The 144,179-nt window shown below is 44.1% G+C and overlaps 1 protein-coding gene and 1 pseudogene across 1 annotated transcript; one reads left to right on the plus strand and one right to left on the minus strand.

The window, feature by feature from the left end:
- The first annotated feature begins 23,058 nt into the window (after positions 1 to 23,058).
- Positions 23,059 to 91,800, plus strand: LOC124523372 (solute carrier family 41 member 3-like). Its single transcript, XM_047095206.1, has 9 exons — positions 23,059 to 23,319; positions 45,916 to 46,023; positions 64,756 to 64,827; positions 70,357 to 70,501; positions 73,695 to 73,841; positions 76,439 to 76,583; positions 78,032 to 78,111; positions 80,160 to 80,294; positions 91,640 to 91,800. The coding sequence occupies exons 1-9, from the start codon at positions 23,059 to 23,061 to the stop codon at positions 91,798 to 91,800; spliced, it is 1,254 nt and encodes a 417-aa protein (XP_046951162.1).
- LOC124525012 (forkhead box protein O1-like) lies at positions 49,907 to 63,423 on the minus strand (annotated as a pseudogene).
- Positions 91,801 to 144,179: the final 52,379 nt, after the last annotated feature.

Raw genomic sequence — 144,179 nt, forward strand, 5'->3', positions numbered from 1 at the left:
TTATTTTTTGGAATAGTTCAAAAAGAATATATATTAACTCTTCTTTAAATGTTTGGTAGAATTCCCCCATGAAGCCATATGGCCCTGAACTTTGGTTTCTTAGGAGATTTTGGATTACTGATTCAATTTCTTTGCTGGGTATCAGTATGTTCAAGTATTCTATTTCTTCCTGTTTCAGTTTTGGTAGTTTGTATGTTTCTAGAAATTTAACCATTTTTTCCAGTCTGTCCATTTTGCTGGTATATACTTTCTCATGATATTATCTAATAATTGTTTGTATTTTGTGGTGTTAATTGTTATTTCCCCTCTCCCATTTGTGATTTTATTTATTTGGGTCCTTTCTCTTTTCTTTTTGATAAGTCTGGTGATGAGTCTATAAATTTTATTAATTTTTTCTAAGAAGCAGCTCCCGGTTTCATTGATCTGTTCTATTATTATGATTATTGTGATTATTATTTTAGTTTCTGTATCATTTATTTCTGCTGTAATCTTTATTATTTCCTTTATTCTGTTGGCATTAGGCTTCATTTGTTGTTCTCTTTCTAGTTCCTTCAAGTGTAAGTTTAGGTGGATAGGTTGTTTCTTTGAGATTTTTCTTCCTTCTTGAGGTAGGCCTCTATTGCTATATACTCCCCTCTTATGACTACTTTTGCTGCATCCCAAAGGTTTTGGAATGTAATGTTTTCATTTTCATTTGTTTCCTTGTATTTTTGAATTTCCTCTTTGATTTTCTGGTTGGCCCATTCATTGTTTAGTAGTATGTTGTTTAACCTCCATGTGTGTGTGGTGTTTCCAAATTTTCTTTAGTTGACTTCAAGTTTCATAGCATTGTGATCAGAAAATATGCATGGTGTAATCTCAATCTTTGTGTACTTGTTGAGGCCTGATTTGTGATGTAGTATGTCATCTATTCTGGAGAATGACTCGTGTGCCCCTGAAAAGAGTGTGTATTCTGCTGCTTTAGAATGAAATATTTCTAATGTATCTGTTAAGTCCATCTGGTTCAGTGTGTCATTCAAAGCCTTTCCTTGTTGATTTTCTGCTTAGATGATCTGTCCATTGCTACCAGTGGGGAGTTATAGTTCCCTTTTATTATTTTATTATTAACAATGAATTCCTTTATGTTTGTTATTATTTGTTTTATATATTTGAGTGCTCCCATGTTGGGACATAAATGTTTACTTACAATTGTTAGATATTCTTGTTGGATAGACCCCTTTATTATGATACAGTGCTCTTCTTAATCTCTTACCACACCCTTTGGTTTCAAATCTAGTTTGTCTGATATAAGTTTTGCTACCCTGGCTTTCTTTTGATGTTCATTAGCATGATAGATTGTTCTCTATCCTCTCACTCTGAATTTGCAGGTGTCTTCAGGTCTAAAATGAGTCAGTTATCAGCAGCATATAGATGGGTCTTATTTATTTATTCCTTCTGACACCCTATGTCTTTTGATTGGAGCATTCAGTCCATTTACATTCAGAGTAATTATTGATAGATATGTATTCAGTGCCATTTTATTATTTGCTTTCTCATTGTTTCTGGAGATTTTCTCTGTTCCTTTCTAGTTTTGTCACTTTTGGTCTTTCCTGTCCACTCAGAGACTCCCCTTTAATATTTCTTGCAGAGTTGCTTTAGTGGTCACAAACTCCTTTAGTTTTTGTTTGCCTGGGAAATTCTTTATCTCTCTTTCTATTCTGAATGACAGCCTTTCTGGATAGGGTATTCTTAGCTGCATATTTCTCCCTTAGCATATTGAATATATTAGGCCACTCCCTTGTGGCTTGGCCAAGTTTCTGTTGAGAGATCTGCAGCTAGCCTGGTGAGCCTCCCTTTGTAAGTTAAGGACTTCTTTTGTCTTGCTACTTTTAGAATTTTTCCTTTATTGTTATATTTTACAAATTTAATTATAATATGTCTTGGTGTTGCCTGCTTTTGTTGATTTTGATGGAATTTCTCTGTGCCTCCTGGATCACAGAAGTTTTCAGCTATGATTTCCTCTAATAAATATTCTGCTCCCTTTTCTCTCTTCTTTTTCTGGGACTTCTATGATACAAATATTACATTAGATGGAGTCAAATGTGATGGAGATCTCTAAGTCTATTCTTGTGATCCATAATTCTTCTCTCTTTTTTTCAGCTTCATTATTTTCCATTATTTTATTTTCTATATTTCTTATTCATTCCTTCGCTTCTCCCATCCTTGTGGGCATTACATTCAGTTAGTTTTGAATCTCAGTTATTGCATTTTTCATTTCTGATTGTTTTTTAACTCTTTTATTTCTGCACTAGGGGCCTCCCTGAAGTCTTCCCTGCTTTTCTCAAGCCCAGAAAGTATACTTATGATTGTTGCTTTAAATTCTCCATCAGGCATATTACTTATACCTGTTTTGGTTAGATCTCTGGCCATGACCTTATCTTGTTCTTTCTTTTGGGATGAATTCCTTTGTCCTGGCATTTTGTCCAAGTCACTGTCTTCTTCTGTGTTTTAGAAAAGGCTGTTTTATTTCCTGCTCCTGAGAGTAATGGTTTTATGAAGAAGAGGTCATATAGTGCCCAGGGCCTAGTGCTTCAGGGAGTGTCTCTCATGTGTGCCGCATGAGCTCTACTGCTATGTTTTGGCTGCTCTATCCTTCAGGCCAGTTGTCTTTAGAAGCTCTTGCCTGCAGTGGACAGGGTTTGGTCCTTGACCAGTGTGGTGAGGTTTTACTAGGTGTGCTCTTGTCTGCTTGTTACATGAGACCAGGTGCTACTTCCACTAGAACTGAAGCCTTGCAGAGCTCTCTGGCCTGGAGTTGTGGTTATGAATGTGGGTTTCTGCTGGTCTTCTGGGGAAGGGACCTGCCTGTGCTGGCCCTTAGGCACACTTGCCTGAGAAAAGCAGTATTGGCAGAACTTGTGGTCGCAGGACTTGGTGAAGGTGCAGAACAACAGGTATTCACGTTCATGGCTGGTGGGAATGCAAAATGTTACTACTGCTTTGCAAGATGTTTAGCAGTTTTGGGTTTTGTTTTGTTTTGTTTGTTTTGGTTTGGTTTTTTGTTATTTATTTTTTTGTTTTTACCAAGCTAAATCATCTCACCATATGATCTAGTAATCGTGCTTCTTGGAATTTACCCAAAGAAGTTGAAAAGTAATGTCCATATAAAAATCTGCATATGGATGTTTATAGCAGCTTTCTTTTCATAATTACCAAAGCTTGGTATCAACCAAGATGTTTTTTCTTAGTAGGTGAATGGATAAACAGTGGTATATCCATACAAAGGAATAGTATTCAGCAATAAAAAGAAAAGCTATCAAGCCATGAAAAGAGATAGAAGAAGCTTCAATGCATATTGCTAAGTGGAAATTGCCATCTTTGAAGGCTGAATCTTGCATGATTCCAACAATATAGTTCAAGAGAAGGTAAAACTATAGAGATAGTAAAAAGATCAGTGGCTGCCAGAGGTTGTGGGAGGGAGAAAGAGATTAATAAGTGGAGCACAGGGGGCCCTCTAGAGCAGTAGATCTACTGTAAGGGTGGATACGTGTCATTACACATTTGTCTAAAACCGTGTAACATACAAAACAAGTGAACTCTAAAGCAAACTGTGGACTTTAGTTAATAATAATGTATTAATACTGATTCATTAACTGTAACAAATGTTTTATACTAATGTAATATGTTAATAATAGGTTAAACTAGGCAGACAGGTGAGGGGTTTTGTGAAGCCTCTGTACTTTCTGCTTAATTTTTCTGTAAACCAAAAATCAGTAAAAAAAAAAAAAAAAAGCCTATTAATTTAAAATTTTTGCTAGACTTGCACACAAAACTTTGTACCCAAATATAGCCATAGCAGAAGTATTTCTAATAGCCAAAAAGTGGAAATAATGCAAATTTCCATTAATTGATGAATGGATAAATAAGATATGATATATCCATACTATGGAATATTATTCAGCCATAAAAAGGAATGAAGTGCTGATATATGCTACAATGTGGATGAACCTTGAAAACATGCCATAAAAGAAGCTAGTTACAAAAATCTACATATTGTATGATTCCATCTGTATGGAATGTACAGAAGAGGTAAATCTGTAGAGACAGACAGTATATTAGTGGTTGTCTAGAATTGGGGAAAATGGGGAGTGAGTGACTACTAATAGGTTTCATTTTCTTTTGGAGGAGGAAGGGAATAAAAATGTGGTAAAATTCACTGTGGCAGTAGATGCACAAAACAATTTAAATTGTACATTTTAAATTGTGTGGAAAGTAAATTCTATTTCAATGAAGTTATTATTTTCAAAAAACTTTTTAATATTTATTTATTTTTTGAGAGAAAGAGAGGCAAGTGTGAGTAGAGGAGGGAAAGAGAGAGAGGGAGATACAGAATCCAAAGCAGGCTCCAGGCTCTGAGCTGTTAGCGCAGAGCCGGATGTGGGGCTCAAGCTCACAAACTGTGAGATCATAACCTGAGCTGAAGTTGGATGGTCAACTGGCTCAGTCAGCTTCAGGCATCCCATGAAGGTATTATTTAAAAACTATGATTCCTGGAGCGCCTGGGGGGCTCAGTTGGTTAAGCGTCTGACCTCGGCTCAGGTCATGATCTCACGGTCCGTGGGTTCAAGCCCCGCATTGGGCTCTGTGCTGACAGCTCAGAGCCTGGATCCTGTTTCAGATTGTGTCTCCCTCTTTCTCTGACCCTCTGACCCTCCCCTGTCAGAGCTGTTTTACAGCCCTAGACTTGGTTTCCTTCTTTGTAAACCAGGCCTCAGCACACGACTCCCCCCCCCCCCCCCCCCCCCCCCGCAAGGGCTGTTTCGAGCATTGACTGCAGCAAAGGAGGAGAGGAGCTTGGCATGCTTAGGAAACAATTGGGTTTACAGCCCAGAAAGACTTCTGGCTCCACGTGTCCCCACCACAAAGGCCAAGCTCCAGGGTCCCGGGGGCAGAATCTGTGTGGCCCTGGCTTCCGGCGCGCTCTGGGTCAAGCAGCGGGACCTTGGACCTTGGGCCACACCTCCCCACCTCCCCTCGGGCTCTGGGCGACAGGGCCCCGCCTCCAGGGTAGCCCCGCCCAGTCCCCGCCCCCGTCACGCTTTCGCCGGGTCCTGAAACCTCCAGGCAAGTTGGCCTGAAGATCTGGTGTTCCCTGTTTTCTCATTGAGCCCTCCCCTTGGCCCGCGTGCCTTCTGCTCTCCTCCTGCACGCTGCTGCCTGGGAGGGGATCGGGTAAGCCTGGTGCTGAGCCCCAAGCGGGCCTGGGCAGGGGTGCGGGAAGTCTGGGGTAAAGCAGTGATGGAGTCCAAAGGGGGCTGTCTGGGTGTGTGGAGATGTCACACTGAGGAGGCCCAGCCTTGGGGAAGCGCTGGGGTTGGGGCTCAGAGTGGGGGATGAGCAGTAGAGGGAGTAAACCCAGGGCCTTTGGAGGGGGACCTCGGGACGGGGTGGGGCACACGTGGTAAGTCTGGGGCCTGGGCAACACAGAAGAGGATGTGAACCCAGAGCGGGGGGAGGCCGGTGGGAGGCCAGGGGCCTGCAGGAAGGCGAAAATAAGGGAAAATGGGAAGGGGAAAGAGAAAGTGGTCCCAGAGGGCCTTGGGCAGAGGGGACGCCTGGGGAGGTATCCGGATAAGGGCCCAGGGCTGGGTCCTGGATGACAGACCTGGGATGGAGGGAGACAAACCCAGGGTCCAAGGCGGGTTTGATGCCCGGGGCGGGGGGGGGGGGGGGGGGCGGGAGGGAATCCAGACTGAGGGTTGGGCAAGTCTTCAGGTATTTCTGAGGCTCTCTCTCCCGCATAGCCAGTATCTTGGCTTACTAGGCCTGCTGTCCCCCCATCTACTTATCACAAACTACCCAGGTGGGTACTCCAGCTGATTCTGATGCAACTATACTTTAAGAGGCACTGGTCTGAAACATTAGAGCTTTGAGGGATTTGAAGTGGGAGTGAGAACCAGCCAGGTGTTCTGTGATGCAAGTGCATTATTACATTTAATCTTCACAGCCTTGTGAAGTTGGTGCTCTTGTCCCCATTTAACAGATGAGGCACAGAAATTTCACTTTTCCAAGGACCAGCATCTAGGAAGAGGAAGAGCTGGGATTCAGACCCTCAAGGTAGGCTCCAGGGTGCTCCCACTGAACCAGGTCTCCTGTAAAGTCCAGAGGTAGTTTGGCCTCACAGCAGGTAGTGGGCAGCTGAGTGGAGCCGATCGGTTCCAGCATTTTGGCTGTGCAGTGAACAGTTAGGACGGGCCTTGTCTCTTGCCTTGGGGTGAGCACTAGTTTGTATGAGGTCCTGGTGACCAGGTCTCAGACCTGATGTGTTGGCCCCAGGGTGCCCAAAGGCCCTAGATTCAAGGCCAGCTTCTCCCTGACTCATGGGGAGGCTGCGCATCAGTGTCCTCCTCAGTCTGATGGGTACAGACTCCCCAGGAGGCATCTGCAAGAGCAATGACCTTACAGATTCCTGTGACTGGCAGCCAGGTGGGCCCAGGTCCCCCTGCCCAGCCCTTCTCAAGGCCTGCGCCCGAGGAAGGGGCTCCAAGCACACGGGCTGTGCACGGCTCTCACTCCACACTCTGACACCTTGGCAGGGTAGTTCTTTGTTGTGGGGGCCTGTCCTGGGGCACCGCCTCCATATTGTGTCCTCTGGGGGAAAGGCTGAGTGGGAACCTCTGCCCTGGAGTCAGTGCCACCCCCCCATGTCCCCCCTTCTCTGGGGGCTACAGGACAGGGTTTTCCTGCGTCCACAGCCCACTCTCCCGACAGAGGCCACCTTCACCAGCAGGCCTGTCCTTCAGGACCTGGTGTGTTCATCTGTACTCATTTCTGTCGATGCAAATGACATCTGAACACATTCTCCTGACACACCCCCATGTTCCCAAGGAAGCTGAGTGCCTTTGACTACCATCCACAGGGTTGTGGGGTCCCTGCTGGGGAATCACAGAGGCCCCACACTGTAAGGGGCACAGGGTAGGTGGGAATGCGTGCTGGGTGCTGACCACACTGGGCCTCTGGTGCACGTTTGATGAGTTTAGAGGGCATTCTTCAGTGTGCTTCCCTCACACAAGTTTCTTCTGGAACTGTTCTGTGTGGTCCTCATAGCTCTGCCCTACACATTGAGAGGAGGCCTCTTTCTTAGCAGTCAGGGAACCCTTCAGTTTAGCTCGGCTGCTGGCACTTACCTCCTGGTGACTAATGGTTTCTTGGCGTATTTGGAAACTCATTTGTATTCTGTCTGAATCCCACTGCCATGAGTGGGTCATCCAGAGGGTTTTACTCATTTTGGGAGGAGAGAATGAAGCTTTGTGGTTCATGCTTCTCTAATTGTCTAGTGTTTGTGAACGCTTTTGGGCCTCTTTTTTTTTAATGTTTATTTTTGAGAGAGACAGATAGAGCACGAGCAGGGGAGGGCAAAGAGGGAGGGAGACACAGAATATGCATCAGGCTCCAGGCTCCGAGCCTTCAGCACACAGCCCGACACCTGGGGCTTGAACCCATAGCTGTGAGACCATGACCTGAGCCAAAGTCAGACACTTAGCATACTGAGCCACCCAGGCTCCCCCCAATGGGGAGGCCCAATGCCTCTTTTTAATTGGTTATCTTGTCTGATCTGTGCCCTTCAGCTGGTGAGCCTTCCCGCTCCCTGGTTATCCTGTGACTGTGGTGATGGGTGATTTCTCCTGTCCTTCCTCTGGTTCCTGCTTTTCCCAGCGCTGTCTTGACTTTTCCACTCCTTCCTGCTTACATGCGTGAGTCTTCCTGAAGTGATGCAGTTGTGATTAAGTTGTCAAAAGCAGCTGACTAAAGTCAACAAAGGAAGGATTCTCTGGTAGGCTGTATCTCATCCTTTGTTGATTTTAATTAGTGAATGATTATGTCTGCTGATTTATTTTATTCATTATTGGCTTTATACATTTTGTATTAACTTTTCTGTTTTGATATCATAATGAACTCATGGTCCTTTGCAGACTCAACTTGTGAAGTGGTAACTATACTGTATTATTATTAGATGCTGAAGTTGTCACCGATTGACAGTGGTAGTCTGTTTACAATTTTGTTCCTTTGTCATTTTAGTCCCTCCTCTGACACCTTTGAAAGCATCTTATTTTCTAGCAACACCAGAGTGTTCCAGAGCCGTCTCAATTTTTCTCCTGCCCCAAGTTATGGGATTCATTGTCCTCCAAGAGTCCTGTTTTGAGTATTAGACATGAAAATCTGAGTGCAGAGATACATGGCCCCCAGACTAGGGGGACATGTTGTTGCTTTGGACTACTTTTAGAAGTGTCAGAGCCAGAAAATACATCTTGTTTTAAGGTTAGAGTTCACATGGACTTCCAGCGGTTTGATGCTCTGTACCCAACTATCTTTGAAGTACATAGTGTCACGGGCAGCTAAGATTTTTCTCCCACATTGGCAGTCCTCAGCTCAGCACCATCTCTCACCCCCAGAGGAGGGCAGCTAAACTGTAAATGAAATCACAGAGCTGGAACATTGTCAGTTATCTTTTGATGCATAACAAAGTACTGCCAAACCTAGGGACTTAAACAGTGATTTATCATTTCTCAATGTTCTGTGGATTGCTGGGGTGTATCTTTGGCTTCACAGGGGTCATCTGGCATCACTCAGGGGCCCTGATCCCTTTTTAGTGGGGGAAGCAACAGAGTTGTCTTTTGAAAACATGAACAGTCACTCTGAGGAAGAAGCATGTACTCCTTGCTCTGCCTGTAAGACCCTAGGTGACTGGCTGCCTTGTCCTCCTTTCCTGCCATCCTCTTGTATCTACATACCCCAGACTTGTTGGCCTCTTTGCCTTTCCTTCCTTGGAAGCACCAAATTTGCCCTACCTCAGTGCCTCTGTACTCGCTGTTGTCTGCTTGCAGGGCTCCTCCCCTAGATCTTTGCACAGTTGGCTTTTTTTAAAGTTTTATTTATGTATTTTTTAGTAATTGCTACCCCCAGTGTGGGGATCAAACTTGCAACTCCTAGATCAAGAGCTACATGCTTTTCTGACTGAGCCAGCCAGGCACCCCTGCACAGGGGAAATTTTTTTATACTTAAGGTTCATTAAAATGTCACCCTCTCTTCTTGAGTCTTTGATCCTCCATCCACACCCTACCCTACACTTTCCCAGGATAGTCCCTGTCAATTCACAGCATTTAATTTATCCTGTTCACTTACTTGTTCTCTTGTTTATTTCTGTCTCTGCCTCTAGAATGCAAATTTCCTGAGAGCAGGACCTTTATCTGTCTTGCTTTCCACTGTATTCTTGGTGCCTAGAAAACTCCTTGCATAAAAGGAAGGAAGAAAACATTTGTTGAATGGATGATAAATCATTCATGCACCAAAGGAGGAGAGGGATGAATAGGTGGAGCACAGAGGATTTTTATGGCAATGTGACTATTGTGTATGATATAATGATGGATGCATGTCATTCTACATTTGTCCAAACCCATCGACTACAACACAGGAGTGACCCCTACTGTAAACTGGACTTGGGGTGATCATGATGTGCCAGTGTGGGCTCACCAGTTGTAACATGCTCCTGTCTCATGTGGGATGTTGGGGTATATGGGAACTCTGTGTACATTCCTCTCAATTTCTCTGTGAACCTAAGACTGCTCTAAAAAATAAAGGTGGTTTTTTTTCTTTTCTTTTAATAGTGCACATCCATTGGGAAGAAGTCTGAACAATATAGACATACATATAAAGTCCAGAGGATTATATCCATACCTTCTGCACCCCAAGCCCTTTCTGTTTATATCCTCTCCTCTTGTGTTGACTGGCTGGGTGGCTGTGATGCCTTTCATGGGAAAGATGAGATTGAGAGGTGGAATGAGGATACTGGGAGCTCTGTGTTAGACCGAGGGTGCCTGAGATGCCTCTCAGACCGCTGAGTGGGAAGCTGGCTCTCCGTGTCTGGATCCTGGGCTGAGGGCTGAGCTGGGAGACGTGATTGGGAGGTAGTAGAAGTGTATCATTGTTACTTCAGGCTTGGGACTGGGGGAAGTCCAAGCACAGGCTGTAGACAGAAGACAAGTGAGGAGAGTCTGGAGTGTCAGCGTTAGAGATCAGAGGGAGAAGCCATACCAGGAAAAGAGACAGGACACCCATGGAGTAGGACAAAATGAGGCATGCGTGGAAACCTGGGAAGGGCTGCCAGATAAAACACAGAATTTGAGAGAAACAGTGACTCACTTTTCAGCATAACTATGTCCCATTTTATCTGTGAAATCTGGCAACCCTAAGCTGGAAGAAGAATGGTGTGACATCATATCAGCCTTTCCACAGTGCTGCTACAGGCCAGGAATGCCTGCTGGGACTATACTCCTTGTGGTGATCCCCTTGCGGGTTCCCCTCCGGGAGCCATTGTTGAAGCTGGATCAGACCTTGTGGTTCTTGTTACATTATTGCAGGAAGTGCCTTAGCACAGTCATCAGGGAACTTTGGAAAACAAGATTTATTACTCACAGGTCCTGGCAGGTCCATGGCATGCCCGAGGGCCACACAGCCACGCAGTGCAGTCTAAAGTAGAGAGAAAGGGAGGGTGTGTGGGCCTGGGGCTCTGCATTTATTGGGACAGGTAACTAGGGCTTCATGGGTTCACTGATTATCGGATGGCTTAAAACATGAGAGCAAGAAGTTGGATAAGGGAAGGGAGCAGCAGAGTCACTCAAGCAGTGATCTAGATTACTCAGGACTTTCTAAAAGGGAGCTTCATGGATGGGAGGGGGCCTTCTGGGGTTGGTTTGCTAGGAGCTGCCTTTGACATGGATGCCTCAGCAATCAAAGGCTTCTTGACATGCACACACTAGGAGCCCAGGAGAAACAAAATCAGTCCCAGCACCATTAACCTAGCCTTTATTGTAGAGTGCTGAACACAGGAAAGCTCCAGAAGAGCCTTTTAACAAGGGGGAGGTGGGCAGAATGTTTTAAGGGCTTTAGGGGGAAGGTATTTGTCAGAGTTCCTGTAGATGTAGCAGGAAGGGGGCAGCACCAGTGTGGCCATTTTCAGAAATGAGAGCAGGGCGTTGTTCTTGATGGTCAGCAGCTCTTCTGTGCAGGCTGGACTGGACTTTATCAGGAGGGAGGAGAAGGGATGAAAAAGGAGCAGGGGCTAAAGCCACATGCAAGAGGGGTGGGGGGCACACTGTGGGGACAAGGATGTGGGGAGGCCACGGTGGGCAAGTCTCAAGTCCTTGAGTCTCTCATGCCCTAGTGAATCTGGCTGAGACGTTGGGCACACTGAGGTCTGTGGGGATTGTTTGGCATCGTGCAGGTGACCGCTGGTCTCAGCAAGGACCACGTGTGCAGGAAGGAGCCAAATGGGTGTTGAGCACAGAGGCAAGGACATAGAGACAGTATGGACATGTCTCTTTCATTGTGCCCTGAAAGGGAGGAGAGAAATAGGGTACAAGCTAGAGGATGGCTTGGGGTCCAGGGAACTTGAGAGGCAGATTCTCGTGCAAGGTCCTATTGTTGGAGGATCCCGCAGAGGGAGTGCGTAGAAACTGAAAAGGCAGGAAAGGAGACCTTGCTAGTGCTAGTTCTTGAGAAGGCCAAGGTGGGCTCCAGGGCCCAGGGGAGAGGCAGTGATAGCCCTTCTCAGGATTTGTGAGGGTGAAGAATGAAGGGCTGCTGCATGGGTCCTGGGTAGCTGTGTCTGTTTTTTGTGTTGTTTTTTTTTAAGAGATTAAGTATCTGGCACTGCAGGGACTCAGGGACTGTCCCCTCCCCAACCCTATTCTACTAAGCATCCTTTCTCCCCTTGGGTTCGAAGGGAGCCACATAGGATAGCCGAATGGGGACCTGAGACCCTATTGTTTGTTCTGTATGTTGCTCTGGATGAGATTTTGGGGTGATAGTGGGGTTCGTGGGATCCAGAGCCAACAGCCAAGAAAGAATTCTTGAAGACGTCTTTGGTGCAAAAAGGTGATTTTTATTGAAGCATGAGGACAGGACCTATGGGTAGGAAGAACTGCCTGGGACCATGAGGAGAGACTGGGGGAGGTAAAGTCCGGGGGAAGTTTCCAGTGAGATTTTCATATGCCAAAGAAGACTCATAGGATACGAGAGTCCTAGCCATTGTCAAGCTAAGGTGGTTTTTCCCTGTAGCAAAGCATTAACTCCAAAGAGTTCCTGGAGAAACATTTTACTCTGCCAGCCTCAAGTAATTGTCAGTGGGCTGCAGGTTATAAGGAAATTTAGTTCTATATGCCATTTCCTTCTGCCTTTTTTTCCCACATCAGCTCCAGTGGTGGTAGGACTGGTACTCTTCCCCTCCCCCCCCCAGCGCCATTACCTGCCTCCCCACTGTAGCCAGGCCTCCTATGTATGCCTGACCCAGTTTACCACTGTTGCTTCACAGCTTGCTGTGAATTTGAAAAGAATGGTTAATTTGCCTCAAGGTTCAGGCTCAGAGGGTCTAGGGCAAGAAAGCCACTGGGAAGATGGAGTGTGGGCCTCAGTCTGAATGAATGACCTGGGCCTGGACCAACCAGGTAAGGGTGACTTCTGTAGGGGCAGGACCAGGGCAGGAGCCAGGGTGGTACCCTGTAGCAAGAAGAGCAGACGTTTCCTGTTTTGCTGCTGGGCTGCTGTAAAGCCTTTAGGAGGGGGAACTCATGGTGTAATATGTAATTTCCATCTTTTTTTTGTAGTTTATTGCTTTTTTGAGCTGAGCAAAGCCTGCCTTCGCCCAGGTTCTGTAGCCTTGTGTGTGTGGACTGTTCTACCTTCAGAGGTGTCCCCAAAGATGTGAGGCTTCTCCTGTGTCCTCCTTACTCATTGCTCACAGCACAGGCTGTCCTCACAGGCCCAGCATCTCTGCTGACTTAAAACTGCTGTACTCAGTGCAGGGCTCCTGGTACCTTGCCAATGGGGATCTGGGGCTGGTGGCCTTGGGCTGGATAGGAGTTAAAACATGTAGCGACTTGTCCCTGCTGTGTTCTTTCCTCTATTCTTCCTCAGTCTATAAATCCTCTGGCAAAAAAAGGTTTTACCAACCACTGGGTGAACTATCAAGGATGACATGAGAAATTATATAAAAATTATATCCGTGCTAAAAATAGGGGTGGACAGATGTATACATTTTATGAAATAAAACAACCCAGGATCTAGGACATTGATTTTAAAAAAATAGCATGTGTGTGTGTGCACACATTGGAAGGATATACACTAGATTTAGCATTAGTTATTTGGGGGCAGTAACATGGTCAGTGATTTAAACATCCTTATTTATATCTTTGTGCTGTCTAAATTATATTTCTTATTAACACATTACTTTTGTGTTAAAAAGCAATCAGGTTTTTTGGGTTTTTTTTTGTTTTTGTTTTTGTTTTTTGTGGGTTTTTTTTGGAAAGGGATGGTTCTTCAGGAGTAGAATTGATGGATTGTGGTTCTACAGCATGGCTGAATGCAAGAATCTTCATGTCGGGTAAAAGACACCACACCTGAAGAATAAGTGGAATGTGACTATTGATCTAAATTGCAGTGTAAGCAAAACACTGTTATTTAGGGCTGTATTCTTAGTTGGTAACACTAAATACGGATGAAACAGAAACTGAGGAGTGATTCTTTCCAGAGTTTGGACAGTCACCCCTGTGATAAGGAATAAAGGTTATTGTTAGGGGCTCAGAGAGTTTGGGAAGCTGCTAGTGTTCTGCTTCTTTACCTATTCCATAAATAATTCATGAATATTTTTATTTATTTGTAAATCACATACCATAAAATTTGCCCCTTCAAAATGTATAATTCAGAAGAACAGAAGATACACGTTCACACAAAGACCTGCATATGTTCTATGTTCATGTAATAGCCAAAAAGTAAAAAAAGTTCATGACATGGTGAATGGATAAACCAAATGTGTTCTATCCATACAGTGGAATATTATTTGACCATAAAAAGGAGTGAAGTACTTCTTGATGTAACAACATCAGTGAACCTGGAAAACATTATGCTAAGTGGTGTCTTATGTGTTTTTGACTTGCATTTTCCTAACAACTGATGTTGAGCATCTTTTAATGTGCTTATTGGCCATTCTACTCCTTTGCCAGTTTTTAAATTGGATTTATTGTTGAGTTGTAAGTATTCTTTATAAATTCGGGATATTAGACCCTATCAGATTACATGGCAAATATTCTCTCTCTTTATGTGGATTGTCTTTTTACTTTATTGATAGTGTCCCACAAAACTTAAATTTTGATGAAGCCCAATTTATTTAATTTTTCTTTGGTTGCTTTTACTTTAGATATCATGTCTAAGAAACCGTTACCTAATCCAAAGTCACTAAAACTTATACCTACGTTTTCTTTTAAATGTTTTATAGTTTTAGCTGTTAGGTTTAGGGCTTTGGACCATTTTGTGTTAGTTTTTGTATATGGTTTGAGGTAGGAGTCTAAACACATGATTTTGCATGTGGATATCCAGTTATTTTGGCACCATTTTTGAAGAGGCTCTTCTCTTCCCATTAAATAGCCTTGGCATCCTGGCTGAAAATCAATTGAACACAGGTGCATGGGTTTATTTGTGGATTCTCAACTCTATTTCATTTATCTATATTTTGATTTTAATACCAGTACTATACTCTCTTGATTATTGTAGCATTATAGTAAGTTTTGAAATCAGGAAGTGTATTCTTTTTTTCAAGATTGTTTAAAATTCTGGCTTTCTTGCATTTCCCTATGGATTTTAGGATTAGCTTGTCATTTTTTTGTGAAAAAGATGAATATAATTTTGATAGGAATGCATTGGATTTGTAGATCAGTTTGAGAAATATCACCATCTTAACAGTATAAGTCTTTCAGTCCATGAGGACAGGATATCTTTTCATTTTATTAGGTTTCTCAAAATTCCTTTCAACAATGCTTTACAGTTTTCAGGGTAAAAGTTTTTACACTTTTTTGGGGTTACCTTTATCCTTAAGTATTTTATTCTTTTTGATGCTATTGCAGATGCAGTTTTCTTAGTTTATTAGATTGTTCATTGCTAGTGTATAGAAATAAAACTGACTTTTAAAAAATTGATCTTGTATCCTACAACCTTGCTGAACTTACTAGTTGTATGTGTGTGTGTATGTATTCCTTAGAATGTTCTATGTACAAGATCATGTCATCTGTAAACAGTTAGTTTTACTTCTTCCATTCCAATTTGGATGCCTTTTATTTCATCTCTTGCCTGATTGTGCTGGATAGGACTTCAAGTACAATGCAATAGGACAGGAGTGGCAAAAGCAGGTATCCTTGTCTGGTACCTCATGTTAAGGGGGATGCTTTCAATCTTTCACCGTTAAGTTTGTTAACCGAGGGTTTCTCATAGATAAACTTTATCATATTGAAATAATTCCCTTAAATTCCTAGTGATTTTTTTTTTAGTGTTTTTATCATGAAAGTGTTGGATATTGCTGAATGCTTTTCTGATCTATTGAGTGAATCGGTTTTTTTTTTCCTCCATTCTATTAATATGGTGTAATACATTGATTTTCACAAATTGAACCAACTTTGCATTCCTGAGATAAATCCCACTTGGTCATGTTGTATAAGACTTTTTATATGCCACATAAATCACTTTGTTAGTATTTTGTTGAGGAGTTTTGTGTGTATATTTATAAGGCTCTTATACTGGTCTGTAGTTTTCTTAGGTTGGCTCTGTCTGATTTTGGTATCAGGCAAATGTTCCCATTTCATCAATTTCTTTGGGAGTGTGTGAAGGATGGTGTTAATTCTTTTTTAAATGCTTGGTAAACTTCACTAGTGAAGCCATCTTCTTTGTGGAAGAATTTTTTGTATTGCTAATTCAATCTTTTAATTTTTACAGGTCTCTTAATTTTTTTATTTCTTCTTAATTAGTTTGTCAGTGTGTTTGTAGGAATTTGTCCATCTCATGTAGATTTTCTAACATTTTGGCATACAATTGTTCATAGTATTCCCTCATTATTATTTTCATATTAGGTGAATGTGATAACCACTACACTACAGACACGATTCTTTTTATATTTGTAAGTTCAGAAGTAGTGTTCCCTCTTAAATATTTACATCCTCTCTCTTTCTTGGTCAGTTTTAGCTAAAGGTTTGTGTATTTTGTCAATCTTTCCAGAGACCCAACTGTTGGTTTTGTTGATTTTCTCTATGGTTTTTCTATTCTCTATTCCATTTATTACCACTCTAATCTTTATTGCTTCCCAGCCTCTACTTTTTTTGTGTTAGTTTAGTCTTCTTTCTCATTTTTCTTAAGGTGAAAGATCAATTTATTAATATAAGCTTCTCTCTTTTATTTTTTGCTTTTTCATATATAAATTTTAAGCACTGTATTCCCAGCATCCCATAAGTTGTGGTATGCTATATTTTCATTTTAATTCATCTCAAATAATTTTATGATTCCCTCGTGATTTCTTCTTTGACCCTTTAGTTATTTGGGTGTGTTGTTTACACAAACTTGTGAATTTCCCAAATTTTCTTTTATTTATTTGTAATTTTATTGCATTTTGTGTTTTTTATATGATATGTGGTTTATCCTAGTGAATGTTCTGTATATATTGAAAAGAATGTCTATTCTGCTATTGTTGGGTGGAATGTCCTATACATGTATGATCTGATTTGTTTATAGTGTTCAAGTCTTCCCTTTTTTTGTCGATCTTCTGATTGTTCAGTAGATTATTGAAAGTAGAGTATTGAAGTCTCCTATTATTACTGAATTGTATTTCTCTCTCTCCAATTCTGTCAGGTTTTGCTTCATGTATTTTGTGGCTATATTGTTAGGTGTATATAATTGTTATGTTTTTTGACAATTATTGATGCATTTACCATTATCAAATGCCCTTATTTATCTGTAGTAACAATTTTGTTTTAATGTCTGTTTGTCTGATGCTAGGAAAGTCACTCCCCCCCTTTTTTTGGTTACTGTTTGCATGGTATATGTTTTAAAAACCTTTTTACTTTTGACCTATCCATTTATATTTAGCGTAATTACTGATAAGATAGCATTCTATCTGACATTTTGCCATTTGTTTTCTATATCTTATGGTTTCGTTCTGTTCCTCTATCCTTCATTACTATCTTCTTTTGTATTAGGTGGATAATTTCTAATGTATTATTTTTATTCCTTTGTTATTTTAAATATATATATATATTTTAGTTATTTTCTTAGTGGTTGCTCTGAGGATTACAATTCCTTCCTTAGATAACATTGTAATTTAAATTAATAGCAACTCAATTTCACTAGTATATGAAACTTTGCTCTTATATAGCTCTGTTCTCTCCTACTTTGTGCTCCTCCTGTCATACAAATTACATTTGTGTATATTGTGTACCTATATATAGTGATTTATAATTACTGAATTATGCAGTTGTCTTTAAGTTGGATAAGAGAAAATAGAGTTACAATGCATTTATACATTTTTTTTAATTTGCCTATGTAGTTACCTTTACTAGTGTTCTTTATTTTTTTACATGAATTTAAAGTACTATCTAGGTCCTTTCATTTCAGCCTCTTGGTCTTTCTTTGGTGTTTCTTGTAGGGCAGGTGTGCTAGAGGCACATTCTCTTGGTTTTTGTTCATTTGGGAATCTCTTAATTGTCCTTCATTTTTGAAGGATCCTTTTTCTGCTTTTCAGAACTGTTGGTTGAAGGTCTTATTCTTTCAGCACTTTGAACATGTCATCCCACTGCCTCTGTCCTCCATGGATTCTGATGTGAAGTAAGCTGTTAATCTTCCTGAGGAGTCCTTGTCATGAAGAATAGCTTCTCCCTGCTTTCAAGATTTTCTGTCTTTTACTTTTGGCAGATTGATAGTGGTGTGTCTTGCGGTGGATCTCTTGTAATTTGTGCTCTTGTATTCTACTTGTGATTTGTTGAGCTTCTTGAATATGGAAGTTTGATCATATTTGGAAAGCTTTTGTGCATTATGTCTTCAAATATTCTTTTGGACCCCTTTAACTTTTCATCCCTGAGACTCCCGTTATACATGCTGGTGGACTTGATGCTGTCTCAAGGGCCCTGAGGACTTGTTCATTTTTCTTCATTCTGTTTTCTTTCTTTTCTTCAGGTTGGATAATTTCTGTTGACTTAGCTTTCAGTTCAGTTGTTCTTTATTCTCCCTGCTCAGATCAACCATTGCACTCCTCTAGGGCCATTATATTTTACAACTCCAGAATTTTTATTTGGTTCTTCTTTAAAATAGTTTTTATCTCCTTCTTGATATTCTCCATTTTGGTTAGACTCCATTTTTTTACTTTATCTAGTTCTTCAGGGATGGTTGTTTAAGTTCTTTGAACATATTACTGAACCAAGCTGGAACACTGGTGGAAAAACCAAGCGGCACTCAGCGGTCTTGGTGGGTTGGAGATTTATTTTACACTAGTGGGCTCAGAGGAGACTGTTTCTCCAAAGGTCTCAGCCCAGAATGCAAGTGGGGAGGGTAATTTATAGCCAACAGCCTCCATATCTGTGGGAGTTTTCACGCACACAGCAAACAAAGGAAGAAGAAACTGGAGGAGGGGTCTCTAAGCTAGAGACCAGAGTTTGTTTAAATCCAGTCAGCCATCTTTGGTGTGCCTTATCCACTTCTCCAACATTCCCCCCTTTGATGCCTTTTTAAAAAACTTTTAGTAGGCATCACCTTTCAATTTTACAGGTTGGTACTCTCGGAACGGTAAGATATACAGGTTGGTACTCTCGGAAGTCTTGCAGTACTTTGGCAAGCAAGTGTTTTCAATAAAACATACCATGGCATTCAGTATACAGGGGCCAATGGATACAAGTAACATTATGGAGAGGAGGGGCCCTACCAGGGCAGAAAGCCAGGATGCCCAGTCTGTGAGATCCCATCCTTTCCATTGATTGATATTTTCCTGTTGTCTATGTTGAATTCTTTCCTTGAGTTCCTTAACCTTAGTTGTAACTATTCCTGACTGGTTTACGAAATAGCAACATTCCTCCCCCAGAAAGATACAAGTCCCTCCTTTTTCTGAAGTGAGGAGGTCCAGGACTCACCTGTTTTGGAGGGTCACTGCTGCCAGAGAGTTTATTTGGCTTTGTAAGGTTACCAGAGAATCTGCCACTTGTTCCATGTCTTCATTTAGCTCTTGAGATAGTCTATGGTATAGTCCTATGGATGAACCTATGCCCCCTATTCCAGTTCCTATACCTGTCGCAATTCCTGCTGCTATCAGAATGGGTAGCAGGATTGCCCATTTAGCCCAGGAGGTGGGCCTAAAAGTTGTTAGGAGCTGATCTTCAGTGTATACGGATATCTCTGGGGTTAGGAAGATGGAAAAACATCTCTGAGTCCAGTTGGCCTGTAAGCATTGGTAGGCCGAATTAGAACATAGATAGAACACCCCAGGGGTTGAACATAGGGTTGTATTCCTCTTTAAGGTTATATTTCTTCCGTAAAGAGAGGTACCGTTCATACCTTCAGGGACAGATTAGATTGTTGGCATTTGTGAGACGGATCCCAGTGGCCAGGGGTCCAATTAAGACAGAAGTGTTGGTTTTGAGATTTTCAGGAGCTTCCTAGATAAAAGGGATAGGAGTGGCTAAGTAAGCCCTCCTGCTGAGGGGAAGTACATCCAGCAGGTTTGGGTGTGATTATCTATTTTATGGAGGATTGGTAAGGTAGTGTTAGTCCAACGTTGGAGTGGAGAATTGGTAAGCATCTGATTGAGGGCTGAAAGGCTCAAACCCTGGTAGGCTGCCGGGGGAGTGGTCACCTTTATGGCTTATATTACCCCGTTCTGGGTATCCTTTATAACCTTTTGAAGGGCCCTGTCCTGTATCCCTTCCCTGCCCGAGATTCCCCCATTGAGGAAGGTAAGTATAGCAAGCTTCCCTCTCTGGAGGTCCTTGTTGTGACATGGGTTCCTGACATTTTGGGTTATCTCTACAGTCCAATACTTAGTCCTTGGGGCACCAGGTAACTGACAGAGAGTGGGTGTTTTTCCCTTGTAGCAATCTTTGTGGAGGGAGGTGAAGGCGCTGAATGCCCTTGACTCACTTATTGTCATATAACAATCCTGGGGGCAAAGTGGGTAAGCAGCAGTTGTGAATGTGAGAGAGGTTATCATAATATACAGGCAATACTTAATAATCCTCCCATCCAGAGGAAGTATGTGAGACCCAGCATGCATCTTTTGTCCCATCTCTAGCTTGTTGGTGCAGTCTCTATCAGCCCAACAGTAAGAAGTTAGATGAGGGCTATGACCCCAGTGAGGGGCAAGGGCTGGCAGAGTTGCATCCAAACCCCTAGGCTCGGTCCACGTGTTGATTCCTCAAGCTTCTGTCATGCGCAGGCCAGCCAACTTCTGGGGCATGGCTGGATCAGGGCTGGAGATCTCAAGGGCCAGTGTCTTTTTGAGGGTCAGTTTAAGCGGGTTGACTGGATCTGGATCACTTCGCCAGGTTGAGGGCTCCTCCGAGTTGGCCTTCTTAGCTCTGGAGTGATAGACCCATGGGGTGATACCTGAAACTGAATCCTCTCTTTGGTTGTATGTCTGTAAAGCCCACCTCCAAGTCTTTGAAAGGGGTGGGTTTCTGGTAACTGTCAGGTCAGGTTTAGGGAATATATGGTTTGCATATTTAGAGATCCATCCTGTTTTCCAGTTTTTGAATATCATATCTTATTGTTATCCCCATTGTATAACAAGCACAGAAGATTGCCTCTATATGAAATGCTGTGACAGTTTTCTGAAGTTTATCTCAAGTCTAGTTTAGGCAAATAACAAACATTTAAAGGCAATCATAACTAGAATCTAACATCCATAATGGTGCATTGATGAAACATAGTTGTTCTCTCTAAAACCTGCCCTTTCCAGAGATAGCCAAATTGAGACCAATGCATTTGTAGAACAAATCCAGTCTTAACAAATCTGGCCTAATTATTTACATAAGCTCAGCCAGAATAGCGATTGATCATGAGGCTCTTTTAAATTTTGCTTTGTTGGAACCTTACCAGTTCCAACATCGGGTCTAGGTCCTCACCTGCCAAGTCTCCAAGAGTCCAGCAGGAATGGCAGAGCAAGGCCGGCCTGAAGGGGACAGAGAAGGAGACTGCCGAAATTTAGGCAGGGTGCGTGCTCTCACTTGCGATGCCTCATTCCATCACCACCTCTCTGTTCTCCCAAACCAGTGGCAACAATGGGCCAGCGCGGTTGGGTTTCCCGGTCAGGGAACCAGGCTGGAACGCTGGCAGAAAAACCAAGCAGCACTCAGAGATCTTGGTGGATTGGAGATTTATTTTACACCGGCGGGCTCAGAGGAGACTGTTTCTCCAAAGGTCTCAGCCCGGAATGCAAGTGGGGAGGGTAATTTATAGCCAACAGCCTCCATATCTGTGGGGGGTTTTGGGCGCACAGCAAACAAAGGAAGAAGAAACCGGAAGAGGGGTCTCTAAGCTAGAGACCAGAGTTTGTTTTAGTCCAATCAGCCATCTTCGGTGTACTTTATCCACTTCTCCAACAAACATATTTAAAATAGCTGATTTCAGGCTTTTGTCTAGTTAGTCCAATATCTGGGCTTCATCAGGATATTTTTTTAATTGCTTTTTCCCTGTGCATAGGTCATAGTATCATGTTTTCTTGCATGCCTCCTATTTTTTGTTGAAAACCAGATGCTTAAAATTCTATAACGTGATGACTTGGGAAATAAGGTTCTCCCCCCTTCTCAGGGCTTCTTGTTATTGCTGCTTTCTGTAGCTGTTGTTGGTTTAGCAACCTTTCTAAATGACTTCTTTGCTTTGTATTCTGTGTTGTACTTAGCTCCTGAGGACTCTGCTCTGTGGTCAGGTAATGCTTGGTTAGAGATTTCCTTGAATGCCGTGTGTGGAAGTGATGAGTCCCCCAGTCTTTGCCTGGAGGCTCTGTGTGCATGTTGGGGCACACCTTCAGTACATAGTGCTGTCATTCACAGCTCTGCCTTAGTCTTCACACCTGCTTATGCAGAGCCTCCAGATCAGCTGGGGGTTAGAGCTTTGGACCTTCTCGGTTCTTTCCTGAGCATATGCCCAGCTCACCATGAGTGGCCTTCTAGATTCCCAGGATTTTTAGGAACTTTTCAGAATTTAGGCATCTCATTCCCCAGCATTTCCTTTTAGGCTTTTGGTTTCTGTATTATTTACCCCAGCTATTACCCACTGCCTTAGGCAGCTGTGAAGTGCTTATCATTGTTTTCAACAAATATCCCCCAGGGAAAAGGTTTTTTACACTATGTGAATTTTATAAGTCAGGTGAGGGGCACCTGGGTGGCTCAGTTGGTTGAGCTGCTGACCTGGGCTCAGATATGATCTCATAGTTCATGGGTTCAAGCCCTGAGTCAGGTGCTGTGCTGACAGCATGGAGCCTGCTTTGGGTCTGTCTCCCTGTCTCTGTCCCTCCCCCTATTCGCACTCTGTCTCTCAAAAATAAAGAAACGTTAAAAAATGTGAAATACAGATAGTCTATAAGTGGCATTTTCCGGTGAACCACCTGATAGGTCAAACAGTGATAGTCCTTTGAGAATGAGGCTTTGAAAAAGCTCCAGCCCATTCTGCTCTTTCCAGGCTGTTGGGTTTTAAGGGTGCTGCAGAGCTGCAGAGCAGGGGGTGGGACTAAGGCACAGTAAAAATATCACAAACACCATGGACACTACAATGTGGCTGTTCTTGCTGAGGATTAAGCATTTTTTTTTTAATAAATACTCCTACATTGCTCCAAGCCTTTGGTGAATTTCCAGAGTTCTGAAAAACTGGATTCTGACATTTTTTGCTAGGTATCTTGTTCTTCTCTGGAGGAAAGAATTTTCCTCCACCTATACCACCAGTTTTGCTGACTCGAATTCGTAAATATTGAGTGCTCTCTTCTGTGATATTTTATTTTTCTCAAACGTGCATATTAAATAAAAACTGTTTAAATTGGGGTTGCAGGAGACCGTGTGGAGCAGTCCCTGAGCGAGGGGCTATTAACTGGGTAGAATGATGCCAGCCTCTGTTGGACAGAAGGGCCTGAGGGCTTACAGGGTATCAGTCCTATCAGGGTCAGGAACTCCTCTGATCAGCCACTATTGCTTTGTGTCTCCCAGGTTAAGGCTGCAGAGGCTCAGCTCTGCTCACATGGATGGGACAGAGACCAGACAGAGGCCAGAGGAGCTGGCTCTGCCACACGCCTTCAGCCCTGGAAGACTCTCTGGAGCCTCAGAAGTGTGTCTGAGTGGACCTCCGAGTGTGTCTGAGAGGCACAGGGTGGTCTCTAAACCACTGGGGTCTGAGTTCAGCAGGGAGACTGCCTTGTCCATTGGCCTTCAGGTGATGGTGCCCTTCATGTTTGCAGGACTGGGACTGTCTGGGGCTGGTATGCTTTTGAACTATTTCCGGGTAAGAGGGAAATAAATGGGAATGGTGGTGTTGGGGGCACTGTTGAATGCCATACCTGAAGAATAGGCCTCTACACTTTGAATCCAGCTTAAGAGACAAGGGACAGGACGTCCTCTTCTTAAATACCATTTTTCTACAAATTGAGAAAGATTCTTGTAGTTACTGGTGACAGAGACTAAATTTAACCCAGGTTAAGCTTTAAGAAGACAATTTATTAGCTCATATAATTGAAATATGTAAGGGGTTAGATTTCAGGCATGGCATGATCCACGTGCTTAAATGATTAGCAGGATGCTGGCTTTTTCTCTGCCACTCATCTATGATTTATTTTCAGGTAGGATTCTGTACATAGAGGGGAAGATGGCCCTTGGCATTTAATTTCAACTTAATACATTTGTTCTTAGAAAAAAATAGAGACTTCTTTGTGAATGTCCACATCAGTCTCTAAAAATTGATCCTGATGTCAGGTGTGCACTCCTGTTCCAGTTCCTGTTCCCTGAGGGAGAACATTCTCTGGCTCACCTGACTACATTGTCATCACTCTTGGAGGGGAGGCAGGGTGCCTTGATTTGCAGCCCTACCGAAATGCCACAGAGTGAGGAACTGGGAGTTACCCATCAGACAAAAAAGTTACCAATGTACCCTGACTTTCTTGTTCTTCTACTGTCATTCCTTTCATCGGTATGGCCTTCAGAAGTCCTCCCTGGAAGGGCATAGTACCTAAGAATATTCTAAGTCATGACTGGCCACACTGTCATTCCTTTTATCATATCAGTGCGGTCTTCAGAAGTCCTTCCTGGAAAGGTATAGTCCCTAAGAATATTCTAAGTCATAACTGGCTAGATCTGTCCTATTAGTTAGCAGTCAGCGGAGATCAGAGGCTGTCTAGAGTAAGGCAGGCTGGGAGAAGCAGGGCTGATGTGTGTGACAGTTCCTGGCCTGTGCCTCACTCAGTGCTCCAGGGGCTCTGTGCCTGGTGACCTAGGCCCTGCCCCTCATGGATTTAAGTCCCAGTTCTACCACTTAGCAGTAAGGCTGGTGGTTTAAATTTTTAAAAAGTGTTTTTTAAGTTTATTTATTTTGAGAGCGAGAAATAGAAAGTGGGGGAGGGGCATAGAGAGAGAAAGAATCCCAAGCAGACTCCCTACTGTCAGCGCAGAGCCTGATATGGGGCTTGAACCCATGAACCATGAGATCATGACCTGAGCTGAAATAAAGAGTTGGATGCTTAACCGACTGAGCCACCTACCCCTAATTTTTTTTAATGTTTTTTTATTTTAGAGAGAGAGTGTGAGTAGGGGAGGGGCAGAGAGAGAGAGGGAGACACAGAATCTGAAGCAGGCTGCAGGCTCTGAGCTCTCAGCACAGAGCCCCATCATGGGGCTCAAACTTACGGACCACAAGATCATGCATGACCTGAGCTGAAGTTGGATGCTTAATAGACAGCCACCCAGGCGCCCCTAAATTCTTTTTACACTAACACTAAAATCAAGAGATTTCATGTAAAAGTCTGAATTTCTGTTTTGTCTTGAAACTTGGCAATTCTCGCATAATTGGCCCCACTTTCTCTCACTGCACAGTGGATGGTTGCAGCTGCCTCTAGGCAGCCATGTTCTCTGTTTTGCCACAGTCCCCACCATCCCACTGCATTCCACCACCTGCCTGGCCCTGCTCCAGTCTGGAGTTCTCAAAGACCCTTCCAGTACCCAGCTGTCTAATTCCTCATGACGTCACAGCACCAGTGACCACCAGCTCACTCCCAGAATCCACCTGGAACTTGCCCGGCCCCAGGATGGCTGTCTCTTAAACCAGAGCACCTATCCCAGTCTGATTCAGTCCCTGCCTGCATGTTTGGTCTCTCTGTGCCCTCCAGACCCCCAGCCCTCTCCTTTTTCCTGGTGACCTAGTCCACATCTTTCTTGACATGGTTAGTCAGCACTGCAGTAGCCTCTGGAGTACCTCAGTGTCCCAGCCTCCTCACCGCCCTACTTACTTCAGGTGCTGTTCCTTGCAGTCCATTCTCAATACCATTGATTTGCAAGATGCCTATTTTAGTGAATGTTCTGTCAGTATGGTGTCACTGGGGCATGTACCCCTATACAGACACACACACACACACACACACACCTCACACTTATATATTTATATATACATCCATATATATCAACCCCCTAAATGTACACACATTGGTTTAGAGTGTACACACACAGGTTTATAGATTATATAGGGAGAGGCAGTATAACAGTGAGCTGAATTGCTTGAGAGTCCAGACTCTGGAGCTAGTCTAACTGGGTTTGAGTCCCACTTTTGTCACTTACACAAGTTGCTCTTTGTCCCCCTGTTTTCTCTTCTGTAAATTAGAACTGAGCCCTGAAGTTTGTTACGAGGTCTGTGAAGTGGAGGTTACAGGGCCTGGCACTAGGCAGTGAAGGTTAACTGCTGTTAACTCCTGTTGTCATTGATATTCTGTCAATGCAACAATTCAAGAGGATAAAATTAGGCAGAAATACCCATTCTACAGTTTTTTTCATGTGTTTGTTGGATCCACATGAAGGTCGTGGCCTAACTGCCATCTCAGGGGGAACTCCATGATGCAGATCTGAATTTTATTTTTATTATTTTTATTTTCTTAAGTTTATTTTTTGAGAGAGCAAGCAGGGGAGGGACAAAGAGACCTGCATGTTTGCAGAGAGACAGAGAGAGAGAGAGAGAGAGAGAGAGAATCCCAAGCAGGCTCCACACCGTCAGCACAGAGCCCGATGCAGGGCTGAACCCATGAATCATGAGATCATGACCTGAGCCAAAATCAAGAGTCAGAAGCTTAACTAACTGAGCCACCCAGGTGCCTTGCAGATCTGAATTTTAAAACCTCTGTTGATTTCTCTACTGACTGTGGAATAAAATCCAAACTCCACAAACTGGCATCCAGACATCCTGAGCTCACCTTGGCTGTATCAATTAGGATGGTTTCAGCTACACATACCAGAAAAAACACCTGTAGTAGATTAAATAAGAAGGAAGTCTGTCATCTCCCAAAATGGAATTTCCAAGATGGGGTAATTCCAGGCTTGTAAAATACTACCATAACCGGCCCACAATGACTCCAAGGAACCAGGATCTTTCCAAGTTCCTGCCGAGTCAGCAGCCAAAGTTGGCTTTGCCTTATAGCCCCATCATATCCAGAGGGGGAAGAATGGGTCTTCTGCTCTGGTTCCTTCTTTTTTTTTACTGATTTTCAAAGTTTATTTATTTATTTTGAGGGAAAGAGAGAGTGGGCAGGGAGGGGAAGAGAGAAGAAGAAGAAGAGAGAGAGAGAGAGAGAGAGAGAATCCCAAGCAAGCTCCTCACTGTCAGTGCAGAGCCCAATGTGAGGCTCAATCCCACGAACTGTGATATCATGACCTGAGCTGAAACCAAGAGTCAGAAGCTTAACCAACTGAGCCACCAGTTACGCCTGGTTCCTCCTTCTTAAGCACAGGGAACATTTCCTGGGCATCCCCAACAAAACTCTTCAACTTCTCATTGGCAGATTTGGGCATGTCCTACTTCAAAACCAAAAATTGGCAAAGAGAATGGAATGGCCATGATTGGCTTGGCTTGATTGAGCTGAGAAGAGGAGAAGGTCCCCTGCCCTGTGGATGGGTTTCTGTGTACAGTTGGTTCTGTCGGGAAGGTGAAAACAGTCAGTGGTGCCACAATGGCTCAGCTGACTAAAGCCAGCACTACTGGACAGACCTCTGTCCGCTCTGTCCAGTGGTGCTGGCTTTAGTCAGCTGTGTGGTAACCCCCAGCCTCACTTAGACTGCCCTCTCCCTGTGCCTTCTTTCCCACTAACCCTGAGGGAAGAGGCCTCCCATATTCCTTCCACCCCGTTTCACATGGACAGCCTTACATGGAGCCTTTCTTGAGGTGCTAGCCTCACCAGCATGTCACCTTCTATAGATGTTGGGATATTTGCCATTTCTTTTTACCATGTGCAGGATCTGATGCTCTCCCTGGCTTGAATGTGAACTCCCTGAGAAAAGAGGCTGTGGTTCAGAATGTAAAAGGTTCACAAATATGCACAGGGACAAAGTCCCCAGTCTATACCAAGGCAGCCACTGGGCCCCAGTTGGTTTTGTTTTCTCCTAAAGATATTTTATGCACGTACAAACAAATATCTATATCTGTTCATCTGTCTCTGTATATTTTGCTCACTCTTTTTTTTTCAAGTTTTGGCATATACAAACTCGACTTTTGGTGTTTTCACCTCACAGTATAGCTATACTGTATATTCACTACACAATATATTCACCTTACAATATTCTTTATAGATACATTAAAAGTTTCCTTTTTTAGAAATGGTTGTTCAGTATTCCATTATACAAATATACCAGAATTTATTTAACCATTTCTTTTCTGATGTGTTTTTAAACTTAATTATTAGTTTGCTAGGGCTGCCATATCAAAGGACCATAGATCAGGCAGCTTAAACAACAGAGACTTATTTTCTCTCAGTTCTGGAAGCCAGAAATCTGAAATCAAGGTGTCCTCAGGGCTGGTTTCTTCCAAGGCCTCTCTGTGAGGCATGCAGATGGCCACCTTCTCTGTGTCTCTTTACATGGTTGTTCCTCTGTGCATGTCTGCGTTCAAATTTCCTTTTCTTGTAAGGACACCAGTCATATTGGGTTAAGGCCTATCCTTGTGACCTCATTTTAATTTAATACCACTTTAAAGGCCTTGTCTCCAAATACAGTCACATTCTGAGGTGCTGGGGGTTAAGACTGCAGTTTGGGGGAGGGGTGCATGATTCAGCTCATAACAACACCTTAAAATAGTCTTGCTAATGAAAGCTGCAGTGAATAATCTTTCTTTTTAAGTTTGTTTGTTTATTTAGAGAGAGAGCAGGGGAGGGGCAGCGAGGGAGACAGAGAACCCCAAGCAGCCTCTACGCTCAGCACAGAGCCTGACTTGGGGCTTGAACTCCTGAACCATGAGATCATGACCTGAGCCAAACTCAGGAGTCAGGATGACTACCTACTGAGCCCCCTACAGTTCCTTGCAGTGAATAATCTTGACGTTTGCTACATGCTGGAGTAAATGAGTAAGGTACATGTTGCAAGTAGAAGTGCTGGGTCAAAACATCATGCATTTGATAGATATATCACCAAATCGCCTACCCTTGGGGTGGGACCAATTATACTTCCTCCAGCACCATAGGGAGATGCCTGCTTGCCAGTACTCAGCAACGTAGTTTATTTTCAAACTCTTTGATCTTTAACAATCTGATAGATGGAAAATTGCATTTCCTTGTACACTGTATTAGCTTCTATTACTATGCAACATGTCATCCCCAAATTTAGCAGCTTAAAATGGTACTCACTGATTACCTCATGGCTGCCATGGGCCAAGAATCCAGGAGACCTAGGTTTTCTGCTTCCAGATTTCTCAGGAGGCTGCTGTCTAGACGTCAGCCACAGCTGTGGCATCATCCCAGGGCACTCATAGGCTGTGGGAGGGGTTCAGCTCCCAGCAGGTTGTTGGACTGAGGGCCTCAGTTCCTCTCTGGATGTTGCCCAGAGGCCACCTTCAGTTCTTTCCTCACTGGATGTCTCCAACATGGCAGCATCATCCAAGCATGCAGTCTGAGAAGGAAATAGAGTCCACTAGCAAGACAGAAACCACCTTTTGTAAATCTTATCACAGAAGCAACATCTTTCTTCTCTTGGCTGGAAGCAAGTCACTGAGTTCAGCCCACGTTTCAGGGGAAGGTATTACACCCAGTGTCAGTAGAGGAGGCAGGGATCCTTAGAGATCATTCTCCAGGGCTGCCTTCTGGGTCCCTGGTAGTGCAATTTGTATTTCTCACATTAGCAAGTGAAGTTGAATATCTTTGGATGTTTGCTTCTATTCTTTGCCTGTATTTTTATGGAGTGGTTATCCTTTTACTGGCACCTGAGGGCTTCTTATATATTAAGGGAATTGACCTTTTAATTGTGATATGGATTATAAATGTTTCTCATTTTTCTATTTGTTGACTTTGCTTTTGATGGTTTATGTTGTGCATATTTTTTTAATTTATTTTTGTTTGTGTATGTAATGAGATTAATACTCTTTCTTTTAAGGCTCTATGCCAGTGTTTTCCTTAGAAACAGAAGCTGCCTCTCATATAGTTCTCCAGCCCCCTGGGTGCCCACACAAGGCAGCATATATGACAGGGTTTTGGGAATGTGTACATAGGAAGAAGAAAGAACCCCATTCTTTGTGATGAATCTGATCTCTTTGTATTACATATAGCAGAAATTCAAATTGGTGGTCCACAGACATCATGCTGGTTTGCAGAGTGGTCAGGAACCATGGGCCCCATGGAGGTGGAGTGGGGGTAAAGAGGAGGAAGGGTCTGGCAGGGATGGTGTCTTAGCAAAGACACGGAGCCCTCTAGAAAGGCAGGAGGGCAAGGGGCTGACAGGAGGGGAGAAGCAAGGGCATGGAGAGTTATGTGAGGGAAGGGAGTGAAGCCTGGACTGAGTGCCACAGGGGATGAGGCCAGCCTTGATAAGGGATAGATTCCCATCGTTGGGCTGTGGGGATGGTCGAATATAGGGCATCCGGCCTTGGACTTGAGAAAAACAGCAGGTCATTAGTTATTACATATACTCCTAACCTGAGAGGGGGACAGCAGATGCTGTGAAGGGCCCTCAGAAAGGAGCACTTGGGAGCAGAGTGAGCCTGCATGAGCTTGGGGAACACTGTGTGCTATCAGTGGGGGAACCCCCCCCCGCCCCTGTTTCTGAAGAAGGGTGTGCCTGGCTCCTTTGCACGCCGGCAGCGAGGCAGAGAGAGCCTGCTCCTCAGGGATAGGAAGGGTTGTGGGAACAGAGCAGGGTGGAACTTGTGGTTAGGTTCCTCATAGCCTTCCTGCTTTCCCCCCATGTCACAGCACATTATACTGTCACAGCACATTATACTGTGGTCACTCATACCACATTGACCCCATGATGCCGTGACACCAACTTAAATCGTGGTCGTGACTGGGACTTCTAGGGAGCAGGTAAAGCACCCCCTCACCCCCCCCCAGCAAGTAAAGCAGCCTCTTGACCTGGAGAGAGAAGGCCCCCTGGTGAACTTATAAGGGTTCCCCATTGCAGCCAATAAAGGTAGTGGAGGGGTTTGTGTTGGGGTGCAGATAGCATGTATCCCCAGGAGCACAAATCCAGATTAAAATCAGTGCCAGGGGTGCATGGCTGGCTCAGTCAGTTAAGAGCGTCCAGCTCTTGATTTCAGCTCAGGTCATGATCCCAGAATGTGGGATCAAGCCCCATGTTGGGCTCTGTGCTAAGTGTGGAGCCTGCTTGGGCTCCCTCAGCCCTTTCTCCTCCTCTTCTCCTCCTCCTCTTCTTCTTCTTCTTCCTCCTCCTTCTCCTCCTCCTCCCCCTCTTCTCCTTCTCCTCTTCCTCCTTCTTCGTCTTCTCTCTCTCTCCCTCTCCCTCTCTATCTCTCTCTCTCTCAAAAAAAAAAAAAAAGAAAAGAAAAAACTCAATCAAAAAATACCACATTAATCAACCCCCAACCCCCACTGGGGCTTATTTTTCACCTTAGAGCTTAAATATGAGTTGTTTGAGGAGACCAGTGTGCCTCTCAATTCTTCTGGCTGCTCAGGGTCTGCAGAGGAGGTGGGAGTTTATTGAGTCCTTCCTGTAGAGGTAGCACTGTGTGTCCTCAGAAGCAAAATGAGGGCTGGCCACGACCTGTAATGTTGGAAAATAAGGAGGACAAGCAGTGTCCTGGTGAGGCCTTGTATTGTGGCCTTAGTGCATGTGGAGACATCTGTGACTTTGACCTATATTTTGGGTGTCTCTGAGGCAAGAGTGCCCTAGTTCCTTAGCGTAAAAGTTTTGGAATAGCTCCTAGGCAGTGGCCAAAGAGTTTGTAAAAAGTTGCAGATGGAACCATTTGCTGGCCAGAGCATCCAGTACTAAAATGGCAGCCTAAATTTGGCCACTTTTGCTGACTGTTGGGTGAGTTGTTTCCTTTATCAGGGACATAAACATTCCACTGAGCTCCATGATGTAGTATGGTGGTCATACCACCCATAAAGTATACAAAGTCCATTGCTGTTCACTAGGTTAATGTCAAGGGGACTGGGAGAGGGGTGACCTCCTCTGGTATGGTAGCATCTGGCAAGGGACTAAGGAAGGACAGAGGAGGCATCCTTCTGTAGTGGCATATGCCAGAGAGTCCAAGTTTGACTCTATCCTGTATTGAGTCCTCAGTAGCTATGCCTCCCAAGGCTCAGTGGGCTGCTGCGTATGGAGGGTCACAGGCCAGGGTCTGTGAGAGCCTCCCTTTCCAGGAGAGCCCAGTATGTAGCCAGCAGTTGCTGCTCAGTTGGTATAAAGTTAGGCAAGGAGGGTATTTTCTTGCACCCAAGGGCTTCTTGGGCAACATATATTCATTACAGGTATGTGGACCAGGACTCTAAGAAGCATAAGAGGAGGTTGCTAATGCTTTGCCAGTGAAGGAATTTTTGAGGGCACTGATAGCAATGCCTGTTGACTTTAATTTGGACAGATTCTAGAGCCTTTTGTTGGAGGTGTCTGTTTAAAACAGCCTCCTTTGCAAGTGACAGCATAAATGGACATAGGTCAAATGTGCAGAGGAGGACTGTGTTGCCTCCAGAATTCAAAAAGGACTACAAGGTGTTGGGCTTCTATGAACAGTTTATTAACAGTGTGGGTGCTGAGAGTCAATGGCTGTTTTCTGATAGTGTCAAGGATGGAGTTGCCCTCGGTTTACCAAAATAATTTTTAGGAATTTGCCAAGGTGTCTGGCTTTGCCCCACATGTGGAGTAATGGCCCATCCTCTCTTTGCGAGCTCCTGAGTGTTTTGCCTTTAGTGAATGTGTCACATGAGTCTCCCTGGAGGAGGACATCATAATGTAACATTATACCTGTGCTCCTTGAGAAAGGTGCATGCAGTTAAGATGTTGCCTGCAAGACCGTGCGTGGCAGAGCTGGTTGAGGTACCCCGTGAGTAACCTGGAAAGTCTATTGTGTCCGTTCAGAGTTGAAGGTCATCTGCGCCTAAGAGGGTGTGGAAATAGGCATTGAACAGAAAATATTAGCCCAATCTATAGTAGCAAAATCCTTACTGGTGCTGATCAGGGGGAGTCGGTAATTTCAGTTACATTGGATGTTGTGTATGGGGCCACAGTGGATGCCAGAGCATTAAAGATGCAGTCATTCACCCTGTGGCAGGTTCTTTCCAGGTTTAAGAGCAGGCCAAATTGGGCTTTTAAAAGGAGAAGCAGTGGGGGTAATCACCAAGTAGGTCTTGTATGATAAATTTCAAACCTTGAAGGCCCTGTGTTAGCTTCCATTGGGCTGTATTAACTATTTTATTTTTAGCTGGGTGGAGGGGGATGTTCCATGGGGTCCCATCTTGGCAGTTTAATTTATAATTCAGACTAGGTGCAGGAATGCCACAGAGTACTTGCCAGATACAGATTGCCCTGAGATGCCTCCTGCTGGGCTATGGCCAGTTGGCAATAGTTCTTGCCTTAGTGATGGGAGGAGATGGCATTACCCGGGAGAGACAGTGGGACATGGAACAGGCTAATAATGCACAAGCTGGCCAGCAGTTAGTGGCTCCATCCCAGGCAGCGCTGGCCATGTCAGGAGCTAGTCAGGCAGCAAAGAGCAGTTACAGTACAAGCTGACCAGGCATCTTCTGTCAGGGTTGGGCAGTCCTGTTTGTGATGCCAGCTGCTGCAATCACCCTCTCCTTACTCTGCTGGTGAGGGAGGGGTTCCAACCCTATCATATGGAGATGGCCAAACACATCACCCCAACACTGGACTGAGGAAATCACAGTTTATCGGTCACACAAACTCACATCCAGGGACACGCAGGGTTGCACTGGAAAGCAGAGTGAACCACGAGGGGCTGCAGGAGGCAGGCTTTGTAGTAGCAATAGCATGAGTTGCCCCAGTTCTCGTTGGAAGGTGTGATTGACTTGTTTGAATAATTCTGTGGGCCAGCAGGAACTAAAACCCCCTACTCAGGGATAAGTGGGAACTGTGCCTGGTCCCCTTGGTAAGGACGGTTGCTTGACTAGGGGACCTTGCCCACTGGAGAAGAGTGGGGAGGGGGAGATGCAGGTAGACCCTGTGAGGCCCTCCTGGTTTTACCACATGTCAAGGCAGCAGATCGTAACAATTTTAGGGCCTTACACCACTCAACCTACAGAAGGCTGATTGGGTTTCTTTTTTTCTTTGTTTCTATGATTCTGTATATTCATTTTTTCACTCAATGCAACACGTATGTGTCAGCAGTGGGGGAGAGAGGACCAGCACTATGCTGGACCCTGTGGAGGACACAAGAGCCAGGCTCCACTCTCACAGCATCACAGTCAAGCAAGGAGGGCAGCAGATGCATTAGTCAGTGTTAGCAGAAAGAGCTATGAGGCAAGAAGGCCAGCTGCATCTCAGCCTTGGAGAGGGAGGTCCCAGAATGCCTGAGTGACATGAAGGAGCTGCTTGGAGAAAGTGCGTGAAGACAGCCAGCCCTGGATAGGCATGAGTGCTCTGGTTCTGTGTTTTCACCTGTGGGTGGGTTCTGCCAGTGACATCAGAAGCGGGAAGTAAAGAAGAAGCCCTCCATTATTGATAATGTAATCAGCTTGATCTCTGAGACCTTAACAGGATGAGGAAGAATTCAGGCCTTTTAAGATTGACATTTTGGCTCAGAACCAGCCCAGGCTCCAGATGACCATGAAAGGAATAGGAGGCCATTTAGAAGGTGTGCTTCTGGGAAGACACCCAGTTCCCACTGAAGAATCAGAAATGAAATCCAGGAATGGTGATGTGCATTCCAAAGCTCTCTGCCCACCCTCTGCAGGCCTTCCTAATTGTCCTCCAAAGACACACTCCCAAAGAATCAAGGGGGTTGGAATAGATGGGTAGGTCATGCTGCAGGCCTCGGGATCCTGATTCTTTGGTCCAGGCTTGGGCTTGGGCTACACATTTCAGGAGCTCCCAGGTCATTCTGGTGGCAGAGTAGACTGAAAACCACTGATGCAGTCCCACCTCTCATGATTAGAGTTTAGAGGCCTGCACAGGGGCAGGGCCTTGTTCAGGGTCATCCAGGAAACAACCTAATGCTTGACCCAGATTCCATCTGCTGTTCAATGCAGCCCCAGAATCTAGTTCAAGGTCTTTGAGCTTTTCTCCTGTGCTAGCTATTTTTAAAATTACATTCTTGATCTTCTGGATTCTGACCCAGTAAACCATGTTGACATATTTTGTTCTCAAGTTGCATGGGAATGTAATCTTTCTCATGTAATGATATCTTTGTATTTATTTTTGGTGACAGTTTATGTTTTGATGGTTATAAAAGCAAGTAATCACAATAGAATGTTAGAACATTATAAAATAAAGGTCATTTTAAATTCTGCTTCTCAACGGTAGTCACTCTTAGCATCTTGATGACTATCCTTCTGAACTTCACTACTTGCATGTGTGTGTGTGTATCATGTGTGTGTGCATTTATCTTAATTTCTCATTTGGTTTTTTAAACAGAAATTAGAAATATTTTTTAATAATTAAGAACTTAATCAGAAATCTGTTTCTATATGGAATTATGTAAATTATTGTCTGTTTCCATATCTTCTGTACTGATGAGAATGGTTCAAGGCCCACTGTGTATGATTATACATTGTATTAGGATGTTTGACCACATTCAAAACTAAATCGCAGGAGTTGTTGAAGTCAAAAGAAAGCAATCGCTTGTTGGGGGTCCCTCCAGCTGAGTGCTGTGGGAGCCGTGTGGTCAGTGTCCAGAGAAACCAAGAACCCAAGCCACAGATGCTGGCAGCATCAGACAGGAGAAGGGTGGGGAGCAGAGAGCATGGAGGGTGGTGGAGGCAGTCTGCCCCCAGAGTTGGGATCTGAGGGTCTTCGTCCTGCCTCTGATACTGACTTGCGGTGTGGTCTTGGGTAAACCCTCTCAGGGCCTTTGTTTTCTCATTTGCAAAACTGTTTTACTTCCTGCTGGATATCCTAGAGATATTTTGAGAGTTTGGTGACTGAACATGAAATCAGTGTGAAAGGGCAGTGAGAGGCACAGATGGGTACAGGGAATGAAGATCTTTCAGTTCATTCATTTGTTCATTCCTTCATATGCAGGTCGTTGGGTGCTGTGTATGGTTGGTTGATCCTCATCTCTTGCTCCCATTCCTTGGGTTTCCTTCAGAGCACTTATCACAGGTCATAATTACATTTCCATTTTTATGATTATCTGCCATACTGGAAAGCTCTAAGTATGTGCTGTTCAGCTAACAGATGTACCACAACACTTAGACCAAGAGTCTGGCAAACATAAGGCCCTCAGTACTAATCTGTGGAGTAAGTGAATGAATACTTTCCCTTGCTCTGAAAGATTGTGGCCATGAATCAACCAGACTCCACCTCAAGAGAAGTGCACTTTGGGATGGGAGGGTTGATGTATGTGCATTTCATTATGTCATTAGGCATATGTGGACTTCCCTCAGAGGGGTTCAAAAAAGAGCGTTGGTAATTCTGGGGAAGATGTTAGGCTCTGGCCAGGACACAGGAATGGCCTCAGAGATGAGAAGGCACCTCAGTTGGCCATGAGGTTTGGCAAAAGTTTGGCCTGAGCAGCGAGTGGAACATGCAGAGGGAGTAGTGTGAACATAGGCACAGCCCATGTGAGGGTCCACAGGAAGCTCCTTTTAGGGCATGCGGTGTACGATCATGTACTAGACAGACAGAGGGCTCAAAAGGATGCTTTCCTCCCAAATTCTGAGAGACCTTGAATGTCTGCCCACAAAATTTGAACTCTCTCAGGTAACGAGTTGACAGCTATTGAGGATATTTGGGCAAGCAGGTGACTTGAAGACATAATATAAGATGTTAATGTGAAGAGCAGGTATTACTTTTGGTGGACAGAGGGTTAGGAGGTAGTTAAGGGCTATGGTGAAGGTGGTGTCCATGAACTGGAGAGGAGGGGAAAGACATGGGGACAGGCATATTTGATATGGGGTTGAGTTGGTTGGGGAACGGGCAGTTTGGGCTTCTGGCAGAACCATTTATTGAGGCAAGAGGCTTGGGGGAGGAGTTGGAAGGAACAAACGTGAAAGACTAATTGAGTTATACAGGGGTTACACAGAGCCTGAAAGCTCAGGGGAGGGGTCTGGACTAGAGAGAGGTTTGGAAATTGTTAGTTTCTCTGAGATGAGAAAAGTAAAGGGTGGGGATGAGGTTCCCCAGATGTCCCAATTATCTATTGCTATGCAACACACTGCATCCACATTTAGTGGCTTGTTTAAAGCTAGTCATTCAGTTTGATCATGAATCTACAGTTCGAATAGGGCTCTGTGAGAACGGATGTCTGCTCTGTGCAGCATCTGCTGCGGTGGCTTGCCAAACATCGTACCCAATCCAGGCTAGCTCACTCACATGACATGACAGTTGCTGCTGTCACCTGGATCCTCAGCTGGAACACTCATACGTGGCCTTTCTGTGTGACTACTTGGGCTTCCTCATAGCATGGTATCTGGGTTTCAAGTATGAGCATCTCAAGAGATGGGAAGAGGAGACTGTTTCTCAAGAACCAGACTGACACAGTGTCTCTTCCACTGTATTTTACTGGTCCAGCAGTCACAGGTTGAAGGGAGGAGACAGAAACTCCAACTCCCAATGGGAGAATGTCCAAGAAGTTTAGAGCTCATTATGTCTGGCTCCAAGGAAGGGCTTAAAAATATCTATTGAATGAATGAGCAAATGAATTGTTTGAGGACAGATGCAGAGAGAGGAATATTTGGGGCATGAGGAAAATAGTTGTTGGAGTAGTTTGGCTGGAGTTGGGAGGGAGGTGGATAGGCCTGGGGATGTCAGTAGGATCTAGATTGTGAACTCCAGGCTAAGGGGATGGGACCTGAGTGTGGGATAGACTATCCAACAGAGGGGAACCAAGAAGTTGCCCAAGAGGGCCCTGGTTTAGGAACAGGAGCAGAAGTTGAGGCTCAGATCAGGAGCCTGGTCCAGGTGAAGTCCCCCAGGGTCAGTAGGTGAGTGTGCTTCTGACCTTCAGCCTTGGGCTTCTTCTGGCGGTGACCTTGATCCCTGTTCCAGCCAACCCTCATGCCTGACATTCCTTCCCTGCTACCTGTGGAATGCCCAGTGCACACCCAACAGTAGACTTGCTGGCAGTCAAAGGTGATATCCAAGCCTACTCTATGGAAGGCGGCAGTAAGCTGGGTATCGGGGCTGGTCTAACCTTTGTTATGGATGAGAGTGGAGTCTCTACAGAAGCATCTTTTAAAAAAAATTTTTTTATGTTTATTTTATGTTTGAAAGAGACACTGAGCATAGGTGGGGGAGGGGCAGAGAGAGAGGTAAACACAGAATCCGAAGCAGGCTCCAGGCTCCGAGCTGTCAGCACAGCCCAATGCATGTCCCAAACTCAGACCACGAAATCATGACCTGAGCCGAAGTCAGACACTTAACCGACTTGAGACACCCAGGTGCCCCTATGTTTATTTTTGAGAGAGAGGCAGAGCATGAGCAGGGAAGGGGCAGATAGAGAGGGAGTCACAGAATCAGAAGCAGGCTCCAGGCTCTGAGCTGTCAACACAGAGCCCAACCCCAGGCCTGAATTCACAGACCTGAACTCACAGACCTGATCGTGACCTGATCAGATCATGACCTGAGCCAAAGACACTGAACCGACTGAGCTACCCAGGTGCCCCCTGGAAGTGTGCTTATTAGTTTTCTGGGCCCTTGGGAGTAAAGAGGGCTGCATTTCCTCTGTGAACATAGCTTCTTCATATGGTCAAGAGCCCTTGGATTCTGAAGTCAAGATGATCACAGGATGTGGCTTTCTTGGGTACCTGCAGCCCTCTCAACCTTGATGCATGAAACTCCTCAGGGGGCTGTAAGCGTGGGTCCTTTAGGCTGATGTTTCTCCAGGCCCTTGTCTGCCAAGAGTAGAAGCAACTGGTGGGGCGCCTGGGTGGCTCAGTCGGTTAAGCGTCCGACTTCAGCCAGGTCACGATCTCGCGGTCCGTGAGTTCGAGCCCCGCGTCAGGCTCTGTGCTGACAGCTCGGAGCCTGGAGCCTGCTTCGGATTCTGTGTCTCCCTCTCTCTCTGCCTCTCCCCCACTTGCACTCTGTCTCTCTCTCAAAAGTAAATAAACATTAAAAAAAATTGTTTTAAAAAAGAGTAGAAGCAACTGGGGAATGTGTGCAGAGGTGGTCAGGATTTTTTGTGTCCCTCACCAAGGTCAGGCCTCATGTGGTTCTGTCTCCCTGGGTCTAGCCCAAGCCAGTGTAGGCTGGAAGGCTGGATGCTATCAAGGTCACTGTGAGAGACTGATAGCTGAGGGACGTCTGGATGAAAGAGCAGCTACTCTCTGAGGAGAACCTGATCTGCAGGTGGTGGAGAGACAGCAGGAGTTCACCAAGGCCCCACATGAGGCTCTGAGTCACACTGGCCTTTGTTCCTTGCTTGCTCTGGCCCTTGGCTGAGGGGCATTCGGGGATCCTGCCAGCGGGTCAGGGCACTGGCAGTGTTCCCTATGTGCACATCTTTGGAAGCATATCCTGGTGCAGGAGGACGACAGAGGACACAAGTGGACGTCTTGCTCCTGTAAACGTGGTTGGCAGCCTGATCATGGTGGTCACCCAGCTGAACCTGCAGTTTTGCTTCCAGGACAAGAAGTTGTAAGACTTCAGCTGTGTACTCACCCGGTCCCCTCATGGGGTCTTCCCTGAGACAGTTTTCTCTATCATGTGCCAGATCATGGTGCCCATTCTGCTCTCAGGCTTGGGCATGTTGACAGCCGGCCTGGTGATGAACACTATCCAAGTGCGTACTGGGCATTTGGGGGCCTGGGGGGAGGGGGGTGGGAAACCAGGCTCCCTAGGCATCACAGATATGATAGGCCAGGGGACACCAGAGGCCCTGAGTCGGGGTGCAGCCCAGGATTCCCAGGCTCAGTGGTGCCAGCAGGAGGATCCTCCGGGGGGCCTCGGGTCTGAAATTCAAAGAAGCTTCTGACGACCCTCTCCAAGGTTGGCCCACACAAACCATGTTAGCCTGGGGAGCTCAAACCATTTTCCTTTCAGATTCATCAGGCAGGGCCTGGAGGGGTTCAAATCCTCTGCCATTCACTTACTACTTGAGGGAATTCATTAGCTTTCCCCGTATCAGTCTCCTCATCTACAGATGGGGCTAATGAATGCACCGACCTCACTGGGTTGTGAGGGTGAGACACCCAGTGTGTTTCGTGTTGTGACTCCAAGGGTGATGGGCACTGTTCCCTCCAGTCCCCACAATCTCTGTGGGGCTCTTCAGTGAGGGGACAAGGTCCAGATCCCGGGCTGGGGTCCAGACGAGTGTGGGGATGTGGTAGTCTCTGTTGATTAGAAGCATTGTAGGGAGGCCCTTAAACGAGCACACACTCTGGCATTCACTTCTCCTGGTCTCTTTATGCCCTGTGGTTGGTTCACGTAATGCTGTTTGAATCATTGAGGGTTTGCTCTGTCTACCTAAACATTTTTATAGAGTTAGTGTGTGATAGAAAAATTAGAAAATATGCACAAGTGAAGAAGGAAGGGTGCCCATAATCTCTGATCAACATCGTGGTGCGTGTCTATCAAGAATGTGTAAACATAAATATATGGGATCTTGCTATGTAATGTGCTTTTATTATATTTTTTTGAGAGAGGGTGTGTGTGCATGTGTGTACGTGAGTGAGGGAAGGAGGGGCAGAGACAGGGAGAGAGAATCCCAAGGAGGCTCTTTGCTGTGAGCACAGCACCAAATGTGTGGCTCAATCCCATGACTCTGGATCATGACCTAAGCCAAAATCAAGAGTCAGATGCTCAACCGACTGAGCCACCCAGGTGCCCCTGTAATGTGCTTTTTAATCAGTGAAATTAAATTTAACTTTAGTTTTGCAGCCCATGGGAACATTGCAGCTAGTGCAGTGCCTTCCTCAGTTCCACAAAGCATCTCCTTCCTGATGACAGCTCAGCATTCTTTGTGCGTCTGTGTGTGAGTTGAAGAGAGATTATCAACACCCACCCTGTTCCCTGGTCTCTGAATGAGACTCTTGATGGCTCTGCCTTCAGACTTCAGTGGATGGGACACTCACCCCTCCTGGGGCTAGGACAGCCCTTTGTGTACTGGCCAACTTGCTGTTAGAAAGCATTCATTTGGGCTTGCAACCTAGATCCCCGTCTCTCCCACCTCAGAGCTTCACCCCTTGGGGTGCTCTACTAGTCTCCCACCCCCTTCCTAAGACCCTTCTCCAGAGAAAAACTCTGCCCTGTGTCTCTGTTATGACCTTCCATGACCACTTCATAGAACATGGTTTTAAGCCCCTACACCACAGTGCATGTCCCTCAGTTGCTGCAGCCTGAGAGGTTATTTATCAGTCAGTTGGGGGATCTCAGCAGAGTCTGGAAGATTGGATGGGATGTCAGGGAAAGAAGGGCTCGGGATTGTACCCGACCATCAGTAGGGGTGACACAGGAGGCCAGTCCAGGAGGAAGTCCAACTGGCGGGCCGTTTCCTGACCTCTGTGTTAAGTCTCCATCTGGGGGTCTAGCATGCAGAAAAGGGGATGTCTTGGGAAACAGGCCCAGAGCATACCTGGGCAAATTTGTCTGCAAATCCAGGACTTGAGCCATCCAGCTTTGGGAGGCCCAGCATTTGGGAGGAACAGAAAACAGCCCTGGAAGACACAGCTCATTCTTTCTCTCCAGTTTGCAAATGTGCAGTGACTCCCAGGTGTGGTAGGGTTCAAGGGCACTCAGGTTTTCGTGGCTCCTGCATGTGCACCACCACCTCCCTGGTCACCCCCCCTCAGTGGTTCAGGATGTGACCTTGTCAACACTGTTCCAGGGGGAAATTACATAACATAGGAGGGTGGCCTGGCTCCCACTGTACCTAGGCTGCCACATTCTGGGGCCTCATAGCCCCATGAGCCTGCAGCAGGGATAACCTCCTGGCAGGGGCACCTCGTGGCTGTCTCTGGCATAGTGGCCCGAAGAGTACTGGCTGGGTGCTAGCTTTACCTACTGTAGATTTGGGGTCAGGAGTCTCTCTGTTTATGGTGTTTGGGGTCAGTCTATAGTTGGGTCCAGGGATTGGGGCCCAGTAAGGGGCCAGAGTATCAGTTCAGTTTTTTTTTTTTATCAAAAAATTATTTTTCAGATACACAAGTAACGTATATATAAAAGTTTCTCTCTATTTTTTTAATGTTTATTTTTGAGTGTGTGGTGAGGGGGGAGGGGATGGGCACAGAGAGAGAAGGCAAAAAAGGATCCCAAGCAGGCTCCAAGCTGGTGTCAGTGAGCCCAATGCAGGGCTTGAAGTCATGACCCGTGAGATCATGGCCTGAGCCACAGTTGGATGCTGAACCAACCATGCCACCCAGGAGCCCATGTTTCTCTTTTTTATAAAATAAGTATCACAGCCTTCAATCTCATCCCTGGAGGAAGCTTCTATTATCAGGTCATGTGTATCCTTTCAGGCCTTCTTGGGGGCTTATGTAGACCCGTGGGCACCAGAAACAGTGACAGCGGTTGTAATTGTTAGAGTGTATGTAGTCTTTCTTCACTGAGTCAGAGATGAATCAGACAGGGTGTCTGCTTTTGAGCAGTTAGTAGCTGAGCACAGAGTAGGATAGATGAATTCATTCATTCATCTGGTTCCTCATTTATTCATTCAGCATATTTTGTTGAATTCTGTGTTAGCTGCTCTCAGGCCCCAGGAGTGCAATGGTGAGCAGAAACAGACCTGTCTCTGCCTCCCTGGCTTTTGTAGTTTAAGTGGTAAGGCAGGTGATTCATCCCACGAGCCAGTGTTAAGGGAGTGGAGCAGTGAACAGACATTTGCCTGTGAAGAAAGAGGGAACAGTTCATTCTTCCTAGAGGAGTCAAAGAATCTGCAGTTAGTAGGACAGTTGGAGTTGGACCTTGAAGGATAATATAATAGTTTCTGGGATGATGTGAGAGAGAGCAGACAGTCCAAGCGAAGGGATCAGTGTGTGCAGAGATACAGACAAATGAGTGGGCATTGCAAGGAGTGAGGAACAGCAATTGGCCATGGTCATGGGGGTGGGGTGCAGGAACAGCCCGTGAGAAGGGCTGTCTGCTCTGCTCGAGTACAGAGGGGTTGTTGATTTTTGTCCTCATTATTTGTTTTAAAATAAATGTGTATTTTATTGAAGTATATCATGGATGTGTTGAAAATTGTACAAGTCTTATGTGTACAGTTTGATGAACCATCTCAGGATAAATGCACCTGTGTAACCCCCATCCAGGTCAAGAACATTCTCAGCCCCCAGCGGGCTCCTCCATCCTCTGCCCCACCTAAACCAGTCTTCTGCCTTCTAATACTGTGCATTAGTTTTGGATGTTTTTGAAGCATGATACTACCAGAGACATTCCTGTCTATTTCTTGTATGTTTTGAGGGGACAGATCTATTGGGTGTATGCCCAGGATCAGAACTGGTCAAAGGGCTGAGTGACAGGGTCATAACTATAACAGAACTGAACTGTGGCAGCAGGGTGAAGGCCACAGGGAAGAGCTGGGAAGCTGTGGCTGTGATTCAGAGCCCCGCGAGTGCAAGAACCATTACTAACTCTGACTGATTTTGATCTCCCCAGTGCCCCTCATAAGATTTATTTGAAGCATTGCCAGAGAGGGCAGTGGTGGTGGAAATTAAGACAGTTACCATGACTTGGATGCCAGGCTGTCAGGGAACACAAGGGGTTACTTAAGTCCCTGCTGGAAGAGCAAGAATGCCTGTAGCCACAGTGGGCAGGGCAAAGGGTCTGGGCAAGGAGGGTCAAGTCTGGAATCCTGATTTTGAAGGGCCCATGGGATGTCAGGATTCAGTCAGCAGTTGGGTAGGCAGCTGTGGTGCTCAGAAGACAGATCTGAGCCAGAGATGTCAAGCATCGCCAGCACAGAGCACAATGTCTTCGTCAGAAAACCCTAACTCCAAGTGACTAGAGTCATTTAGGACTCCTATAAAGAAGGCTACAGATCAGACTGCTCTAGTACTTGTTAGTTCCCTGGATTAACAGTGTCAGCGAGGATCCAGGGTCCTACTGCTTTTCTGCTTTAGTCTTCCCTGTTAGTTGACTTTGTCCCATAATAGACCCCTGGTGGTTATTTGGTGCCTGATGTGTCTATATGTGACTTCTCAAGTCTCTGTGGCCATCATTGTGTCCCAGCCCACACCCACATGACTGTTGCAAAGGCTCTCCTCCTGCTCTTCACCCCCTTAGGGCCGCTTGTTAATGTAGGGAGGATGGAGATGGCTGTGGGTGAGGTCATGTAGGGTGTGCAGTAGGTGACTCAAGCCTTGGGAGGGAAAGGAAATGGCAGGGAAGGAGAACTGAAGATGAAGCATGAAGGACTCAGGATTAACAGGTTAGGAGGTCTACACCCTTTGGTCTCCTGACCTCTGGGAGCCACTGTTGGCAGAAAGCAGACTTGGAATGGATGGGTCAGGAACCATGAGTGCCGCAGAGCAGTAAGTGGTTTGATGCCAACCTAACCTTACCCTTGGCTTGGGTCTGTCTGTTCTGTAGCAGGGAGTTTGTCAACTGTGGAGTTAGAGGACAGGCCTCTTGAAAACGATGGACTGTTTTCTTGAGCATCAGTTCCATAAAGCTATTTTGTAACCCAAGGACGGTCCAGAGTTGAAAAGCCTGTGTCCATTTGGAAGAATCAAGAATTATTAGACCTTGGTAAAATTTCTAGCTTTGCAACCTGCCTACCTGGAGAAAGGAAATAAAATTCTTTAAATTAAATAATATTAAGAAAAGGAGGTCAGGAGGAGGAAGAGGAGCCCTCAATGGAGGTCAACATGGAATAAGCAGAGGTCAGTTTCAGACTGGGGGAATGTGGTTGTGAGTTCACAAGTGTGACATGGAGTCAGAGGTGTGCCTGTCACACAATTGGAGCTTAACACCAGCTGGGACTGGGGGTAGGGGAGGTCCATAGCTCAGAGAGCCAAGGAGTGAGGAATGGAGGTTAGAAGAGCCCAAGGAAAGGGCATTGCTATGGGGTGGGGAATGACAGCAGCTAGCATAGTATCTGAGAGGGTGAGAACAAGACTCACTAAGTTCAGTGGTGCTGAGGAAGACAAGGGCAAGCTTCTGTGACGAGATGCAGAGAGAGGGGATTTATTTTTACACTTGAGTTGGTGGGGACTTGGTCTTATGTGTCAGCGAAAATGAAGGTGCTTGAGAGCAGGCCGAGGTGGGAGGCCAGAGGAGGCTTGGGGTAGAGGATGCCGGCCTCAGGGGAGGCTGGAGCCCAGGGAGGGGTGCCTGTGCCAGGAACTGGGCTAGGGACTTCCGTCTCTGTGCATGCTGTGGCACACTGGTGGGATAGCTGCACAGGGGCCAAATGCTTCTAGAAGCCTGGGAGCCACAGGAGGCCACTGACAGTGGGAGCACCTTCTTGCCTGTGACATGGTTTTCTTCTGAACTTTCAGAGAAGGGAAGACTCATAGCTCCATCAGAGCTGGGATTGGATTCTGAATTCCCCAGTTTTGCCAATGAGGTAAAAAGAAAGAGGGAACTGGCAGCCATGAGTTCTCTCCCTCTCTCTGAGGACATGAAGGACGCCTGACCCTTTCACTCCAGACCCTGTAAGATGTTTTGTTGGGCTGCATTAGAGGACTCTCCTGGGCTCTACCCCCTTCTCCTCCCCCCCACCATATCTTCAGTCTCAGGCAACAGGGCCCAGACCCCAGGGCTCCTATCTCCTAGCTGACACAGTAGGAGTGTTGTTTTAGGTCTAGAATTCTAAAACCAGGAGGAGCTCTTAGCGTAGGGAATCACAGAAATCTATAGGGGACTGAGAGATAAATTAAGTCAATAGAACCAGATGAGGTATTGAAAATTGATGGGGATAGGGTGGGGATAAGCAATCTAATTGCATATAAACTGGTGGGAATAATTTTCACCTCACAAAGAAGTTATTTTTGAGAGAGAGAGAGAGAGAGAGAGAACACAAGTGGGGCAGGGGCAGAGAGAGAGGGAGACACAGAATCCAAAGCAGGGTCCAGTCTCTGAGCTGTCAGCACAGAGCCCGATGTGGGGCTCAAACTCACGAACTGTGAGATCATGACCTGAGCCGAAGTCAGACACTCAACTGACTGAAAGACCCAGACTCCCCCCTTTCATACCTTTTTTAATCTTTTACCTTTGATAGAGACCTGGATAGAGCTACATTCTGTCTGTTTTGACAGATCCAGTGTCCCCACATGATACTCTGGGTCACTGGGAAATCTGTGTCACTCCTTTGTCCCAGATGTTCTCACCAGCTCTCCCATTCATGAGAAATCTCCCAGCTTTGAAACTGGTGACTTGGTCCTGTTGCTACAGACACAGGGGCCACCCTGGGTATGTCGTGTTTGCAGGCTGGACCCCGCCAGTCAGGCTCGGACACAGTCTGGCCTCCAGTTTTCCTAGCTGCTGAAGTAACTTGCCACAACTTCTCTCAAGAAATTTTGAAGATGTGCCAATATATGTGTTTGGATTGATCTTACTCTTTCCCCACCAGCACTGGCTTGTGTTTGTGGAGGTTAAAGACCTATTGACGTTGGTGCCACCCCTGGTGGGCCTGAAGGGGAACCTGGAAATGACGCTGACATCACGACTCTCCACTGCTGTAAGTAGATAGTTGAGCATCTGGGCCACCTGCCTCCCAGGGACGGACACATGGGCACCTCCCAGTTTCTCCTCATAGCCTTGTTAGACAGGTGGGTTTGCCTCTCTGAAAAGACAGGTGTCATGAGGTTTTGTTCTGTCATGATGCTCCACCTGGCCGCCCCTCACAGCCTGCTATCCTGTTGTTCCACAGTGCAACTGGACTTCTGGCGAGGGCCAGGCTCAGCCCCGGGTGCCCTTGGTTTCTCCTGTAACCTGCTGTGTCCCGGAGCCTGGCTCCACACATTCACGCAGAAGCTGTAATGAGCAATGCAGCCTTACTAGAGGGTTTTAGAGATGAAACAAGATTTTCATCACCACATCACCTATCTCTGTTAGAGGATTTTCTTTTCTATGATGGCTCTGAAATGCCCCGTCAGCAGAGGGGTCTTCTCAGGACTCCCTAACTCACTCTGTCCCTCAGGCTGTTACTCATTCTACCCCTCCTAGCTATCCTGGGAATTGCAGTTCTTTTCCTTCTATTATGCAGAACGGTCTTTCCCCTTCTGTGAAACCCATTTCACATTCAGGATGTGAACAAGGCTGATGGCAAGAGTACGTACATTGTAGTCAGGAAACTGAAAGAAGAGTGATGTAATTGGAATAGTGAGGGAAAGAGGTGGGGCCTGCCTGGAGAGTGGGTGAGGGGTGGCTGGCCAGACAGTGACCCCCAACGAGCCACATCCTAATCCGTGGGACCTGTACATACTTCCTTATGTGGACAGGGTCTTTGCAAGTGGGATGAAGTGAAGGACCTTGACACGGGAGATGATCCTGGATTATCCACATGGGCCCAGTGCCATCACAAGGCTCTCTAGGAAGGGGGGGACAGGGACGTTTCAGAAGCAAAGGCTATGTGAGGGAAGTCAAGTGAGAGAAGATGCTATGCCCCTGGGTTTGAAGTTGGAGGAATAGCCAGGAAATGTGGCTTTACCTGCTGGAGAAGATGAAGAAACAGATCCCTCCCTCAAGCTTTCTGAGGGAGTAAGACCATGTGGACACCTTGATTTTTGCCCCATAAGATGCATTTCAGACTCCTGGCCTCCAGAAGTGTAGGAAGTATAGAAGTGTATTTCTGTGTACACACTAGAAATAAACATTTACAAAATACAGTTGGAAAAGAGGTATCTTTCAAACCATTGATTTTATTTTTTAATTTTATTTATTTATTTATTTACAATAGAATGTGCTTTTAATAACACTACAAACCAGAGGTAATAAACAAGGCTGCATAGATGATCTCATTTGCACATTTCACAAAGCAATCATGTACAATAATGAATGCCCTAATTACTCAAGAACATCCATATTAATACAGAAAAAGAATTACAAAAGGTCACATAATATTTGTTTTAAAAACAGACAAGATGGCTTTTACTGGACTTCACTGTACCCCAGAGAGATACCCAAGATTCATGTTAGAATTTCTACACAAAGAAGAATTTGCAGGAAAAAAAAAGATACTTACACAGACACAGGAAGAAGAAACATGTTTTGAAAAGTTACTCTAGGTTGTAATAAGATTTTAAGAGTGATTTCAGCTGGAGTTGCCTCTTTAGTGAACAAACAGGGGCTCTGAGGCTTACTGTGTGATGGCACAGGAGGAAGAAAGAAGCGGGACACAGTAACAGAGATGAGAACCCAAGCACTCTGGCACCAAGTGCTGTTACATATGCAGAAGGCACTGCTTAGAGGAACTAGAGTTTCCAAAACCAGACATATTTTGGAGTGGCTAGCAGCAAAGATGGTTGGACACATGGGCAATGTGGCTATTTAATGAATTTTGAAGGTGGCTGTTTAAGGAATTTTGAAGACATTAGAAGTCACAGTGGGAAGCTTACAATAGAGCTGGCCTTCTATAGGAAATCTTTCAGGAACCCTTGTGTTCTCATTAAACATGTAGGAAAGACCAAGCCAACAGATCTGCAATTCACATGCAAGACAAAGCAAGTGTGATCTGGGCTAAATACACAGAAAGGAATCAGAGCCTTCTCAAGAAGGCAAGAGGAACATTTTTGTGCACCTCCTTCTTTTACTGTGCTGACTTAGGGCATGCCACAAGAGTTGAAAATAGTGATGGATGCAAAGCCAATTAACCTGGTCTGTCAGTTATAGGTAACTGCATAATATTAAAACATAATGATGCAGAATTATAGTTGAGGTTCCTAAAGGCTAAGGAAATTCTCCAATTCTTAACTTACAATAAGAGCATTTACAGTAAATTCAAACATACAACTTACAGCTGGTTTGTTGGCTTTCCAATTCATTGCCCCAGTTTGTAAACAAGCTCTAATCACTTTGGTAGCCATCTGCACTCAGGGACACAAAGCATTCTGCAAATCACTAAAGTCCTATTAAAATTTTCCTCTTTCCACCTAAATTTCCAGTGTGCTAAGTAATCTGCAGGACAGAAGGCAGAGAGGAATGAAGTGTGAGTCGGAACATAATCCTGCAAAGCAGAGCTACCAAGCCAACCTCTACCTAGACCAACATAAGAACACAGAAATATGAGGGAAAACATTTTCTGAAGCTCAACTCCAAAAGGTTAAGTTGCTCAAAGCTCCCAGTTTGAGAGAGGAGCATGGTTTTAGCCTCAGGTCTCCCTTTCTGATCTATAAACATCACGAGGCCCCTCAGGAGTCACTGAAACAACATAGCATAGAAGCATCTATCAGAAGACTTAATGCTTTGCGGTTCACTTAGTTCACAGGATAATAGGAGCAGATAGAATTTCTTTAAAATACATACATAAAAGCTTACTAAGTTCTCCTAAAGATGAAACACAATATGTCCATAACTAACCATCACTCTCCTGCCGGAACAGAGCCAAAAATGTTGAGTATGCAAGTACTAATTACAATGATTTTAAGATTAGTCAGAAACAGTACCAGGTAACATCCCAAAGTGTACAAACCAGTTAAACACATATAAAATTGGTACTAATCCAGTTAGAAATACTATGGATGTTGCCTCAAATATCTGGGATTCCACAAATTTACAATCAGCCTATGTAACAAAGTAGACTCTAGTTTTAAGAGAACATTACCGTTCAATATCTATTTCAAAAATGATCTCAAGTCCCAATGATAATGTCAAAAGTCATTTATCTGGAAATTAGAATCATTTAAATGTTTGTACAAATTTGCAAATAACAAACCAAAAAAATTAGAAAAGACCTGTACAAGGCTGGCCTTTAATCTGTTTTTCCCAAATGTGTTTGACAAGTCCATTAATTCAGCAGAATGATAATGGGCTATTGGTTCTCATGTAAATTGTGTGGCCTTTTGAATAGGCCCAAAGCTGTTCCATAGAGGCACAGGATGGAGAGCTTGGTTCTCTGTGGTTCATCTGGTCAGCAGAACACAGGTGGTACAAACAAAAGTTTAACTTATCAAAGACATGAGACCATCACAGTATTACAAAACTTTCCTTTGACCTAATGGATATTTAAAACAATAACAACAACAACAACAAAACACACATAGTTCTGTAGCTATTGCTTATGTGAAAACTTGAAAGCACACCAGTATCTGCATGTCTTTTCTGCAGTTATATGGTGTAATGAGTTTGGCACTTCATTGTAATGAAATTTCCAATGACACAGTCCTTACCTACAGTGGCACATAACCTGCAAACATCAGGCAAACATCCTGTACGGGAAAAGTGTCTTCGCTGCCAAGTCTGACGAAAGGAAAAAAAAAATTTTTGCTTTCCCCCCCCCCTTTTTTTTTTTAATCAAGAAAAGGAAAATGAGGAGTGAAGGACATCTTTGGACTGCTTCTCTCAGTTCCTGTTGTCAGACAATCTGAAGTCCTTTAAACTGTAGCCTGTTCACTAACTCACTCTTAGCCTGACACCCAGCTCTGTGTCATCGTCTTGACGCTGTGTGGGAAGATTTGGTTGGGCAACACATTGTCAACATCAAAATCTAACATATCACTGTCCATGAGGTTGTTCCAAATGATGGACTCCATGTGAATCAACATGCCATCCAAGTCACTTGGGAGCCTACCCTGGTTAAGAGGGCCCATCCTGCCATGGTCATTAAGCTGCTCACTGAGGAGTAGGCCCCCAGGGCTTTCATCTGCGTGGTGTGTGACAGCAGCACTTGTAAAGCTGTCTTCACTGGGGGCGGTTCATTCCTGAGGTGTGGAGCATGGTGCTGACCACATGGGGCAAGGCACGCCCATTAATTGCTGATGTTGGCTGGGTATGTCCAGGGTGGGTGTGGGAGCTGGGGTTCATCATTTTGTTATGAGATGCCTGACTACCATAGGTTGACATGACCAAATTAGGGCCCATTAACATATTCTGACCAAGGACCTGGCTGTTGGGTTGGGTGATCCCAGGATCAACTACTGTCATAATGTCATGATGGGGAGGAGAGTAAGTAAGCAACTCCTTCAAGAGTCCCGGTGCGCAGTTACAATGATTCATACCTCCATAGCTCAATTTGTTGTCCTGAAGTGTTTACATAGGCATGTGGGGCAAAGGACTCCTGCTGGACTGGCCGTGTGTATATTTTGGGAATTGGGGCTGGGTGAATTCAGACTGGTGTTTGGTAGTACATATGAGTAGCATGGTGTCTGCTGCATCCTGGTGCCAGGTGAAGACTGAGTTGAAACAGTTAATGGCATTGGTGATGAGACAAGGTTGAGATTATCCAAAAGGTTTTCCATATTTTCAGGATTACTTATCTCAGACAGACTGGGTGGAGCAGAAGCCATCTTTGCAGCAGATAGTGGGTACACCATAGAATGCACATCCCCATCTCTAAGATCATCCTGTTCGGCCATAATGGGATAAAGTCTCCCACTAATAGTACTAGCATTTGAGCTAGTTGGAGGGTGAAATGTATGCCAGTTATCAAAGCCATCACTGCTGTGAGAGCCAGGGCTCGCATGCCATTTATAAAACTGAGATCCTGGGCTGTCCCAGGCACCCTCCTGGCCAGACTGTAGAGACACTTTTTCTCTTAACAGCTCAGCCCCGGTTCTTAGCAAATTTACTGTTGTCCAGGGACGCAGCTCTTCTCTAGGGGGATTTTCCACTCCTACCTCCCTCTGGATTGAGCATCCACCAAGAATTCTTTCCGGTTCCTTAATTCTGCACACGAATGGACTTGCTGTATAGGGCCAGATTAAGGCCAACTGAATTCTTCCATCCCGCTGAGCTGTTGCTGTCACTCTTATCCCTGAAGTATGGCACATACTTGACCACCTCCTCTTAGATCTGCGACAGCATGAGCTGCTTCCACCCTGAGCTCTTGATGGACTTGGTGATGAGGTGGGCATAGGACAGGTTGCCTGATGCATTCCTGAGGGATGAGCTCCTCTTTTGCAGAGACCCTGAGAGGGGCCCGGTGGTGGCTGGAGGAATGGGCAGGTGCCAAGACAGCGGACTGGTGCAAGCAGCCAGCCTCTGGGCCCTGCAAGTCCCTGCACCAAACCCCAGTGTGGCCCCAGCTGGACCCAGGCCTGAGCTGGAAGTTCCTGCTCTCCTCCAAAAGGCTCAGGTTGCTCAGGAAGCTTGTGTTGACAGCAGCCACTGAGGGCAGGCAGGGCTGGAGGTGGCAGAGGTGGGCTGGCCTAATGCCAACCTAGGCGGTGGCAGGGCTATCGGCTCCAAGTCCTGGTTGGTCTCCAGAACCGGGGGCGGGGCGCTTCAGCCATGGTGAGCCCACCCCTCCCCCAGCCACGGGGAGCCAACCAGGAGGGGGCACTAAGAGCTGGTCTGAGATTTGGAGGGGCAACATTGGTGTCTTGAGCCCATGAATACAGGAGGAAGGTGCAACTGAGTGGAAGCACAAGCCCCAAAGTTGACTTCTGACTTCGCGGGTCCATCAAGCTCTAGGCTCTTTCAGGTTCGCTGCTCAGGCTGGACGGCAGGCCAGAGTCCCCAGGTCAGGACAGGGTCTGTGGACTGAAGGACAGACAGACTGATGGATGCTCGCTCTGCTGGGGGCCAGACCACAGCGCTGCTGCCTGTTGAATATGGCGGCGGCCGCTGCAGCAACTCTATGTTTACATTTTTTTAATGTTTACTTATTCTTCAAGGAAAGAGAGACAGAGCCTGAGTGGGGGAGGGGCAGGAAGGGAGGGAGACACAGAATCCAAAGCAGGCTCCAGGCTCTGTGCTGTCAGCACAGAGCCCTTAGCGGGGCTCGAACTCAGGAGCTGTGAGATTATGACCTGATCTGAGGTTGGATATTTGACTGAGACACTCAGGTGCCCCAACATGGTCCTTTTTAAATAATTTTTAATTGTGATAAATGCACATAAAAGAATACTTACAAATTAACCATTTCTGAGTGTCTAGTTCAGTATATTATTAAGTATATTCACATTAAGTATAGTCACATTGTTTTTTCAGGAAATCATATAAATTATTTAACCAAAAATCTAATTTCCTTTGAAAGACACAAATTGTTTATTAAACAACCATTAATCAAGAAGAGTACTATTATACTAATTAAGAGAGAATGGCATAATATTGAGCAGAGTTCTTTGAGAACAGGTCCTGATTGGAAATATATGGTAACATTTTTTAACTTTATTTTTTTAAAATTTACATCCAAATTAGTTAGCATATAGTGAAGCAATGATTTCAGGAGTAGATTCCTTAATGCCCCTTACCCATTTAGCCCATCCCCCCTCCCACAACCCCTCCATCAACCCTCAGTTTGTTCTCTGTATTTGAGTCTCTTCTGTTTTGCTCCCCTCCCTGTTTTTATATTATTTTTGTTTCCCTTCCCTTATGTTCATCTATTTTGTCTCTTGAAGTCCTCATATGAGTAAAGTCATATGATTTTTATCTTTCTCTAATTTCACTTAGAATAATACCCTCCAGTTCCATCCACGTAGTTGCAAATGGCAAGATTTCATTCTTTCTGGTTGCTGAGTAATACTCCATTGTATATATATACCACATCTTCTTTATCCATTCATTCATCGATGGACGTTTGGGCTCTTTCCATACTTTAGTTATTGGTGATAGTGCTGCTATAAACATGGGGGTGCATGTGTCCCTTCGAAACAGCACACCTATATCCCTTGGATAAATGCCTAGTAGTGCAATTGCTGGGTCATAGGATAGTTCTATTTTTAGTTTTTTGAGGAACCTCCATACTGTTTTCCAGAGTGGCTGCACCAGCTTGCATTACCACCAACAATGCAAAAGAGATCCTCTTTCTCCACATCCTCGCCAACATCTGTTGTTGCCAGAGTTGTTAATGTTAGCCATTCTGACAGGTGTCAGGTGGTATCTCATTGTGGTTTTGGTTTGGATTTCCCTGATGATGTGTGATGTGGAGCATTTTTTCATGTGTCATTTGGCCATCTGGATGTCTTCCTTGGCGAAGTGTCTATTCATGTCTTTTGCCCATTTCTTCACTGGATTATTTGTTTTTTGGGTGTTGAGTTTGATAAGTTCTTTGTAGATTTTGGATACTAACCCTTTATCTGATATGTTATTTGCAAATATCTTCTCCCATTCTGTCAGTTGCCTTTTAGTTTTGCTGATTGTTTCCTTTGCTGTGCAGAAGCTTTTTATTTTGATGGGGTCCCAGTAGTTCATTTTTGCTTTTGTTTCCCTTGCCTCTGGAGATGTGTTGAGTAAGAAGTTGCTGTGGGCAAGATGAAAGAGGTTTTTGCCTGCTTTCTCCTCGAGGATTTTGATGGCTTCCTGTCTTACATTGAGGTCTTTCATCCATTTTGAGTTTATTTTTGTGTATGGTGTAAGAAAGTGGTCCAAGTTCATTCTTATGCATGTCGCTGTCCAGTTTTCCCAGCACCACTTGCTGAAGAGACTGTCTTTATTCCATTGGATATTCTTTCCTGCTTTGTCAAAGATCAGTTGGCCATGTGTTTGTGGGTCCATTTCTGTGTTCTCTATTCTGTTCCATTGATCTGAATGTCTGTTTTTGTGCCAGTACCATACTTTCTTGATAAGTACAGCTTTCTAATACACTTGAGACCAGGGATTTTGATGCTTCCAGCTTTGGTTTTCTTTTTCAAGATTGTTTTGGTTATTTGGGGTCGTTTCTGGCTTCATACAAACTTTAGGAATTTTTGTTCTAGCTCTGTGAAGAATGCTGGTGTTATTTTGATAGGCATTGGATTGAATATGTAGATTGTGTGGTATTGACTCTTTTTTTACATTTATTTATTTTTGAGAGACAGAGTGAGACAAAGTGAGAGTGGGGGAGGGGCAGTGAGGGAGACACAGGATCAGAAGCAGGCTCCAGGCTCTGAGCTGTCAGCACAGAGCCCGACGCGGGGCTCGAGCCCACAGACCATGAGATCATGACATGAGCCGAAGTCGGACATTCAACCGACTGAGCCACCCAGGTGTCCTGGTATTGACATTTTAATAATATTTGTTCTTCCAAACTATAAGCATGGAATATTTTTCCTTTTTTTTTTTTTTTCTTCAATTTCTTTCACAACCTTTCTAAAGTTTACAGTGTATAGGTTTTTCACTTCTTTGGTTAGGTTTATACCTTGGTATTTTATAGTTTTTGGTACAAGTGTAAATGGGATCAATTCCTTGATTCCTCTTTCTGTTTCATTATTGGCATATAGGAACGCAACTGATTTCTGTGGTTTGATTTTATATCCTGCGACTTGGCTGAATTCATGGATCAGTTCTAGCAGTTTTTGGTGGAATCTTTTGTGTCTTCCATATAGAGTATCATGTCATCTGTGACGAGTGAAAGTTTGCATTCTCCTTGCTGATTTGGTGTCTGTTATTCCTTTGTGTTGTCTGATTGCTGAGGCTAATACATCTAATACTATGTAGAATAACAGTGGCAGGAGTGGGCATCCCTGAAGTGTTCCTGACCTTAGGGGGAACAGTCTCAGTTTTTCTTCATCTAGGATGATATTAGCAGTGGGTCTTTTTGTATATGGCTTTTATGATCTTGAGATATGATCCCTCTGTCCCTTAGAATGATGTATTTTGCCAAATGCTTTCTCTGTATCTATCGAGAGGATCATGTGGTTCTTGTCCTTTCTTTTATTAATTTGATGTATCACATTGATTGATTTGCAGATATTGAACCAGCCCTGCATCCCGGGTATAAATCCCACTTGGTTGTGGTGAATAATTGTTTTAATATATTTTTGGATTCGGTTGGCTAGTATCTTGTTGAGAATTTTTGCATCCATGTTCATGAGGGATATGGTCTATACTTCTCCTTTTTAGTGAGGTGTTTTTCTGGTTTTGGAATTAAAAAAATACGATTTGATTTTGATGGAAGCAGTAGTAATGTACCTCTTTCATTTCTGATTTTGAGTCCTCTCTTTTTTCTAATCAATGCAGTTAGTTTTGTGAATTTTATTGATCTTTTCAAAGAAACAACTCATGGTTTCATTAATCTTCTCATTTGTTTTTCCATTCTCTATCTGTGATCTAGTCATTATTATTTCCTCGCTTCTACTAGCTTTAGGGTTAGTTTGTTCTTTTTCACATTAAAAAAATTTTTTTTAATCTTTATTTATTTTTGAGAGAGAGATAAACAAATAAATAAATGTTTATTTCGTTTAGAGTGAGAGCAGGGGAGGAACAGAGAGAGAGGGAGACACAGAATCTGAAGCAGGCTCCAGGCCACCTGAGCCACCCAGGCGCCCCTTCTCTTTCACATTTATTAAGTTGTCATTTTTGGTGGTTGACTGAGATTTTTTTTTTTTTAATTTTTTTTTTCAACGTTTATTTATTTTTGGGACCGAGAGAGAGCATGAACGGGGGAGAGGCAGAGAGAGAGGGAGACACAGAATCGGAAACAGGCTCCAGGCTCTGAGCCATCAGCCCAGAGCCCGACGCGGGGCTCGAACTCCCGTACCGCGAGATCGTGACCTGGCTGAAGTCGGACGCTTAACCGACTGCGCCACCCAGGCGCCCCTGAGATTTTTTTTTTAATGTAAGAGTGTTTACAGCTAGAAATATCTAGCTTAGTACTGTGTTAACTGTATCTCTTAAGTTTTGGTATGTTGTGTTTCAATTTTAATTATCTGAATATATTTCCTATTTCTGTTGTGATTTCTTATTTGATTGGTTGTGAAGAGTATTTTTTTTTTATCTTCATGTATTTGCTGATTTTCCAGTTGTCCTGCTATTGATTCCTAGTTTCATTCTAATGTGATTGGAAAAGATATTTTATATGATTTCAGTGTTTAAAAATTTGTTGAAACCTGTTTTGTGGGGTAACATATGGTTCATCTAGGAGAATGTTTCAAGGCTACTTAAGAAAAATTTGCGTTCTATTTTTGGGTGGAGTGTTCTATCTATGCCTGTTTGGTCCAGTCATTCCATATTGTTAGTCATATACTCTATTTCCTTATTTGTCTTCTGACTGGTTATTCTGTCCATTATTGAAAATCTTCAACTATCATAGTAGAGCTGTCCATTTCTCCTTTCATGTCCGTCAGTGTCTGCATTTGTTTAAGAGCTCTGATATTTGGTGCATTTATAATTGTTATATCTTCTTGATGATTTGACCCCTTTACCATCAAATAATATCCTTGTTTGTTTCTTACAACAGTTTTAAATGGAAAGTCTAGTTTGTCTGCTAATAATATAGCAACTCCTGCTCTCTGGGTTGCTCTTTGCATGAGATATTTCCATCCTTTCATTTTCAACCTAGGCATCTTCCAAATCTAAAGGGAGTGTTTTGTAGAAAACATGTATTTGGACCCATTAATTTTTTCTTAATTCTGCCAGTCTATGTCTTCTGATTGGGGAGTTTAACCTATTTATAATTAGTGATTACAGATAGGTAAGGACTTATTGCCATTTTTAAAATTGGTTTTCTATATGTCTTACAGCTTTATTTTTGTCCCTTATTTATTTCCTTAATGTCTTTCTGTATGTTTAGGTGATTTTTATAGCAATACATTTTGATTCTATTGTCATTTTGTTTTTTGTTTATATTCTATAGTTATTTTCTTTGTGGTTCTATAGTGATTACGTATAACATCCTAAAATTACAACAATGTATTTTAAACTGATAATAGTTAACTTAAATCACATAAAAAAGTCTACTCTGCCCTCTTCTGCCCCTTCTTTATACCTCTGCCCTCTTCTACCCCTTGATTTTATGTTACTGATGTCACAAAATATCTATTTTTATTAGAGTATCCATTACATTGATTCATTATTTTTATGCTTTTGTTTTTTAAATTATATAAAAGAATAAAAATGGAGTTACAAAGCACAATTAAAATAATACAGGTTTTTATATTTATCCAAATATCTACCTGTACTGGATAACTTTATATTTCCATACAACTTTGAGTTCCTGTCTAGTGTGCTTTCATTTTAACTTGAAGGGCTCACTTTAGCATGTCTAAAGTCCTGTCATTTTAACTTGAAGGACTTCTTCTAGGGCAGGTCTAGTGGTATTGAACTCTCCCTCAGCTTTTGTTCATTTAGGAATGCTCTCGTTTCTCTCTTTGTTGTTGTTTTGTTTTGTTTTGTTTTGTTTTTTGTGTTTTTTTTTTTTGCAGTACAGTTCTGCTGTATATAGAACTTTTGGTGAATTTTATTTTTTCTTCCAGCAAAAAAAATATTTAAATATATTATCCCACTACCTTCTGACCTGCATGGTTTCCCCTGAGAAATCTGATATCTTATTGAAAATCCTGTATTTGTAAGGAGTCTTTTCTCTTGTAGCTTTCAAGATTATCTCTTTGACTTTGACTTTCAGTGGTTTGATTATGTTTCTTGGTGTGGGCCTCTTTGACTTTGTCCTCCTTGGGTTTATTGACCTTTTTGCGTTTGGATATGCATGTATTTCCTCAAATTTGGGGAAATTTGGCCATTATTTCTTCAAATAAGCTCTCTGCCCCTTTTTGTCTCTCTTCCCTTTCTGGGATACACATTAGATGGATAGATGGATGGATGGATGGATGGATTTGATTGATGGTGCCCTATAAGTCCTTTAGGCTCTCTGTTCATTTTCCTTCATTTTTTTTTGTTGTTTCTGAGACTTGATAATTTCAAATGACATTATCTTCAAATTCACTGATTCATTCTTCTTCCTGTTTAAGTCTGCTATTGAACCCCTCTAGTGAATTTTTCAATTCAGTGATTATATTTTCCAGCTGCATATCTTTCTTGGTTCCTTTGTAAAAGTTTCTCTTTGTAGATATTTTCATTTTGTTATCATCATTTCCCTAGATATCTATCCATGTCCTCCTTTAGTTCTTTGAACATATTTAAGACAGTTATTTTAAAGTATTTATTAATAAGAGAGTGAGAAAAGTGGGGCTCACCCAAAGTGGGGTTTGTGCTCACCCAAAGAGGGCCCAAGCTCATCTACCATGAGATCGTGACCTGAGCTGAAGTCAGATGCCTACCCAACTGAGCTACCCAGGCACTCCCTGCCTTCTCATCTTTTGTCAAAAAATTGGCATTTGAGAAAACAGCTACCTCTCCCAGTCTTTGCAGACTTGCTCATGAAAGGGAAGACCTTCACTAATCAGTCTGGTGTGAAGGCTTAAAGTCTTTTGAGGCTTTTTCTGGGCATGTGTCTTCCCTGGGCCTGTACATGTACCTTTTTTTTTCCATTCCAATTCACCACACATGGCTGCTATTAAATGTTTTAATTACCTTGGGTGCTTGGGGGCTCATTCAGGTGAGCATCCAACTTTGGCTCAGGCCATGATCTCACGGTTAGTGAGTTTGAGCCCTGTGTCAGGCTCTGTGCTGACAGCTCAGAGCCTGGAGACAGCTTTGCATTCTGTGTCTCCCTCTCTTTCTGTCTCTCTCCAGCTTGTTCTCGCTCTCTCTCCCTCTCAAAAGTAAATAAATAAACATTGAAATTTTTCTTTAAAAACCTCTTAATTACCCTAAAAAACTCAGCATTGCTTCTCCTTGGGGACTTAATGCTTTATTGTATTTTTCCATCTATAGTCTTTGCCCCAGGCATGCATGGGCCTGCAATTCCCTGAAGCAGCTGTACTGTATCCAGCACCCAGCACTGGTTTCAGCAGCCTGGAAACTGATATCCAAACTATGCCACCTTTTCCTTTGATCGCCAAGTCCGGCAAAATGGAAACTACACCCTCAGGTATCCTCCAGGAAGGCCAGGATGTTGCAAACTGGTCCACTGTTTTCCTTCTATCTTGAGGAAGGCACCATGCACTGCACTACTCTGTACCAAGGAGGAAGTGGTGCAAGGATAAGCAAAGACACTGTTGGATTTTCTACTGTTCTAAGTGTGGTTTCTTGGTGAGTGGTCACTTGGTTTTGCAAATCCTTGACTGGTTTCTAGAGCTCTCACAAAGCTGTTTTGGTCAGTCTCTTGTTTTACTTGGTATTTGCATGGGGGGAATGAGGCCTGGAGCTTCCTAGCCTTTCATCTTGCTATCATTCTCCCTCACTTTTCTTTTAAATTTGTTTTTTTGTTTTACTTTAGTGTGTCTTCTAGTAATCAGATAGGATCTGTTGGAAGTGAACTTTTTGGACATTTGCAGTATGACAATATTTTATCTTCACAATTGGATGCCAACCTGGAAGGGTAGAGAATGCATGGTTCACAATTATTTTCCATCAGTACTGAGGCATATTTTCAGGGTCTTCTTGTGGTCAGTGTGGCTGATGGAAGCCTCATAACTTTTAAAAATAAAATTTTATTTTTAAGTAATCTCTATACCCATTGGGGGGCTCAAATGCACAACTCTGATATCGAGAGTTACATGCTCTACTGACTGAGCCAGCCATGCCCCCCTAGAAGCCCCATTACTTTTAGAATCTAATTTATTTTAGATTATGTGTTCACCTTTCTATCTGGACTTTTTGGTATATTTCTCTTTATCAGCTATGTTCATCATGATGTCTCTGGCAAGGACCTTTTCTCATTACCTTACATATATCTTAGATTTTTCTATCTAAAGGGTTATGTCTGTCTTCAGTTCTACAGAAATCTTGTTGCTGCTGTTACTTATAATATTTTGGTATTCATTCTTTCTGTCACCCCACCCCCTACCCCCTACTACTACTATTGGGTGCACAATGCAACTTCTGAATCTACCTTCTGAGTTCCTTAACTTTCTTTTCACATTTCTTGTATTTGTGTCTGGTCTGGGGGAATACTTCTGCTTGATGTTTTATTTCACTAAATCACTTTCCATCTCTCTCTCTGGCCATTGTGTTATTGAGATCATCTAATGAAGAGCTTTTGTTTGTTTCTGTCTTTTTTTTAAACCTCTCTTTTAAATTCAAAGATCAAGTTTGTACTTTCTAAAGTTTAAAATTGTCTTTTCACTTACAGAAGTACCATTCTCCCGCATCTGTTAATTTGCTTGCCCTAGAGTCTTATTCAATTTCCTGTTTTGACTGTTTCCTTAGATTTTTGTGCTTCCATTTGTTGAGTCTGATGAATCTCTTTCATGATTGTGACCTTCCTTTCATGAACAGTGATTTTTGGTTGGTTGAGCATCATTTTATTTTAGCTTTCCTCTTTGTGAATCTCTGAATGCTGTCCTTTAGAGGAGGATACCTGTAGTGATTGGGGGGGGGGTGAGTCAAAATAGGTTACCTGGAAGTATGTGCCAGTAACTGGGCTTATGGGTCTAGAGACTCTTTTTCCATCTTATCATGGCCACTTTGGGCACTGCTTTGCCTTTTTAACCCCAACACACACACACACACACACACACACACACACACATACTACTTCTGCTTAGAGCCCAATGGCCAGGTGTCTCATTGTTGGCAAACAAGGGAAGAGGCCAACTCTTCTGGATGTTCCTGCTCTGCTCTCTGAGCTAAAGCCCTTTCAGTTGTCCCAGGCTCCCTTCTGCTCCCATCATCCCCAGGGCTACCTCTGCTTTGTGCAGTAGACCTTTTGGTTATGGGTCCTTCCTCCAACCTAACTCCTGCTTTACATTATTTAGGATGCCCTCTTAAGCTGTGTTAAACTATAGATACCTCTTTTTATTTTCCACAACTTGTGTCCATTTTAAAAATCATTTCCAAACCTATGATCCTGTGTTTGACTCCGAAATATGAATATGGACTCATGTTTGTTTTAATATGTATGCAGATAGGTACAACAATAAACATGGGTATGTGTACATACATGGGTTAGGATCAATCCATACATACATTTCCTAGCTCTCCCACTAACAGAACCTAGAAGCAGTACCATCCCAGTGGCACCTAGCACATCTGCCATCTAGGTCTTGATTTCTGATACCATTCTTCAATAAAAGAAGCCAACATTCTTGGGAAAATGGTTCATCTTAGGACTGGGGCAGAGAAAATACAAGATGTACCTGGAGTATCGGATGGTGCCAGAAAGTAAGGAAGTACTAAACAGCATGTGGGTGCATGTCAGAAAGACAACCTTAATGAGCTCCCAATGGCCACAGTGGGAGCAGTGTTAGCGACAAAATAAATATAATAGTATTATGACCTAAAGAATAAATACCCATGAGTCCAATCATACCATGTAAATAAATGATTTAAGAGGGGGAGAAGGGACCACTGTATCTCAGAGAAAATTTTATGTGCAAAGAATGAAGGAAATATAAAATCACCATTAGAATACCATACTGATCATTGCACAGGCAAAATCCACTAATGAATTAGTAGGTGGCACTTGAAGTAGAAATAGGGTCTTTGCTTGGCCCCAAACTATGTCCTCAAATCTTTGATACATTGTTCTCTAGGAGGTGAAGCTGGATTCCCTTGCCTTGAATATGGAATGGGCCTAATGACTCACTAGTAAATAACAGAGTATTGGAAGGGAAACACAATAAGTTTATAGTGGAGAATCCTGGCAGACACAACCTGAACCAAGGACCAAGGTTAAGGCCACATCTCATCAGCCATGTTGGTATGACAGCTCTCCAGATACCACGTGAAGAGAAAAGCACTATACCTCTGCAGCCTGATTTCCCTCAAAACCCAATAATCTCAGTGTAATCATGAGGAAAACCAGACAAACCCATTTGAGAGACATTGTACAAAATATCTAATCAAGTACTCTTCGAGAGTGTCAAGGCCATGAAAGACAGTGAAAGGTGAGGAACTGCCACATATTGAAAGAAACCAAGGAGACATGATGACTAGCTACATGGGCAGCCTGAATTGACACCCTGGGACAGAAATAGGACACTAGTGAAGAAACTGGAGACATCAGAATATGTTCTGTCATTTAGTTAATAAAGTTGTACTAGCCTTAATGTCTCAGTTGATAATTGTCCTGTGGTTATATAAGCTGTTAACATCAGAAGAAGCTGAGTGAAGGGTATACAGGAAAGTATATTAACTTGGGAACTCCTTTGAAGTCTAAAATTATTTCAAAATAAAAAGATTGTCTTTCCCTACCCTTCAGTTTGGTTAGGAAGGATAGTAAAACATTCAGTCCTCCATATTAATCCAGTAAGTCTTTTTTTTGTTATTGGAAAAATATTTGGTATATTTGTTATTGGGAAAAAATATACAAAATAATGACAAATTGGGTTTTTTTATTATTGTGAATAAGCTAAGTGTCCTTCTGAAGATAAAACTCACTGGGTAAGTCAGGATCCTGGCAGGAGAGAGGTGGCACATACAGATGGAAGCTGAGCAGGGTTTAATGAAGAGTTGACCACATTGTGGGGAGGATTATGGGAAACCGCAAAAGGGCAGTGAATCACCCTAGGACTGGCAATAAGAGGAAGTGATGATCAGTCTAAGCTGAAAGGAGCAAGAGGATGGGTAGAGGTAGGGATGATTCTCAGAACCCGGGAGAGCTGTAGGAAAGGGCCATCTGGCTGGTGCTGCAGGTCTGTGTGCAGGAGTGCAGCCACTGGGGCAGTGGGAAGGGCACAGAGATGCTCATACCCCACCCTCACTCTTGCTGTCCCTCCAGTGACTTTCCATGACTCCCCACTGACCAAAACCAACCAGAAGCAACAAGGCAAGGGAGCTTGTATATGCATCTATATGGGTCAGCCTTCCAGGTACAATCCAAACCCAGAGAGGTGCCTGGAGGGATGTCATCTTCATGGTCTGAATCCGTTAAAGCAACCCTGTTATGATGTAGCCAATAAGGAAAGATTTAGAAAATATAGAACTGAGATAGGACCTCATAGGATTTCACATAGCAATTTATACTTGTAAGACATTAAAAGACATATTAAAATGTTCAAGTCTGTGTTATCCAAATGAACATTTGGGAAGGGCCTCCCCAAACCTCTCCCACTGAGATGAATCTAGGTCAGTCTCCATAATAGATGTCCCAAATTCCCACTGATTTTCTCTTTACATTCTTAGCAAAAAGCCACTGAGCCTGTGCTTGGACTGGCTTTGTTTCTCCAGCTCTTACCTGGACATCGCTGGGGCCACCATTCCAGGGTAAAGCAGTATCCATCTACCTTGATGGAGACCTGCTCCCAAGTGCCCCCTCCCTGTGGGTTATCCTGCTAGTCTTGTTCTGCCCTGCTTCCTTCCCTACCTTTTGCTGCCTTGGTCTGTTCCCCACTGGAAAATGGGCCATCCATTCCACATGCTCTGAAATCCTATTTCCTTAGCATCCCACCCCTTCTCACAGCTTCTTTCCCTCAGGTCCTCCTCCTTCCTTGTTTGTATGAGTTCTGCAAGCTCCCCAGCCCTCCAGTCCTCCTGCTGCACCTCTTGGCATCACTCCCTTTCTGGTTCAGCCATTGAGGAAGGAATGCCCTTCTGATCAATACCCAGGGGTCAATGGGCCGGTAGCTCCCCCTTATCTGATGAGTACAGGGTTAGAGTTGGTGGATTGATAGGACACAGTAAATGCACTGGTTGAGTCCAGCAAGCACCCAGCATAGCATGGAGCAGAGAAGGGAAATGAGCCTGTTGGCCTTGCATGTTTGGTGTGTGGCAAGCTGTGTAGCTGTGTTCTGTTCCATCTTAGTCCCTTGTCCCGGTGGGTACTCCCAAAGTGCATATTAATCTACCTGTGTGAAGTAAAAGTCACCTGGCTCCATGGCATGTGCTACACCTGAGGTTTCCATCATGCTGAAAAGAAAAGCCTCCCCTTATTTGAAAATGAAAAGTAATTTTATTTTTTCTTTGGAGTTCAGGAACATAATGAACTAATTTCAAAGGAGCTAGAAAAGTATATTTGCTTGAAACCTTTTCTTATCTACATCTTGAATTTTGCGGTAAAATTCTATGAAATTAGAAGCTGACTACCATTTTTGAAAGGAGAAAATTGTATTTCCGATCATGTTTTTTTTTATCCTAAGAAGGACTTAAACGTTTCTTAAATGGGATGATTTGCAGAAGTGAAATTGAGAAGGTTAGTGGTCAGCTGAGATGTGACTTGCTGTTAGGGGGGAAAAGGGATTGCAGGTGCTGGGGAGAACATGCCTAAAGACCCAGCTGAGGATGCAAACCAGCTTCTCAGCAGGGGTCCTCCCCCTGCTGCCCATGGATGAGTTTGAGAGGTGGCTCTGAAATTGTTGGTGACGCTTACCTCTGTGTGTGCTTGAATACTCGAGTATGGGAGAGATGGTTCATGACACCATCTTATTCTCAAAGGTATTTGTGTCTTACCTTCCCATCCCACGTCAGTTTTGAAAGTTGAGCAGAATAATTTGTTCTGGTGTTAATGAAATGGTATTTGCTAATTTCTTTCCTGAGAGATTGCCTTTTCCAGGAAGGCTTCATGTGGCTTTTTGACCAGCCAGACTTACCCTTTGCCCTTTTCTTTTCATCCTAGGCCAACACTGGACAAATTGATGACACCCAAGAACAGCACAGAGTTATCAGCCGTAACCTCGCCCTCATTCAGGTGACTCTCCTCTTTGTCCAATTGATGAATCTCCTTCCTGCTTTGAATCTGCAGTCAGGCCTGCTCCAGGTAGGAAGAGCAAAGACTAAGTGAGCCCTTGTCCCTGTACTCCAGACTGAGCTTTGGGAATGGACCCCTCGTCCATTCTGTAACCGCACTCATGTGGCACAGACCACACTCATGTGGCAGCTGGAGGCTCAGCCCAACTACAGGCACTGGCACCGGAGTGTAGATGCCTCTTCTTAGAACCCAAGTTCCCTCCAGCTTCTCCACCTCCTTCTTTCCAAGACAGACTTATTGAAAGATTCGCCTATACTTACTCCTGTTTCTCATAGCATGGACAGGGCTAACTGCTTTCTCTTCCCACTGTCTTGACTCAAGCTGTGCTTGCCAAAGTCACTGACATCCCAATTGGTATACTGCCTCGTGCATATGATCCTGCTTATAGTTTCTGGAGATTCTTCCTGCCTGGAAGTTCCTCCTTGGCCCCACTCCTGCCTCTCAGCCTGTGCCTTCTCAGCTTTTGCAGGATATCCTCCAACCCCCACACCTTTGTCCCTTAAATGTTTCATGCGTGTTCAAACTTGAACCTCCTTCTAATAGACCCTAGTTGGGCTAAGTTTTCATCCGAGGAGTCTCAGAGTATTACAAAATCAGGAAGCCTAGAGCAGGGGGAGACTGGGAACACATTGGCTCAGGGCAAGAGAGGAAGTAGTTTTATCCAGAACCTTCTGGGCTTCTTTGGCTGGGGGCAGCCTGTGGCTGCACAAAGCACCTGGATTCTAAGATCAGACAGGCTGGTGTTAAGGCTGTCATTTATCAACAGGTTGGCCTTGGGCAGACCACACAAGACTTGCTTAACTGTATCTCGCTGTCCATCAGAGTAGGTGAATATCCACTTTAACTCTCACCTGGGTTCTAGAGCCACTGTTTCTGGCTGTCTACGGGGCATCTCCATTTGCCCCTCCCCGAAGCATCCCTGAAACACCTTAGCCAGATCTGGCATCATCACCTTATATCCTCACACTCACCTCTTGTGAAGTCCCCAATCCCAAAGAGTTTGATGGTTGAAAGTTCATTTTGGGGGTCGACCCTTGGGCAAATCACCTCATCTTATCTGTAAGATGGTCTGTTGTGAGGTTTCAATCATGTAAGGCCATGGCTCTTGGCCACATGTGGTAAACTCCCAATCATGGTAGCTGTGCCTAGTGAGGAGTCTTCCCATTAATCAAGCCTGAGACCGAGTATCTCTCAGCATCTCTGCTCCTCAACCTTATGACCACTCACGGAGGAGTCTGCCTCTGAGCTGTACTTGAATCCAGCCCTGCTTCTTTTCTTCCTTGCCTTGGCCTCTTGGTCTCCTGCATCACTGACATCAAACCTCTTCATTGCCCCAGGTTCCTTCCCCTCTGGCTCCCCTCTGCTTGGACACCTGAGTGACCTTTTCTAAATCCTAGAGCTTATCAAACTGCCTCCTCCTGAAGCTCCTTTGTTGGTTCTACTTGTCAAAGTGTAGGCCTGGCCCAAAGGTACTCCTGGTCTGGTCCTGTCCCTTCCACAGCCTCATGTCCTCCACACCTGCTGCCTTTGTGTGTGCAGTTGCCTTTCCTTGGAATGTCCTGTCTCTTCTTATTCTTCCAGCAATGAAGTTCCAATCAAGTCTCAGTTCCAGCCCAACACCAGGTACTCTTTGGGGCCTTGCACATGCAGCTGCAGCTGACCTGATTGCAATTCTGTGTGTAGATGTCTCCCTTCTCCACTTGAGCCGAGTCACCTGTGCCAGGACCATGGCCTATGGCTGAAGAGCTTTGGAGATTAAATGAGATGCTCATGATACCCTTAACAGAGAGGCTGGCAAGGGGCAGGTAATAAGTGCCTGAGCTACAAGTTTCCAAATCCTTGTCCATATGCATGCACATTTCCACATGATCGATTCTCAACCAACATTCATTAAGTCCTGACCTGGGCCAGACACTGGCTTGGCACATTCTGGTTCATAGCATGGATATAAGTTTGTCTCTTCTGTTTGTTAAGGAGCTTAACATTGAGTCACACATGGTCCAATAAATTTCATAATTAAACTTTTACTAACTTCATATTCTATCAAAAATATACCCAACAGTAATATTTAAAATATACCCAAGAGTGATTTTTAACAACTGGTAGGGCCCAGGAACTCAACTAGTAAGACTGAAGAGCAGCCACTAAGAGCTGGTCCAACAGGGCCATTGCAAACTGTCCAAATTCAGCCCTATCCCACCTCATTCGACTTTCATCACATGGGTGCACATAAAATTGTTTGTAGGCTTCTGCTCAATAAATTACACCACAATGACATTATTCTCTTTTTGCACGAATTTCTGAAGATAACTTCCCACAAGTTCACAAGGTATGAACAATTTAAAGATCTAGATTTTTCCAAAAAGGATTATAAAATATTTCAATGCTTAGTATTAAGTAATAGCACCAATGTTAATGTTTTAATTATTAGTTTCTCCATAACCTCACCAGCATTGAAAGTATTCTTCTCAACTACTTTGTATTTACCATATAGGTGTATGTGGCCATAGACAATATATGCTAGGACTTTCTGTGTTTTTTTTAAATATTGTTTTATTTAAGTAATGTCTACACCCAACCTGGGGCTTAAACTCATGACCCCAAGGTCAAGAATCACATGCTCTTCCAACTGAGCCAGACAGGTGTCCCTGTCTCTCTGTGTTTTTTTAAGCACAAAAAGTATTATGCTGTACATGTAATTCTGTAACTTGTACTTTTAAGAATGACTTAATGAATGAAAATAACTTAGAATAGCAGATAGCACTCAGGAAATGTCAGCTCCAGTCATTATTCTCATTATTACATGGTTCTTTGTTCACATGTGCAAATGTTGTACTGAGAAAATGCTAGATCATAAGGTATATGGGTAAATTGTAGCCAAGTTTCCTCCCAGAATTCCTGTACCAATTTTACCACCATCTATATGTAAGAGAACCATTTTCCCACATAATTGTCAATGTGTATTTTATATTATCAACCTTTTAAATTTTTAAAAATTTATCTAATGTTTATTTATTTCTGAGGGAGAGAGAGAGAGAGAGCAGGGGAGGGGCAGAGAGGGAGGGAGAGAAAGAATCCCAAGCAGGCTCCGCATAGATGGCACAGAGCCCACTGCAGGACTCGAACCCATGAACCTTGAGATCATGAACTGAGCTGAAAGCAAGAGTCAGATGCTTAACCGACTAAGCCACCTAGGTGCCCCTAAACCTTTTAAATTTTAATTTTACCTAGTCTGGGGGATAAATATAGTGTACCCATGCACTCATTGATTGATTCATTCAATGGATAAGCACAGATAAGGGCTTAGCACCTGCTGAGTTCCCCCCACCCAGCTCCCGCCAAAACTGAGGGCACTGACCTTTTCATAGAGGAACACCAACATCAATTACAAAGAAATAAGATACCTACTTTCAAATTGGGATTTTTTTTTTCCTATTACTTGGGAAGCTGGTCACATTTTTATTTGTTTTTAGCCATTTGTATTTCCTTTTTGTATCTTGTCAATTTATTCCCCTTGTACATTTTTCTGTTGGGTTATCTTTTTTAAAAAGTTGGCGTTGCTTGGGGTGCCTGGTGGCTGAGTCTGTTAAACATCTGACTTTGGCTCAGGTCATGATCTTGTGGTTCATGAGTTCAAGCCCCACATCGGGCTCTGTGCTGACAGCTCAGAGCCTGGAGCCTGCTTCAGATTCTGTGTCTCCCTCTCTCTCTGCTCTTCTCCTGCTCATGTTCTGTCTCTCTCCCCTTCAAAAATAAATAAACATTAAAAAAACACAAAAGTTGTCATTGCTTTGTAAAATGGACTTGATGATTTTGATCACTAACCCTTTATTACTTATAAATGGAGATATTTTCTCCTGCTCAGTTTCTGTCTTTGAAGTTTGTGGTATCACATAGAAGTCATACTTGGATTTATATAGAGCTTATTTCATTTTTCTTCATAGATTTTACATATCTTCAGAAGGAGTCTTTCTCTAATCCGAAATCTGAAACACATTATCCTATATTTTTTTCTTTTCATACATTAGGTTTTATGTTTAGTGGGGGGTGTGTATGAATGGTATAATGTAGGAATCCTTTTTTTTCCTCTAGATATCCACTTTTCCTTACCCTGTTTATTCAGTACCCACCCATTCCATACTGATTAGATATGCCACCTTTATCATACTAAATTTCCATATATAAATTTTCATCTATTCTTGATGGTGTTCCTGGACTCCAGTCTGTCCTGCTGATCTATTTGTCTATTTTTGTGCCAGTACCACCCTGTTTTAATTACAGTAGCCTTAAAACTAAATATTGATAATGAATGTGCCAAACTCCCTCTTGATCTTTTTTCTCAAGGTGTCTTGGCTGTTGTTGCACATCTACTCATCTTTGTGGAACTTAAGATAAGTTGTCAAGTGCCATGAGAAGTCTTGTTGGGACTTTCACTGGAATCACGTGGGTTAACTTGGGGAACATTTTCATCCATATATATGGTAGAGTTCTTTGTTTTTTTTAGGCTTCTTTAATAATACAGCACGTTTCCATTGAGACATTTGAATTACAGTTGATCTTTGAACAATATGGGTTTGAACTGCATGGGTCCACTTATAGGCAGATTTGTTTTCATAAATACAGTACTGTAAATGTATGATTCCTTATGATGTTCTTAATTTTCTTTTCTCTAGCTTACTTTATTACGAGAATACAGTATATAATATAGCATACAAAATATGTGTGAATCAAGTTTGTGTTATGGGTAACGCTTCTGATCAGCAGTAGGCTGTTAGTAGTGAAGTTTTGAGGGAGTGACAAGTTATACACAGGTTTTCAACTTTACAGTGTTGGTGCCCCTAATGCCAGTGTTGGTCAAGGGTCAACTGTACTGCTAACATGCCAGTATTGATACTGAGATCTGGGCACCTCATGGTACTGGCCTGCATGAGCAGCAGAGGTGTGATGCCACGGAGATGAGATGGGAATTGCAGCTGGGATGGGGGAGAATGGAGAGAAAGAGGGCCACCAGCATGAAGGGCAATTGCCAAGGAAGGAAAGTCTGGGAGAGAGACAGAGTGTGCACAGAGACTTCCAAGGCGTAGCTGTGGATCATGGAGTTTCCACATTGCAGGAGAAGTTGCTTGTCTGAGCAGCTGGGGGTTACAGAGCACTTTTGCCCAGACCAGTGAGAGGAGCCATGAGCAAGAGACTGGTGGCCCTTGGCCAAGGGCTGAATAGGAGGTGAAGATTTCATGATGGAAAATGGCATCAAACAAATTGCAGAACAAGAAAACAATAGTTTTCAAGGGAGTTGGATTAAAGCGAGGTGTTTGTTTTTTCCAGGTTGGAGGGGCTGTTGGCAAATTTTAGGGTAAGGGAAGGAAGTTGGGTAACCTCAAGGTCAGAGAGGAGGCAGAGGCAAAGGCAGGGAGGAACAATGATGGTCAGAGACACCTTTCCTCATGTTTCTGATTTCTGCCCTGACAGGTGCAGGCCACCGTTGTGGGGTTCCTGGCTGCTGTGGCCGCCCTGCTGCTGGGTGCTATGTCTAGGGAGGAGATGGACTTTGTGAAGGTGGAGTTGCTGTGTGCCAGCAGTGTCATCACAGCCTTTCTCGCCGCATCTGCCTTAGGTGAGCTGTGCCCTCACCCCAGTTACCACCCCCTCCTAGCTCTCTCTGTCCTCCATTCTTCAGTACTTCGCTCTCAACTCTTTGTGTTTCAGTTCCTTGAGATGTGGAAAATGGGTGCACTAATGGTGGGGCCTCACATGTCCTGCCAGAGGATGGGGGAGAGACTATTAGTTAAGTCTCCAAGCCCCACCTTATGGATGGGCAAGGAGGACAATGAGTCCTTTCCTAGGCAATGTATGTGTGCAGGAGTGAGCTGCTGACTCCATTTCTCTTCCCTCTGCTTGTTCAGAGAACTGGCCTTTGCTCAGTTGACACATTCATCTGTTCATCCATCCTCCATCCATTCAATGTTTCTTGAGCACAGCTTGTGAATGGGCCTGTGGAAGATTCTGGCATCTGCAGTCCTGTAGGGAGCAAGACTCTAGCATTAGCTTCAATTTCATCTCTGCAGAGAGGTCTTTTCTGACTCACTCAAGTTCTGCCCTCTGCCCTTCTCCCCAGCTGCTGACATGCTCTTCTGCACTATGCACCTGTTTTCCTTATTGAGCACTTACAAACATCTGCAATTGTTCATTTTCTTCATTCTTTTCTGTCTCACCCCTTTGCTAGAATGTCAGCTCCTCAGAGAGGTGCCCTGTTAGAATAGGGCTTCTCCTATTCTGCTCCTGTCACACCGCCTGCCATGCATCAGATGCTTCCTCCATGTCTGCAGAAGGCGGAACACACAAGGAGTGACAAAAAACCCTGTCTTCACGGAGCTCACTCATCTCAGGGGCAACCATGGTTGCCATGCAATTACCATAGGATGTCCCCCCATTCGCTCCTTACTCAGTACTTACTGAGTGTCTAATGTGTGCCAGACACTGGTGCAGTGGAGGGGATGCACTGGTGAGTAACTGCACTGTTTTGTGATGTGTATGTTCTGGTTTGGAGTGAGACATCAATATGCAAGCACATAGCAAATTTCAGCTAAGTGCAAGTGTCTCCTTTTTGAAGCCTCTCTGATCAGCTCTCTAGCATCACCCCCCCCCCGATTCATAGTCCTGCTTTCTTTTCATGTCCTGTTTTTTACTTCAAATGCTTGTTCACTTACTTGTGTGCTGTCTGTCCCTCCACCCAACAAGCATTTACTGTTTGAGTCCAAAGCCTGATGGCTATTTTCAACACCTAAAATAGGCATGTTACCAGCTGCCAAATGTTTGCTGAATGAGCGGACTTCATTTTGGTTCTCTTCTGGACTGCATGTCTGAGTGTCTCTCACAAACAATGTGCACGTATAAGAAAGAATAAGTGCTAACTGAATTGGATTTGCATTTACCCTTCTGTTCTCCATCTGACTGCTCATGAAACACCTTTGAGCTTAGCTCTCTGTAAGGATAATGTGGCAGGTTATTTAGTGGTTTCTCTTCATTCCTGTGCTAGTGTATGTAATCGGGATGGAGGGTAAGAGTGCAGAAACCCAGGAGCAAATTCATAAATTGCACTTCCTTGGGCAGACTGCTCCTGGTCATGTACCTGTGCCTGTGCACATGGGGCAGGGGTTAGGGCGCCATCACTCAGTCTGTCCAAGGGAAGAGAAGAATGAGTATGCCACACCTTGTGGAGAAATAGAGCCCAAGAGATACTTGACCTGAAGTCTCCTCTGAAAACAACACAATCCAATGATTCCAGAGGCCAGTCCTGTTCCTGTGGAGTCTTGTAGAGAATGTCATTCCTAGCTCCCCATTTTCCAGATGAGGAAAGTGAAGCATAGATGAGGGGTGAAGTTCAGCAGCATGGACATAAACTGGGTTATCCAAAGATGTGTAGAAGTTTAGGAGCATGGCTGGTGGCTCATAGTGTGACCTCAGCATGACTGCTGTAAAGCCAGGTGGTGGTGGTGGTTTTTAATAAGTGCTCTCAAACTGGTGGTTTCGATGTAGTCCCTGTTTTTCACCAGACCACCAGCCACACAGACTCAACCTCACTTAGAATTGGCATTTCAAAAGAGATAAAGTAGCTATGACCTGGTCACAAAATAGGGCACAAACTGTGGCCAGTGGCAGCAGTGTTAGTAGGCCTTGAGGTGATAATTCTAATTATATTTAGAGTTACAGAGTAGTGAGTAAAGTATTAAAACACCAAGAGCCAAGATACAATGTGTCTTTTAAAAAATGTTTATTTATTTATTTTGAGAGAAAGAGTCAGTGGTGCGAGCTTAAGCAGGGGAGGGGTAGAGAGAGAGGGAGAGAGAGAGAGAATGCCAGGCAGGCTCCGTGCTGTCATCACAGAGCCTGACATGGGGCTCGACCCCACAAACCATGAGATCATGACCTGCGTCAAAACCAAGAGTTGGACGCTTAACTGACTGAGCCACCCAGGAGCCCCCAATGCTGTTGGATTAAGTCCTAGGCAGTAGATGAGGGCTGGAAGATTGCATGTGACAGTCATCTCAGAACACAGTCAGAACACAAAATAGGACCCAGGGAGGTATAGTGGCCACGAGAATGTGTCTCTTGGGTTTCCAGTGCTACACCCAAAAATTTACCCCCACTCCCCGCTGTTAGAGGTTACCTGCTGCCTTCGCCCAGTGGTGGCCCTTCCAGGATCCTGAGATGGGTCTGTTCGCCAGAGATGTGGACCTGCTGACAATGCTGTGCTGTTGTCTGCATGTGCTTCCCCTGCTTTCCTTCCTGTCTTCCACTGCGGGTGGCCTACATGCCATCTCGTGGCTCTCCCAACACCCCTGTGGCCCCCCATTCCTCCTCACAGGCCCTGTCCCTAACAAACCTCTCATGTGGCTAATCCCACTGGGACACCTGTGTCCCCAGGGACCCCGACAGACACAAGATGCTGTGCTCTGCCCCTGGGGCTCTGTTGCTTAGAGTGGTTTTGGAGTCTTCTTCCTGTCAGGGAGCAGCTGTGAGCTTCACATCTGTAGTTTCTGGTTTGGGAGCCCAGGTACTACCTCCCTGCTGTCTCCCCCATGGGTTTGAGTGTATCATCAAAGCTTCCAGGCTGCTTCTTAACATCACTGTGCAAGTGACAGGGTCCACCCTACTGCAGCCTTCTCAGGCTTCAGAATAGCGGGGAAACTGAGTGTTAGGGCAGGCTGGCTCAGGCGAGGGCTGTGTGGATACAGAAAAGTTACTGAGCAGCCTCCTGACCACTTTCTCATCCTGTGCTTTGAGTTTTCTCTGCCACCTCCCTGCAGGAATGCTGATGGTCTACATAGTAATTGGTTCTCGGAAGCTTGGGGTCAATCCAGACAACATTGCCACGCCCATTGCTGCCAGCCTGGGAGACCTCATCACGTTGTCCATCCTGGCCTTTGTTAGCAGCTTCTTCTATAAACACAAAGGTAAGAGGTACCCCTCGAGGTGGGGCACACGAACAAGGCTGGGTCCAATGTCGGCAAACAGCAAGCTCTCCCATTCACTCAGGTCAGCAGATAAGTTCAGTCTCCACCTTAGGGCAGGGGTGTGCAAGGAGACCAGGGAGGGCCAGAGGATGGCCTGGCTACTTCAGTGTGCCCTCATAGGTTAACAGAGCCTCCATGGGTAAGTCATGTGTCACACCGGACATGTACAAACCAGCTGGGAAGGGACTCCCAAGGAGGCATGTCATAGCCATGGGCAGCAGCATATGCTCTCCCTGCTGGTGTGAGGCAGAAGAAGACCAGGTCTCCTCAGAAGGTGCCCAGTGCCCTGGTCATCAGCCAAGAGAGGCATTCACACCTCTTGTATGACAGACCCTTGTGGCCAGAGGCTCTGACTCCACCAGGGGTCTCCCTAGATCTGCCCTGGGAGCACAATGAACATGCTCCTGCCCTGGGCATTGTGGACAGGTAGCATCTCCCTTTCCCAGATGGTTCTCACCTGCTGACTACTCCCCTCTGAGCATCACAGTTTTTGCTTTCCACCTAAGCTGGCTGCCCACAGTTGTTTGGATCTAGTAAGTGTTGATTCTGTGCATGGTCATAACCCCAAGTACCTGGGGGCAGGTGGCATCAGTGAGTGGAGTGGACAGTGAAGAAGATGGTGGACAGCAGTAGGGCATGTGGTGACACTTATTTGGAGGAAATACCTAGACACAGGCACAGACACAGCAAAGCTCTGGCTTATCGTTGCCCTGTGGGAACTCAGACTCTGGACCAAGAGAAGTCACCCAGCACTTACATGCTGAAGCAGCTGAAGCAGACTGACAGAATACCTGTGATTTAGTGTGTCTGGGCATTGAGACCCTCTCCCTCTCAGCTCTGGGACCAGCTCCTTGTCACCCCAGGAACTGCCTTCCACCAATACTGTTTGATGGTTGGGAGATCCTCAAAGTTCCTGTAAGTGGCAATGAAGATCTAATGATAAGATGACCTAATTTTATTTTTAAACCATGGTGAATTTAAAACAAGATTTGTGTGTGGGTTGGTTAATCGAGTTTTACTTATAAAACAAATTTGGGTCACTGGTGTTTCCAGACCCTTCTTCTCTGCCTTAATGTGCATGTTGCAACACACGACTTAGTAGCTGTTGAATCATTGTTGGGTTGTCTGTCCCTCAAATTAGACTGTGAATTTATCTTGGGTGCACTTACAGGTTCACTGGGCCTGGCACATATGAGATAAATCTTCACTGATGAAGAATGAGCTGCTATGTCACCTGTCAGTGTAGTTGGGAAGACAAGCCATGTCTGGGGGAAGTATTCATCATGGTGGTGGGAAAATATGAGGTGGAGCCTCTGCCAGGGCTCCTGAATAATTCTAGAAAAATCAGACTGAAAAAATGTCCTAAAAGCAGCACTCCTGTAGGCTGCTGCTTCCTAGAGCTTTTGAGACTTGCTTAGAGCTTCCTGGGCCTCCCACCTCCTGGGATGGCGAAGAGGCTGGCCCCTTCCATGATGAGTTACTTTGTCTGTAGTCCAAGTTGAGCAACTGTGGCCTGTGCTTCCATGTAGCTGCCCAAGGAGACGGGCCTCCCTATGGCAGAGGAATGAACCATGATTGTTTAGTGCAGAGAAAGACAAGAGGGGAGGGGTCCTCCTAATGATGCTGCTCAGAGAAATGGGATGTGGGGCACAGACCTACCTGCACACCTCTGCGTGCTGGGGTCCACTTGGCAGAGGACTGTGCACCACCTGAGCCTGTCCTTTAGAGGTGGGGCTGGGGGTGAGAGGATAGCTCTAGAGAAAGCTGGTGTCTTATTTGGAGTGATTGGGAAGGTGACACACAAAATATAAGGGAAGAAGGGAGTGAGTGAGAATGGTGGTATGTGGGGCCCTGACCTGGCTCCAGGAACAGTCAGGTGTCCCAGAACCGTCAGAGTTCTGCTGGCTCCAACCAGCAGCGAAGATGACACAGGGACATAAGTAGCTGCAAAGCTGGGTGTGGTCTGAGCCCTGAGGGTCCTATAGATGCTGGGGAGGCCACCTTAGGCTGGCCTCAGCCAGGAGCAGATTGGCATCATTAACCAACTCTGGCTGTAGCCCTGATGTCTGCATGCTGGTTTGGGTGCTGGTGGGCCACCTCTTCATGCTGTAGTCTCTCCTATGCCCATCTGAGGGGGAATAGAGAACATGACATGAGTTTGTGCTCAGAAGGTGCTGGGCACAGTGCTGGCCTGTGGACACAATCCCATAAATGTAACCATTAATAATAATAATAAGGTTGAGGTGGAAGGAGATGGGAGAGGTTATGTATGTCAGGAAAATAGCAAAAAAGAGAAGTAAAGGGGCTTGTGACAGGAATTGAGGATAAAGAGGAGCTTTTCCAGTTGCTTAATAAGATGGACAAAATCTTTAGAAGTATGGTAGGTTGTCCACCCTAAACTGCCGGAGACAGAACCGTCTCCTCAGCTCCAAGCCCACCTCTAATCATTGCAGCCCAGACTGTGGCCCCACAGTCCATGCTCATGTGCCCTGGCACTCACACTGTCTGTCTGTCTGCCTGTCTCTCTCTCCTCCCAGATAATCGATACCTGATGCTATTGGTCTATATCAGCTTAATGGCCCTGATCCCCTTGTGGGTCCTCATTGTCAAGCAGAACCCGCCCATCATGAGGATCCTGAAGTTAGGGTGGTTCCCAATCATTCTAGCAATGGTCATCAGCATGTGCACATGAGTGAGGGCTGCCACCACCCCTTTGCTCTCCATGCCACCCCTGTCTGGCCTCTGCAGACAGGGAGAGTGGCCTGAGGCCACCAAGCCTCCAGGGTGAGGATGTAAATCATGTGGGTTTAAATCATTTTCTGGCTGATCATGGTTGGAGGGAATCATTGCTGTGGGCTCCCTCACTAAGTCCCGGTGCCGGTTGTTGAGTCATACCTCTTTGTTCTTCATCTCTTTCCCTCTCACCAAGCACCTTAGGCCTTATTTATTCTGAGAGGCAGTCCTGTTTACCACTGCAGGAGTATCAGAGCCAGGAAGAACTGAACCTGGAAACATCAGTTGAATACACTGATGCCAGGACCTCTTGTCCCCTCGTGGCACTGCAGGACACCTGTCTCCCCCATCCCTGCTGCCAGAGTTCCCCTGCTTGGGCTTCAGGGAGTCCCTCACCTGGCCCTACAGTGATGGTTCTGTGGATACCATTTCCACAGCATGGCTGCTGGTGGGACCTAGTGGGGCTGAGGGATTCGTCCCCCTGGGCCCTTGGGCCTTCAGCTGAGCTCAGGTCTTCCACCCTTGAACCTCACTCTCCAGAGCCCTTTCTGTTAGTAGACCTGGATGATCACCACCCCAGTGCTTTCTGGGGTGCTTTCCAAACTTTGAATCTTAGGGAGAAGTGGTTATGGTCCAGGTGTCTTTGATTCCAGAAAGCTCCTGGGCTCCTCTTACGAACTGATCCAACTTTGCCAGGACTGTAGGAGCAGGGCAGTCTTTGCTGAACTCCAGGGGCTGGTAGGAGCAAGGTCTTATTGCGACATCTCTAAGAACAAGGAGAAGAAGTGGATTCTCATGCAGGTTCCATTTTACTGCTCAGGAAAGTACCAGTTCAGTTGTGGTACATGAGCTGTCACATGGGAGAGTCCAGCCAGCTATGTGACCTCAGAGAGTTTGTAACTTGTTTTTAATGGGCTAACATTATCTGATGGGCCTTCTGGAACCAGCTGATGCTCAGAATAGAGGTGGAGAACCATGTGCGTGGTGGAGAGGACACTGTGGATACCAGCCTGTCTATATCAGATATTTTGTATAGGGGTCAGGAAAGTGTTTGCTACACTGAGAAAGGAAACTGGTAAGACATTTTGAAAAAATTTTTTATTTTAATATTTGTTTATTTGTGTGAGAGAGAGAGAGAGAAAGAGAGCCAGCGAGCATGACTAGGGGAGGGGCAGAGGAAGAGAGAGAAAATCCTAAACAGGCTCCGGGCTCTGAGCTGTCAGCATATAGCCCAATGTGGGGCTTGAATTCCAGAATAATGAGATCACGACCTGAGCTGAAGTCAGACTCTCAACCGACTGAGCCACCCAGGTGCCTCTGATAAGACATTTTGTATAGAGGTATACCAGGTCCCCTACAAGGATAAACTAATCATTTTCCCTCTGCTCTCTCCCCAGTTTTGGAGGGCTCATCTTGAACAAAACCATTTCTAAACAGCAATTCCAAGGCATGGCCATATTTACTCCCATCATATGTGGTAGGTATTGGCAGTCACCATCACCTGGGACCCCTGGGCTGTATTGGCCCACAGGGTTTGGGCAGTGGGACCTGAACAGCAGTGACTTCAGAGGTCTAGCCCCAGGCCTTCAAAGGCATAATCTGGAAACTGAGCCATGGCTATGTTTCTGCTGGGCAGGGACTACCGGGCTGGTTTTTCTCATATGGAAGGAGACCCTCAGGGAAAAAGCCCTGACCACTGCTCCACCAGCTCACACTCTTCCTCACAGTCACCACAGAGACTTGAGCTGTCCCACAGAGCTAAATCCCATGCCTTGAAGGCACATCTAAGCCAGGATTCACTGCCATCTGATCGTGGCCTTCAGAACTGGGGTGTTGGCTTCTCATGGTTTGTTTGTATGTTTGCTAATTTCTTAAATTTAGATTCATTGATGACATTTAAAACTAAGACTTTTGCACATAAAAATCTGGATTTCTGCCTTCTTCGAAAGCAAGACTGTGACAATACTGAGTTTACATTCTGGGTGAGGAAACAATCAGCTGCCACTCAGACAGGACTTGTGTTTGTCCGGTTTGCCTGAATCCCCTCCGTTCCCTGTTGTCTTCCACCCAACCCTTCATTGATCTCCCTTCTAGGCTTAGACCCTATGGGCTCTCTTAACCAAAGCTTGGTTTGTGTCTGGCTTCTGATAAGGATCTGTAAATGGAACTGACCAGTCAGGGAGGGAACCAAATGTGATAGCTTTTTGCATACTTTGCTTGGTCCCAGGCCCTGGTGTTCTGGGGCTGCAGAAACAGGCTACAGAGGCCTTTGGGCACCCCCTCTCCCCATTTCCATGGGAACCCAGGTGATTATTCCTTGAATATCAGTGGACCACCCAGCAGGTCTGCCCCAGTAGAGGCAGAGCTTGCCCGTCATACAAGGAGCTGGCCATGTGAAAGACAACAACTGCTAAGGCAGGCTAAAGCTTAGAAAGATTTTCTTGGATGTCACCAACTCAGATGACTGTGGGGCCACATGAGAATGTTGAGTGAGTTCAGCCAGTATGACAGTAGCTGGGCAGTAAGGAGCAGCAGGGAATAGGTCATGCTGCAGAACGTGTTCCTGGTGTGGAGGGAGAGGGGCCTGCTTAGCTCCAGCCAGTTGCTGCCTGGCAAGTTTGGAGGTCCAGAGTTGGCAGAACTGACTTGTTAGGAGAAGCCAGCAATTTATGTAAATGCTAACAAGTAATTTGAGTTACATTTTTAAATCCACTCCTCCCCCCTTTTTTAAATCATGTGGATTGAGCAAAATAGATCTGCAGCCATCCTCTGCCCACAGACTTTTGCATCCAGGGTTGTTGGTCTCTGCCTCTGGATATCACTGGGGCACATCTGGCCCAGTGAGGGGTTATTCCCCAATGGGCTGAGGAAACAGGATGGAGGGAGCCTTCCCACTCTCTAAAGGAGATGGTCCTGAACAGACGCTCTTCTCTCTCAGCCTGTAATCCTGTCCCTGCAAAGACAGCTCAGCATGGCCTTTGTAGTCTTGGCATGGTCCATTCTCTGTGGAAGCTGGGAGCCTCAGCCATAAGCCCCAGACCTGTTGCATATGCTATCCCCTCTTCCCTTGCTGCTGTTGCCCACCTTCTCTTCCATCTCCTTTCCACCTTAGGTGGAAAAAATCTTCATTTTCTCAGATGTTCCAGTCTGTAATCTGATCCCTGTCACTTCCCACGGCCTTGAAGGCCTTATCAAGACATCCTCCCATAGACCTTTCCATCACTCTCCCTCCCTCCCTCTACTTGACAAATCTGTATTGTAAACCTACTTTGCCAGTCACATTTCCTTCACCATAAGAGGTAGCTGTCAAGGTGATACAGTTACTACCCTGGCACTTCACTCACAAGGTCGAGTTTACCCTTGCTTGCAGCCAAATAAAATCTGTTGTAAAGTGGGAGGAAAGGAAAAGAGACCAAGTGCTACATCAATCAAGGGAGGCTTCTGGAGGAAGTAGACTTAAAATAAGGGCCAGAACTGAGAGACTGGCATAAAAAGGGGGAAACCACATTCTTTTTCTCCTCCCAGGTGTTGGTGGCAATCTGGTGGCAATTCAGAGCAGCCGGATCTCCACCTACCTGCACATGTGTAGCACACCTGGTGTCCTACCCCTCTGGATGAAACAATACTGGCCTAACCCATGCTCCACTTTCTGCACCTCAGGTGAGTCTGGTATCTTCTGGAAGCCATGTGGCCATTTCTTTCAACAAGTAAAATTTGCCATTAGTGGAATCTGGTGTCTGTAGCAACAGAGGTCTAAGGCCAGTGCTGACCTCAACAGAGATCATCTTCAAGGTCATGAGTCCTTCTCCCAGAGACCTGACTCCCACCCTTGCCTTTAGTTCATTGATTGATTCATTCATTCATTCATTTAAATATTCAAATATTCAAACACTCAAATATTAATTGAAGGTCTGCCAGGTACTAGATGTCATGTTATTGTGATGAGTCAGGGAAAGCTGAGTCTTGTCCCCATGTATATACATGGTCCAGAAGAGCAGATATGGGGGCCTGTGTGGCTCAGTTGGTTGATCGTCCCACCTTTTTATTTTTGGCTTAGGTCATGACCCCAAGGTCATGGGAAAGTCTCTCTCTCTCTCTCTCTCTCTTTTCCCCTCCCCCGTCTCTCTCTCCCCCTCTCCCTCCCTCCCTCTGCCCACAGTACTCTCTCCCTCTCTAAAAGCAAAAACAAACAGAAGAGCAGATAAACACACCAAAAATGGAGCTCTTGACTACATATTGTGGTCTATTTTTTAGGGTTTTTTTCTTTGTTTATTTTTATTTTATTTTATTTTTTATTTTTTAAAATTTACATCCAAATTAGTTAGCATATAGTGAAACAATGATTTCAAGAGTAGATTCCTTAATGCCCCTTACCCATTTAGCCCATCCCCCCTCCCACAACCCCTCCACCAACCCTCAGTTTGTTCTCCATATTTATGAGTCTCTTCTGTTTTGTCCCCATCTCTGTTTTTATATTATTTTTGTTTCCCTTCCCTTATGTTCATCTGTTTTGTCCCCTAAAGTCCTCATATGAGTGAAGTCATATGATTTTTGTCTTTCTCTAATTTCACTTAGCATAATACCCTCCAGTTCCATCCACGTAGTTGGAATGGCAAGATTTCATTCTTTTTGATTGCCAAATAATACTCCATTGTATATATATGCCACATTTTCTTTATCCATTCATCCATCGATGGACGTTTGGGCTCTTTCCATTCTTTGGCTATTGTTGATAGTGCTGCTATAAACATGGGGTGCATGTGTCCCTTCGAAACAGCACACATATCCCTTGGATAAATGCCTAGTAGTGCAATTGCTAGGTTGTAGGATAGGTCTATTTTTAGTTTTTTGAGGAACCTCCATATTGTTTTCCAAACTGGCTGCACCAGTTTCCATTGCCACCAGCAGTGCAAAAGAGATCCTCTTTCTCTGCATCCTTGCCAACATCTGTTGTGGCCTGAGTTGTTAATGTTAGCCATTCTGACAGGTGTCAGGTGGTATCTCATTGTGGTTTTGATTTGTATTTCCCTGATGATGAGTGGTGTTGAGCCGTTTTTCATGTGTTAGTGGGCCATGGGATGTCTTCCTTGGAGAAGTGTCTATTCATGTCTTTTGCCCATTTCTTCACTGGATTGTTTGTTTTTTGGGTGTTGAGTTTGATAAGTTCTTTATAGATTTTGGATACTAACCCATTATCTGATATGTCGTTTGCAAATATCTTCTCCCATTCTGTTGGTTGCCTTTTAGTTTTGCTGATTGTTTCTTTTGCTGTGAAGAGGCTTTTTATTTTGATGAGGTCCCAATAGTTCATTTTTTCTTTTATTTCCCTTGCCTCTGGATATGTGTTGAGTAAGAAGTTGCTGCAGCCGAGGTCAAGGAGGTGATTCCCTGCTTTCTCCTCGAGGATTTTGATGGCCTCCTGTCTTACACTTAGGTCTTTCATCCATTTTGAGTTTTTGTGTATGGTGTCAGTAAATGATCCAGGTTCATTTTTCTGCATGTCACTGTCCAGTTTTCCCAGCACGATTGCTGAAGAGACTGTCTTTATTCTATTGGATTTTCTTTCCTGCTTTGTCAATGATTAAATGGCCATATATTTGTGAGTCCATTTCTGGGTTCTCTAATCTATTCCATTGATCTGCGTGTCTGGTTTTGTACGATTTCCATACTGTCTTGATGATTACAGCTTTGTAATACAGCTTGAAGTCCAGAATTGTGATGCCTCCAGTTTTGGTTTTCTTTTTCAGGATATCTTTGGTTATTCGGCGTCTTTTCTCATTCCATACAAATTTTAGGATTGTTTTTTCTAGCTCTATGAAGAATGTTGGTGTTATTTTGATAAGCATTTCATTGAATATGTAGATTGCTTTGGGTGGTATCGATATTTTAATAATGTTTGTTCTTGCAATCCAGGAGTAAGGAATATTTTTCCATTTTTTTGTGTCTTCAATTTCTTTCATAAACTTTTTATACTTCTCAGTGTATAGATTTTTCACCTGTTTGGTTAGATTTATTCCTAGGTATTTTATGGTTTTTGGTGCAACTGTAAATGGGATAGATTCCTTGATTTCTCTTGCTGTCACTTCATTATTGGTGTATAGGAATACAACTGATTTCTGTGCATTGATTTTATATCCTGCAACTTTGATGAATTCATGGATCAGTTCTAGCAGTTTTTTGGTAGAATCTTTTGGGTTTTCCATATACAGTATCATGTCATCTGCGAAGAGTAAAAAGTTTGACTTCCTCCTTGCCAATTTGGATGCCTTTTACTCCTTTGTGTTGTCTGATTGCTGAGGCTAAGACTTTTAATACTATATTGAGTAACAGTGGCGAGAGTAGACATCCTTGTCATGTTCCTGACCTTATGGATAAGCTCTTAGTTTTTCCCAAATGAGGATGATATTGACGGTGGGTCTTTCACATATGGCTTTTTATGATCTTGAGGTGCGATCCTCTTATCCCTACATCCTTGAGGGTTTTTATCATGAAACGATGCTGTATTTTGTCAAGTGCTTTCTCTGCATCTATAGAGAGGATCATGTGGTTCTTGTCCTTTCTTTTATTAATGTGATATATCACATTTGATTGTTTTGTGAATATTGAACCAGCCCTGCATCCTGGGTATATATCCCACTTGGTCGTGATGAATAATTCTTTTAATGTATTGTTGTATCTGGTTGGTCGGTTTCCTGTTGAGTAATTTCACATCAGTGTTCATCAGGGAAATTGGTCTGGAGTTCTCCTTTTTTCGTGGGGTCTTGGTCTGGTTTTGAAATCAAGGTAATGCTGACTTCCTAGAATGAGTTTGGAAGATTTCCTTACATTTCTAATTTTTGGAACAGCTTCAAAAGAATAGGTGTTAACTCTTCTTTAAATGTTTGGTAGAATTCCCCTGGAAAGTTGCCCAGCCCTGGACTCTTGGGTTTTTTTGGGAGATTTTTGATTACGAATTCTATTTCTTTACTGGTTATAGATTTCTTTTGTAAAAAGTGATTTTAGATTAAATCCCTGGCATTTGGGGTATAGGTTATTAAATTCTGGATCTTATTCAAGTCTTTTTTAGCTACCTCCTCTGACAGTGCACCACTGAAGGAAAGGGAATAATGCATTGCTTGCTTACTGCCAGGTAGGGCTGGAAGCCCAGGATTCCCCCATCTCTATTCACACACTGGGAGAAGAGGAGCACCTCATTGCTGGTGGACTGGCAGGGAGTCAGCATTCTTCTGATCCCACCTTGTCCGAGAGGGAGAGGGATGCCTTATTACTGCTCCCCACATGGCCTTCATCAACATGAAGGGGGGAGCTCATTACCACCAGGCAGAGTACCACTTACTCTCCACTTAGTCTTCCCCTATCCCACGTCAGCCAGAAGGAGTGAGCACCACATTCCACATAGATTAGGTCAGAGTCCAGGCTCCCCACTTGGTCTTTGCTGATGAAAGTGGGGCTGCAGTCTTCCTGTGATATTTGTCTGGAATAGAGCAGCTGTTGTCTAGAAGTTCTGTGCTTTGCTAGGCTGTCCCTCTTCTGGAGCTTTGGCTAGACAAAGCAGGCTTTTGTTGAGTCTTTTCTTTTTGGGTCTTGCCCATTGATTGACATTTCTGGCTTGTTGACTTCTCCAGCATCCAGTCTGGGATATATAAAACAAACCAGCACCACCCTCAAACACACCAAACTCGGGTAACTTACCTCTGTGTTGTTTGTTGAATCCTGAGGTCCCTGGCCAGCCAATTTTTCTCTCCACCTTTTAAAATCTTATGTTTATTTTATATATAATGTCCAGCATTTTTAGTTGTATTTAGTGAGAGGATTGGGAAGAGATGTCTACCCCATCTTGTCTTAACGTGGAAATTCCCATTATTTTACCTAGTACTTGGAACCACATTTTATCTTTTTTTCTTTAATTTTAATTTTAGCTAACATTCCGACAGCAAGCGGGACTTGACATCTGGAAGGTTATAAGCTAACAGCTCTGCTCAGAGAACGGGAGGGCTGGAGGACAATGGGAGGGAGAGTTGTTGAGCCCCAGACAACAGAGCTCAGCTTGGTGGGAAACAAAGCCGCTCAACAATGCCATCTCCCTCGCCTATCCCCCAACCAAAATCACAAAGGGAACCAGTTCCTGCCAGGGAACTTGCTTGCACCGCACAAACACTCAACGCTGTGCTTCTGCAGATTCATCCCTCTGGCGGGTCTGAATCCCTCCTGGTGCCACAGGGCCCCTCCCGAAGCAGATCTCTGAAGGAAAAGCAAGCTGAGCCTGCTCCTCCCGCCCCTGTGCACCTCGCCGATCCACCCCAGCTAATATACCAGCTCCCCAGCACCACAAGCCTGGCAGTGTGCAAGTAGCCCAGATGGGCCACCGCACCCCACAGTGAATCCCGCCCCTAGGAGAGGGGAAGAGAAGGCACACACCAGTCAGACTGTGGCCCCAGCGGTGGGCTGGGGGCAGACATCACGTCTGAGGGCGGCCCCGCCCACCAACACAAGTTATTCAAGACAGCACAGGGGAAGTGTCCCGCAGTCCCACACCACTCCAGGGACTATCCAAAATGATGAAACGAAAGAATTCCCCTCAGAAAAACGTCCAGGAAATAACAACAGCTAACAAACTGATCAAAAATGATTTAAACAATATAACAGAAAGTGAATTTAGAATAATAGTCATAAAGTTAATCGCTGGGCTTGAAAAAAGTATAAAGGACAGCAGAGAATCTCTTGCTACAGAGATCAAGGGACTAAGGAACAGCCAGGAGGAGCTAAAAAGTGCTATCAATGAACTGAAAAATAAAATGGAGACAACTACAGTTCGGATTGAAGAGGCAGAGGAGAGAATATGTGAACTAGAAGATAAAATTATGGAAAAAGAAGAAGCTGAGAAAAAGATAAAAATATCCAGGAGTATGAGGGGAAAATTAGAGAACTAAGTGGTACACTAAAGAGAAACAATATATGCATAATTGGTATTCCAGAGGAGAAAGAGAGTGGGAAAGGTGCTGAAGGTGTACTTGAAGAAATAATAGCTGAGAACTTCCCTGATCTGGGGAAGGAAAAAGGCATTGAAAACCAAGAGGCACAGAGAACCCCCTTCAGACGTAACTTGAATCGATCTTCTGCACGACATATCATAGTGAAACTGGCAAAATACAAGGATGAAGAGAAAATTCTGAAAGCAGCTAGAGATAAACGTGCTCTAACATATAAAGGGAGACCTATAAGACTCATGACCGATCTCTCTACTGAAACTTGGCAGGCCAGAAAGGAATGGCAAGAGATCTTCAATGTGGTGAACAGAAAAAATATGCAGCCGAGAATCCTTTATCCAGCAAGTCTGTCATTTAGAATAGGAGAGATAAAGGTCTTCCCAAAACAAACAAAAACTGAAGGAATTCGTCACCACTAAACCAGCCCTACAAGAGATCCTAAGGGGAATCCTGTGAGACAAAGTACCAGAGACATCACTACAAGCATGAAACCTACGGACACCACAATGACTCTAAACCCATATCTTTCTATAATGACACTGAATGTAAATGGACTAAATGTGCGAACCAAAAGACATAGGGTATCAGAATGGATAAAAAAACAAGACCCATCTATTTGCTGTCTACAAGAGACTCATGTTAGACCTGAGGACACCTTCAGATTGAGAGTGAGGGGATGGAGAACTATTTATCATGCCACTGGAAGTCAAAAGAAAGCTGGATTGCCATACTTATATCAGACAAACTAGACTTTAAATTAAAGGCTGTAACAAGAGATGAAGAAGGGCATTATATAATCATCACGGTCTATCCATCAGGAAGAGCTAACAATTATAAACGTCAATGCGCCGAATACCGGAGCCCCAAAATATATAAAACAATTACAAACGTAAGCAACCTTATTGATAAGAATGTGATAATTGCAGGGGACTTTAACACTCCACTTACAGAAATGGATACATCATCTAGACACGCGGTCAGTGAAGAAACAAGGGCCCTTCTTTTTAGAAACATGGATGGAAATGGAGAGTGATGCTAACTGAAATAAGCCATACAGAGAAAGACAGATACCATATGGTTTCACTCTTATGTGGATCCTGAGAAACTTAACAGAAACCCATGGGGGAGGGGAAGGAAAAAAAAAGAGATTAGAGTGGAAGAGAGCCAAAGCATAAGAGACACTTAAAAACTGAGAACAAACTGAGGGTTGATGGGGGGTGGGAAGGAGGAGAGGGTGGGTGATGGGTATTGAGGAGGGCACCTTTTGGGATGAGCACTGGGTGTTGTATGGAAACCAATTTGACAATAAACTTCATATATTGAAAAAGAAAGAAAGAAAGAAAGAAAGAAAGAAACAAGGGCCCTGAATGATACATTGGATCAGATGGACTTGACAGATAGATTTAGAACTCTGCATCCCAAAGCAACAGAATATACTTTCTCCTCGAGTGCACATGGAACATTCTCCAAGATAGATCACATACTGGGTCACAAAACAGCCCTTCATAAGTATACAAGAATTGAAATTATACCATGCATACTTTCAGACCACAATGCTATGAAGCTTGAAATCAACCACAGGAAAAAGTCTGGAAAACCTCCAAAAGCATGGAGGTTAAAGAACACCTTACTAAAGAATGAATGGGTCAACCAGGAAATTAGAGAAGAAATTAAAAAATATATGGAAACAAATGAAAATAAAAATACAACAATCCAAACGCTTTGGGATGCAGTGAAGGCAGTCCTGAGAGGAAAATCCATTGCAATCCAGGCCTATCTCAAGAAACAAGAAAAAACCCCAAATACAAAATCTAACAGCACACCTAAAGGAAATAGAAGCAGAACAGCAAAGACACCCAAAACCCAGCAGAAGAAGAGAAATAATAAAGATCAAGGCAGAAATAAATAATATAGAATCTAAAAAAAAACTGTAGAGCAGATCAACGAAACCAAGAGTTGAAAATAAACAAAATTGATAAACCTCTAGCCAGGCTTCTCAAAAGGAAAGGGAGATGACCCAAATAGATAAAATCATGAATTAAAATGGAATTATTACAACCAACCCCTCAGAGATACAAGCAATTATCAGGGAATAGTATGAAAAATTATATGCCAACAAGCTGGACAACCTGGAAGAAATGGACAAATTCCTAAACACTCACACCCTTCCAAAACTCAACCAGGAGGAAATAGAAAGCTTGAACAGACCCATAACCAGCGAAGAAATTGAATCAGTCATCAAAAATCTCCCAACAAATAAGAGTCCAGGACCAGATGGCTTCCCAGGGGAGTTCTACCAGACGTTTAAAGATATCCTTCTCAAGCTATTCCAAGAAATAGAAAGGGAAGGAAAACTTCCAGACTCATTCTGTGAAGCCAGTATTACTTTGATTCCTAAACCAGACAGAGACCCAGTAAAAAAAGAACTACAGGCCAAAATCCCTGATGAATATGGATGCAAAAATTCTCAATAAGATAGTAGCAAATCGAATTCAACAACATATAAAAAGAATTATTGACCATGATCAAGTGGGATTCATTCCTGGGCTGCAGGGCTGGTTCAACCTTCGCAAATCAATTAACGTGATACATCACATTAATAAAAGAAAAGAACCATATGATCCTGTCAGTTGATGCAGAAAAGGCATTTGACAAAATTCAGCACCATTTCTTAATAAAAAACCCTTCAGAAAGTCGGGATAGAAGGAACATACTTAAAGATCATAAAAGCCATTTATGAAAAGCCCACAGCTAACATCATCCTCAATGGGGAAAAACTGAGAGCTCTTTCCCTGAGATCAGGAACACGACAGGGATGTCCACTCTCACCGCTGTAGTTTAACATAGGGTTGGAAGTTCTAGCATCAGCAATCAGACAACAAAAGGAAATCAAAGGCATCAAAATTGGCAAAGATGAAGTTAAGCTTTCACTTTTGCAGATGACATATTATACATGGAAATCCGATAGACCCCACCAGAAGTCTGCTAGAACTGATACATGAATTTAGCAAAGTTGCAGGATACAAAATCAATGTACAGAAATCAGTTGCATTCTTATACACTAATAATGAAGCAACAGAAAGACAAATAAAGAAACTGATCCCATTCACAATTACACCAAGAAGCATAAAATACCTAGGAATAAATCTAACCAAAGATGTACAAGATCTGTATGCTGAAAACTATAGAAAGCTTATGAAGGAAATTGAAGAAGATATAAAGAAATGGAAAAACATTCCATGCTCATGGGTTGGAAGAATATTGTCAAAATGTCAATACTACCCAAAGCTATCTACACATTCAATGCAATCCCAGTCAAAATTGCACAAGCATTCTTCTCAAAGCTAGCACAAGCAATGCTAAAATTCATATGGAACCACAAAAGGCCCCGAATAGCCAAAGTAATTTTGAAGAAGACCAAAGCAGGAGACATCGCAATCCCAGACTTTAGCCTCTACTACAAAGCTGTCATCATCAAGACAGCATGGTACTGGCACAAAAACAGACACATAGACCAATGGAATAGAATAGAAACCCCAGAACTAGACCCACAAACGTATGGCCAACTAATCTTTGACAAAGCAGGAAAAAACATCCAGTGGAAAAAAGACAGTCTCTTTAACAAATGGTGCTGGGAGAACTGGACAGCAACATGCAGAAGATTGAAACTAGACCACTTTCTCACAACATTCACAAAAATGAACTCAAAATTGATAAAGGACCTGAATGTGAGACAGGAAACCATCAAAACCCTAGAGGACACAGCAGGAAAAGACCTCTGACCTCAGCCATACCAATTTCTTACTGACACATCCCCAAAGGCAAGGGAATTAAAAGCAAAAATGAACTACTGGGACCTTATGAAGATAAAAAGCTTCTGCACAGCAAAGGAAACAACCAACAAAACTAAAAGGCAACCAACGGAATGGGAAAAGATATTTGCAAATGACATATCGGACAAAGGGCTAGTATGCAAAATCTGTAAAGAGCTCATCAAACTCCACACCTGAAAAACCAATAACCCAGTGAAGAAATGGGCAGAAAACATGAATAGACACTTCTCTAAAGAAGACATCCGGATGGCCAACAGGCACATGAAAAGATGCTCAACGTCGCTCCTCATCAGGGAAATACAAATCAAAACCACACTCAGATATCACCTCACACCAGTCAGAGTGGCCAAAATGAACACATCAGGAGACTATAGATGCTGGAGAGGATGTGGAGAAATGGGACCCCTCTTGCACTGTTGGTGGGAATGCAAATTGGTGCAGCCACTCTGGAAAACAGTGTGGAGGTTCCTCAAAAAATTGAAAATAGACCTACCCTATGACCCAGCAATAGCCCTGCTAGGAATTACCCAAGGGATCCAGGAGTACTGATGCATAGGGGCACTTGTACCCCAATGTTTATAGCAGCACTCTCAACAATAGCCAAATTATGGAAAGAGCCTAAATGTCCAACTGATGAATGGATAAAAAAATTGTGATTTACCTACACAATGGAGTACTACATGGCAAAGAGAAAGAATGAAATATGGCCCTTTGTAGCAACATGGATGGAACTGGAGAGTGTGATGCTAAGTGAAATAAGCCATACAGAGAAAGACAGATACCATATGGTTTCACTTTTATGTGGATCCTGAGAAAGTTAACAGAAACCCATGGGGGAGGGGAAGGAAAAAGAAAACACCAAGAGGTTAGAGTGGAAGAGAGCCAAAGCGTAAGAGACTCTTAAAAACTGAGAACAAACTGAGGGTTGATGGGGGGTGGGAGGGAGGGGAGGTTGCGTGATGGGTACTGAGGAGGGCACCTTTTGGGATGAGCACTGGGTGTTGTATGGAAACCAATAGGACAATAAACTTCATATATTGAAAACAAAACTACATTAGTCTCTTAATGTAGAAAGGAAAAAGTAGAGATGCAAACTAAAGTTACAATGATACTAGCTTTTCTACTCATCCATGTATTTCTTTTTAGCAGAAATCTTTATTTCTTCATAAGACTTTGAGTTACTTTCCATTGTCTTTTAATTTAAACCTGAACAACTGCCTTCATTGCAGGGCTGGTCTAGAAGTAACAATGTTCTAAGCTTTGGCATATCTGGGAATGTCTTAATTTATCCCTCGTTTCTTGGGGAGGGGGGAGAATCCCTCCCTCCGTCCTCCCTCCCTCCCTTGCATCCTTCCTTATTTTTCTCCCTCCCTCTCTTTCTCCTGCTTTCCCTCCTTTTCTTCCTTCCTCGCTCCCTCCTTTTCTCCTTCCTTCCTTCCCTCCCTCCCTCCCTCCCATCCTTTCTTCCATACCATTCTTCCTTCCAAATCCTTTCTTCTGGTCCCTTCCCTTCCGTTCCCTTCCTCCCTTCCCTTCTTCCCCTTCCTTGCCTTCCCCCTTTCCTTTCCTTTCCTTTCCTTTCCTTTCCCCCTTTCCCTTTCCTTCCTTGCCTCCCTCCCTCCCTTCCTCCCTTTGTCCCTTCCTCCCTTTCCTCCTTCCTTCCCTTCCCTTTCTCTTTCTCTTTCTGAAATTTTATAAACATATGATGTTATATTAGTTTAAGGTGTGTAATATAATGAATCAACAATCTCTCATTTTTGAAAGACAGTTTTGCCAGAGTAGGATTGTTGGTTGACATATTTTTTCACCAACATTTTGAATAGATCAACCCACTGTCATTTGGCCTCTGAGGCTGTTGAAGAAGACTGTGCTGATTATCTTATTGAGGTAAATGTCATAAATGCTGTCTTCCTTCAGTAAGGTCATTAACAAGAGTCAGCAGACCTCCTCCAGCTTCCTAAGACTTTTCTGTGAAGTCCATAGCATGAAGGGCTGGGATCACACCAATATCATAAAAATGCTCCAGGTGACTGACAGTACAGAAACACTCTTCCTCATCTCAGAGTACATTAGTGGGGGTGACATATTTGGTTATTTACTGGGCCATGGCTGCATGACAGAGAAAGAGTCTCAAGGCAAATTACAGCAGCTAGTATACACTGTGCAGTACTGCCAATGTCATCAGCCTTCAGGGACCAGAAGCTGGAGAGCCTACTTTTTGGTGTTAACCTGATCATAAAAATTGCAGACTTTGGCCTCAGCAATGAGTTCACCATCAGCCATAAGCTGAACGTCTACTGTGGCAGCCCCCACCCCCCAACTTATGCTGCCTCAGAACTCTTCTGACCCCATGCTGGATGTGTGGATCCTGGGAACCAGTCTGTCACCATGGTCACTGGTGCCCCTGCCTTTTGTGGGAGAGGACTTTTGGCAGCTATGGAAGCAGATCCTGAGGAGACAATACCATATCCAAAATTCTTCCCTCTTGAATGTGAAAACCTCTTGAGAAAACTGATGGTCCTCAACCCCAGTGACAGAAGAATGTTAGAAGATATGAGAGATCCATACTGTGGTGCAAGAGAAGGAACTCAGGCCTTACAATAGCCACTCCATGACACCAAGGACCCTCAGGTGACTCAGGTGATGATGAACATGGGCTATGTGTGGGACTAGATCTAGGACCCATCAACAGCCTGGAAGTATGACAGTGGGACGGCCACCTCCTTGATTTTGAGTTCTGAAAAACCCAAGATGGAGGACCATGCCATCACAGCAAGGCCCTCCCCTTCTGCTGACTCCAACTGCAATCCTACCCAAACCCAGGAGGCTCAGCAGGTGTCAGAGGCAGTAGAAAATGCTGCTGGCATGAGCCAGCTATACCTGCCTGGTTGTTCAGTAAAGAAACACAGAGGCCTGAAGGGGACCAGGAGACAGAGCAGAAGCACATAGTGCCTGCCATTCCCCACCCAGCCTGAAGTGAAGGAGCCCATCTCCAGCACAGCATCTCAGTGTGGCCCTGGAGCATCCTCTGCCTCCAGTTCAGCCCCCAGTGTGGCCCTGGTACCTCCTACACCCAAGGCACTAGCAGCAGTAATAAAGCCCTGGAGTGTGTTCTCAAAAGGAAACTCCTCCACACCAGGCAGCTTGATGGTATGACCCCACCCTCCTCCTTTGGCCAGAGCCAAGGCTGGCATGGAGTGACCATCATGTTCCTCATGTCTTATTCTAAGACACTTGTGTTTTAGGCTGCAAGCAAGAACCAGAATGGCAAACAAAATAAAGTCAGTTTAATCTCTCATGGGGGATGGCCAAGGCAGGGATCAAATGCTGGGGAGGTGGAGCCACACTCTATACATTTTAAATGGAAAGAAAAAAAGATGCTGAGCTTCAGGGAGTCTGGCGACATGGTACAGGAGATTGGTCAGAGGCTGGAAGTGGTACAAGAAGACGCTGGGTGTGCAAGGGCACTTAGACCAGAGAACTTGGTTCCATGGACAGAGAGGCTTGCAAACTGCTCTGGAGTTCTCTGCATGGGATTCAAATCAAGAGGATATCCCACATCTATGGCCTACAAGAGGAGAGGTCGCTCTGGTTGCAGGTTCACCCCTCTGTCCCCGTCATGACTGGGTTTTTCTTGGAACACTACTCCCCTCCCCTGCTCTTCTCTGTCTTTTCTTCCATGTTTAGAAAAGGGGGGGAGTTCTACCAAATTCTGTAATAAAAGCTCCAGAAAGATGTATCACAGATACTGTTTTGCATCCTTGCATTGGGACTGCACATGCCCCACTGGGAGGAGCGTGTAGTGATGTAGTACTTGGGAAGTCACCAGAACAATTAAATGGAAAAATGACTTAAGGGAATTATCACGAGAGGATCGCAGGGCAGAAGTGCAGAGATTGTGTATTACCTTCCTACACTAACATTGTCCAACATTTTCAGAAGGACCAAGGGGAGCATTTGGGTCCTGTGCCTATGGTAATTGTAACCAAGAGTTCACAACAGGGTAACAAAGTCTCATGAACAAGCCTGTGTGGGAGTCAGAAGTGGTGTGGGGGTGGGCCCCAAAGTGGCTTAGGGGTCACTGAAGCTTGAAACTGAGTTTCCTGACTGTAATGCAGTAGTTGGATCTCTCCACTGTGATGGTTCTTGCTTTTTATAACAGTTTCATGGAGCAGTCCTTCTAAGAGGCCTGAGGTATTGTTTATCCAATTCAAAGTTCAAAGGGGCACTCCAAGAGGATCCAGACATTCTGGGGGATTTATGGTAAGAGAAAGCAGCCTGGAGGGATATGTAGGGGATGCCAGAAAGGTGGCTGTAAAAGCCTGGTTTCCATAAAACAGCTATTTACATTTTTTGGCAGTGAATTTGTGGTTTCAGATAGCTATCAGGGAGCTACCCTGTGGGCTTCTAAGAAACATGAGGAATCTCCAAGAGGTCCCCTGACTGCTTTGGTGACATCCAGCTGCACTGTGTGCACAGTCTTTCCACATGCTGTGACCCTGCCCAGGGATGGTCCTTGCATCTGACCAGAGAAGATGCTCCATACACCCTTAGAGCAGGTCCAGGAGAAGCAAGAAAAAATACTAGTGACAGGGTGGGGATCTTGTGGCTCCCCCCCCCCCACAGTGTTGGTTTTCTTTATGATGACAATTCAATGTGTGGTCAACCAGTTTTGCTCTCCTTAGAATCCATCCATGGCTCTTCTCCCCTTCAGGGCAAGTCCCAGTCATTTAGTGGGCTTTTAGGACTCTCCTACCTGTCCCCATGAAGACCTTTTCACCATCACCCTGCACTTGCACACACTGAATCATTCACTTTCCCACAGATACATTGCCTATGTGGCTTCCTCTCTGAGAAGCCCATATGCTGGACATTCAGCCAAATGACATTGCCACCCCCCCCCAAGATGAACCACACATAGATCCCACCTGAAGAATTCATGGGCCAGTTGGGAAGACAAGGCAGGGACATAACTACAGTACAGTCACCTGTTCATAGGTGCAAGGGGAGGGATATTCAAAGCACAGCACATGTTCATCTGCTGCTGGAGGTATCAGGGTGGCTTCCTGAAGGAGGTGATGTCTAGTAGGCCCCAGGTGTATGGGTTTGACACAAGAAATGGAGAAGGGGCATTCTAGACAGAAGGAAGCTGGAGTGTTAGGTTAATCGGATCAGAGATAGTGAGAGTAGGGAGGGAGGGATTAGACTAGCACCCTTTGTGTACAGGACCACCCCACTGATGCATTTTGCTATGTGTCTCTAAAAATGAACATCCCACAGCTCAGGGCCTGGAAAGCAATCAGCTCTGATGGTGAAGCGCTCTGCTAATAAAACTTTCTCCTTCTGTGAGCTGTGGGCCTGGCTGCTGGGCCAGTGGCTTCCACTGATCTCCCTCATTAGTCAAAGTTTCACGGGAAAAGGGTTTGGGTTTTGTTCTGAAGAGCAGGGGATCCACTTCTGCCAGGGGTCTGGCAGGGATTGATATAGTCGACTTCTATTGGGCAAGACACATCTGGCTGCTGTGGGCTCTGGGTGGGAGAATGGGAGCCAGAGCCCCTCCCTAGGAGAAGTAGGTCACTATGGTCATCCAAAGAAAGGAGACCTAGTGTACTGGGAATTTGGGGGTTAGGAAGGGCAAGGCACAAAGGAATGGAGAAGTGGAGAGGATAGGAGAGAAGAGGACTAGAGGGGGAAGGAGGGGGTGGCCTGGAGGTCTTAGAAGGTAGTTTCTGCAAAACTGGCCTAGGAAATGACTGTCCAGTGACAGAGGAAGAAAACAATCAAGAACGATTTTTAAATTATTGACTCAAACTGTGAAGACAGTGGTAGTTTTTACTGAGGTAGTTTTTCCTGTCTCACATTCATATCCTTCATCCATTTTGAGTTTATTTGTATGTATGATGTAAGAAAGTGGTCTAGTTTCATTCTTCTGCATGTTGCTGTCCAGTTCTTCCTGCACAATTTGTTAAAGAGACTGTGTTTTTTTCCATTGGGTACTCTTTCCAGCTTTGTCAAAGATTAGTTAGCCATACATTTGTGGGTCCAATTCTAGGGTCTCTATTCTATTCCATTAGTCTGTGTGTTTGTTTTTGTGCCAATACCATACTGTCTTGATGATTACAGCTTTGTAGTAGAGACCAAAGTCTGGGATTGTGATGCCTGACATTTTGGTTTTCTTCTTCAATATTACTTTGGCTATTCGGGTCTTTTGTGGTTCCATAAAAATTTTAAGAATGTTTGTTCTAGCTTTGAGAAGAATGCTGGTGCAATTTTGATTGGTATTGCTGTGAATGTATAGATTGCTTTGGGTATTATTGACATTTTAACAATATTTATTCTTCCAATCCCTGAGCATGGAATGTTTTTCCATTTCATTGTGTCTTCTTCAATTTCCTTCATAAGCTTTCTATAGTTTTCAGCATACAGATCTTTTACATCTTTGGTTAGGTTTATTCCTAGGTATTTTATGGTTCTTGGTGCAATTGTGAATGGGATGTTTCTTTCTCTTTCTGTTGCTTCATTATTGGTGTATAAAAATTCAACCAATTTGTGTACATTAATTTTGTACCCTGAGACTTTGCTGAACTCATGTATCAGTTCTTGCAGACTTTTGGTGGAGTCTGTCGGGTTTTCCATGTAGAGTATCATTTCATCTGTGAAAAGTGAAAATTTGACTTCATTTTTGCCAATTTTGATGTCTTTTATTTCATTTTGTTGTCTGGATTGCTGATGCTAGGACTTCCAATACTATGTTAAACAATAGAGGTGAGAGTGGGACATCCCAGTCATGTTCCTGATCTCAGGTGGAAAGCTCTCAGTTTTTCCCCATTGAGGATATTAGCTGTGGGCTTTTCAGAAATGGCTTCTGTGATGTTTAAGTATGTTCCTTCTATCCCAACTTTCTTGAGGGTTTTCATCAAGAAAGGATGCTGTATTTTGTCAAATGCTTTTTCTGCATCTATTGACAGGACCATATGGTTCTTATCTTATCATTTGGTACCTTGCTATTATTCTCCCACTCTCTGGCCCAGTCACCTTTGCCAGCCAAAAAGCTTCAGAGTTCGTAATGGGGTTACACTAGCAATTTGCTAGCAAATCTAATGAAAAGCATCCACTGGCCTATGATTTTCAACTGGTTCTTGAATTATGAATTAATGCAATTTATCTCATGGACAGTCTCTTATAAAACATGATCTTGGGATATGGGGTGGTTGGGTGGTGGGAGGGAACGTTTTTTAAAGGGATGTAGCAGACATGTCCATGTGGCTCCAGGTGGCATTATCCACTACTGCAAGTAACCAGACACCTGACTTTGAACTGCGCATATGGCTGCCCAGACTATAAATTTCCCAGCATCCTCTGTGGCAGGGCTGGTTGTGTGACCAGGATTTCCCCCCTGGATGGGAAGCAAAGTGATTTGTACTTCTGGGATGTCTCCTAGCAGAGAGAATCAGGCACTTTCTGCTTCTCTCCCTGTCCTGCTGCTGGAATGTGAGCTCCATCCTGGCCTGTGTGGACAAGGGCAACTCCTCTGGGATGACAGGGCTTCAGGGAGAGGGGCTTCCTGGAGCAGCCCTACCAGGCCAGCCCTGGACTGTCTGCCTCTAGACCAAGCAGGAGAGAGATGCAAACTCATGCGAGGGACCTCTTTGACAGCAGCTGAACCTTATCCTAACCAGGACAGCAGTCTTGGGGAAGAGTTTTCTCTGTGGTTCCTTTGGGCCAGGCTGCTCCTAGAACCACAGCCCTCTGAAATCCTCAGCCCTTCCTTCCATAGGGTGAACAGCCAAGTTCAGCTCCCACCATCCCCTCTCCAGGCACTTCTCTGGAAATTCTCTGGAAGATTGGTGTTCCCAAATAAACAAGCCTGGAGTTAATATCTTCCAGGGGGCTTCATCTTGTTCTTTCTTCTATCACTTGTGCATTCCCAGTCTCTTCCCCAGATGCTTGGTCTCATCCATATAATTTCCTATATGCCCTCCATTCTTATGATGCCTGAAACTTTATGGGGGAAAGGAACTCTAATATATTTTAATGTATTAAACTTGAGAATATTATGAAAAGATGTATAGTTTACTCATTTGCCCACTCTTCAAAGTGCCTAGGAGGTCTCTTGACATTCACTATTTTAAAATATTGTTTATTCATAAGTGTGTTATAGTAAGGTAAACATATCAGGAGATGGCCTTTTATTGAAAAGACAGTTTTTACTCAAAGCTCCCAGAGGAGGGGCAGATCACACCGTACAGGGCCACATGTGCCATGGTGGTCAGGAGGCAGAGGGAGTAGGTGGGAAAATGTGAGAAAGTTCCTTATTCTAGTTTTCTTAGAAAGGAACAGGTAGGAAAGGTAAGCAGGCTTAGGGCTGGCTGGCTTGAATACTTTCAGGACTCTGGAACATAGAGGTCGTCCCTAGTTTTCTGGTACATGGCCCTGGCATTATTAGGGCAGGTGGATAGTGGCCCCAAGTGTGAGAGTCTGATAGATGAAGTGGTTGGAGTTGTGGACACAGGATGGATTGGTTTGTATTTGAAAAGGATACCCCTTGGAGAATGATTCCTCTAAGTTGAAATGGTGAGCATGTGGCACAAAAACAGACACATAAACCAATGGAATAGAATAGAAACCCCAGAACTAGACCCACAAACGTATGGCCAACTAATCTTTGACAAAGCAGGAAAAAACATCCAGTGGAAAAAAGACAGTCTCTTTAACAAATGGTGCTGGGAGAACTGGACAGCAACATGCAGAAGGTTGAAACTAGACCACTTTGTCACACCATTTACAAAAATAAACTCAAAATGGATAAAGGACCTGAATGTGAGACAGGAAACCATCAAAACCCTAGAGGACACAGCAGGAAAAGACCTCTCTGACCTCAGCCGTAGCAATCTCTTACTCGACACATCCCCAAAGGCAAGGGAATTAAAAGCAAAAGTGAATTACTGGGACCTTATGAAGATAAAAAGCTTCTGCACAGCAAAGGAAACAACCAACAAAACTAAAAGGCAACCAACGGAATGGGAAAAGATATTTGCAAATGACATATCGGACAAAGGGTTAGTATCCAAAATCTATAAAGAGGTCACCAAACTCCACACTTGAAAAACCAATAACCCAGTGAAGAAATGGGCAGAAAACATGAATAGACACTTCTCTAAAGAAGACATCCGGATGGCCAACAGGCACATGAAAAGATGCTCAACGTCGCTCCTCATCAGGGAAATACAAATCAAAACCACACTCAGATATCACCTCACACCAGTCAGAGTGGATAAAATGAACATATCAGGAGACTCTAGATGCTGGAGAGGATGTGGAGAAATGGGACCCCTCTTGCACTGTTGGTGGGAATGCAAATTGGTGCAGCCACTCTGGAAAACAGTGTGGAGGTGCCTCAGAAAATTAAAAATAGACCTATCCTATGACCCAGCAATAGCACTGCTAGGAATTTACCCAGGGGATCCAGGAGTACTGATGCATAGGAGCACTTAGAGTGGAAGAGAGCCAAAGTGTAAGAGACTCTTAAAAGCTGAGAACAAACTGAGGGTTGATGGGGGGTGGGAGGGAGGGGAGGGTAGGTGATGGGTATTGAGGAAGGCACCTTTTGTGATGAGCACTGGGTGTTGTATGGAAACCAACTTGACAATAAATTCCATATATAAAAAAAAATAAAGTCTATTTTGTCTGAAAAAAAAGAAAAAAGAAATGGTGAGCAGGAAGGCTGGACGCCTAGATGAAGTGACTCAGACATACCAATGGGTTGTTTACAACAAGGCGTGTCCAGTGTACACATGTAGGCAGATGCACATGCTAAAACACCACATTTAGCAAGCTAGAAACATGGTCCATACAAGAGATACATATCAGCTCACATGTCACTTCCTAAGAGAAGGCTTCCCTGCCTGCACAATCTATAGTGACAGCCTTCCCCACCCCAAGTCTCCCTAGCTATTACCCACTTCATACCTTCAGGGCATTCAGCCCCACCCCTGCTCAGCACAAGCTCCCCCACCTGGAGGAAAAGTCCTCACAGCGGGCACGATATCCTGTGCAATCTCTTCAACGTGACTGTCCCCTGCCCCAGCTGTTCCTAGCCCCCTCCTGTCCACTCCAGCCCACTTATAAGCTTCCTGAGTCCCCATCTTTCTTTTGTAGCACATACCCCTTCTAACATGCTGTGTTCACTGTCTCCCCTCCAAAGCATCAGTGCCACATTCTTTCCCTGAGTGAGGCAGGCATTACACCATAGGTCTCACCACCATTCTGTCTGTGCTATGATCTGAATGTTTATTCCCTGTCCCCTCCCCTGCTCCAAATTCATATGTTGAAATCCTAATGCCCAATGTGAAATTGTTAGAAGCTGGGGTCCTTGGAACGTGTTTAGGTAATGAAGCCAGAGCTTTCATGAATGAGATTTTTGCTTCTATAAAAAGACTCCACACTGACACCTAGTCTCTTCCACCTTGCGAAGACATAGCAAGAAGCTACCAGATATGAACCAGGAAAAGGTCCCTTACCCAACCATGCTGGTACCATGATCTTGACCTTCAGCCTCCAAATAGGGTTGCTTTTTATAAGTTATCCAGTCTGCTGTATTTTGTTATAGCAACATGAATGGACTAACACACCCAGTGTGCACTGTGTTTCAGCCCTCAGCATGGGTGAGCTTCCCTGCTTCATTCTCTGTTGGATAGCCATTCATTCATTCATTCATTTGTTCATCCATTTGTCATGGTTTTGTTCCAGCTCAGTGGCTGCCCCTGGCTCATCTTGTAGACCCAACACAGATGGCACTTCCTTCATGAAGACCATCTTAGGCCTCGCTCTCTCCTGCAGGCCTCTATGGTCTCACTTGGGTCCCTTAGTCTGTTTAGTGTCAGTCTCAGTCAACTGATAGTGATGCTATCAGTTAGGAGTGCCTGAGGCACTCACCTGGGCATGTACTACTTGTGATGAGCACCCACAGGCATTTCCCCATCCAGAGCGAGTGTTGAGGCTGGACTGGCCCTTGTGTTTCTTATTATGATTGCAAGATGCACCACAGCATAAACCACCAAGGAACTTTGAAAAAAAAATACAGGTCCTGGAGGGTACACAGCACACCCAAGGGCCGCACATTAGGGTCTCAGGTAGGGAGAGAAAAGCAGACTTGGGAGTGTGCCTTTATTGAAGTCTCAAGAGGGGTGTCTAGGGTTTCAAGGTTCACTCTTTATTGGAAAATGGTAGGGATTAAAGTATAAGAAGGAAGTCAGTCAAGTGGTCAGTTACCCAGGGCTTAATAAAAAGGGAACTTCATAGTTGCGGTGACCTGGTTTCTCATCTAGCTGTTTCCCTAGTAGCTGTGTCAAACAGCTGGCAATGGGTTTATTCACAATGGATATCTTTGAAATAGCTACCTTGGCAACCAAAACCTGCATGTCAGGCAGGTTGTGCAGGTGCAAGTGCTGTGTTCACACTCTGATGATGTCTCCAGCCTGTGAGCTCTATGAGGACTCTGGGCCAGATGCGGAAAAGGGCTCAGAAAAATGTGATTATGGATGAAACACTGAATAGATGAAATTTTTAAACAGAGGCTCTCTGTGGGTCAAGTTCACCAAAGGTGAGATTCCTCTCCCTTCTCCATCCCTCCTGGACCAAGCCTCAATCACTAACAGGAGTCTGAGAGACCTCCTGCCATCTTCATCTCATCCAAACCATTAGCATTCTACATGATTTTTATGTTCAATTTTAATTTTGTTAGCCTTTTACATGACTCTACATCTGAATAATAAACTTAATCTTCACTCCAGAGGCAGAGATCCCTCTGTTCTATCTCAGACTGGACAGGACAATAGGAAAGTGCAGGATGTTTAGAAGGAGATGGAAGTACAGGGCTTCCAGGCAGTAGGAAGGAAGTGAGGAAAAGGACCAATCCAGGCAAGAGCCAAACCCCACCCCACAATGACCCGTTTACTCTTCTACAACCTGTTTCTGTGGTAGATGGTCTGTTCTTTAGACACAGCTTTAGGGGTCCCCACACCTAGGTTTTAATCCTTCTACTGGCCTTAAGCAAGTCATTTGGGCCTTTGCAGCCTCAGTTCCTAGCCTAAGTGAATCTGCCAGTGGCCACCTCACAGTGATGCTGCGCCAGATGTGGTATCAGAGGCAGGGCTGGCCAGGCACCTGCACTGGTCACTGCGAAGCTGAAACTGTGTTTCCACCCTGTCCTGTTAGTGTCATCCACAGAGCAGAAGCCAGAAGTATGACCAGTGTTTAAGGAGGGCCTGGGTGGAGCAATGCATGAAGGAGTAAGAGAAGGGCAAGAAGTTCAGGTTTAGCACAGAAAATGAGCCACTTGGCTTTTCTCCCAGACACTTCAGCTACCCAACCCTGAACATGGATGGGAGACTGCCTGGGAAAATAGGGTGCTGTAGGCTTATGCCTCCCACCCTTTTCTGCTGCTGCTGTCACCACTTCAAGTGAGGCTCCCTCCAGACACCTCCTGCCTCTTTCCCTCCCTACCTCCAGCCCCCAAACTTCACCTACCCACTTCAGTCCCTGTAGCCATCTCTGTCCCCCTACCACTGGGTGGGCAGACAGCATCCCAGCCTTTCCTCTTCGAACCTTACTCAGACCCAGGGCCAACCAGGGGCTCCCTATAACCTCTTCCCCCATGGAATCCTGGGAGCCCCAAGCAATTCACTTGGTACCCCAACCATCTAAGCCCTGGGATGAGGCTCCAACTTATGAAGAAACAGCCCTTCTTTTCATGATACTCAGGCTACTTTACCAAGGGACAGACATCTTCCCCCTAGAGCAAGTAAAAGCCCGTCCAGTCTTGAGGAGACAAGAGTGATCCAGACCTCAGGCCCTACTGTCTCTCTTATTGCTGCTGCTCTCAGGAAACAGTGAGTCACTCTCAGGAAACAGCTAGCCACTCTCAGCAAGTCCAGGGTCACTTGACATAAAGACAAAACTCAAAAGCAAAAAGAGAAATGCAGAAACACATCCCAGTTGCACTTTGAGGCTGGGCAGGTATCAGAGTGGAACCCTCCTCAAGAGATGGCACTTCTCAGGACCTTCAGGTGACTGCCAGTCCCAGGGCACTGCCTCCTGTCCTGACCCAGGCCATGCATGACCACCCTCCTTTTCAGGAGCTGCACTCCTCTTCAGAGCCCCCCTCCCTCTGGAGCTCTCATTTTTGGCTGCTGTTGAAAGGATAGCTTTAACTGGGTCCTGGTTTGGGTGGGTGGGTGGCACATGGGACTCCAGGAAGGGCAGCATGGCCTGGTTGGTTCTTCTGGTTGTGATGATGGTTGTGGTTTGGTTAAGGCAAGTTGGGGTTGGGCAAAAGGGGCAGTTAGGGCCAGGGCTGGGCTGCACTGAGGGCCAGAAGGGGCTCCAATGACCTTGGGCTCTGCAGCCAGATGCCACTGGCCACACCCTGCTCCTGAATATGCTGGATCTGGGCGGGTCTCAGGAGCAAGGCCAGGGGTGGGCCTGAAGAGTCTCAGATGTGAGAGCAGGATGTTGGAGGCCCCTGGTACTCCCATGGGTAGGAGAGCACTGCCAGGACTGGCTCCCTGCTGGCCTTCTAGTAACCAGAGGGTAGGTGGTATAGTGGATTCCTAAGAAGGGCTGGGCTGCTGTCTTCTGAGTGTGCTGCTGTCTTTGAGTGGGTGGGGCAAGTTGTGGCAGGGCAGGAATGTAGTACTTAATGGCACTGTATTGAGTCTTTTTAAAAAAATTTTGCTGGGCTGAAGCTCTTATTTCTAGAATCTGTGTGGATAAGCAAGTCAAATTTAAACACTCTATTTGAAACATAAAAGAAAGAAAAATATAACAATGTGCACCATTCAGGGGGCAGAAACTTCTAGAGAAAAACTAAAGTTGCATAGCAGCAGTTATGACCTTCAATAATATTTTGTTACATTGAAAGATATATTCTGCCACATATCTTGCAGGGGAAACTTCTTTCAAGAAGTGTCACACCTAGTCTATTTCACATAGTTAAAAATGGCTAAATCTCTAAGTCTTTTACTTTTAGCGATGAAGAAGTAGGACCACAGAGCTAGATGACATTGTTTATGGCAATCACGAGTCGGCATTTTTATTATATAACCCCCAGGATGAAAGACTGTTCGTTCCCTCTACCACTCTGCCTTACACTATTCTTTACTGCCATACTTCATCTTACTAAAAACCCCATGTCATCAAATTTCCCTTGTTCTATCCAAAAAATGTCCTGCAGTGTAAGCCACTTGCCTCTTTGTTTTCTGTGAGGCTAGAATATAGCCAGCCAGGATTTTAGTACAAGGACCTTTCCCGTTCTTGACTGGTTATCTCTATCTCAGTGCTATGCCAAGTTCTCTAATGTTTTCTCTCTGGGGATTATTTCCCAAACCTGGCTACTCTTCCCAGGACAGGAGCCTGTTCTGCCCATCTCTCAGGCTGTGTAGCCCTGAATGTGTCAACTGTCCTAACAAAGGTGAGTTCACAGGCCAACGTGAGCAAGCACTAGCTGTGAAGATGATGTGATATTAAACTGGTCTGAAAAGCAACATGGGAACAGCAAACCGATCTGAATTGTTCAGGTTAAAATATTCCAGGTGAGAGTAACATTGAGATATAGGAGAGGAAAAAAGGTGTAATGGCCATCTAATGCACCTGCATGAGTCAATCATGTCTGGTGAGTGGATGGAACCAGCAGTGAAGAATTCAGATGAAGACTAAGGACATGAACAACAATAAAGAGTCAGGCTCAACTCATAGTTTAGAGGAACTGAAGTGCCTCAATTTGTATTCCTGCAAAATGACTGACAGTGATTTGTCAACCGTCATGCTCGGTGTGCCATGTTGTCTCTTGCATACTTCCTTATGAGGAAGTAGTGAAGGGCCCAAAACTTCAGTATTTTTCAGAAATAATTTCAAGCTCTGTAGGTACAACTTGTAAATAGCACAGCCCTGATTCTATTATGTCTTGTCCTTGTCTTGAACTTTTTCCACTTTTCCTTGCTTTTGGTGATTCTTTCTCTTTGTTTTCATTCCACACAGCTAGTGCAGGCCGCTGCCACCACCTACCCCCTCAGCAGAGCTCCCTCTGTGGTGTCTACCACCCCCACCACTGACAGCCCCCATACTCCCTAGTCCAGGGACTGAGTTTCTGGCTCAGAGCTTTCCTTTTTCCAGGCCCCCAGAAGCCTGAAGTGTTGCAACGACCAGTGTTTTGTTAATATATTTTCCACAATTTAAAAATAAGGGACTTAGTGGCACATGAATATATATATGTCGGTGTACATATATATTTTTAATATTATGTACATAAAATACTAAGGTGAGTAATAAAGCACTGGTATATGTTAAAACATGGGTAAGCCTTAAATACATGATGCTAAGCATAAGAAAGAATGCAGACGTACATGGCTACATATTTTATTCCATTTACTTAAAATATTCAGAAAAGACAAATCCATAGAGGGAAAAAAAGCATATTGGTGATTGCCAGGGGTTGGGAGGGGGGTGGAAAAGGAAGTGATCATTTAATCAGGGCTGGGTTTCTCTTCCCCACTCCAGCTTTACTGAAATATGGTTGACATAAACATTGTATAGTGTAAGATGTACAATGTGATGATTTGATACATGTAGGTACTGTGAAATGGTTATCACTGTAAGATTAGTGAAGGCATCCTTTTTTCACATAATTGTCATTTTGTTGTCGTCATTATGATGAGAACATTAAAGCTCTACTTTTACAGTTAACTTTCTCGTTTACAACAGAGTATTGTTAAATATGACCGCCATGCTACACACTAGATGCCCTGAACCTGGGTTCCTTTTTGAGGTGGTGATAATATTGTGGAATTAGACAATGATGACGGTTTGCATAACTTCCTGAATAGACTGTAAGTAACTTAATTGTACACTTTTAAAGAGTAGATTTTGTGGTATGTGAATTATATCTCAGTTTTTTTAAGCTGTATGGATAAATAAATAACTCATTTGGGAAAAAAAGTTAACTTATAAAACATATATATTCTGGGCACTTTATTTGGTCCCTGTCTACTAACCTCCCTAGACATCAGTAAAGACCACCCAAATGAGAACACACACTGTTCATTCAGAGCTTGCTCTAAATAGCAAGGGACTCAGCCATGACCATGTGCTCTTTTGGAAGAGACTCAAAGGCATAGGGAGAAGTAGAAAGTTTTCTGGGGGTGAAAAGGAATGTGCAGCCTGATCAGAGGTTGTGACTGGGGAAACAGGAAAGAGATTGGCTAGAAGGCGTTTTATGTGATTAGTTAGCTTTCCTAACTTAGAATCAGGACTAAAAATGAGAGGAACTCCAAGGCTGGCTGCTTCATGTTGTGGGTTAGGGCTTCTTAGGTTGGAGCAAGCAATTCACGTTCTGAAAAATACAGAAAATTCCATGTACTGAAACCCCCTCTTGCACTGCTTTCAATAAATCGTACACTATCAATGGATAGATACGTTTTATACAGTCAACCACAATTAACTACAAAGAATGGTAACAATGACAAGAGTGATAACAACAGTGATACTTATTATGATTACTCTAAACCTCAGGATCTATCACTTTGCCAGTCCTCACCTTAAAGTAAATAGCAAATAAAATTTAGCTAGTTTGCTTTAACTAAAAGAATACTTTTCTGCTGCCACCACTGCAGGCCCTGGCAAGAGTACCAATTAACCATCAGGGTGTGTCTGTGTGTGTGTGTATCTCCCCTTTCCTTCTGGCACTCCTGAACTTGCTATTGTGGCCATGGCTGTGCCAACAAACCCAAGACTTCTGTAAGTTTGGGTTACTGGTAGTTGAAAGCACACAATGTCTATATGGTGGGTCCAGGTGCAAAAAGTTAACCCTTCCCTCCTATGTGCTCTGCAAAGGAATAAACTTCCCTTGGGAAGGCAGCCCAAAGCTCCTGGACTGAAGAACTACACTTAGTGTAGGTCGGGACAGGTAGCACCAGACTTGCACAGCTGAGGCAGATGAACGAATTGCCTGGGGCTCCCAGTATGAGGGGAAAGGCTGAGGACACACGGACCCTGAAGATTAGGGTCTTACTGGCTCCCAGTTCACTTGGGCTTTGAAGGAGCTGGGAGTTGGAGGGGCTGGGATGTCAGCTGCCTGCCAGAGGACTGTAAGTAGGAGACAGCAGACAGGAGGAAGTGTGGCTTATAGTTTATGAAGCCAGTGTTGTTTTTGACTGTTGACACCAGGATATAGGAAAGACTTTATTCTTGTCCTTCACAAATGTTTAAGCTATTCCAATTCCCTACCTTTCCATAGAAGTTTGAAAAAGTTCCATATGTTTTTTTTTCTGTCTACACTTTGACAATTCTAGCACTTGCTATATTCATTTAGCAGTTCATGAACATGTTTCTATCTCAGAACCTACAGATCTATTTCACTATAATATAAATAAACCAAAAATGGATAGTATTGCATTGTATGGATGTGCTGCAATTTACTTCCCTGGTCCCACTTAATGATTATTTATTACAAATATTCTGTATGGTCAAGCTTATCAGTCTTTCCCTTGTGACTTCTAAGTGGTTTTAAAAATTTTTTTGAAAGTTCTCCACACTGGAATTATGAAATAAATATGATAAAGACACAATTCTTCAAGTATTTTCATGGTTTCAATTTTGCAGTCCGTGCCTGCCCATGCCCCTGTAGATTTCTCAAGGCCACTTGGAGCCTGGGAACAACTCCTCCTGCTCTGAGAAGCCTCTGAAGGGATTTCCTCCTCTCCTTTCCCATGGTATTGGGAAATTTTTTATGTACCTCCAGAGCCTGGAAGTAGTCCCAGTAGGCATGAGAATCTACTCAGGAGACTCTAACCTTTTTAGCAAACATCTCTCCAAAAATTACTGTCCCCAAGACCTCCTAGAAAACATTTCCAAGTCCATTTCCAAGGCTTCCAGGGTCACACCTTGCAGGCCATGAGGTTTGCTTCAGAGGCACCAAGGATCATGCTTGAGACACTCCATGTGTCCTTGGCTTGGGAAGGAGATCCGAGGCTCAAGAAGTGATCCATGTCCTTCCTGATCATGATTGCTCAGGTGCTGTGGATACCTGGTGGATGCTTTTAGGTAGCTTTGTCCTTCAGAGCTCCAGGGAAATGGGCAAGAGATAAGATTTCAGTGCAGAAAGGGAAGTAGAGGTTCAGGAGCATGGCATCACTAGCAGGATCATTACTGTGGTGTCAGAGGATTGGTGCACTATCCACCCACCTGAGGGTGGCTCTGGAGAAGGGTGCGGGGCTAGGCCAGCATTGTGATTCCAGGTCACTGGGGTGGCAGGCAAAGGTCAACCCACATGCTCTAGGACCTTCTGCACACAGGGTCCTACTGGGGGCTGCTGGGCAAAGAAGACATAGATCTGGCTCCTGTGCCCTTCTTTATGGTTCCAGTAGTCATTTTTCATTTCCCAATATTTCCAAACCTCACCTAGAGCTGGGGACCTGCTATGGAGGTACAAGGGAGGCACCAGAACTCCCACCTTTCCACATAGATTCCAGTCGTGAGAACATCAAAATTACTACAAGACCCCTCTCCAGAGCTGGGGCCCTTCTCAGGATGGCTGTGAGGAGCCTACCTGTCTTGCCATCAATGAGTACTTGAAGCCTTGGGCCCACAGTCACCTGGTGGCCCACTCTCATCACCTTGGGTCACAGACCCACTCTAGTGCCATCTTCACAGCTTGTTCTGTTTACCTGTCACCCGTTTATAGTTTTTTTTAGAATTCCATGGGAAATGTTCATGGGAGCATATCTGGACATGCTGCTGGAGGTCTACTTTTGGAGGCTGTGTGCATGAGTTCAGTCATCCCAGTGAGGTCCTAAGATACTTACTAGTGACCTTCTCAACAGCTGGCTGTCACTTGGTGCCTGCTCCCAGAAGGACGACCAGATGGTTTTTTGGTTGAAAAGAAAATGGAGTTAAGAATAGATTGGCCCTCACTGAAGTCCAGCACAGGATGGACTTTACCAAGATGGAAATTCCTAGAGTTTGTGGTACTCCAAATTACTGCTGATGTTATCATCATAATTAGTACCACTGTTTGCAATGAAATATGAAAAAACTGAATCAAATTTCTCATTCCACACAGTACCTGACTGATTAAAGGCAATTAAAAGGCAAAATTCCTAGACAATGGAACTCATCTCAAATGAAAGATCAAGATGATGTCATGGCCAGAGATCTAAGTGATTCGAAGTGCTGAAGGGGAAAAATATTCAGCCAAGAACACTCTATCCTGCATGGCTATCATTTTGCATAGAAAGAGATGAAAAATTTCCCAGTCAAACAGAATCTAAAGGTGTCTGTTACCACTAAACCTGCCCTGAAATAAATATTAAAGGGGACTCTGAGTGGAAAGGAAAGAAGAAAACTGATAAAGACAAGAAAGCAACAGAGAAATTGTCCAAAAACAATAACAAAATGAGTAATAAAATGACACTAAATACATATCTAGCAATTACCCTGAATGATCTAATCAAGATGATCTAATCAAAAGACAGGGTGTCAGAATGGATAAACAAGAACAAAAACAAGATCTGTACGGCCTACAAGAGACTCATTTTAGACTTAAAGACTCCTGCAGATTGAAAGTGAAGGAATGGAGTAACACTGATCACGAAAATAGAGGTGCAAATAAAGTAGGAGTAATGATACTTGTATCAGGCAAACTAGATTTTAAACCAATGATAGTGACAAGACATGACAAAAGGCATATTATAACAAAGGTATCTATCTAACAAAGGTATCTAGCCAACAAAAAGATGTAAAATTTTTAAGTATTTATGCACCCAAGGTGGGAGCACCCAGATATATAAAACAATAACAACATTAAGTAAACCAATGATATTGATACAATAATTGTGGTGGATGTTAACACCTCACTTCCATCACTGGACAGATCATCTAAGCAGAAAACAAGGAATTGTCATTGAATAACAAACTGGGCCAGATGGGTTTAAGAGATATGTTCAGAAGTTAACATCCTAACATTTTGACATTCTTTTCAAAAGCACATGGGACATTCTCCAGAATAGACCACATACTATGTCACAAATTGGGCCTAAACAAGTGCAAAAAGATTGAGATCATAACATGCCTGTTTCCTTTTTTATTTTTTTAATGTTTAGTTATTTAAAAAAAATTTAATGTTTATTTTTGAGAGACAAAGTGTGAGTGGGGAAGGGGCAGAGAAAGAGGGAGAGAGAATCCAAAGCGGGCTGCAGGCTGTGAGCTGCCAGCAAAGAGCCAGATGCAGGGCTCAGATTCACAAGCCATGAAATCATGAGACCTGAGCTGAAGTCGGACACATAACCAACTGAGCCACCCAGGAACCCCAGTGTTTATTTTTAAGAGAGAGGGAGACAAAGAGACAGAGAGAGATGGAGCATAAGCAGGGGAAGGGTAGAGATAGAGGGAGACACAGAATCCGAAGCAGGCTCCAGGGTCTAAGCAGTCAGCACAAAGCCTAACACAGGGCTCAAACCCACAAACGGTGAGATCATGACCTGAAGTCGGACGCCTAACTGAGCCACCCAGCCACAACATGCCTGCTTTCTGACCATAACACTATGAAATTGAAGACAACCACAAGAGAAACGTTTGGATAGGCCACAAATACACAGAGTTTAAACAACATGCTATTAAACAAGGAATTGGCCAACCAGGAAATCAAAGAAGAAATTTAAAGAATGCATGGAAACAAATGAAAATACAACAGTACAACTCCTTTGGGACTCAGAAAAAGCCATCCTAACAGAGAAGTGTATAGCAATACAGGCCCAAGTCTAAAATAGCCTAAACTCACACATAAATGAGCTAGAAAAAGAACAAATAATGAAGCCTATGGCCACAAGAAGAAGAGAACAAGTAGAGGAGAATTGAGTGATATAGAAATAATAGAACAGATCAATGCAGCTAGGAGCTGATTCTTTGAAAAAAATTAGGTTTGCAAGGAAGATGGTGGCGTAGGAGGACACTGGGCTCACCTCGTCCTGCTGATCACTTAGATTCCACCAGCATTTGCCTAAATAACCCAGAAAACTACCAGAAGACTGAAAGAACAGACTCTCTGGACCGAGCATAGACCAGAGACCCACGGAAGAGGGTAGGAAGGGCAGAGAGGTGGTGTGCACTACATGGACTGGTGGGAGGCAGCCAGGGCAGTGGAGGGGCAGCCCACCTGGCAAGGCAGAGCCCCTGAAGTCTGGCTTGCAAAAGCAGAGGGGTTGGACTTCGTGAGTTCTGACAGCCAGAGGGACTCAACATCTGGAATGTGAAAAGTCAACAGCTCTGCTTGGAGAGCAGGAGGGCAAGAGGACACTGGGAGGGAGAGTTGTTGAGCCTGAGAATAGAGAGCTCTGCTTGGCAGGGGAACAAAGGCACTGGCAAGCACCATCTCCCTCTCCCATTCCCAGCCGTAATCCCAAAGGGAACCAGTTCCCATCACCGAACTTGCTTGCACCAGGCAAACACCCAACGCTGTGCTCCTGGGGATCCATCCTTCCAATGGGTCTGCCTTCTGGTGCTGCAGGGCCCCTCCTGCAGCGGACCACCAACAGCAAAGCAAGCTAAGCCTGCCCCTCCTGCTCCTGTGCACCTCACAGATCCACCCAAGCAAATACACCAGATCCCATCAAAGCAGCACCAGAAGCCTGGCAGTGTGCAAGTGCCACACCACTCCACAATGAGTCCTGCCCCCAGGACAAGGGAAAGTAAGGTACATACCAGTCTGACTGTGGCCCCAGCGGTGGCACATCAGGTGTGACTGCAGCCCTGCCCACCAACACAAGTTACTTCAGACAGCACACAGGAAGTTCCCTGTAGTTGGGAGCTACCCCAGGGACTACCCAAAATGACGAAACAGAAGAACTTTGAAAAAAATTAATAAAATTGATAAAACCGTTGCCAGACTTACCAAAAGTAGAACAAAAGGGATTCAAATAAAATCTTGAAGACAGGAGAAATAACCACCAATACCACAGAAATACAATTATAAGAGAATCTTATGAAAAATTATATGTCAACAAATTGGACCACCTGGAAGAAATGGATACATTCCTAGAAACATATAAACTAAATAAGAAGAAATGTAAAACCTGAATAGACCTGTACCCAGCAAAGAAATTGAATCTGTAATCAAAAACATCTCAAAAAACAAAAGTCCAGGACCAGATTCCTTAATAAGTGAATTGTACCAAATATTTAAAGAAGAGTTAATACCTATTCTTCTCAAACTATTTCAAAAAATAGAAGGAAAAATTCACAATACACTCAATGAGGCCAGCAGTATCCTCTTGCCAAAACAAGATAAGGATCCACGAAAAAAGAAAATTACAGGCCAATATCCCTGATGAACAAGGATGCAAAAATTGTGAATGAAATACTAGCAAACTGCAACCAACAGTACATTGAAATTCATTCACCATGGTCACGTGGGATTTATTGCTCAGCTGCAAGGATGATACAATATTTGAAAATCAGTCAACATGATATATCACATTAATAAAAAATGGTAAGAATCATATGATCCTTTCAATAGATGCATAGAAGACATTGACAAAGTACAGCATCCATTGATGATGAAAACTATCATCAGAGTAGTGTGAGAAGGTATATACATCAACATAATAAAAGGCATATAAGAGAATCCCAAAGGTGATATCATGCTCAGTGGGATAAACTGAGAGCTTTTTCCCAAAAGTCAGGAGCATGACCTTCAGGAACACACTACTGTTCTTTAACATAATCCTGGAAGTCCTATCCACAGCTATCATACAACACAAAGGATAAGAAGCATTCAAATAGGCAAGGAAGAAGTTAAACTTGAAGTCTTTGCAGATGACACTCTATATAGAACACCTGATAGACTCTACCAAAAGAATTCCAAGAATGGATACACAAATTCAGTAAAATTGCAGGATAGAAATTCAACATATAGAAATCTGTTCCATTTCTAAACAATAATGAAACAGAAGAAACAAAAATCAAGAAATCAACACATTTACAATTGCACAAAACATAAAATACCTAGGAATAAACGTCACCAAAGAAGTTAAAACTCTAAACTCTGAAAACTATAAAATGCTGAAGAAAGAAACTGAAGATGGCAAAAAGAAATGGAAAGATGATCCACACCTTTAATTGTAAAGAACAAATATTGTCAAAATGTCTACCTACCCAAAGCAATCTACACATTTAATATAACTTCTACAAAATACCAAAAGCATTTTATACATTGTAGAACAAACATTACTAAAATTTTTATAAACCACAAAAGACCCTAAATTGCCAAAACAACTTGGAAAAGAAAAAGGTGGAAACATCACAGTTCTGAACTTAAAATTATATTACAAAACCAAATTGATCAAAGCAGTGTGGTACTGGCACAACATAGATCAATGGAACAGAATAGAAAGCCCAGACATGGACCCACAACTCTGTGGTCAATTAATCTTCAACAAAGCAGGAAGGAACATCCAATATAAAAAAATTAGTGTCTTCAACAAATGGTGCTGGCAAAACTGGACAGCAACATGCAAAAATGAAAATTGACCACTTTCTTACACCAAATAAAAAATAAATTCAAAATAGATTAAAGATCCATATGTGAGACTGGAAGCCATATAAATCCTAGAGGAGAACACAGGCAGTAAGTAACCTGTTTGACGTCAGCTCTAGCAACTTCTTAGCAGACATGTCATCTAAGGCGAGGGAAACAAAAGCAAAAATAAACTTTTGGGCCTTTATCAAAATAAAAAGTTTCTGCTGCACAGCAAAAGAAACAATAAAACTAAAAGGCAACCTGTGGAATAGAAGATATTTGCAAATGACATATCTGATAAAGGGTTAGTATCCAAAATCTCTAAAGAACTTACAAAGTCGACAGGCAAAAACCAAATAAGCCAGTTAACAAATGGACAAAAGACATGAATAGACATTTTTCCAAATAACACAGATGGCCAGCAGATGGGAAATACTCATCAGAGAAATACATATTAAAATGACAGTGGTATATCACCTCACACCAGTAAGAATGGCTCAAATTATCAAGAGACGAAATGACACGTGTTGGCAAGGATGTTGAAAAGGGTAACCTTCTTACACTGTTGGTGGTAATGCAAACTGGTGCAGCCTCTCTGGAAAACAGTATGGAGGTTCCTCATACAGTTAAAGATAGAACTACCCTATGTTCCAGCACCTGATCTAGTAGGTATTTACCCAAGAGATACAAAAGTATTGACTCAAAGTGATAAATGCACCCCCATGTTTATAGCACCATTATCTATAATATCCAAATTATGGACAGAGCCCAAATGAATGGGTAAGGAAGAGATTACATTATATATATAATCACAGTGCCCACAAGCTGGAAAAATCATAAAAGTATGACCATAACACTCAGAGCTCACAGATGTACCTGAGGGTACAGAGAGAAAGTGTGGACATCAAGAAGGGCTTCAAGGAGAAGAGATTACATTATATATATAATCACAGTGCCCACAAGCTGGAAAAATCATAAAAGTATGACCATAACACTCAGAGCTCACAGATGTACCTGAGGGTACAGAGAGAAAGTGTGGACATCAAGAAGGGCTTCAAGGAAGTAGTGACATGTAACCTGGAATTTCCAGAAGTAGTTATCATCTAGCCAAAGCCTGGCACCCAGCAGGCACCAAATACATGAAAAATGAATGAGCAAGTATGTGAATGAATGGCAATCCCCCTAACACAGCATGAAAAGGAACAGCACATCCAGATTAAGTTATGGAGATATGAGGTATACTGGGGGAGAAGTGGGAAGGGTCTACAGGCTGACCTTCTTTACTGGCATCTTATAGCCACAATAGCATAAGTTCAGCTCCTCGGTGCCATTGTTTGTCCTACATTCTGGGAAACTGCTTTTCATTTACAATTCCTATGAGCCCTCAGTGTCCCAGTGTGAAACTGTACATTCCTCAAGGGGCTTTATTAAAGAGAGAGAGGTTGAGGCACAGCTTCAGACTGAAGGGGGAAGGAAAGATGATAGGGGTTCCTTCAGAGGGGCAGTCATTTCAGGGGATACGTTGGAGGATGTGGCAGAGGTGGCCTTGGGGCATGAAAATGGGACTTTGGGGGTTTATCCCCAAGAGAGGGACTTCTGTTTGCAAGAGGAGGCAATGGTGATGCCAGAGAGAATGTCAGTTTGGGATATGCACTGTGAGGTGCAGGGGGACACATTGGTGGAGAGTGCTGGGTACTGCTGCACATAGACAACAAAGTGTGACAATTAGGGTCAGAGGTCATGACCCACTTGACATGAGTAGGCACAGTGAAAGCGACCTGACGACATGGAGGAAGTTCATTAACTATAGTCATCAAGGTGGAGAGCCTGCTGTGCTCATGTCACAGCCTCCCCATCATCAGCAGATTGCTGGGCCAAGGGAACCCCTCAATACTTATGTGCTGACTAGACCCAAATTGATCTCTGTTTCAGTTTGAATCACTGGAATAGAATTTGCTGAATTCAAGTAACTTGTGACCAGATGGAGGTTAATTAGCTATAAAAGTGAAACCTAGCATTACCAATGGAAGCAAAATTCTTACTCAAGGCAAAGTTCAGAATCCAGTCTAAAAAGCTAGACTCTCCACATGTAGTCCATCTTGATCCCAGGGTCTTTGCACTTGCTGTTCTCCCAGACTGAAATATAGCTGTACTGCATTGTCTGATCCCCAAATGCCTTCAGCAATTTCTCAAACTTCCTTACTGAGTTTATATTTCTTCATGGTACACATCACCACCTGACTTTCCAATAAGTAGGTTCTACTTATTTTTTACTGTCATCTTTCTAGTCTGTATGAGAATGGAGAAGCTCCCCCCCTCCTGCTTCACCCTGTTGTGCCTGGTGTCTGGTAAAGCCTGGAAAACAGTAGGCCTAGGTGAATGTACACCAGGTCAGGGAGCACTGAGCTTGAAGTGGGGACACTTAGATGTCATGGAACTTTGCCCCAGATTGAGAAAAAGGACTTCAGAAGGAGAATCTGATGAAGCTTTTGTAGAGGTCTCCTTGTGTCCTCTAAGAAGCAATGAGAACTCTAATAGGAAGGCTGAAAGAAATCAGTAGGATGATGGGGAAGAAACAAAACTAAATAATGAACCTGTTTTGCTTTGACAAACCAGCATTTCCAGCCCAGGGGAAGACCAGCTGTTAGTTGGAAGATCGTTTCTCCACAGTATTCAAGTATATATCATTTTCCTCATAGTTCCCCGCAAAGGTTTTCAAAAACTTCTTAGTGAAACCATATGTTAGTTGAAAGATGTTTTCACCACACTCTTGTTTCACAGAGTTGAGTATATGGCACTTTCTTCATAGTTCCCTGCAAGGGTTTTCAAACACTTCTAACTTAGTGAAACAAGATGTTAGTTGAAAGATGGATTCCCCACAGTTTGACAGAGTTGAGTATACGGCACTTCCTGCATAGGCCCCGAATAGGTTTTCAAACACTTCTAAGTGAAACCAGATGTTAGTTGGAAGATCATTTCTCCACAGTATTTTTTCACAGTTAAGTATATAGCACTTTCTGCAGATGCCCCGCATTGGTTTTCAAACACTTCTCACTTACTGAAGGAAGATGTTAGTTGAAAGATGATTTCTCCAGTATTTGACAAAGTTGAATAAATGGCACTTTCGTGTAGGTCCCACAAGGGTTTTCTAACACTTCTAACTTAGTGAAGCCAGATTTTTGTTGAAAGATGTTTTCACCACAGTGTTGTTTCACAGAGTTGAGCATATGGCACTTTCTGTGTAGAACCCACATAGGTTTTCAAACACTTCCAACTTCTTTGAACCAGAGGTTAGTTGAAAGACAGTTTTGTCTACAATGATGTTTCACAAAGTTGAGTAAATGGCGCTTTTGTTATACTTCTAGGTCTAGGATTTCAACAGGTCTAACTTTGTGAAACAAGTTGTTAGTTGAAAGATCATTTCTTCACAGTGTTTTTTCACAGCGTTGAGTATATGGCACCTTATGTGTAAGCCCTGCATGATTTTTGAAACACTTCTACCTTAGTGAAAACCAGATGTGAGTTGAAAGATGGATTCAGCACACTGTTATTTCACAGAGTTAAGTATATGGCGCTTTCTGTGTAGGCCCTACATAGGTTTTCAAACACTTCTTAGTGGAAGCAGATGTTAGTTGAGAGATGGTTTCCCCAGAGTGTTGTTTCACAGAGTATAAGGCACTATCTGCACAGGCCCTGCATTGGTTTTCAAAAATTCTAAATGAAACTAGATGTTATGTGACAGATGATTTCCACCCAGTGTCTTTTAACAGAGTTGATTATGTGGCACTTTAGGCCCTGCATAGGTTTTCAAATACTTCTAACTTAGTGAAACAGGATGTTAGTTGAAAGATACTTTCCTCACATTGTTGTTTCACAGAGTTGTGTATATGGGACCTCCTTGTAGGCCATGCATGGGTTGTCAAACACTTCTACTTAGTGAAACAAGATGTTAGTTAAAAGATGTTTTCCCCAAAGGGCTGTTTGACAAGTTGATTATATGACACATTCTGCTTAGGCCCTGCATGTTTTCTAACACTTCTAACTTAGTGAAGCAAGATGATAGTTTAAAGATGGTTTTTCTCAGTGTTTCAAAGAGTTGAGTATATAGCACTTTTGGTGTAGGCCCCCATGGGTTTTCAAGCACTTCCAAGTTAGATGAACAAAGTGTTCAAATTCTACACCTAGAAGTATAACAAAAGTTCAAATTACTCAAATTGGTGAAATATCATTGTAGAGAAATGATGCAGGGCCTATGAAGAAACTGCCATATACTCAACTCTGTCAAACAACACTGTGGGGAATCCATCTATCAACTGACATCTTGTTTCATTGTTAGAAGTGTTTGAAAACCCAAGTGGGGAACTATGAGGAAAGTGCCGTATACTCAACTCTGTGAAGTAAGAGTGTGGTGAAACCATCTTTCAACTAATATATAGTTACACTAACTTAGAAGTTTTTGAAAAGTTTGGGGGTAACTATGAGGAAAGTGACATAGACTCAACTATGTGAAAAAATACTGTGGAAAACGATCTTTCAACTAAAAATGGGTTTCAGTAAGTTCAGAGTGTTTGAAACCCATGCAGGGCCTATGAAAAAAGTGCTATATAAACTCTGTCAAATTTCACTGTGGGGAATCCATCTTTCAACTAAAATCTGGTTTCACTAAGTTAGAAGAGTTTCAAAAACCTATGCTGGTCCTACATGGAATGTGCCAATTACTCAACTCTGTTAAACACCATTGTGGTGACATGGTTCAACTAACATCTGGTTTCATTAAGCTAAACGTGTTTGAAAACTATACAGGGTGTATGCGGAAAGTGTCATATACTCACCTCTGTGAAACAATACTTTGGGGAAACTGTCTTAAAACTAACATCTTTTTTCACTAAGTTAGAAGTTTTTGAAAACCTATGCAGGGCTTATGTTAAAGTGGCATACATGTGGAGAAACTATGTTTCAACTAACATCTCATTTCACAAAGTCATGTGTATGGAAACATATGCGACATCTACACACAAAGTTCCATATACTCAACTCTGGGAAACAATACAGTGGGGAAACCATCTTTCAACTAGAATCTGGTTTCACTAAGTTAGATCTCTTTGAAAACTATGTGGGGCCTATATGGAAAGTGTCATATACTCAACTCTGTGAAACAACAGTGTGGAGAAACCATCTTTCAACATCTGGTTTCTCTAAGAAGTGTTTGAAAACCTATGCCAGGCTATGTGGAAAGTGTCATATACTCAACTTCGTGAAACAACACTGTGGAGAAACCATCTTTCAACTAACATCTCGTTTCATAAAGTTAGACGTGTTTGAATACCTGTGTGCAGCCTACGCAGAAAGTACCATATACTCAACTCTGTCAAACAGACTTTGGGGAAACCATCTTTCAAATAGTATCTTGTTTCAATAAGTTAGAGGTGTTTGAAAATGCTTGTGGTGCCTACACCAAGGTGCCATATACACAACTCTGTGAAACAACACTGTGGGGAAACTCTCTTTGAACTAACATCTCGTTTGACTAAGTTATAAGTGTTTGAAAACCTATGCAGGGCTTATGCACAAGGTGCCATATACTCATCTCTGTCAAACAGCACATTTGGTAAACCATCGTTCAACCAACATTTTCTTTCACTGAGAAGTGTTTGAAAACCTATGCAGCAAATATGTGGAAAGTGACATATACTCAACTCTGTGATACAACACTGTGGGGAACCATCTTTCAACTAACATCTTATTTCGCTGTTAGAAGTGTTGAAATCCTAGACCTAGAAAGTATAACAAAAGCACCATTTATGCAACTTTGTGAAACATCATTGTAGAGATACCCTCTCTCAACTAACATCTGGTTCAACTAAGTTGGAAGTGTTTGAAAACCCATGCAGGGCCTATGCGGAAAATGCCATATACTCACCTCTGTCAGACAGCACTTTGTGGAAACCATTTTCATCTAACACACCAAACTAACATCTTCTTTCACCTACACCACAAAATAACCAACGTGTAGCTAACACACACTAAGATCTAGGCACCAAACACACACCAGACACATCCCATTATAGACAAGAAAGAGCACATAATCCTTACACACTTCCTGTGTAACGCATTAGCTCCCAACATATAACACGCTTATGAATCAAACCACAACATACCTAAAGTACCAGTCACACTTATGTAGAACTCTCATGTGGTCTTTCCTGCTTATAAATCACATAAAGACACACACCACATGTACACAACCCACAGTAATTTACATGTAAATACACAACACACATACATCACACACATAAAACACAAATCACATACATAAACACACCACCCACCTAACAAACACAACCCCTACACATTCCACACATACCAAATCCTGAACTATACACACACACACACACGCACTACAGATACTACAAATTCAAAATCCACATATGCACAACCCACATGACATGTGCGCCACATATGACACCCACAACACATACACAATTATATAGTCAGCAAACACACCCCCCCTTCACCACACAAGAATTACACATAAATCACATAAATTCCACACATTTTTATAGACATTTCACATATAGACCACAAATACAGCACACATATATTCTGTGTACACATACAACACACATGCCACCAAAGTGATGTTTCACATATTCACCAGATACAAACTACACACACCACACAGAACACACACACCACACATCACACTCACATCACACACAGACCCACACACACCAAACTTACATAAACCAACAAGCATATATATGAGAAACACACACACAGTACCAAAATCAGACATTTACACACACTCACAAACACCAAACACTACTCACACACCACGCATATCACAAACACACATCAAACATACACTAATCACACATATTTCAAACAAAAACACAACACAAACCTTACACACATAGTAGCCCACACCTACTGCACACACACCTCATACTCAAACACACATGTAAAACAGACATACACTATAGATATAGAGCACACATATGCCATATCTACACCTTGGATACACAATATGGAAATCACAATTTCATTGCACAGACAGCACACACACTCCATATGCATCGCACTTAGGAAACATAATTTACAAACACATCACACGCACACAACAGACACATTACATATACACCATAAACACCACACTGAGAACAGTGTCACCAATGACACATCAACCCAAACACACATACACATGCACCACACATATAACACCTACACCACACACACCACACATACCATTCAAATGTACCACACCAATGAACACACCACAGATTCATGGTATATGCTCCCCACACACCACATGTTCATCACAGATAAACCACACATCCAGCACATATTCACCAAGCACACTATATATACATGTAACACACACAATGCCCCAATCAACATTCACCAGAAACATGCACATATACACACACACACACAACAGAGAACTCGTATAATGCACATACACTGGTCAGCCTACACCCTGAATATATAACACATACACACCAAGCACCACATATTTATAAAACACACATATGATATAAACGATGCACAGACAACATATATACATATACTACAGACATCCCACAAGCACCACTCACACACTACACAAATATCACACACACATCACACATAGAACAACCACCAAACTCACTTATTCCAAACACATGCATAGCACATGCACACCACACTTCTACATCACCCACACCATACCTACACCATCACACCACACATTGACCTCACCCATGGTACACAAAGAACACACAGAGAAATCAAACTGACTTACACCACCATACATCATAGATACACCCAACACATATACCATCCAATACATGCCAAATAAATGCCACAGACAACATATACATCATATTTTCCCTGCACCGTCACATTCACCACACATACAGCACCCAGAATTCACAAATACACACTGCGCACACCACAGATACAAAACCTAGACTTCACACACAGCCTCACACCACACAAATACCATTCCCATACACACATATACCACACTCACACACATACACCAACCAGACATTCACAGCTCATACACTATGTACAGCAGAGAAACACAACACATATACCTTATGCACACACCATACCCATAACATCCATGATATACCATGCACACACCATGCATATGACACACAAGCCAGACATACACAGAAATGCTACACTTACAGCACACACATAGCCCACATACACTGCACAGATACCACAGGCAAAACTCCACATGTACAACCCATGCATCCCACACATATACCAACACATACAGCATGCTATACCCCTCACACAGGACACATATGCCCCCTACACCCCACAAACATATGACACACAAACTACACATATGCCACAAATACACCACAGAGACAGCACACAAACAAGGCATATGTTAAACAAATATACAATATATACACAGAAGAGACTCAAAACGCATACACCACATATACCACATATACCACCAATACCACAGATAAAGACACATACACCATTTTCATGCATATACTACACACACATGCAGAGACTGCTTGTCTACAACACATGTACTTCACACGTAACACACACACTACACATATTATAAACATATGTCACCATGACACAAATACCACAAAATAACCACATAAGTCACCCCCCCACACACAAAGACCATACATACAATCTCTACAGCAAAATCACACCACAGACACACAACGTATGTTCCCACATGCACACAACAGGAACACCACTCACACAACACAGATACCACACACAGGGAAAGAAAGCATCTAAGCCAAACATCAAACATGCAACACACATGCCAAACATTCACCACGCACATGCCACACATACTACACACACAGAATACATGACACAGATGAATGCATATGACACAGAATACATATGACACACACAGCAAACAACACACATACAACACAGACATATGCCATGTATACACAAGTATACCTCCCACACACCCCGTGTATACCACACCCATGCCAAATATACATGACACACAACATAGCCACTCCCATTTTACACCACACATACCACACGCTTATATGTACCACATACAGAAAACATATTTCACTAACATACCTTGCACACACAATTCCACGCATCTACATCACAAAGACACCACAACTTAGACATGTGTGTTTAAACACACATACCATACATATATCAATCACTGCCACACAAAAAACACACACCTACACACACTGCACAGACCACACTTACGTTGCATTTACTCCACATATAAACCACGTTCACAACTCATATATATCAAACAGTTCACACACATCACGCCATAACTCACTAAGATCTACACATACAGCACACTCATTGAGTACCACAGATAATCCACACACAATATATATACAAACCCTACACCTACACTACAGACACACTGCACATATTCAACACACACACACTCAAATACACCACACAAATACCACTCACAGGAACACATACTTCACATTCACACACACCCATCACACCACACCTTATTCAACACACACACACATACACACACCCAAATACACCACACAAATACCACTCACAGGAACACATATTTCACACTCACACATACAAAATCACACCTTCACCACAAATACACCACACATATACCTCACACATGCTCAGCACATGCACACCATACACAACACATATTTCATATACACATACCAGACTTCATTTATTTTCCATACATACAACACACACAGAAAACACATGCACCATACACACAAAACACACCCCACTTACCTCCCACAGATACACTATTCTTTCACAGAAATACACACACAACACATATACTCCACCGAAGCACCATATAGACACCACACACACAAAACGTACATCACAATTTCAAGACACACACTACCCATACCTCCCATGCACCACACCTACAACACTCATTTCACAGATACCACACACAAGACTCAGCATTTACACCACAAAACATATTCACAAAGTCACAGCACATACATTATACACGTCACACACACCACACAAACACCAAACATTAGGACACCTATAGCAATATACACACACAACATTCATATGCCACACACACTACACCTACAGCATTACCACACATATAACATACATGTACAGCCACAATACACACAGGACATATGCCACACACAACATATATACCACACATACAAACAGTATATATGTCATATGATAACCACCCATATGGTACACACAAACTACACAGACACCACATTCACAGCACAGATACACTGCACACACAAATATCACACATATGACAAATACACAATAAAAAACCTTACAGATACATAGACATATTCTATATCTATGCCACACATACCACAGGCACCACTCACATAAACCACAAAGAAAAACCCTTTACACCGAGGCCAAACACACACTACAAATACACAACACATACATTACACATATACCACAAATATACCACACACACATAGCATACACTCAGCAACACACACCACACACATAAGTACCAATACCACAGACACACCACACATGCAAACATTCACACACACACCACAAACAACAACCACACACACACCACACATGTGACCCACAAACCAAATATGCCACAGTTCACATACACCACACCACGTACACACCACAATACACCAAAATGTACAAAATACACATATGTCACTCAGACACCACAAAATATTGCACATTTATCTCACATACATCACGCCTAAGACATGCATGTATTCCTTACATACACTATTCCCTCAATGCACAAAAACACATAACTACAAACTCACCACACACACCACACACAACACACAGACCTTTGCACACACATTAATCACTTCAAACAAGGATTGCATATACCACACTCAACACACACAACAATCACCAACCGCACACATACCACTCACACACCACATATACATATAAACCAAATCACCCAAAAAACACACAACAGATACACATCACACACACTAAACAGGCACCACAAACACACCACACAATATCAAAGACAAACACACACCACACAAACAAGTGTAACAAAGATTTACACCATGTATGCACAATGGATAAACCACACATAGCACACATATACACCATCCACATGACAAATATACACCATGCACACAACCTATTCACCCCAATTTCACCACACTCACCAATGCACACAACACACTGCACATAAATCACACCTAATCCACACATACAAAAGATATATCTCACACAGAAACGGCAGACACACACCACACAGCTATCACATGTAGGCCATACACACCAATGCCCACATATCAAAAAATTACAGATACAGTAAAAGTTCACAGACACACCAAAAACATACCACACATGGAAACTCGGCACACACATCACAAACACACTATATATACACAACACATATAACCACTTGTTAACCATACATATGACATGCATACCACACACATCACACACATGTGAATTATAAGCCAAAACACATGCACACATATACCATAAACATTAAACATATGTATATCCCACATTACACACAAACCAAACATGCAAACAACTGCATAGACCACATACAGAATTTATATAACCTGTATTTAATATTTGTAACACACACAAACCGAACCGACAACACATATATAGCACATATGGACATATGCCACACACACACCATAGTTACACCACGAACACATCATATCACGTTTATACCAAACCACATGTTAGACACCACACACATCATTGCAATGCACACTCAACCCAAACGCACACACACACATTGCACATATACACTATACTTAACCCACACGTATACAACATATCTACTTCACACATGCACACCACATACAAACCACACATACGCCACACACACAAACTTCACACACCAAACAACAGATACAGCACACAAATTACACAATACACCACACATATTCTACACATCAAAACACACTACCCCTACCATACACATATTACCTATACATCACACACACAACACACTTGATTCACCTATGCCACACTAACACACATCAAACACATATCACACACACACTTACCACTTATACCACATGTAAACACCACACATAAGAAACACAATATGCCCACATACGCTGCAAGCACAATCAGATACATGACACACCTCACACACCACACAGATAAGCAACACAGATGCCATACGCACAAACTCCGCACATGCTTCATACACATCCCATATATACCACAACTCACACCACCACACTTACTCCCACACATCACAGACATAACATACCTATCCTACACTGCATACATACCACACTGATACCACACAAACACACACCAAACAGACACCATGCACACCACAAGACACTTCAAAACCCATACCTACACCACTTCCACTCCATCCCACCACCCATATGCTGCATTCCACCACAAATATATATTACACACATCACAAAAAACACAAAGATCGCACATAAACACACACACCACATGTACACAACACCCACACCACTCATATCCTGCACATAAAAGATGCATACACAGCATGTCATATCACTTATACTCAACACACAAAGTATATGCACAAGAAACACAATACACATAAATACACACACATGATACATACACAACACCACACTGCCCATACACCACAAATACACCACATGCACACAGCACACACCACAGACACTCCCACATGCACCTGCACATTCACATGCACACACACACACATTACATGCACTGCCCAAACCATACATGTCACACGGAAACATACATACACCACACCCACACCAGACACATACCTCACATATATAACACACATGTGCACACACACACACACACACCACATACATGCCACACATACCTCACATTTCAAACTTCCATCACATATACACCGTACCTATAGTACATACTCTCATACACACCACAAGTACTGAACACACAGGCATACCATACATATTTTAGAAACACACCGATATATACCACAGGCATAACTACACAAAATAGCACACACTCACCCATCATGACACAGATACACCACAAATATAGCACATATACAACACATGTCCCACATATATGCCAAACATTCATGAGATATGTAACTGACAAAAAACAAATACAAATGCACACAAGAAAATCTACAAAACAAATAACACCACACATATCCACACACAATACATAAGACATACACACCACATGTGCATACACAGCACAAATACCACAAAAACACCACACACAGCATATGTGCCACACAAGTACCACATAAACACAACTCTACATGGAGAACAAACGCATCAGAGATATACCACCATCACAACTCACATGCCATACATATAGCACACATGAACACACATAAACCTCCTACATAGCACTGAGACACCACACACACTCCACACACACCACACACACTACATATGCCACACATATCAGACATCATAACCACTATAAACAGATACCACACATACCACACACATAATACACCAACACACCACACCTATACCAAACAAGAGATATCACAGACATACCACACATACATCACACAATAACCACACATATGGGACACTCGCTCCACAAGTAAAACACACAATAACCTTACCAAATCCATACCACACACTGCTCATGTACATATACCTCACACCACACACGTCACATACACACCACACCTATAATTCACACACACATTCCACATACCCACAACACAAAAAGAGCTCTTACACCACGCATACACTGCACACACACCACATAGTCTGCCTCTGTACAATGCACACCACAAATATACAAAATACACACTGCATCTACACCACAACATGCCACATATATACCACACATGCAGCACATATCACACCTTCACCACATGTACATTACACATATGCCATAAACAAACACACACACTTTACACATCTCAAGTACAGCACCCTTACACCATACAGAGATAACACAAACACACCACACATTCATCCCACAATAACCAGGTACTTACAACATACACACACACACATATACACACACACCACAATAACCACATATTTATAAAGATCCACAGACATACACTACACATGCCACACATACACAATGGACACAGACACACCACACAAACACTACAAACACACCAACACTGTCACAGACACACACACTACATAGATATACGAAATTCTCAACACACATAAAGTACACGAACACACCACGCATATACCACACACACACTGTGTACGTACTACAGACACCCCATACAACACACACACAGTCCATGCATACCACACATAAGCACTCCTTCCAATCATAGATACACACACCGCATTCTCAGACACACACCACACATAGACACCACCAAACATGCAGCATGACCTCAAGCATATCCTGCAAACAGCACCCACACCACACAGAAAGCACACACAGGGTACATACACCACCTGCAACTACACATACCACACTTCCATGAGAAAAATGTACCACGCACATCTGTCACATGCAAATCACACAAAACACATACAGCACTGCTGCACCACCCATATACCCCAGACACCACCCATATACTCTTCACAGACCACACCTAGAAAGCACACACACACCAAGCACGTACATGGCACATGCATTACACACCCCCCACCCATAAAATAATCCACACAACACAATCCACACTCAACAAATACACTACACATTCACACACCACTTACACACACATCAGAAATACAACACCTACAACATACAAACCACAGATTATACATACCACACACACAACACAAACCAGAAACACCAGAAACAACCCCACAAAACACATTTCAAATACATACCATGGTGACAACCACCATTATCATGAATATGCCACATTCAATGTACACACACTACAAAGAATGCACATAGGCCAAATGTACACCACATATATAACACACACAAGAGATATATACTATACATTCCATACACAGACCACATGTTTACCACAGACACAACCTACACATATAGCAGACACAGACAATATGTATATTACACAAACACAAAGACTGCCACAAAACACAGCCCTCAGACACCACAGACACACTACACATATTCCACACACATAAACACACCACACAAACACCACTGACACACCACGCATATGTAAAACTCACACAGAGGATACATACCCCAAACACAACATTATTCATACACATGTACCACACGTATGCACTACACATACACACAGAATTATTATGATGCACACACCACATATCTGTCCCAAACACAATCTGAACTCACACACCAAGTAACACTGCACATACAGCACACACACACACTGCACACACACACCACACATCAACAACATGCCCATATGCAACACATGCAACACTCATACAGCATATATAACACACATACCTCACACGTAAGCCATACAAACACAATACAAGCATACAATGCACCCACACCACATACAAAACCTTTTTGCCACACACACATTACAAATACAAGACACATATTCCAAGGACACACACAACACACAAAAGACATGCAACCCTTATACCATTCATACCATACAGACCACAATTTCAACACATAGGTATGACACATCTACCACACATACACGCACGTAACTCACATGAACCAACTTTACCAGATACCACACACACCACATATACCACATACACATACCACACATAAACTACACATGACATAAAAACCTCTCACCACACACAGCACACATATTCCACACAAACTCCCACACCTGTTTGTCACCACAAACAACATATAACCACATGGACACCACATGGACACCAGGCATATATTACCCCATGCACCACACACAGCACACAAAATGTACATACACCACACACATCACACTGATAACACTACATATAGAAAACACACAAAATATCACACATACAGTGTACCCATGTGTATACCACACACAAATCATAGACCAGCTATTAACCAAAAATACACTGCACACACACAGTATGCACACACATCATATACACCACAAAGACCGCACAAGTCACACACCATACACACTAAATACATATATCACACACACGCAACACACATACCTAATACATGACACACATTTGATACTCAAACACTACACACACGACAGGGAAATACACATATATGTCACAAACACCACACATACCACACTAAATCCACACTCATATCACACATACATAATACATACACCACGCCTATATTACACACACACACACACACCACAAGCCATACAGCTCATGGAAATAATGAACTCAGTACACAAACCACCCCAGACAAACACAAGCACTAATAACACAATAATACACATACATCACACACACACTCTACACCCACACAACAAATAAACACAACACCCATCACAAAATACCAAGCAAACACGCATACAAAATATACACCACACACACATAACATACACCACACACAACAAACATTCATTTCTCACACTCACACCACACATGCAGCACACACACCAAAGACACAGACCACACACCCAGCATGCCACAAATTTACCAGCAACACACACAAAACATACTTGACAGACTCCTCACATATAACATTTCCACAAACACCACAAATGAAAACAAAGGAATATGTAACACACATACCACATATATACCAAATACATACAACACATGCCACACACACACATAGAACATTCAACTCACAAAGTCCCGACATACACTGTACTCCCAGCCTACTTTCACAACACCACACCATATACACACCTAGGAAAGGTATACCACACACTAACCACAGATATACCAACACACACCAAACATACACCACACACAGACATCAAACACTATATATACATCACATAACACAGATATAACACACATGCAATATATGCTACCACACAACACATAAATTACACACAAACACCGCACATGTATCACACATACCACAATACACAAATACACAACACGCAAACACATTTATGAAATTACACCACATACGACCACACGTATGCTACACTCAAGAATTTATAACACATACATGCACGCCCTGACATAACACACACCTTGCACATCGCATTAGCCACTACATACACACCTACATCACACATACACCATGTACACATACATACATTACACACACCACATATACACCACACAGTCACCATGCATATGCCACAAACTTATCCAAAACAGATCACACATGCCCCACACACCCACAGTTATAACCCACAGTATCTCACACTCAACACATATACAGCACACAATTTCCAAATCATCTCCCGTATACCACAGAAACACATTCCACATACGCACTACACACCTACACCACATATACAGAAGACAGATGCCACCTCCTCTACACATAAACTACACAGACATCGCACACAATGCACATATAGACACAAATGTGACTACACCACACCTACACCAAACACACGGCAACAGATAGTACAAACACATACCTCTCATGACACAAGAATACCACAAAAACACTTCCTCCATTCACCACATACACAGCACATACACATCACAGATATCTTCCACACACTATTTACTACACATAATACACATACCACACACATACATACACACCCTACACACATATACCACACAAACACACTCCATATATACACCACATCCATGCCAAACATGTAACACACAAAACACACGTATACTACACAGACACCACATAAACAATAAACATAATAAACACACCATGATAATCCATACGTACGTGACATACAGACACTATGCACACTACACACACCACACATATTACACAAATTCCAGCCGTATGTCACACCACAAAACCACACATGTACCACAAACAAAACACATATGTCATACGAAGACCACACACGAACATACATTATATGTGGAGCATAGACACATGATATATATTGTACAGTCGCAACACATATACCACACAGCACACAGAAAGACACATACCACCTACAAACCACTGACAACATACACACACCACGCTCACCACAAAAATACCATACACAGACACAAACCACATATACAACATATGTGCCATCCATACAGAACAGAATTGCGCTGAACCAAAACCATTCCAAATGTATACCACACACACCACGCATGTACTCCTCAAAACACCCACTAGACACCACCCACGCCTTGTGATTTACTGCCTGAAATAACACTGCTCAAGTGTCTTTCATGTAGCCTTTCACATACATCTCACAGTTTGTTGAAACATTAGTGTGTGTTAGAAGTGTTAGCATGGCAACCGTGTAGCCTCATCCCTTGAACATAGCTAGTATCACTAGCAAATCATTCTAAATACCCCAGAAAGCAACATGAAGACTGAAAGAACCAAGTCCACAGCTACAGAGAGAGAAGAATCCACATCAAAGAAGGTAGGAAGCGTAGAGAGGGGGGTTGGGGGAGAAATATATCAAGCGTGCTGCAGAGGAGAGGGAGCCCTCATTGAGGAAAGAGGTGGAGGGAGAGGAGCACAAAGGGGAACACGCAAGGTGAATCCCCAAAGACACATCATCAGGGAAATGCAAATCAATACTACAATGAGATATCACCACACATCTGTCAGAAGAGCTAAATTTCACAACACAAGGAACAACTGGTGTTGGCAAGGATGTGTAGAACGGGAAACCCTCTGACACTGTGGGTGGGAATGCAAACTGGTGCAATCTGGAAAACAGGACACAGTTTTTTCAAATATTAAGAATAGGACTGCCCTGGGGCACCTCGGTGTCATGGTCAGTTAGGCCACTGACGCTTGATAGCCACTCAAGTCAGGATCTCGCAGTCATGGGACTGAGCTCATTGGGCTCTGCACTGGCAGCATGGAGTGCACTTGGGATTCTCTCTCCATCTCTGGCCTTCACCATCTCTCACTCTCTCACTTTCTCCCTCCCAATAAATTAATTAAAAAATTGCTTACCCTTTAACACTTAGAGTTGCCCTATAAGGTATTTACCCAATGAGGTATTACCCAATTGCGCTATGAGGTATTTACCCAAAGGATACGAAAATAAGAATTCAAAGGGATACAGGCACACCGCTGTTTTTAGCAGCACAATGAAAAATAGCCAATTATGAAAAGAGCTCAAAAGTCCTTTGGCTGAAGAATGAATGGAGATGTGGTGTATATAAAGCAGCCATGAAAGAGAATGAAAATTTCCTTTGCAATGATTTGGACGGAGCTCGAAGATATTATGCTAAGTGAAATAAGTCAGTCAGAGAAAGGCTTATACCGTACGATTTCACTCCTATGGTAAGAAAAAAAAACAAATAATCATGGTGGAAAAAAGAGAGTGGCAAAACAAGAAACATACTCTTAACTATAGAAAACCAACTGATAGTTACCTGAGGAAACATGGGTGGGGGGATTGGGTTATATAAGAGATGGGAATGAAAGAGTACACTTTGTGTTGTGCACCGGGTATTGTGTGGAAGGGTGAAACAACTGAAATCTACACCTGAAACTATTATTCCACTTTAGGTTAACTAACTGGAATTTAAATAAAAACTTTAAAAAACATTCTATATTAGCCATAGGGAAAGGCCCCGTGCTTAAGGGCCCAAAGCATTACTGTGCTTCAAGTGACATTCTTGTCCTTCATACGTATAGAGTATAACCCTTTCCTCACTACCTCTCTGTGTAGACACTTTTGCTTTACTGCCGAAAAGTACCCTTGGCTGCAAGAGGGTCTTAGAAAGCTTCTTGAGGATAGGTAGTCAGAAGTATTCTTAAACTCTTGTGTAGAATCACCAGGAAATGCCCTAGTGTTAGGTGCCTAAAAAGTACAGTGTGATACACTGTCCCCTCCACTAACTGAGATCCGTGGTTTGTAGGTGAGTTTCCAAACCATTTCTGACCCAATTCAGGGCTCCCAGAGCCTGATGTCCAAGAGGACAGCAACCGCCCCCATGCCCCTGCTCCCCTGGGGCTGGGCAGACTACAGTATCATAGGATTGGGGGCCACAGGGACCCCCGCCGCTAATAGATGGAGCTACCCTCATTCAGAACAGTCTGTGAAAATACACCAGGCTCCATGGCATGATCAGCACACAAAAAGGCTTTTGAATAAATAGTGCACCAAGTTTGCACATTGAAGCACAAGGAAGCACATTCTTCATATAGAAGAGTCACTGGTGACCCTCTCTACCAATATGATGAGATAACCCACCAGAATTCAAAGTTCTGCTCTACTTCCTAAGGGAGAATGTGGGCCTCTAGCTCACAGGGCTACAAAGGGCATGCTTTGAACACTCCTATAGCCAAAGACCCCAAAATTCTTTTGATTCCTATGCTGTCCAGATTGTGAATAAAATGTGCTTGCCATGTTCTTCTAAACATGAAGAACACTGGCTCTCGTTTTTATCCAGTTTCAGAAAATCGCTCTATCATCCATCAAGTTTAATCTTGGTGTCCTTAAAACTCCGTCTTTTAGAGTATTATATCCTGCTGCAGATGTTCAATGGGGAGCAGCCCTTGAAACTGTGTGACGGGGGAGCCAGAGTCTCTGACCTTGTGGTTCCAGGACTACACGGACATCCAGAGCCCTAGGGCATCAGAAGGGGTCCAGTCGAGAGCTGTGCATGGAGAGTCTCGGGCAGACATATAGGCCAGGAGCTGGCTCCCTTGCTAGGCCTCAGGGAAATGAAGGTAAACATATCCATTCCCCATTTATCACATTCCCATTGGGAATATCGAATGCCCTTTGGTCCTGGCTGCAGCCATCTCCTCAGCTTCGCTGTGTTTCTGACTGCCTCTTGACTCATATTTAGGAGATATGGAGCTGACACTCAGCAGACACCCAAGGACGGGCATCTGGTTCCCACTCCGTGCCATGCTCAGTTATAGCCATCAGCATCGGATATCCCAAAGGAGAATACTCCTCATACCACTGAGCTTGGTGGTTGTCTGTAGCAAGGGTTGGAGAGAGTGGAGCCAGATCGCCTCTTTGGTCTGCCTGATTGAGGTGTCTTCCTTCTGAAAGCAGACAGTTCACACATGAGCAGGAGGTTCCAGAAGCTGGTCTGCACAGAAAGAGCCATTTACAGGAATACGGTAATAATGCCTCTCTCCACACTTTGGAACCAGAGCTGGGGACACCTCCCAGCTACAGCACTCTCAGAGCTCACTCCATGCAATTGCGTGAAAAGCGTCAAAAGCCATCCAAGTCCCAGGGTTACCTAGGTCCTTCTGAAGGAAGAAGACAGGCCTGGTGTTGACAGGGCTCCCAGGGCTCTAGAGGGTGTTTTTGCCTTAGCCCTCTGGTTCTTCTTCTTACAGCCAGGTTGCCAGGAACAGGGCATGGGCATTCCCATCCCCATAGACTTCCTCGTCCACACTCTGAAGAGCTCTGTCCCACCTTATTCGCCTTGACACATCTTGTATCTCTTGTAGAAACATGGTTCTTCCTGCAATCCATTCAGAATAAGTGTCTTAAAAACTACTATGTTCTGTCTTCCACCTGGGAGTGTGGTCGAGTCCTTGGGGCTGAGGGTGAGATTTTGCCACAGGTCTATTCATTAATTCACTGGGTTTCAAAAGTGCGTGGCCATACTGAGGCTGAGGGAATTTGAAGGCATCCCAGCAGAAGATGTTTGGTGAGTAGGATAGGCCAGAGATTTGGACAGGGAGCTGGCTTCTTTTTGGGCCACGGGCAAATGAAGCAAGACATCTTCTGTCCAAGTGAATCCCCATTCGTACTGGAAATGTCAAGTTATGGCCCACCTGGCACCCACTTCATCTCCCTTGCTGTGTGTCTGAGAAATGTTTTATTTTTCTCCCTTAGGAGCCATGGATTCATCACTAATCTCGTACCCCTGCCTAGGCCGCAACTTCCCACTCTGTTCCTGTGCTCAGGGAGAGCTATCAGGCTCTGCTCCACCAAAGGAAAGAAGGCCTTGAGTCCCGGCATACTTGATGCTTGGACTGCTCTGTTACGGAGGGTAAAGGAGAGCCAGCTTGCCTCACTGATCTGGATGACTGAGGTGCCTTTATCATTAGAAGCACACAGTTTGCACATGGGCAGTATGAACGAGGAGGGTGTGAGCATTGGAAGAACCCTTGCCAGAAATGAGTGAACTAAGTCCTTGTTGCAGATTCCTAAGCAAGAGCTCTCAGAACCCCATAGCTACAGCTCAAACACTGCTGCCTCCCTCAACTGATGGGAAATGTGGCATGGATAGACCAAGCCAGAAATCCCTGGCTCCTAAAGAGAGAAGGCAGGCTTCCTGCTGACAGAGCTCCCAGGTGTAGTTCTTCAGAGGATGCCTTTGGCCTAATCCCACAGGCCTTTCTCATTCTGGATACAACCTGGTTGATAGGAGACTGCGAATGGTACTTCATTCTCAACTTTCTCCAAATCCCATGTGTGGTGAAGAAGTCTGGCAGTGTGTGTCTTCATTGCCCCTGCTGAACTTTTTTGATGAAAGGTTTTTGGCATGGACACTATTCTGGTAGAGTGTTCCAGAGTAATATCCTCTTATTTCAGCTTGGGGGTTTAATGCTGTGTCTGTGATGGTGATAGGGATTTTGCATTGGGCCCTTCTCAATCCAGTTTCAGAATATGGCCCTGCCCATACCCAAGGTCTGTGAACCTGCCCAGAGAGAATGCTTGTGAGTAGGCTAAGCTTGAAATTGGGAGTGGATAGCACTTCCTGTCGGCGTCAAGGGGGAGAGAAGGTCAGGATCTCTTTCCTCTGTTTCTCCCATGCCCATTTGAACGCACAGCTTTGACTCACCCTGAAGTCATTTTCTCCCATTGTTGCTTTTCTAACTTGTTCTCAGTTCACACATGCAGAATCTGTGTCTGTTCCCTAGAGCAACCGAGATTTCCCAATATGGAGGTGAGCATCCAAGCCTTTCCTGACCTGATGCATGGGTCTCAGAGTCTGATTTCCCAGAGGACATCTACTCCCCCTGTCCCTGAGCCTTTGGTGGTGAGCAGATTACAGTGTCGTGGGAATGGGTAGCTATATGGACTCCCATCGCTTATGGAATGAGCTACTTTCAATCAAAAGAACAGTCTGGCAAGTGCAGCATGTTCCACGACCTTATCAGTGCACAAAAAGCCTTTTGAATAAATAGTGCACCAAGACCTCATTCCCAAGCCTTGATCATTGCATGGAAGCACATTCTTCGTATCTCAGATCCACTGCTGACCTTCTCAATGGATATGATGGGCAGAAATGCACTAGAAGCCAAAGTTTCCATTTCTTAAGGGAGAATGTGGGCCTCCTGCTCACAGGACTCCAACGTGTATCCCTTGCCGAACTCCTGGAGCCAAAACCCACAAATTTGCTTGTGATTCCCGAGCAAGGCAGCTTGCGAATGCATTGTGTTAGGTTTTCTTAAACATGAAGAACTCTGGCCCTCGTTTCCAGAGTCATGACATAGCTTTATCATCTGGCAAGGATCATCTTTGGGTCCATACATAATTCAGTCTCTCAGTGTACTATCTCCAGCTTGGAAATGTCCTATGGGGACCAGCCCTTGTGACTGTGGGACAGGTGGAGCTAAAGTGGCCATGGCCTTTTGGTTTCAGGTCTACATGGACATCCAAGGACCTAGGGCATCAGAAGGGGTCCAGCCAAGAGCTGTGTGTCGGTTGGCTGGGCCAAATGTATTAGTGGGGAGCTGTCCCCCTTGCTCGTCCTAGAGGAAATGAAGATAAACCTCTCCATTCCACACTGATTGCATTCCCACTGGATGGAAATATTGAATGCCCTTTGATCCTGGCTGTAGCCATATCCTCTCCATTTCTGTATTTCTGACTGACCATTCACCTTTAGGAGTCTTGGAGCTGGCACTCATTCAGCAGGCACCCTTGAATGGGTGTGGGGTTCCCACTCAGTTCCATGCTCAGTTATAGCCATCAGCATCTGATAAATATCCCAAAGGAGAATGGGGCTCCATACCCTGACCTTGGTGCTTGGCTGTTTGTAGCAAGGGTGGGGGGAAGAGAGTCAGCTCGCCTCTCTGCTCTGCCTGATATGTCTTCCTTCTGAAAAGCAGACAGTTCACACAGGAGCTGGAGTCTCCAGAAGCTGGTCCACACAGCAAGAGCCTCTTACAGTAAGAGGGTACAAATGCCCCACTCCACACTTTGGAGCCACAGCTGGGGAAACCTCCAAGCTATAGCACTGTCACTGCTGACTCCATTCAATGTTGCAAAAAGCAACAAAAGCCAACAAAAGCCCAGGGTGCCCTAAGTCCTTCTGAAGGAAGGTGGGCCCGGTGCTGTCACGGCTCCCAGATGGAGACACTAGATGGCGCTTTTGCACAAGCTCTCTGGTGTTTCTTCTTATAGCCAGGTTGCCAGGAACTGGTGCAGGGCACTGCCTTCTCCATAGAATTCCCCTTCCAAGGTCTGAAGAGCTCTGGCCCTTCTCATGCACCTTGAGTCATTGTTGCTGTCTTGTAGAAACAAGGTTTTTCCCACAATGTGTTCAGAATCAGTGTCTCAAGAGTCCTATCTTCTTCCTTCCACCTGAGAGTCTGGGCCAGTCCTTGTGACTGTGGGAGAGTTTTTGCCACAGGGCCCCTTCTTCATTAAATCACTGGGTTTCAGAAGTATGCGTCCATTCTGAGGCCCAGAGAATTTGAAGGGCCTCAGCAACGGAGGTTTGGTGTGTATGCTGGACAGAGACTTGGGCAGAGAACTGGCCTCCTTCTGGACTGAGGGTAAATGAAGCAAAAAATCTTCGTTCCAAGTGGATCCCCATTCCCACTTGAAATGGTGAGTTTGGCCCACCTGGAGCAAACTTCCTTCCCCTTGCTCTGTTGTTGAGAATGCATTCTTTTCTGTTAGGTGCCATGGAGCCATCATTCACTCAGCTGGCAGAACTGGGTGGGCTGCAATCTCTCGCTCTGCTCCTGTACTCAGGGAGAACTATCGGGCTCTGCTCTACCAAAGGAAAGAAGGCCTTGAGTTCCTGGGTGCTTGGTGCTTGGCCTGCTGTGCTATGGAGGGTGAAAGGGAGCCAGCTTGCCTCACTGACCTGCATGACTGAGTTGCCTTTATCCTGAGAAGCACACAGTTTGCACATGGGCAGTATGAACAAGGAGGTTTGAGCATTGGAAGAGCCCTTGCCAGGAATGAGGGAACCAAGTCCTTGTTGCAGATTCCTGAGCAAGAGCCCTCAGAACCTCATAGCTACAGCTCAAACACTGCTGCCTCCCTCAACTGATGGGAAACATGGCATGGATAAACCAGAAATCCCTGGCTCCTAAAGAAAGAAGGCAGGCTTCCTGCTGACAGGGCTCCCAGGTGCAATCCTCCAGAGTTCTCCCTTAGCCTAAGCCCACAGGCCTTTCTTATTCTGAATACAACCTGGTTGATAGGAGAGTGTGTTGAATACTTCATTCTCTAGTGTCTCCAAATCATGTGTGATGATGAACTCTGGCAGCGTGTGTCTCCATTGCCACCCCTGAGCCCTGTTGATGAAAGACAGTTTGCATGGAAAATATTCTGAGACAGTATCTCAGAGTAATAGCCTCTTCTTTCAGCATGGTGGTGTTTTAGTGTTGGTGATAGAAGTGTTGCATTAGGCTATTCTCAGTATGGTTCCATAATGATGTGACCCTCTCCAAACCCAGGGCACGTGCAGGTGCCAAGGGAGAATGCCTTGTAGGTAGGCTAAGGCAGAGTGGGGGTGGATCCCACCTTCTGTGTGGACAAGGGAAAGGCAAGGTCATGGTCTCTTTCCTTGGTTTCCCCCATGCCAATTTGAATGAACACCTTTGACTCCCCTTATTGTCATTCCTCTCCTATTTCTGCTTTCCTAATTTGGTCTCAGTTCACACACAGAGACCTTGTGTCTGTCCCCTACACCAACCAAGGGGTCTGGAGTGGAGGTGAGTTTTCAAGCCTTTTCTGAGACAATGTGGGGCTCACAGGGTCTGATACCCCAGAGGACACCAACCCCCCCGTCCCTGAGCCCTTGGTGCTGGGCAGGCAACGGTATCGTGGGAATGGGTAGTCACATGTACCCTTCCCCTAATGGATGGAGCTACCCTCATTTGGAAGAACAAACAGTCTGTGCATGCACAGCATGCTCCATGACCGGATCAGCACACAAAAAGTCTTTTGAATATACATTGCACCAAACCCTCATTCTCACCTCTTGATCATCAGAGGTGAGATCATCATGATCTCAGAATCTCATATCTCAGAATCTCTGCTGCCCCTCTCAATGGATAGGATATGCAGAAGCACACCATAAGACAAAGTTTCTGTCTCTTTCCTAAGGAAGAATGTGGGCCTCTTCCTCAGAGGGCTCCAATAAACATCCTTTGGAGCACTCCTGTAGCGAAAGCCCACAAACGGTCCCTGTGATTCCTGAGCAAGCCAGCTTGTGAATACATTGTGCTAGTCAGGTTCTTCTAAACATGGAGAACTCTGGCCCTCATTGTATCCAGTTTCATGACATTGCTGTATCATCCATTACAGTTCATCTTGTGGGTACAAATTTAGTCTTTGAGAGTACTATTTCCAGCCTACAGATGCCCAAAGGGGAAAGCTCTTATGAGTATGGGGAAGGTGGAGACAAAGGAGCCCAGCCTTTTTGGTTTCAGAACTGCATGGACAGGCAGAACCCTAGGACATCAACCTCCCCCCAAACCAACTGAGAGCTGTTTTGGGGGAGGCTGGGCCAGATGTATTAGCTGGGAGCTGGCTTCCTTGCTGGGCTTAGCAGAAATGAAGATAAACATCTCCCTTCCACATGGATTGCATTCCCTTGGGACGGAATTATCGAACACCTTTTGGTCCTGGCTGAAGCCATTCCCCTGTTTCTGACTGCCTCTTCATTCACCCTTAGGAGCCATGAAGCTGGCACTCAGGCATCCAGTGATGGGTGTGGGGTTCAAACTTGGTTCCCTGATAAATAACAGCCAAGGACATCAGATATTCCAAAGGAGAATAGGCCTCCAATTCCTGATCTTGGTGCTTGGCTGTTGGAAGTGAGGGGTGGGGGGTGGGAGAGGAGCCAGCTCACCTCATTGTTCTGCCTAAGGTGTTTTCCTTCTTAATAGCAGACAATGCACACTGGAGCAATAAACTCCAGAAGCTGGTCAGCACAGAAAAGCCCTATACATGAAGGGGGCACCAATGCCCCTTTGCACACCTTAGAGCCATAGCTGGGGAAGTTCCCAGCTAGGGCACTGTCACTTCCTACCCCATTTCATGATGGGAAAAGCAAGAAAAGTAGACCAAGTCCCAGGGCTCTCGAGGTCCTTCTGAAGGAAGAAGGCAGGCTTGTAGCTGACAGGGCTCCCAGATGGAGACACTAGAGGACGCCTTTTCCTAAGTGCTCTGGTGTTTCTTCTTCTATGGGCTAGATTGCCAGGAGCTTGTTTTGGGCACTCCATTCTCCATAGATTTCCCAACCCAAGGTCTGCAGGACTCCGGCCCTCCTTTCCCACTTTGACATACCTTTGTTCTCTTGTTGAAACAATTTTCTTCCAATGATCTGTCACAATCAGCGTCTCAAAGAGTCTTATCCTCTGCCTTCCACCAGGAAGTCTGGTTCAGTCCTTGTGACTGGGTTAGAGGTTGTACCATGGGGCTCCTTCTTCATTAATTCACTGGGTTTCAGAAGTAAGCAGCCATTCAGAGGCCCGCGGCATTTGAAGGTACTCAGCAGCAGATGTTTGGATCACATAGTCTGATATCCCAGAGGACAGATAGCAACGCTGTCCCTGAGCTCTTGGTACTGGGTAGGCTACAGTATCATGGGAAAGGATAGACACATGGACGCCCCGCCCTAATGGATGGAACTACCCTCTTTCAGAACAGTCTGTGAATGTGCAGCACACTCTAGAACCTGATCACTGCACAAAATGCCTTTTGAGTAAATAGTGCACCAAGGCCTCAATCCCACCTCTTTATCGTCACATGGAAGCACATTCTTCATATCTCAGAGCCACTGCTGTCACTCTCGACACGATGGGCAGAAGCACACCAGAAGTTAATGTTCCCCTCTACTATTTGAGGGAGAAAGTGGGCTTCTTGTTCACAGTGTTCCAGTGGGCATCCTTTGGAGCACTCCTATAGCCAAAGACCTCAAATTGTTCTTGTGATTCCTGAGCCAGCCAGCTTGTGAATATATTGTGCTAGTCATGTGCTTCTAAACATGATCCAGTTCTCATCCTTTATGAAAACTGTGGCCCACGGTTTTTCCAGTTTCTTGACATTGCTTTTTTATGCATCAACTTTCATCCCAGGGTACATACATAATCAGTCCTTCAGAGTACCATCTCTGAGTTGCAGATGTCCAATGGGGAGCAGCCTTTGTGACTGTGGGATGTGTGGAGGCAAAGTTGCTCTGGCATTTTGTTTCAGGACTACATGGACACCCAGAGATCTAGGGCATCGGGAAGGGTCCAGCCAAGAGGTGTGTGTGGAGGCTGGACCTGATGTAGTAGTGACAAGCTGGCCTTTTTGCTGGGCCTAAGGGAAATGAACATAAGCATCTCCATTCCACACTGATCACATTCCCATTGGATGGAAATGTTGAACACACTTTTGTCATGGCTGCTGTCATTCCTTCTTTCTTCCTGTGTTTCTGACTGCTTCATTCACACTTAGGGTCCACTGAGCTGGCACTCAGTAGGCACACATGGAGGGGCATTGGTTTCCCACTGGGTTCCGTGCTCAGTAACAGCCATGAGGATCACATATCCCAAAGGAGAATAGCCCTCTTTTTCCTGAGCTTGGTACATGGGTGATGTTGGCAAAAAGTGGGGGGAGGGGAGCCAGCTTGCCTCCATGTACTGCTTGATTGAGTTGCCCTCCCTCTGAAAAGCAGTTCATGAAGGAGCAGTAAGCTTCAGAATTTGCTCACCAAGAAAGAGCCCTTTACTTTCAGATGGCACCAATGTCCCTCTCCACACTATGGAACCAGAGCTGGGGTCATCTCCTAGCTACTGCACTGTCACTGCTTACTCCATTCCGTTGGGAAAAGCAAGAAAAGCAGACCAAGTCCCAGGGCTCTACAAGTCAGGCCTGTTGGTGAGAGGGCTGCCAGACAGAGGCTCTAGGGCACTATTGCCTAAGCCTTCTGTTCTACTTTCCACAGTCAGCCTCGAATAAAGGCTCTTTGCTTTTGCATCGGCCTCGGCTCCCTGGTGGTCTTTGGGGATCACGAATTCTGGGCATAACAGCAACCACTTTTGCCAGAATTCTTCCTCTGGGATGTCAGAAAGGGATGAGAAGCCTCTGGCACTGAGTGAATTTCTTACTCTGACCTACAGTGGAGAGTGACCAGTGGTTTTGGTGTAATGGGTTTTGACACTTATGTTTTTGGAATCAGGCTCTGTGGAAGTATTCCTTCAACAAGCAATGCCCTGGCCACTTCTGGAAGCTAAATGCCCATCTGGGAACCATTTGTTTTTCCATATGAAGACATCTCAAGCAGTCAGAGGAGAGAGGCAACCTGGGTAACCACCAATACCAAGCCCCACAAGGTCAGTCATAGGTAGTTAATCATTATTTGGGGATATCAGAAACGGATTGCTCTAGGCTAGCATAGGAATGCAGTGGGAGCTGGCCACCAATCCCTGGGCATTCGCTGTGTGAGTGAAAGCCCTACCACATTTCAGTGTGACTCAAGACCTCCTTAGAAAAACAGCTAGGGGATCAGAGTGGCTCCATGATGGGTCAAATGTCTTCATTTCCGCAGAGAATAGGATAAAACTGAGAGGAAACTGACGTTCCCTGTTGCTCTTGTTCCCAATTCTCTGGCTTTACCTATACACCAGCATTTTGTCTGGCACCTTCAAGTGCCCTATGTCTTTTTCTTGTGAAAACATTTCTAAAAGGCAAGTCCCAAGGGGCTTTTTGCCCAACCTATGCCAGAGTCAGGATGACTTGGCCAGTCTCCCCAATTAAAATGAGGGGACATTGCTCTTAGGTCTGGCCTTGAATTCCCCATAGTGGGGACTTACTTCAAAAAAGCAAGGGGATGGGAGTGGGTACCCAGAAAGCCAAAGATCTTCATTTCACATGAGAACAGGATAATTCTGGGAAGAAAGAGAATAGCACAGTCTCCTACCAAGCTCGCTGTTTTCGGAAGCAACAAACACATGTGGGCTGGGTAAATGGGAATCATCCATCTGCTTCATGAGGGAGCAGAAGGAAAGCTGAGGGCCAAACACAAGCTAGCATTACCTGACCACCCCCACATAGGATATGTGTGACATTCCTCAGGCACTCCTGGCTGCCCAAGGGCAAAGAAAATGACAGAAAACAAATGGAGACTCCATCAATGGACAAGTATCGTAGTAAATCACAAGAAAAAGGCAGAGGCATTTTGTGAGACCCAAGGAATTTAACAAAAATCCCCTACCCCTGGACAAGCAGAGCAAGACTAACTCCATTTTGTGCTACACCCACCATCTCATGTATAACCCCCACATGACCTACTTATTGCTTAAGACAATCCCCCACCCTAGTCAAGCCGCTGAGCACACTCTTACTGGAAACCGGCTCATACAAGAATACGGAACCCCTAACCGCCAAAGAATGTAAACCCCGCCTTTTGCCCGCCAAACTTGCGCGCCAATTCTGACCAGAGTGATAGGCTAGTTCAAACAGTTACTATAGAGTAAATTGTAATTCATTTGGCCACCTGCGTGTGGACTGACATGACTGTGCAACTTTCTGTGTGTGTTACAATCTCATTGGCCACTGGCCCCTATAAAACTGCTACGCCTCTTAACCTAGGGGTCCAAGTCCCTGCTCCGCTGTGTCGGGTATACTTGGGCCCAAGCTCGAGCTTGCAAATAAACCCTCGTGCGTTTGCATCGGTATTGGCTCCTTGGTGGTCTCTTGGATTCGAAATCAGGGGCATTACAGCATAATCTCCAGAAACCTATAGACTCAGTTTCCTAGAGCCCCAACATCACCCTGCCCTCCATAGTGATGTGAGTAACAAAGGCAAGAAGGAAATGGCATATAAAACTGAATTTCCTGGGGTGCCTGGGTGGCTGAGTCTCTTAAGCCTCAGACTTTAACTCAGGTCAGGATCTCAGTTTCTGTGAGGTCCACAGAGGCTCTACTGACAGCTCAGAGTCTGGAGCCTGCTTCAGATTCTGTGTCTCCTTCTCTCTCTGCCCCTCTCAGGGGCGCAAATTCTCTCTTCTCTCTCTCTCTCCATCTTTCTCTCTCAAAAGATATATAAACATTAAAAAAAATAAACTCTTCATTTCCTTGTTGCCTTCAGCCTATTCACAAATACTTGAGGCTGGTAGAGTCAAATGTTTCTCCAGGGATTCCCTTCTGTCTTAACGTCAATGTTCTGCTAGAGGGAAAAACCATTTTAGCTTGACAATAGCTAGGCCT

Source organism: Lynx rufus, unplaced genomic scaffold (assembly GCF_022079265.1).
Source record: "Lynx rufus isolate CCGP_SWC_20201006 ecotype Redwood Valley unplaced genomic scaffold, mLynRuf1.p SCAF_4, whole genome shotgun sequence".
NCBI lineage: Eukaryota > Metazoa > Chordata > Mammalia > Carnivora > Felidae > Lynx > Lynx rufus.

What these genes read in the sequence shown, in the direction of transcription:
- LOC124523372 (XM_047095206.1), top strand. Translation starts at nt 23,059, where the DNA reads ATGGATGGGACAGAGACCAGACAGAGGCCAGAGGAGCTGGCTCTGCCA. An exon ending in GTAACCTCGCCCTCATTCAG is followed by an intron (nt 64,828 to 70,356) that starts GTGACTCTCCTC and finishes CTGCCCTGACAG; the next exon opens with GTGCAGGCCACCGTTGTGGG. An exon ending in CTAGCAATGGTCATCAGCAT is followed by an intron (nt 76,584 to 78,031) that starts GTGCACATGAGT and finishes CTCTCTCCCCAG; the next exon opens with TTTTGGAGGGCTCATCTTGA.